Below are 144,179 nucleotides of genomic sequence, written 5' to 3'. Positions count from 1 at the left end.
CAATCCAGGAGACTTGGGGTAGACATCAGGGAAGCTTCGAGGTGGCCACGAGGCAGGGAGGCGCGCCTGCCCCCCTGGCGCGACCCCACCCTCATGGGTCCCTCGTGGCTCCCCTGACCGACTTCTTTCGCCTATATATGTCCATTTACCCTAAAAACATCGGGGGACACAATAGATCGGGAGTTCCGCCGCCAGAAGCCTCAGTAGCCACCGAGAACCAATCTAGACCCGTTCTGGCACCCTGCCAGAGGGGGCGGGGAATCCCTCTCCGGTGGCCATCTTCTTCATCCCGACGCTCTCCATGACGAGGAGGGTGTAGTTCACCCTCGGAGCTGAGGGTATGTACCAGTAGCTATGTGTTTGATCTCTCTCTCTCTCTCATGTTCTCGAGGTGGTACTATCTTGATGTATCGCGAGCTTTGCTATTATAGTTGGATCTTATGTTGTTTCTCCCCCTCTACTTTCTTGTGATGAATTGAGTTTTCCCTTTGAAGTTATCTTATCAGATTGAGTCTTTAAGGATTTGAGAACACTTGATGTATGTCTTGCATGTGCTTATCTGTGGCAACAATGGGATATCACATGATCCACTTGATGTATGTTTTGGTGATCAACTTGCGAGTTCCGTGACCTCGTAAACTTATGCATAGGGGTTGGCACACGTTTTCGTCTTGACTCTCTGGTAGAAACTTTGGGGCACTCTTTGAAGTACTTTGTGTTGGTTGAATAGATGAATTTGAGATTGTGTGATGGATATTGTATAATCATACCCACGGATACTTGAGGTGACATTGGAGTATCTAGGTGACATTAGGGTTTTGGTTGATTTGTGTCTTAAGGTGTTACTCTAGTACGAACTCTATGCTAGATCGAACGGAAAGAATAGCTTCATGTTATTTTACTACGAACTCTTGAATACATCAATCAGAAAGGATAACTTTGAGGTGGTTTCGTACCCTACCATAATCTCTTCATTTGTTCTCCGCTATTACTGACTTTGGAGTGACTCTTTGTTGCACGTTGAGGGATAGTTATATGATCCAATTATGTTATTATTGTTGAGAGGACTTGCACTAGTGAAAGTATGAACCCTAGGCCTTGTTTCAACGCATTGCAATACCATTTTTGCTCACTTTTATCATTAGTTACCTTGCTGTTTTTATATTTTCAGATTACAAAAACCTATATCTACCATACATATTGCACTTGTATCACCATCTCTTCGCCGAACTAGTGCACCTATACAATTTACCATTGTATTGGGTGTGTTGGGGACACAAGAGACTCTTTGTTATTTGGTTACAGGGTTGTTTGAGAGAGACCATCTTCATCCTACGCCTCCCACGGGAATTTGCTACTGTCCTACAAACCTCTACACTTGGAGGCCCAACAACCACTACTAGGGAAAAGGCTAGCAGCAGCGCGGGTTTTAGGTGTATCAGTAGCGGGTACCGGCGCTACTAATAAGGCGCTACAGCTAACATGTAGCAGTAGCGTGTGCTCACAAGCGCTACTGCTACACAAGTGTAGCAGCAGCACTCCTAGTGGAAGCTCGCTACTGCTAATAGCTATAGCGTGCTTCTCCTGTACGTGCTACTGCTACTACCGTGCTGCTGCTAACTTTTCTCCACTCGCTACTGCTAATTTTAGTAAAAAAATCGGCATATTTGTTTTGTATTTGAACAGGCTTTATAGAAGAATCTTTAGCACATACAAATTTCATCATGATACACATACAAATGCCTGCGAGACCACAAATGTAATCATAGCATATACATACAAATAGTCTCATCATAATCATCATCCAACACAAAGTGGTATCTTGTCATCATCTCAAAAATAGCGATACATGCAAGTCTCGAATACTTGCAACTACAACGTCATCCATCTAAACAAAGGTATACGCGAGAAGAGCTATCACTATGAGTGAGAGCGGAAGTATGCAGTACATGAGGTGGCGGTTACGTGTCCTCTCTCACGCTAGCGTGAACCTCAAGTAACTAGCTTCTCCTTCTTGTCTGCTTTTGAAGCCTTTATGGCTGGCGCCCGAGAACCCATTCACTTGCGCCTGACACTGATGCCACTCGTTGTACACCCGGAACCTTCCCTTTGTACACGACATAGCACTTCCATCTCGCCATCAAGAAACTAGGTACCTGTTAGAGATGCATGTTCATGAAGAGGATGTACAATCATATATATGCAACAAAATATACTAGAGCAACACCGAAAAAGAAAGGGTTATCAACTAGATGCATCATACAGTATGCAAATTAATTAACTAGAGGTACGCAGGTCATCATACGCAAACTAACAAAGTAGCATTACGCAGGTTCGGCAGGGACCGTGGACATCACAAAGTTTCATCGCTACAAAAAGTATACAAGTTCAACCGACACATATCATCATCATCGGCATCATAAATCACTAGAAGTTCCATCCTTCCATATCATCGAGGATGGACCCTAGCTTCTTGAGCGACGTGAGGTCTAGACGTTGCATGCCTATGCGAGTTCGGACGTCAGCTCGCGATATAGGGCCGTGGTGGAACATCCCCTTCTCATCGACGACTTCTTTCATGATGATCGTCGCAATGTCGATTTGGATGCAAAAGAAGTCATCTCTAAGTTTATAATCCGCTTCTCCATGAGATTCTAGCCACTTGTGGATATGATCATCATTTCTGCTTCTCATGCGAAGCTTTTGGTGATCCGTGTTGAACTGAATCATGAGATGGACAATGTAGAATCCATCCTTCTTGCTTGGTTTTGGGACATGGATGCAGGAGAAGTTAGTTTTATGCGCGAAACCCATCTTCTTGTTCCTTTGTTTCCTTATCTGCATGTGGCCACCTCTAATGCTGAAGCCTTGGAGAGCATCATCTAGAATATTCATTATGTGGGTGTAGTCTTTTTTCTCGTAGTCTCTGGAAGGGTCAAAATACACGGCGTGGGAGACTTGTGGGTAAAGAACGATAAGGACGGCGCGCCCGTTGCTGCGGGGAAAAGACACCTCAAATTATTCCCCATAGAGAGAGAGAAGGAATGATTGAAATGTATGAAAGGGTTGTCTGGAACTGACTTACTTTAGATGATAAGGCACGAGGACAATTTCTCGGTCCTTATTCTGTACCATGAAGTTTTGGAGGTACTCCCTAGCAGTTTCACGCTCAAAGTCGCCGAGACTCAAGAAAGACTCATGCATGTAGTACGGATCCGCCACACAGATTTGCGAGACTTCTTCACTCTTCATGACGGAGCTCATATGTAGCGCAAAAAGGCGGACGATTGTAAAATCGAGCAGCCTTGTCAGAAACATCTCAAAGATATGGTCAAACCGCAGGAAGAACACCTCCGCGGGCTGTGTCTCGATGTAGCACTTCCCCTCAGGCACACGAGCCGCGTATGTCGGATATCCTGGATCCTTTGAGGCTAGTAGGCTTTTCTCAGTCGACAGCACATGGTCGTGCAGTCTCCTGAGATCCCCTGATAGTGCCTCCAGCGGTTTCGGCGGTAGCATCGGCTCGCCCGTGAGATGGAACATGGCCGCACCTTTCACGGGTACACGCTCTTCAGAATGCATCGTCTGGCTGCTATGTGCTCTGGCTTGTTTGGAGGCAGCTATCTTCCCCGATCTCTTTCTCTCCTTTTTCTTGGGCACACCTTCTAGACCCTTCCTTAACCCCTGCCCCAGTGTTCCCGGGCTAAGTACCTTCCCCGCCGGTATCTTCCCCGCCGGTACCTTCCCCACTGGTCTCGGCGCCGCCATCGGTGCCGGCGCCGTCGGTGTCGATGTTGGCGTCAGTACCATCATCGAGGCGGACCTACAAACCTTGCTTAGCAGTCAAAAAGTCGAGGTAGTCTTGTTCACCCTGATAATCCATCTCATATGCATATTGGTCAGAAGGCCTAGTTTCTTCGTTGTTCGACATGTTTCCTATGATTAAGTGTCCTCATTTATTTCTAAAAGTATGAATAAATGAGAAATGGCATAAAAAAGAAATCTATGTGCAGCACTCGATATGCCAACTATGTAGCACAAATCATGCCTTTATTCACGGGAAATTTTGGCATGACCTTTGCTAAAAAATGGACATATCGAGCGCCTGAAATTCACCGGAACGGAAATGAATCAACATTCTGGCGTAACATAGGCCACTCGGATCATTTACCAAAACATGACATATCCACATATCACATGTCCAGTTCAAATTTGCATATAAATTCAGCTAATTTTGAAACCTATCTAAATTCATAACTAAATAGATAACCTAATTAACATAACTAAAACCTAAGTAAATTAACCGAAGAACCCTAGCTAGCAGAGGGAGGGGGGTGGTTTACAGAGGGTGCAGGGGCGAGGAGGCAGGCCCGACGACGGCCGAGGTTGGGAGGGGAGGAAGCAGAGGAGGGAGGCGAGGGCCGACGGGTCGGGGGCGAGCGCGCCGGGGCGGGGGCGAGCGCCGGCGCCGGGGGCGAGCACAGCGGTGCGACGGGGGGAAGAGAGTGGGGATTTGGGGGAAAAGAGGCGGGATGAAGCAGGGAGAGTGAGAATTTTGGGTTAAGTGGACGTAGCAGTAGCGCGTTTAGACAAAACGCGCTACTACTATTAAAGGCAGCTATAGCGGTTTCATACAGAAACCGCTACTGCTACCTTGACTAGCTGTAGCTCTTTTTCAGTAAAGCGCTACTGCTATAACCAGTTTCCCTTTTTATTTTCCTTTATTTTTCTCACTTTTTTTTCGAGAGCAGTGAACGAAGGGAAGGCGATATATATTGCATCATTTGACGGTTAAATATGTATGCAAAATAGGATAGGAACATATATATTACATCATTGGACCCATGCATAATAATGGCTAAGTATGTATACAAAATAGGAACATATATATATATATATATTACATCATTTGACCGATTCCTCAGCGCTGATGTTTTCGTTTTTGAGTCAGCTTCTTTCCCTTCTTTTTCGTCGAAGAATAATTGAGCCCCTCATTCTGACTTTGCCTTTTCCATGGAGTACGATTTTTCTTAGGTAATGTAGTATTGATTCTTCTTTTGACGTATACTTCATCATCATCGTCATCTTCCCTCATTGGGTTGCCGTACTGATCATAGTCTTCCTCGTTGGCGACTCCATCCATTAGCTTTGCTTTGCTTCCTTGGGATCTACAAAATACCTCTGGAGACGGGGAGTGATCGGTAAGTACCATACCACTTTCTGGGGACATTTCTTCCCAGCTTTCTTGTATCGAGAAGCATTGCACACCGGACAGCTTGTTTTTTCCGCGTGTTCCTTCCGATAAATGATGCAATTGTTGATTCATGCATGGTATCTAACGTGTGGCAGATCAAGAGGGCACACGATCTTATTGGCCTCATCAACACTACTAGGACATAGATTACCCGCGGGAAGAACATCCTTTAGGTACTTGAGATGCTCATCGAGGCTAGTGTCGGTCCATTTGTTTTTAGCCTTCGTCTTCAGGAGTTGGAGCGTGAAACTCAAGCGGGTCACCTCAGGATTGCAACCATCATACAATGGAGTGTTCGAGTCTACCACCAGTTGCTCCAGCTTAGCCTCCTCTCTAGAAGCAGCTCTCTCAGTACTCGTCTCCTTACGAAGCAATGCTTGAACATGAGGGTCCCGCACGATTGAACTTAGTACCGACGAACTCTGCTGCATGGAGTCCATGTCGTTCTCTCCGCCGCCATGTCCGGCCCCTTCTCCGCCGCCATGTCCGGCCTCTTCCCTGCCGCCATTATCGATCATCTCTTTGTCTTGCCCCGTGTCATCATTGCGTGCCCCGTCGGCATCCTCAACATCGTCATCCTCATCTTCAATTATCCACCGAGTATAGCCATCCATGAAACCAGTCATGAGCAGGTGCGCTTCAACACGACCATCGTCATGGGGGTCGAGCCAAACTATTCCTGTGCATTTTCGACGCGGACATAAAACCTTTGTCAGGTTATTTTCCTTCATGTCCTACACCGCCGACCGCAACCACTTATCCACCATCGTTCCACTGACCATCGTCAACTCTGCACGGTAATAATAAACAAATTGATTATAAAAATGCATGCATTCATCAAAGTCATACAAAAATTCGGCATGACCTTCCTTAAAAATAGGACATATATAGATCTAGAGTTTGCTCGGAATTCGCCGAAACGGAAATAAATCGACATTTCGGCAAAACATAGGCAACTCAAAAGCACAATTTGGCGTCAACTCATGCCACACACAAAATTTCCATAAACATATCACACACACATAAACATATTTCCATTTTGCAAAAGCATGAAATTTTAATCACCTCTATCTCAAGATCGAACACACGGTGGAGATGATGTTGTAGGGAGATCAAAAGTGCACAAAGCTCTTCTTGACAAAGATAGATCTAGTTAGGGGCAAATAGGTCACTTAACTAAATGCTACATCTACCTAGCTACCTAATTTGGGAGGAGACAACTTCAACTAGTGGAGGGGGAAGGAAAAAGAGAAAGGGGATGCATTAATGGAGGTGGTGTAGTTATAGCTAGAAGTAATGAAGAGAGAGAAAGGTAGGTAGAAGAGGGAGAGTAATGGGGGGATAAGTATTGAGGAAGAAGAAGAGTGAGAGAGGGAGGATGTGCGAGGTAGGGGAAAGGGAGGAGAGGAGATGGGGAGGGGGTGGAAAAAGGTGGTGGGTGCTGCGTCTTAGCAGTAGCGCGGGAGCAAAAGTGCGTTGCTGCTAAGAGCGTAGCAGCAGCGCGCTTTCCTATCACGCGCTACTGCTAAACGGGCCAACCGTGTGGACAATTTCAAAATTAGCAGCAGCGACGTGACTAAAAAGAGCGCTACTACTATGGCATTAGCAGCAGCGCGCTTCCTGACGCTGCGCTACTGGTAAACTTAGGTCGTTGTGTACTGTCGGTGGATTTTTGTAGCAGCGCGGATTAAACATCACGCGCTACTGCTAAATTTGCACCAGTAGCGCGCTTTCCGTAACCGCGCTGCTACTAATTAGCAGCAACGCCTCTTTTTATGCCGCGCTGCTGCTAAGATTCTGTGTATAAGGTTTTCCCTAGTAGTGAACGTCTACAAGAAGAAGGTTGTGTAGTAGACATCACCATCCTCCTTGGATGTGCATGAAGCGGAACTTCATTATGATGCCAGTTCTCATCCAAGGCCCTAAGCAACCCGGCAACGACATTGATGTGTACCTAAGGCCATTAGTTGAAGAACTTTTACAGCTGTGGAATGGAAACGGTGTACGCGTGTCGGATGAGCACAAACAGCAGGAATTTAACCTGCACGCGTTGCTGTTTGTAACCATCAATGATTGGCCCGCTGTTAGTAACCTTTCAGGACAGAAAAACAAGGGATACCACGCATGCATGCACTGTTTAGCTGACACCGAAAGTATATACCTGGACAAATGCAGGAAGGATGTGTTCCTGGGCCATCGTCGATTTCTTCCGACTAACCATCAATGTCAAAAGAAAGGCAAGCATTTCAAAGGCGAGGCAGATCACTGGAAGAAGCCCGCCATGCGTAACGGTGATCACGTACTTGCTATGGTCAATGATTTACATGTAATCTTTGGAGAGGGTCCCGGCGGACTAGCTGTTCCAAATGGCGCTGAGGGACGCGCACCCATGTGGAAGAAGAAATCTATATTTTGGGACCTACCCTACTGGAAAGTCCTAGAGGTCCGCTCTTCAATAGACGTGATGCACGTGACGAAGAACCTTTGCGTGAACCTGCTAGGGTTCTTGGGCGTGTATGGGAGGACAAAAGATACACCTGAGGCACGGGAGGACCTGCAACATTTGCATGAAAAAGACGACATGACTCCAAAGCAGTATGAAGGTCCTGCCAACTACGCTCTTACCAAAGAAGAGAAGGAAATCTTCTTTGAATGCCTGCTCAGTATGAAGGTCCCGACTAGCTTCTCGTCGAATATAAAGGGAATAATAAATATGCCAGATAAAAAGTTCCAGAACCTAAAGTCTCATGACTGCCACGTGATTATGACGCAACTACTTCCGGTTGCATTGAGGGGGCTTCTACCAGAAAACGTCCGATTAGCCATTATGAAGCTATGTGCATTCCTCAATGCAATCTCTCAGAAAGTGATCGATCCAAAAATCATACCAAGGCTAAGGAGTGATGTGGCGCAATGTCTTGTTAGTTTCGAGCTGGTGTTCCCACCATCCTTGTTCAATATCATGACGCACGTCCTAGTTCATCTAGTCGACGAGATTGTCATTCTGGGGACCGTATTTCTACACAATATGTTCCCCCTTGAGAGGTTCATGGGAGTCCTAAAGAAATATGTCCGTAACCGCGCTAGGCTAGTGAGGGAGTCCAGGATTAGGGGGTCCTCGGACGGCCGAACTATATCCTTTGGCCGTACTGTTGGGCTATGAAGATACAAGATTGAAGACTTCTTCCCGTGTCCGGGTGGGATTCTCCTTTGCGTGGAAGGCAAGCTTGGAAATTCGGATGTGTAGATCTCCTCCCTTGTAACCGACTCTGTGTAACCCTAGCCCCCTCCAGTGTCTATATAAACCGGAGGGTTTAGTCCGTAGGACAACAACAATCATAATCATAGGCTAGCTTCTAGGGTTTAGCCTCTATGATCTCGTGGTAGTTCAACTCTTGTAATACTCATATAATCAAGATCAATCAAGCAGGAAGTAGGGTATTACCTCCATTGAGAGGGTCCGAACCTGCGTAAACATTGTGTCCCCCGCCTCATGTTACCATCCGCCTTAGATGCACAGTTCGGGACCCCCTACCCGAGATCCGCCGGTTTTGACACCGACATTGGTGCTTTCATTAAGAGTTCCACTGTGTCTTCACCATAAGGCTTGATGGCTCCTTTGATCATCGGCAACGATGCGATCCAGGGTGAGGTTTTTCTCCCCGGACAGATCTTCGTATTCAGCGGCTTCATACTGCGGGCCAACTCGCTTAGCCATCTGGAGCAGATCGAGAGCTACGCCCCTGGCCATCAGGTCAGGTTTGGAAGCTTGAACTATACTGCCGACATCCGCGGAGACATGATCTTCGACGGATTCGAGCCCATGTCAGGTGCGCCGCACAGTCGCGACGAGCATGACTTAGCTCTGCCGCCGGACGGTGTTCGGGAGATCACACATGTGGCTACTCCGGCCTTCAATCCGGAGCAGATCGTGCCATCCGAGGACGGGTGGATGGACCCCGCCACGGAGGCCGCACACTCAGCGGCGATAGAGCCTAATACTGACTTAACCTCCTACGAGACTTGTGTTGCCGGATCCTTGGATTCGTCCCCAACCACAGGCTCTGAACCGCCCGCGTCCGTGCCTATCGAATCTGATTGGGCACCGATCATGGAGTTTACCTCCGCGGATATCTTTCAGCACTCGCCCTTGGGCGACTTGCTAAATTCATTGAGGTATCTCTCCTTGTCAGGAGACCCTTGGCCGAACTATGTCCGGCTTGAGTGGGAAGAGGATGACGAAGAAATTTATTCCCCACCCACCACCCACTTAATAGCCACTATCGATGACTTAACTGACATGCTTGATTTCGGCTCCAAAGACATCGACGGTATGGACGACGATGCAGGAGAAGAACAGGAACCACCACCCATAGGGCGCTAGACAGCCACCTCATCATACGATATATACATGGTGGACACCCCCAAAGAAAGCGATGGCAATAAGGCAACGGAGGATAATTCCCTCGAGAAGCAATCTAAGCACCGGCATCATCGACGCCGCTCTAAGCCCCGCCATAGCAAAAGCAGCGATACCGGCACAAGAGACAATAACACTGCGGATAGTGCCGAAGACGAAGACAATCCCCTCCAGCCAGGCTTCGAGCGGGAGGATGGGCAAGCTAGCCCTAAGGAACATGCGGCAGACAGAGAATCAGAGGATGACCATTACATGCCCCTCTCCGATGACGAGGTCAGCCTCGGCGACGAAGAATTTATCGTGCCTGAGGATCCCGTCGAGCAGGAGTGCTTCAAGCGCCGGCTTATAGCCACAACAAAAAGCCTGAAGAAAAAGTTACAACAGCTTCAAGCTGATCAAGATCTGCTAGTGGATAGATGGACCGAGGTGCTGGCAGCCAAGGAATACGAACTCGAGCGCCAAACCAAAAGTTACCCAAAGCGCAGGTTGATACCCCAACTCGAGGACGAAGCATTAAAGCCTACACTACCAGTGTATGATGCGGCTGACCGGCCACCTCGTGGCCGAGACAAAGCGGCATATCAGCCCGAAGTCAAGCCCGCACCCCGTTGCCAGTCAAACAAAAACACCAAGGCCCGGGGCAACACGCAGGACCTGCGAGACGTATTGGAAAACAAAGCAGGACATACAAGATCGATCTATGGATCATGGGGGCGTGCCCCAATGCATGACGACAATCGTCACGCCAGATATACTAAAAGCAAATCCGGCCGCGCCGAACACAGCAGACAAGACTTGTTTGAACTGCGTCGTGATATAGCCCGGCACAGAGGCGCCGCACACCCCCTATGCTTCATTGATGAAGTAATGGATCATGAATTCCCAGAAGGGTTTAAACCCGTGAACATTGAATCATATGACGGCACTACAGACCCCGTGGTATGGATAGAGGATTTCTTCCTCCACATTCTAATGGCCCGCGGGGATGATCTACACGCCATCAAGTATCTCCCGCTAAAACTCAAGGGGCCGGCTCGACATTAGCGGAATAGCTTGCCGGCAAACTCCATCAGAAGTTGGGAGAACCTGGCAGACGCGTTCTTGGACAACTTCCAGGGCACTTATGTGCGGCCACCAGATGTTGACGACTTAAGTCACATAACACAGCAGCCCGGAGAGTCAGCCAGGAAATTCTGGACTCAGTTCCTAATTAAAAAGAACCAAATTGTCGACTGTCCGGATGCCCAAGCCCTAGCGTCCTTTAAACATAACATCCGTGACGAGTGGCTCGCCCGACATCTCAGCCAAGAGAAGACAAAATCCATGGCAGCCCTCACGACACTCATGACCCGCTTTTGCGCGGGCGAAGATAGATGGTTGGCCCGTAGCAACAACATAGCAAGCAACCCTGGCACATCAGAAGCCAGAGATAGCAACGGCAAACCCCGACGCAACAAACACAAGCACCGCAAAAATGGTGAAAACGCCGAAGATACGGTAATCAATGCCAGATTTAGGGGCTCTAAGTCCAGTCAGCAGAATGGGCCACTCAAAAAATGACAATTCGGGTCCGTCCAGTCTGGACCGCATACTCGACCGCCCATGCCAAATTCATGGCACCCCAGGAACACCAGCCAACCATACCAACAGAGAATGCTGGGTCTTCAAACAAGCCGGCAGGTCAGGTGCCAAAAACAAAGATAAGGGGTCTCAAAGCGACGATGGTGAGGAGGAGCCCAGATCACAGAGTACAGGAGGGCAAACGAAATTTCCCCCGCAAATCCAAACGGCGAACGTGGTAAACGACACCTACACTCCCAACCCGGACCGGACGCACACCCTTAGGGATGTCGACTTAACGGAACCAGTCGTCCCACAATATAAACTAGGGCCGATCACCTTCAACCGCACGGATCGTCCGGTTAACACCAATCAGGGCAATCTAGCCGCACTAGTCCTCGACCCAATAATTGATGGGTTCCACCTCACACGAGTCCTTATGGACGGAGGTAGCAGTCTAAACCTGCTTTACCAGGACACAATGCGCAAGATGGGCATCGATCATTCGGTGATCAAGCCCACTAAAACCACCTTCAGTTGTATTATACCAGGTATGGAGGCCAGCTGTACATGCTCCATCGCCCTTGAGGTAGTCTTCGGATCAGCAGACAATTACCGTGCTGAAGAGTTAATATTTGACATCGTCCCCTTTCGCAGTGATTATCAGGCACTACTCGGATGAACCGCGTTTGCTCGATTCAATGCGGTACCACATTATGCCTACCGTAAGCTCAAGATGCCCGGTCCGCACGGTGTCATCACGGTTAATGGCAAGGCCGAACTTTCCCTCGACACCAAGGAGTATACCGCTGCTTTAACAGCAGAAGCTACAAGTGGCACCTTCCAACCGAACCTCGAGTCGACGACCTGATTCCCGGACACCGCCAAAGGACTTCGAACTACTTCGCGGTAGGATAGCCTGGCTTGTCCAGAGCTCAATTAAACATTCCAGTGAAGGCCAGGACATGCCACATACGACAATTCTATCGAGCCGAAGAATGGAACACCGCGGATAAGTTCTTCTGGTCGCAGTATCTGGCACCAATTTATCTGGTGCCTTTTGCCGACCAACTGAAACAGCTGATCGAACTGCATAGGGCGGCCGAACTAGCCATGTATGATTTGATTATCCGGCTATGGCCCACCGAGCCGATTTCAAGCAGCAACTTCGGGCTCGTGAAGCGGCTTGTGAGTGCCTACCCTCGACTTGACGTCATCAAGCGGTCGGTCTGTATAGAGGGTGCGCGAATGGCCTTCACCCATGCAAAGGTGCACTGGGGGAAGATGGATGCTGAAAAGCTGATGACCGAGGGATCGCCAGAGGGTAAGGAGCACCGCAAGCCCGAATTATATTATGAAAGTGTCCTAAAAGGATCCTACCTTGGGGCGGAGCAATGCACCAAGAACATTATATTTCCCTAAATACAATCATGTTGTCCTTTGTAATGTTGAACAGGGTCATTTCCATTATTTATTGCCTGCTATATAAAAGTTTATCCTCCTGCGCGACCGTTTTATATATTAATCCTGAGAGTTGGCCAGTCATCGACTTCTGCCCCCACATAGGAAGTACGAGGGTGTTCGGGATAAACCTGATCATTCTTTATCCCAGTTTTGGGTCCTTCGAAGGAGGTGTTCAGCACAACGAACCAGACAATCGGACTATAGGGCTTTATCACTCTCACTTAGCCATAGGAGCTTTAGAAAAGGAAGGTAGGCGCAGCCCCTGGTGTTTGGAAGACCGCACGAGGGGCTATATAAGCACCTGATCGGAAGAAAAGCCGATCCATCGCACGCTGCATTGGTTATGGCATTATGCGGGAGGAATCCTTAAATATTTTACAACCTCTCGAACAGCTGACTAGCTCTCGCCGTATCATGACAGTCAATTTTCGGCTTTCTCTACTGAGGTGCTCGTCCGGAAGAACCGGGACACAATCGCAGTAGTTCTCCCTATGCCGCCTTAGCCGATATAGCGGAACGTAAGGCAGGAAAACATGGGAGCCAGGCAAACCCAACATTTGACCCAAGACATGGTTCGGAGCTGATGCATATAGTGCTATAAGTTCGGGGTGTCGAACTTCCATGAAGGTGTTCGGACTTTATTGCCGTATTATGGGTAAAACGAAGCCCCTGGCATGTTTAAGGCATATCGCGGTGTACGGATGCCACTTGACAAAATAATTTCAACAAGAAAATAACAGTAGATAAGCGTTATATAAATCCACATGGTGTATTTGAATAGTACGTCGATGCGTGTGAGTACAGGTAATGTGATAAAAAAGAAATATGACTGTGGAACCTGCTGAGACCAGGGGGAAGAAGCTGTGTGCGGATCCAGAGTATAGTCGGATTGTCATCGCAGGGAATATCTAAGGATTCCCTTGTGTGTTCGAGCTGCTTCCATATCGCTAGTCCTGGTCTGCGCAAAGTTGAACCTGTAAACAAAATGTAAGAAATGCTTGTGTGCCACAGAGCGGTTGAGCCGCGGTATGTGGCCTGTCCTGGCCTTCGCCGGAGTGTTTAATTGAGCTCTGGACGAGCCGGGCTATCCTACCGCAAAGTAGTTCGAAGTCCTTTGGCGGTGTCCGGGAATCAGGCCGTCGACTGGAGGTTCGGTTGGAAGGTGCCACTTGTAGCTTCTGCTGTTAAAGCAGTGGTATACTCCTTGGTGCCGAGGGAAAGTTCGGCCTTTCCATTAACCGTGATGACGCCGCGCGGACCGGGCATCTTGAGCTTACGGTAGGCATAATGTGGTACCGCGTTGAATCGAGTGAACGTGGTTCATCCGAGCAGTGCCTGATAATCACTGCGATAGGGGACGATGTCGAAGATTAAATCTTCAGCACGGTAATTGTCTGGTGATCCGAAGACTACCTCAAGGGCGATGGAGGCTGTACAGCTGGCCTCCATACCTGGTATAATACCTCTGAAGGTGGTTTTAGTGGGCTTGATCACCGAATGATCGATGCCCATCTTGTGCACTGTGTCCTGGTAAAGTAGGTTTAGACTGCTACCTCCGTCCATAAGAACTCGTGTGAGGTGGAACCCGTCAATTATTGGGTCGAGGACTAGTGCGGCTGGATTGCCTTGATTGGTGTTAACTGGACGATCCGTGCGGTTGAAGGTGATCGGCCCTAGTTTATATTGTGGGACGACTGGTTCCGTTAAGTCGACATCCCTAAGGGTGTGCGTCTGGTCCGGGTTGGGAGTGTAGGTGCCGTTTACCATGTTCACTTTTGGATTTGCGGGGGAAATTTCTTTTGCCCTCCTGTACTCGGTGATCTGGGCTCCTCGTCGCCATCGTCGCTTTGAGACCCCTTATCTTTGTTTTTGGCACCTGACCTGCCGGCTTGTTTGAAGACCCGACATTCTCTGTTGGTATGGTTGGCTGGTGTTCCTGGGGTGCCATAAATTTGGCATGGGCGGTCGAGTATGCGGTCCACACTGGACAGACCCGAATTGTCATTTTTGACTGGCCCATCCCGCTGACTGGACTTAGAGCCCCTAAATCCGGCATTGACTGCCGTATCTTTGGCGTTTTCACCATTTTTGCGGTGCTTGTTTTTGTTGCGTTGGGGTTTGCTGTTGCTATCTCTGGCTTCTGATGTGCCAGGGTTGTTTGCTGTGTTGTTGCTACGGGCCAACCAGCTATCTTCGCCCACGCAAAAGCGGGTCATGAGTGTCGTGAGTGCTGCCATGGATTTTGGATTTTCTTGGCCGAGATGTCAGGCGAGGCACTCGTCACGGATGTTATGTTTAAAGGCCGCTAGGGCTTCGGCATCCGGACAGTCGACAATTTGGTTCTTTTTAGTTAGGAACCGAGTCCAGAATTTCATGGCTGACTCTCCGGGCTGTTGTGTTACGTGACTTACATCGTCAGCATCCGGTGGTCGCACATAAGTGCCCTAGAAGTTGTCCAGGAATGCGTCTACCAGGTTCTCCCAACTTCCGATGGAGTTTGCCGGCAAGCTATTCAGCCAATGCCGAGCCGGCCCCTTGAGTTTTAGTGGGAGATACTTGATGGCGTGTAGATCATCCCCGCGGGCCATGTGAAAGTGGAGGAAGAAATCCTCTATCCATATCGCGGGGTCTGTAGTGCCGTCATATGATTCAATGTTCATGAGTTAAAACCCTTCTGGGAATTCATGATCCATTACTTCATCAGTGAAGCATAGGGGGTGTGCGGCGCCTCTGTGCCGGGCTATATCACGACGCAGTTCATATGAGTCTTGTCTGCTGTGTTTGGCCCGGCCGGATTTGATTTTTAGTATATCCGGCGTGACGGTTGTCTTCACGTATTGGGGCGCGCCCCCGTGATCCGTAGATCGATCTTGCATGTCCTGCCTTGTTTTCCAATACGTCTCGCAGGTCCTGTGTTTTACCCCGGGCCTTGGTATTTTTGTTTAACTGGAGACGGGGTGCGTGCTGGACTTCGGCTTGATATGCCGCTTTGTCTCGGCCATGAGGTGGTCGGTCAGCCGCATCATACGCTAGGAGCGTAGGCTTTAATGCTTCCTCCTCGAGTTGGGGTAGCAACCTGCGTTTTGGGTAACTTTTGGTTGGGCGCTCAAGTTCGTATTCCTCGGCCACCAGGACCTCAGTCCATCTATCCGCTAGCAGATCTTGGTCAGCTTGAAGCTGTTGTTGCTTTTTCTTTAGGTTTTTTGCTGTGGCTATAAGCCGGCGCTTGAAGCGCTCTTGTTCGTCGGGATCCTCAGGCGCGATAAATTCTTCATCGCCGAGGCTCACCTCGCCTTCGGAGAGAGGTATGAAATTGTCATGCTCTGATTCTCCGTCTGCTGCCTGTTCCTTAGGGCTGGCTTGCCCATCCTCCCGCTCGAGGCCTGGCTGGAGGGGATTGTCTTCGTCTTCGGCGCTATCCGCAGCTTTATTGTCTCTTGTGCCGGTATCGCCGTTTTTGCTATGGAGGGGCTTAGAGCGGCGCCGTTGATGCCGGTTCTTAGATTGCTTCTCGGGGGGATTATTCTCCGTTGCCTTATTGCCATCGCTTTCTTTGGGGGTGTGCACCATGTATATATCATATGATGAGGTGGCAGTCCAGCGCCCTGTGGGCGGTGGATCCTGTTCTTCTCCTACATCGTCGTCCATACCATCGATGTCTTCGGAGCTGAAATCAAGCATGTCGGTTAAGTCGTCGACAGTGGCTTTTAAGTGGGTGGTGGGTGGGGGACAAATTTCTTCGTCGTCCGCTTCCCACTCAAGCCGGACACAATTCGGCCAAGGGCCTCCCGACAAGGTGAGAGACCTTAATGAATTTAGCACATCGCCCAGGGGTGAGTGCTGAAAGATATCCACGATGGAAAACTCCATGATAGGCGCCCAATCAGATTATATAGGCATGGACGCAGGTGGTTCGGAGCCCATGGCAGGGGACGTATCCAAGGATCCGGCCACACAGGTCTCGTAGGAGGTGAAGTCAGTATTCGGCTCCATCGCCGCTGAGTGTGCGGCCTCCGTGGCGGGGTCCATCCACCCGTCCTCGGACAGCGCGATCTGTTCCGGATCAAGGGCCGGAGTTGCCACAGGTGTGATCTCCCGAACACTGTCCGGCGGCAGAGCTAAGTCATGCTCGTCGTGGCTGTGCGGCGCACCTGACACGGGCTCGAATCCGTTGAAGATCAAGTTTCTGCGGATGTCGGCAGTATAGTTTAAGTTTCCAAACCTGACCTGACGGCCAGGGGCGTAGCTCTCGATCTGCTCCAGATGGCCAAGCGAGTTGGCCCGCAGTGCGAAGCCACCGAATACGAAGATCTGTCCGGGGAGAAAAACCTCACCCTGGATCACATTGTTGCCGATGATCGAAGGAGCCATCAAGCCTTATGGTGACGACACAGTGGAACTCTCAATGAAAGCACTAATGTTGGTGTCAAAACCGGCGAACCTGGGTAAGCATTGTGTCCCCCGCCTCCTGTTACCATCCCCCTTAGACGCACAGTTCGGGACCCCTACCCGAGATTCGCCGGTTTTGACACCGACAGTCATCAAGTGAGTCTTCCTGCAAACATCAAATTGATCCTCTGTCCGGTCCTTTCTTGCACCAAACAGTGTATCAGGGGCTACTATCTATACTATGAAACTCTTCGAAACCTCATAAAACATACCTCAAAGCCTCTTATAAGGCTGATACAGGCTTCATTCAGTCCACTCTTAGCAGACTGAATCTCCTTAATCACTGCACCCATCAGGGCACGGTGCTCATCGACGATGGAGGCGCTCTTCAGCGCCGCCAACAAAACATCCGGCACCTCTAGTTGGACAGAGATTGCCGGTGGAACAGGCACGCCCCCTCCAGCCGAGGGAGGCCGCCTGCTTGATTCTGGAACCGTATTGGTCTCCGAAATTGCGTCCGGCTAGGAGCCGAAATCAAGATGGCTCCCGCCATCGACTCCCATGGGAATCTTCTCCCCCATGTCTCCGACCCCTGAAGTTTGACCTCTAGGCGCCGCTTTCACGATCTCTTCCCTCCCTCCTTGGTCGGGGTCCTTCTGGGATGAAGCCTCGATGTTATTCACATATTTGGGGGAAGGGGCCTTCGGGGGCGTCCCGCTCTCCATAGCATCCGAGCTCAGCAAATCCTCTGATGAGGTTCGTTCGGTGTGGGACCTCGCCGGACTACAAAACTATAGCTCAGGTTAAAATATTATGCCATGATGAGTCTGGACGCATAAACATGTTCGGATTTTATACTCACGAGTTCACCAGGGGCTGGGCCCTGGGATCCCACGCCGGGCTACTGTCGGCGGCGGCAGTGGACTCTTCCGGAAGAGGAACTTTTCCCCTTTTAGGCGACTCGGCCTCCAAGTGTATGGAGGTCGCCCTCTTCTTTCTCTCCCCCCTCGCTGGGGATTCGTCTTCCTCCTCCTCCTCGTCCTCTTCAGAGGCAGAACGGACGTTGGACCCTTCAGATATTGTGTCCGAAGTGCGGCGAAGACGAAGGCCACCCCGGGTCTTTTTGGCCTCCTTCTCGGCCTTCTTCTTCGGCGCCTTGTACGGCGCCAGGACCAGCATCTTCGTCAGAAGTGGGTTGGCCGGTTCTTCGGCCAAAGGGGCCGGACAGTGGATCCGCCCCGCCTTCTTCGTCCATCCCTAGGGGAGTCGAGGAAAACACATTAAGCATTTCCCTTGGGTTGTGCGGATAAAACACATAAAAACTTACCAATCTTGCAGGGCGGGACAGTTAGTACCTGCGGTCCTCGGCCGAGTCCGGCCATGATTTTCCGGACTTGAAAAGCACCTTCCAGATGTCTTTGTGCGAGGAGCCAAAGATCTCTCGCAGGGTCTGGTGCTTGGCCAGATCGAATTCCCATAGATTGCAAGTCTGGTGCTGACAAGGCAGGATCCGGTGAACTAACATCACCTGGACTACATTGACAAGTTCGATGTTCTTGTCTTCCGTATCTTTAACGCGTGTCTGGAGCACAGACAGTTTGTTGGACGAAGACCAGTTCAGTTCCTTCTTGGGCCAGGACGTAATCCACAGAGGGGCTCCAGATCAGAACTCTGGAGCAGCGGCCCATTCCGTGCCGCGTGGCTCAGTGATGTAAAACCACTGCTGTTGCCACTCTTTGACGGAATCATTAAAAGTATGTGTTGGCCATGTGACATTGGGCATCTTGCTCACCATAGCACCCCTGCACTCGGCGTGCTCGCCGCTCACCACCTTGGGCTTCACATTAAAGGTCTTCAGCCATAAGCCGAAGTGTGGCGAGATGCGGAGAAAAGCCTCGCACACGACGATGAATGTCGAGATGTTGAGGAAGGAATTGGGGGATAGATCATGAAAATCGATCCCGTAATAATACATGATGCCGCGAACGAACGAGTGGAGGGGAAACCCTAGCCCGTGGACAAAATGAGGGAGGAATACAACCCTCTCTTGGGGTTCCGGAGTAGGAACGATCTGTCCCGCCGTCAGGAGACAGTGGCTGATTTTTTTGGCCAGATACCCGGCCTCCCGAAGCTTTTTGATATGCTTCTCCTGGACGGTAGAGGCCATCCACTTGCCTCCTGCTCTAGATCCGGACATTTTCGGGAGGCCTTTGTGGGCGGAGAAGACGAATGCTCGGGCACTGGAGCTCGGGCAAAGGGGAATGGATCGGGTAGAAGAAAGCGTGGGTGCGAAAGGGAGTCCTTATCCCCTTATAAAGGCAGCAGGGATTCTGCGCCTCCCCACTTGCCTGGTGAACTCACTTATTCCCCAAGCGCTGTGATTGATGGCGCGGTTGGGTTACCCACACCTGTATTGATGAGAATCCCGTGATAAGGGGACACGATCTCTGCTTCGACAAGACGTGCCAAGAAAACCGCCTCGCAATATGTGCAGTAGCTGGTTGAGAAAAACGGTTCGAATTACGACCGGGCCATCGCATGATGTCACGCTATGAAATTTGTCAGCAGATTAGATTTGTGGGATATTATACTCTCTACGGTGGTATGTGGAATTTGTTTTGCAGAGCCGAACACTATCCTTGTGTTTGAAATCTTCTATGGAGTATTTGGAGGAAGAACCCACCTTGCAATGCCGAAGACAATCTGTGCGCCGGACTCATCGTCATTGAAGCCTGGTTAAGGGGCTACTGAGGGAGTCCTGGATTAGGGGGTCCTCGGACGGCCGGACTATATCCTTTGGCCGAACTATTGGGCTATGAAGATACAAGATTGAAGACTTCGTCCCATGTCCGGGTGGGACTCTCCTTTGCGTGGAAGGCAAGCTTGGCAATTCGGATATGTAGATCTCCTCCCTTGTAACCGACTCTGTGTAACCCTAGCCCCCTTCGTTGTCTATATAAACCGGAGGGTTTAGTCCGTAGGACAACAACAATCATAATCATAGGCTAGCTTCTAGGGTTTAGCCTCTAAGATCTCGTGGTAGATCAACTCTTGTAATACTCATATCATCAAGATCAATCAAGTAGGAAATAGGGTATTACCTCCATCGAGAGGGCCCGAACCTGGGTAAACATTGTGTCCCCCGCCTCCTGTTACCATCCGCCTTAGACGCACAGTTCGAGACCCCCTACCTGAGATCCGCCGGTTTTGATACCGATAGCCAGAAGGAAGCATCTCCATGGGCCATCAAACAGAGGATTTCATTGGGTTTTGTGTTGAATTTATTCCTGGCCTTAAGAAGATAGATCTCCCTAAATCGCGGTACGAGGGGAGAATGACTGGAAAAGGCACGCTTGGAGGGGACTCAATAATATGCAGGGACGGGCATTCTTGGTCTCAAGCACACTACACAGTCCTATAGAACTCTACCTTGGTGACCCCGTATGTAGATGAACACAAGAACAGTCTGCGATCCAAACACGCGGAGCAGTGTGACAACTGAATTACATGTGAACATGTCAGGACTTTTAGCAGTTGGTTGGAAACACGTCTCAGAGGTGACAACACTGTTTGTGATGAGCTCTACTCGTTGTCCAGGGGACCATCTTCGACTGTATTGACTTACAAAGGATACGAGATAAATGGGAAATACATTTTACACGATCGCCCAAGATCAAAAGAGCACCAACCAAAAGAGCGGTGTCCGCTTTGATGCAGCAACTGAGAGGGGAAAGGACACATATTATGGTTACATAGTGGACATATGGGAACTTGACTATGTACATGATTTTAAGGTCCCTTTGTTTAAGTGCAAATGGGTCAATCTGTCATGAGGCGGGGTACAGGTAGACCCACAGTACAGAATGACAATAGTGGATCTGAACAATCTTGGGTACACTGACGAACCATTAGTCTTAGCCAATGATGTGGCGCAGGTTATCTATGTGAAGGACATGTCTACCAAACCGATAAAAAGAAAAGATAAGGAAGCGAATACATCATACGATGAGCCAAAGCGCCACATAGTTCTTTCAGGAAAAAGGGACATCGTGGGAGTGGAGGGCAAGACAGACATGTCCGAAGATTATGAAAAGTTTAATGAAATTCCTCCCTTCAAAGTCAAGGCTGACCCAAGCATCTTGATAAATGATGAAGATTATCCATGGTTACGGCGCAATAAGCAAAGGACACAACCGAAAAAAGTGAAGACTTTCTCTCCACAACTATTATGATGATACCATGCCAACTTTCAACCTTTTCCTAGTTCATTTGAAATGCCTCTTGTAACAGACGAGTTTCCGTATGAAACCCTGATATCTCGAAACAGATTGTCCATTTTGTTGAAATGCTTTGAATGTTTTGTTGAAATGCTTTGAATGTTGCATTTTATAAACCTCTAGTATTATTGAAACTAAAATTATATAGAATTTATGCAACTAAAATTATCACAGTATTTTCTGTTCAAAACATTAAAAGCAAAAAGAATTTTAATAAAATAAATACAAAAAGCAAAAAATAAAATAAAATAAATAAGTATAAACAAAATAAAATAAAATAAACTTTTATGAAATAAATAAGTAGAAATAAAGTAAAATAAAATAAAATAAATATGTAGAAACAAAATAAAATAAATAGAAAATAAGACAAAGTATAATAGAATAAAATAAACTATAATAAAATAAAATAAACTATAATAAAATAAAATAAACCTTAATAAAATAAATAAAATAGCAACAGTAAGTATTTTGTTGTAAGTATAAACAAAATAAAAAAATAAAGCAACAAAGAAAACAAAAAAACTAGAAAAAATGCCACCTACTGTGCCACCACGGCCTGAATACGACTAGAAACCCATCCATGGGCCAGGATTCAGGCCTGCAGAAGGCCCAGCAGGCCCACAGGTATGGCAGTGCGAGATTAGGCCTAGAGGCCTGCAGTTCAGAGGAGTTCAATGGGGATGGCGGGCCAGGGCTTATAAACAGGTCCTGCCGCTCCTCGGCTAGGGAGGTGGGACTCTTCTTCTTCTTCTTCTTCTTCTTCTTCTTCTCCTTCCACTTTTTATTTTCCGTTTTCCTCTCTTGCTTTTTCTTCTAAATATGAACATATATACAAACATTTGCATATTCAACAATATAATATCATAAAAAATCTATGAACAGAAAAAACATATATGCATGCATATATATATATATCCATACATGAACATATATGCAAAAAACATATATGCATACGGTGGCCACGGCCACGGCGGCGGCGGCGGGGGGGAGGGGTCTTCTCCTCTTTTTTCTTCTTCTTCTTCTTCTTCCTCTTCTTATTTTTTATCGGGTATGTCATTGTCGATATACCCCTCCCCGATAACTTCGACATGAGGGGGGGTCGATAAATAATAGAACTAGTTAAACTAGTTTATTTTTAGTAAGTACTACTTTATTTTATTTATAGTAAGTGCTTAGTAGTTGAACTAGTTGATTTAATAAAACTACTTTATTTTACTATATATAGAAGTAGTTTATTTTTAGTAACTACTACTTTATTTTATTTATAGTAAGTGCTTGGTAGTTGAACTAGTTGATTTAATAAAACTACTTTATTTTACTATATATAGAAGTAGTTTATTTTTAGTAACTACTACTTTATTTTATTTATAGTAAGTGCTTAGTAGTTGAACTAGTTGATTTAATAAAAATACTTCATTTTACTATATATAGAAGTAGTTTATTTTTAGCAAGAAAATTAATAGAACTAGTTTATTTTTTATTTCAAGCAATTATTCGTGCATCAGCGTCGACGATGCCTATCCCTCATCCTCGTCGTCGACTCGGCGGACGAGGCCGGCTTGATCACAGGGGCCATGTCTGGGACTGGGCTCCGCCGGGCTGGTATTGGAAGGTGCTACCTTCCGGGGGGCGTAGGTTAGTGAGGAGCTAGCCCATCGTTGACCCGATCCTTGTTTGGTGGCGGTCGCGTGGGCCAGTGACAATGCCGAGGCTTCCGGACACCACGGAGGTGGTACGTCACCGTGTCAGCGAGGAGGACGAGCACGTCCGTCGCTACATGGTTGCGTTGGAGGGCAGGTTCGACAATACCTGGCAGGTTCTTCAGGGATCTCACTGGAGCTATGATCATGTGATGGTTCCTTCTCTTTGGGTGTCCACCGCCCGTGCCGATACCCGTCGGGCGCTACGGTTCTAGCTGTATTAGCGACGCTATATGTATGATAGTATTCGAGGTGTATTAGTGATAATATTTGACGATGTAAGGACGCAAGAGATGAAGTAGTTTTGCTTATAATTGAATGCATGCTAATTTGAATACTACTTTATTTTGCTTATCAGTGAGAGAGAGTCTCCACCATATATATATGAGAGGACAAAGAATCCCGACTGTTGTCGTGGGGGTAGCATCTCCTTCATTCCCGTGTGCTAGACAACTTGGTGTAATGCACTCGGGGATGAAAGGAGGAGCTACCATGCATCACCGACGGTCGAATAATGATCTAATTTAGGTTTTTTTAGTACATATATTTAATTGTAAGTTTAATATTTGAATTATGAACATAGGAAATGTCATACTCGAACGATGAAAGTCTCCCGGGGGAGTTCGATTGGTGCCACGACGACCGAGGTTTGTGAGACATGCCTCACCTGGACGAAGATCGGCGCTTCAGCATTAAGCTGGAGGAGATCTTCGACGTTGAAACGGTACGCAACGACGACAAGTGTTTTTTTTTGTAATTAAGCACGACTTCAACTATTTCAACGTGTAATTTTCATCTTTTACAATTCGACTAGCTTATCCCATACCATGCAAGATGCTATGTCTTGGAGAGGGTGGGTTTTCAAGGCCATGAAAGTTTCGAAACAAACAAAATTCACCTACGGACCCATCATGATGTGGATTTTGAAGTAAAGCTGTACAATACTGAGAGCGTAACCCATTTTGGTTGCAAAAAATGGGAAGCACTTTGCAAGATGTATGGTTTTCATGAGGATATGCTTGTCACCATGGATCTTGGTGATCCTGAAATCAAGCAAGACAATATGGACATTTGGGTCCTTGTTGATACGCCTCCAATTCTACCGCTATGTGAGTTTCTCAAACATAGTTATTAGCTAATTTGTATTGTTCATTTCAAAATAGTTGATAGCTTATTTCCATTGACAGCTTATTTTCATTCTTCGAAGAATGTGTGTGATAACCCACAAGTATAGGGGATCGCAACAGCTTTCGAGGGTAGAGTATTCAACCCAAATTTATTGATTTGACACAAGGGGAGCCAAAGAATATTCTGAAGTATTAGCAGCTGAGTTGTCAATTCAACCACACCTGAAACTTAGTATCTGTAGCAAAGTGTTTAGTAGCAAAGTAATATGATAGTGGTGGTAGCGGCAACAAAAGTAAAGACAACAAAAGTAATGTTTTTGTTATTTTGTAGTGATTGTAACAGTAATAGCGGAAAAGTAAATAAGCGAAAACCAGTATATGGAAAACTCGTAGGCACCGGATCAGTGATGGATAATTATGCCGGATGCGGTTCATCATGTAACAGTCATAACATAGGGTGACACAGAACTAGCTCCAATTCATCAATGTAGTGTAGGCATGTATTCCGTATATAGTCATACGTGCTTATGGAAAACAACTTGCATGACATCTTTTGTCCTACCCTCCCGTGGCAGTGGGGTCCTATTGGAAACTAAGGGATATTAAGGCCTCCTTTTAATGGAGAACCGGAACAAAGCATTAGCACATAGTGAATACATGAACTCCTCAAACTATGGTCATCACCAGGAGTGGTCCCGATTATTGTCACTTCGGGGTTGTCGGATCATAACACATAGTAGGTGACTATAGACTTGCAAGATAGGATCAAGAACTCACATATATTCATGAAAACATAATAGGTTCAGATCTGAAATCATGGCACTCGGGCCCTAGTGACAAGCATTAAGCATAGCAAAGTCATAGCAACATCAATCTCAGAACATAATGGATACTAGGGATCAAACCCTAACAAAACTAACTCGATTACATGATAAATCTCATCCAACCCATCACCGTCCAGCAAGCCTACGATGCAATTACTCATGCACGGCGGTGAGTATCATGAAATTGGTGATGGAGGATGGTTGATGATGACGACGGCGATGAATCCCCCTCTCCGGAGCCCCGAACAGACTCCAGATCAGCCCTCCCGAGAGGTTTTAGGGCTTGGCGGTGGCTCCGTATCGTAAAACGCGATGATTTCTTCTCTCTGATTTTTTTCTCTCCGAAAGCAAATATATAGAGTTGGAGTTGGCGTCGGAGGGTCAACAGGGGGCCCACGAGGTAGGGGGCGCGCCCTAGGGGGGCGCCCCCCACCCTCGTGGAAAGGGCGTGGGCACCCTGGTCTTCATATTTGGCAAGGATTTTTTATTATTTTTCTAAGACCTCCCGTGAAGTTTCAAGTCATTCCGAAAATATTTGTTTTCTGCACATAAAATAACATCATGGTAATTCTGCTGAAAACAGCGTCAGTCCGGGTGAGTTCCATTCAAATCATACAAGTTATAGTCCAAAACAAGGGCAAAAGTGTTTGGAAAAGTAGATACGACGGAGACGTATCAACTCCCCCAAGCTTAAACCCTTGCTTGTCCTCAAGCAATTCAGTTGACAAACTGAAAGAAAGAAAGAAAAGCTTTTACAAACTCTGTTTGCTCTTGTTGTTGTAACTATGTCAAGCCAGCATTCAAGTTTTCAGCATAGATCATAACTAACCACATTTGCAATAATTCTCAGGTCTCATAATTACTCATATCAATAGCATAATCAACTAGCAAGTCATAATATAAATCTCGGATGACAACACTTTCTCAAAACAATCATAATATGATATAACAAGATGGTATCTCGCTAGCCTTTTCTGAGACCGCAAAACATAAATGCAGGGCACCTTTAAAGATCAAGGACTGACTAGACATTGTAATTCATGGTAAAAGAGATCCAATCATAGTTATACCCAATATAAATTAACAGTGATGAATGCAAATGACGGCTGTGCTCTCCAGCTAGTGCTTTTTAATAAGAGGGTGATGACTCAACATAAAAGTAAATGGATAGGCCCTTCGTAGAGGGAAGCAGGGATTCATAGAGGTGCCAGAGCTCGGTTTTGAAATAGAGATAAATTGTATTTTGAGCGGTATACTTCCATTGTCAATGTAACAACTAAGAGATGGCGATATCTTCCATGCTAAACACATTATAGGCGGTTCCCAAACAGAATGGTAAAGTTTATACTCCCCCTCCACCAACAAGCATCAATCCATGGCTTGCTCGAAACAACGAGTGCCTCCAACATACATCAGGTCCCAGGGGGAGTTTTGTTTGCAATTAATTTTGACTTAGTTTGCATAAAGCATGTGACTGGGAATCCCGGTGACCAGCCATTTTCTCGTGAGTGAGGAGCGGAGTCCACTCCTCTTGAGAATAACCCGCCTAACACGGAAGATAAGGACAGCCTTTGTTGATACATGAGCTATTCGAGCATACAAAACAGAATGTTTATTTGAAGGTTTAGAGTTTAGCACATACAAATTTACTTGGAATGGCAGGTAGATACCGCATATAGGAAGGTATAGTGGACTCATCTGGAATAACTTTGGGGTTTAAGGGATTGGATGCACAAGCAGTATTCCCGCTTTGTACAAGTGAAGGCTAGCAAAAGACTGGGAAGCGACCAACTAGAGAGCGACAACAGCCATGTACATGCATTAAAATTAATAAACATTGGATGCAAGCATGAGTAGGATATAATCCACCATGAACATAAATATCGTGAAGGCTATGTTGATTTTGTTTCAACTACATGCGTGAATATGTGCCAAGTCAAGTCACTTAAATCATTCAAAGGAGGATACCACCCCATCATACCGCATCATAATCATCTCAATAGCATGTTGGCATACAAGGTAAATCATTATAACTCATAGCTAATCAAGCATGGCACAAGCAACTATGATCTCTAATTGTAATTGCAAACATGTTTATTCATAATAAGCTGAATCAAGAACGCGGGACTCATCATATTTACAAAAACAAAAGAGGTCGAGTTCATACCAGCTTTTCTCATCTCAGCCATGCCATCATATATCATCATAATTGCCTTTCACTTGCACGACCGAACGGTGTGAATAATAATAAGAGTGCACGTGCATTGGACTAAGCTGGAATCTGCGAGCATTCAATAAATAGGAGAAGACAAGGCAATATGGGCTCTTGGTTAAATCAACAATAATACATATAAGAGCCACTTCAACAATTTAATTACGGTCTTCTCCTACTGACCCCCAAAGAAAAGAAAAGAAATAAAACTATTTACATGGGAGAGCTCCCAACAAGCAAAAGAAGAACGGGAAATATTTTTGGGTTTTCTTTTTAATTACTACTACTATAGCAGAAAAATAAACTACTACTAATTTTTTTGGTTTTTCTTAAGGTTTACTAAACACACAAGAAGAAAGCAGGAAAAAGAATATAAACTAGCATGGATATTACAATGAAAAAGTATGAGCACCGACATCTAGTAATGAGTGTGTGTGAACATAAATGTAATGTAGGTGAGAAATACGTACTCCCCCAAGCTTAGGCTTTTGGCCTAAGTTGGTCTATGGCCACGGCTGGCCTGGTGGATATCCATAATAATAGTTGTTGGGGTCGTACTGTGATGAAGAAGAAGGCTCCGATTGCCACTGGCTGGCAATCATCTCCGGATCCCACTGATAGTTAGACTGTCGTGAAGGATCAAATTGTGGTTCCGGCTCTGGCTCCTCAGCTGGTGCAGGGTTCCGATAGGCGTGAATAGCTGCCAACGGAACAACGTACGTGCCTGCAGTCAAATCAAACAAAGAAGGAGCAGGCAAGGTAATAGTCTCAGGATGATGTTTATTAAAGAACAATTGATATCTAAGCTCCCCTGCCCTATTTTCAACAATAAAATCATGTGCCACCATACTTTCATGATCTAGATAAACATGGGGTAGCACTTTTTCTTCCTTCTCAGCATGCCTAATAGGTATGTTAAAATGTGCGGATAGGCGTGTAGCATAAATGCCTCCAAAGATGGGACCCTTAGTACGGTTCATATTTAACCGTCTAGCAATAATACCGCCCAAACTAAAAGTGTTATCACTATATAAACCTTGGAGCAGAATAATTAAATCAGGGATACTAAGGTTTCCAGAATTTCCGCGTCCAATTAAACAACGACTAGCAAATAATGCAAAGTAACGCAAAACAGGAAAATGTATGCTAGTGATTCGTGCATCAGAAACCTTCCTGGTTTCTCCTACAGTGATATTATCAATAAATCCAGCCACATCATCATGATATGGTTCTTCTGTCTTGCCCTCAAAAGGGACTAAACAAATCCGACAAAAATCAAAACATCTCCTTAGGCTCATCATATAAATGAAATTCCACCGTAGGTGGTGAGTTCCTAGGATGAAAATAAAAGTTTTGCATAAAGGTATTTGTGAGTAAGAGATACTGATCACATTGGTCGTGGAGGAAAGCGGCGAGGCCTGCATTGTGAGCCAATTCATGAAAATCTTCATAGATACCGGCTGCTCTCAAGAAATCTTCAGAAGGCCATTCACACGCCCGAATCTCCGCGGTGCGTGGCAAATTATACTTAGGCTTAGGTGCCTTTTCCTTTGAGCTTTGGCTTGATGAGCCCCTCAATAATCTCCTCATCATTTTTCTGAAACAATCTGAAATTTTTAGTAACTTCAAAATAAAAGTAAACCAAACTCAATAAAACTGGTAGTAACTACTCCTACAAGTGCCTAGAGCCTATATCAAGCATTAGAACTACTTGGAACCATATAAATTTGACATGCAAGCTCAAGAACATGGTCACCAATGCAGCACAAATTTGCAAAGAATAAAGCACTAGAACAAAAACTAATTGGACCAATGGAGGAGTCACATACCAAGGAACAATCTCCCCAAGCAGTTTTGCGAGAGGTGCTTTGATCAAGGAGATCGAAAATCACAGCAAAAGTGGCTGGAACTCGTGCTTGAGTTGGTTTTTCGGGTTTGTGTGAGATAGAGGAAGAAGATGGGTGCTGGGATAAGTGGAGGAGGGCCACCGTGGGCCCACGAGGCAGGGGGGCGCACCCTATAGGGGGGGCGCGCCCACCACCCTCGTGACCAGGTGACAGCTCCTCCCGCGGTAATTTTTGCACAGTAAATCCTCAAATATTCCCGAAAAAATCATATTAAATTGGCATGGCATTCTGAGGACTTTTATTTTCGGGATATTTTTATATTGCATGGATAATCAGATAACAGACAGAAAAATACTATTTTTACTTTATTTAATATAAATAACAGAAAGTATAGAGAGGGTACAGAAGTTTGTGCTTCTAGTTTCATCCATCTCATGCTCATCAAAAATAATCCACTAACAAGGTTGATCAAGTCTTGTTAACAAACTCATTCCGATAATCATGAAACCGGAGAAATTTCGAATAACACTATGTTACCTCAACGGGGATATGCACATCCCCAATAATAAGAATATCATATTTCTTCTTGACGGTAGGAAGAGGAAATTCAAAACCTCCAAATATAATCGATGGAAATTTTCCAATAGATTTGATACTATGAACTTGAGGTTGTTTCCTCGGAAAGTGTACCGTATGCTCATTACCATTAACATGAAAAGTGACATTGCCTTTGTTGCAATCAATAACAGCCCCTGCAGTATTAAGAAAAGGTCTTCCAAGAATAATAGACATATTATCATCCTCAGGAATATCAAGAATAAGAAAGTCCGTTAAAATAGTAACGTTTGTAACCACAACACGCACATCCTCACAAATATCGACAGGTATAACAGTTGATTTATCAGCCATTTGCAAAGATATTTCAGTAGGTGTCAACTTATTCAAGTCAAGTCTACGATATAAAGAGAGAGGCATAACACTAACACCGGCTCCAAGATCACATAAAGAAGTTTTAATATAATTTATTTTAATGGAGCAAGGTATAGTAGGTACTCCAGGGTCTCCAAGTTTCTTTGGTATTCCACCCTTAAAAGTATAATTAGCAAGCATGGTGGAAATCTCGGCTTCCGGTATCTTTCTTTTATTAGTAATGATATCTTTCATATATTTAGCATAAGGATTTGTTTTGAGCACATCAGTTAATCTAATATGCAAAAAGATAGGCCTAATCATTTCAGCAAAGCGCTCAAAATCCTCATCATCCTTTTTCTTGGATGGTTTCAGAGGAAAAGGCATGGGTTTCTGAACCCCAAGGTTCCCTTTCTTTACCATGTTTCCTAGCAACAAAGTCTCTTTTATCATAACGTTGATTCTTTGATTGTGGGTTATCAAGATCAACAGCAGGTTCAATTTCTACATCATTGTCATTACTAGGTTGAGCATCATCATGAACATCATCATTAAAATTTTTATTAGGTTCATGTTGATTACCAGATTGTGTTTCAGCATCAGACATAGATATATCATTTGGATTATCAGGTGGTTCAGCAATAGGTTCACTAGAAGTTTGCACAGTTCTATCATTTTTCTTCTTCTTCTTTTTAGAAGAACTAGGAACATCAATATTATTTCTTTGAGAATCTTGCTCGATTCTCTTAGGGTGGCCTTCAGGATAGAAAGGTCCCTGAGTCATTCTACCAGTTCTAGTAGCCACTCTAACAGCATAATCATTTTTCTTACTATTCATTTCATCAAGCACTTCTTTTTGAGCCTTAAGCACTTGTTCTACTTGAGTGGTAACCATAGAAGCATGTTTGCTAATAAGTTTAAGTTCACCTTTAATATCAGCCATATAATCACCCAAGCATCTAATCATATAAGCATTTTCGTTTAATTGTCTACCAAAATAAGCATTGAAGTCATCTTGTTTAAACATAAAGTTATCAAACTCATCCAAGCATTGACTAGCAATTTTAGTAGGAGGGACTTCAGCTTTATCATATCTATAGAGAGAATTTACCTTTACTACCTGTGTCGGGATATCGGGATCAGGAGGTTCTTCAGTAAATAAATAGTTGAGATAAAAGTTTCTTCAACAGGAGGTGAATTAAGACCATGTATTTCTTCAATAGGAGGTAAATTCTTAACGTCTTCAGCTTTAATACCTTTTTCTTTCATAGATTTCTTTGCCTCTTGCATATCTTCGGGACTGAGAAATAAAACACCTCTCTTCTTCGGAGTTGATTTAGGAATAGACTCAGTAATTGGAGCAGGAGTTGGCTCAGGAGCTGGTTCAGGAGGTGCCCAATTATTTTCATTTGTCAACATATTATTCAATAGAATTTCAGCTTCATCCGGTGTTCTTTCCCTGAAAAGAGAACCAGCACCACTATCCAGGTAATCTCTGGAAGCATCGGTTAGTCCATTATAAAAGATATCAAGTATTTCAGGTTTCTTAAGAGGATGATCAGGAAAAGCATTAAGTAACTTGAGAAGCCTCCCCAAGCTTGTGGGAGACTCTCTTCTTTAATTTGCACAAAGTTGTATATTTCCCTCAAAGCAGCTTGTTTCTTATGAGCAGGGAAATATTTAGCAGAGAAGTAATAAATCATATCCTGGGGACTACGCACACAACCAGGATCAAGAGAATTAAACCATATCTTAGCATCGCCCTTTAATGAGAACGGATTTTTTTTGAGTAAATAGAGGTAACATGATCTCTCATTATTAGTGAACGGGGCAGCTATATCATTTAATTTAGTAAGATGTGCCACAACAGTTTCAGATTCATAGCCATAAAACGGATCAGATTCAACCAAAGTAATTATATCAGGATCAACAGAGAATTCATAATCTTTATCAGGAACACATATAGGTGAAGTAGCAAAAGCAGGGTCAGGTCTCATTCTATCTCTAAGTGATTCTTTGTTCCATTTAATTAATAACCTCTTAAGCAAAGTAATATGATAGTGGTGGTAGCAGCAACAAAAGTAAAGACAGCAAAAGTAATGTTTTTGGTATTTTGTAGTGATTGTAACAGTATCAGCGGGAAAGTAAAATAAGCGAGAACCAGTATATGGAAAACTCGTAGGCACCGGATCAGTGATGGATAATTATGCCGGATGCGGTTCATCATGTAACAGTCATAACATAGGGTGACACAGAAATAGCTCCAATTCATCAATGTAATGTAGGCATGTATTCTGTATATAGTCATACGTGCTTATGGAAAAGAACTTGCATGACATCTTTTGTCCTACCCTCTCGTGGCAGCGAGGTCCTATTGGAAACTAAGGGATATTAAGGCCTCCTTTTAATAGAGAACCGGAACCAAGCATTAGCACATAGTGAATACATGAACTCCTCAAACTATGGTCATCACCGGGAGTGGTCCCGATTATTGTCACTTCGGGGTTGCCGGATCATAACACATAGTAGGTGACTATAGACTTGCAAGATAGGATCTAGAACTCACATATATTCATGAAAACATAATAGGTTCAGATCTGAGATCATGGCACTCGGGCCCTAGTGACAAGCATTAAGCATAGCAAAGTCATAGCAACATCAATCTCAGAACATAATGGATACTAGGGATCAAACCCTAACAAAACTAACTCAATTACATGATAAATCTCATCCAACCCATCACCGTCCAGCAAGCCTACGATGCAATTACTCACGCACGGCGGTGAGTATCATGAAATTGGTGATGGAGGATGGTTGATGACGACGACGGCGACGAATCCCCCTCTCCGGAGCCCCGAACGGACTCCAGATCAGCCCTCCCGAGAGGTTTTAGGGCTTGGCGGCGGCTCCGTATCATAAAATGTGATGATTTCTTCTCTCTGATTTTTTTCTCTCCGAAAGCAAATATATAGAGTTGGAGTTGGTGTCGGAGGGTCAACAGGGGGCCCACGAGGTAGGGGGCCGCGCCCTGGGGGGGGGGGTGCCCCGCACCCTCGTGGAAAGGGTGTGGGCCCCCTGGTCTTCATATTTGATGATGATTTTTTATTATTTTTTCTAATACCTCCCGTGAAGTTTCAAGTCATTCCGAGAATATTTGTTTTCTGCACATAAAACAACATCATGGTAATTCTCCTGAAAACAGCGTCAGTCCGGGTTAGTTCCATTCAAATCATACAAGTTAGAGTCCAAAACAAGGGCAAAAGTGTTTGGAAAAGTAGATACGATGGAGACGTATCAGTGTGGAAGATGGTAGACAGAACCTACTACACCGAAGGCTCCGAATTAACTTATCAGGAGAAAAATCATCTGATCGCATTTTGTACTGATCTTGAGAATTACAATATCTACTATCAAACTCCTCAACATTATGGTCAATACGTGCCACTAGTGCACGTGTTGAACCACGGTAACTACTATGGAGATACCCTTGTAAGATTTTTTACTATTACAACATCCATGCATCTTTTGCATACTTCTAAAACTAGTACATCATTTGCTAACTATGAAGTTATTAGTATGTTTTCAACAGATAATCCCAGAGTATTGTGTGCCTCATTTGATGTATCAGAAAGGTAGCCTTAATGTTTTGAACATACAACCAGGTCATCCTACGAATCTCAACTGTCCATACCGGATTTCTAAAAGAAATGGAGACATGATAATCAAAGAATGGAAAAAATGTATGGACAGCCGTAAGGAGGTTCTTGGAAGCAAAAGGAAGCGAAGCGCAAGAATTGGAGACAGGATGATCTCCATTCTCCATAATGGAGAGTCAGGGTCTATATTGTTTTATGCTATTTTACCTTAAAGAGGGTATTTAGGTCCTACCGAATACTGATGATCATGTGCCTAGAACAATTAAGTAGGGTTGGTTCGATGACTATGAGGATGATGATCGTATGACTTGTTATATTAATAACGAGTAGAAGTTGTATGATGATGATTAGTAGGACTTATTACTATGATGATGCATGATGCGGGCATGAAGAGTTATTATATATCAGTGGGTGAAATGAACATGGATTGGATTCAAGTGAAGGCAACATGCATGTGGTGCATGTCGAAAGTAGTACTAATCCAAACTTGATCAAGTTAGGATTAGTATTACTTTTGACATGCACCACATGTTGCCTTCACTTTAATCTAAGCCATGTTTGGGCATAGCAGTAGCGTTGGTAAACCAAGCACGGAGATAAGAGAGGACACTTCTCTCTATTAGCTAGCTAACACACCCTAAACCACCCCCTTTCAGAAAAAAAATCAAAAACCTCAGCTCCTGCCAGCTACTGACGTGTGGATGCCTATTTGGTCCTGGTTGGTGCCACCAACCGGGACCAAAGGCCCTCCTTCCTGGGCTCGTCGCAGCGGCCACGTGGAGGCCCATCTATCCCGGTTCGTGTAAGAACCGGGACTAAAGGCTTAAGGCTTTAGTAACGACCCTTTAGTCCCGGTTCAAAAACCGGGACAAATGGGCCTTACGAACCGGGACAATAGGCCCTTTTTCTACTAGTGGCATGAGAACCTAAAATTGTATATCTCTAACTACTATAAACAACTATTTGGTGCTCCTGAGGACAATTTTGCGTCTCTAAACGAGCACATGGTTGGGGACATTCCTCAGCTCGGGACAGAGAAAAAGAGGTGTTTGAGGCAATATCACAGATGAAGAATAATAAGGCACCAGACTCGGATGGCTTCCCAACATAATTTTATAAGAAATGCTGACATATCATTAAGGGCGACCCAGTGCCAATGTTCCATGGCTTGTTTAGTGGCCAACTACATCTATTCCACCTAAACTTTGGAACAATGACATTGTTGCCAACGAAGGAGGAGGCAGTGCGCATTGAGTAGTTCCGACAGATATGTCTGCTCAATGTGACCTTTAGATTATTTACTAAAGGTGGTACAAACCGACTGACACGGATTGCACATAATATGATGTAACCAACTCAGACGGCATTCATGCCGGGCAGAAACATACTAGAGGGTGTGGTTGTCCTACATAAAACACTACATGAGATCCAATCGAAGAAACTGGATGAGGTGGTCTTCAAGGTGGATTTCAAAAAAGCGTACGATATGCAAATGGTCGTTCCTCCAACAAGCGTTACATATGGAGGATTTCAATGATTCCTGGAGGAATCAGGTCGATTCATTTGTAAAAAAATGCAGCCTAGCTAGGGATTAAAGTGAACAACAACTAGGTCACTACTTCCAAACGCAAAAGGGTTTAAGACAGGGGGACCCGATGTCTCCTATATATATTGATCAACATAGTGGCAGATATGTTGGCAATTCTCATAGGTAGAGGTAAAGAGGAGGACCAAATAGGAGGATAGTACCACATCTTGTAGATGTTGGGGTGTCCATACTACAATACATTGACGATACTATAATTTTGATGGAACATGATTTGGCAAAGGCTAGAATATGAAGCTTGAGCTATGCTTATTCGAACAAATATCGGGATTGAAGATTAATGTTAACAAAAGCGAATTGTTCTGTTTTAGGAGATCCAAAGATGAACAAAATGTGGCTTACGTTCCTACAATATTATAGTCTAATCGTCTAAATATTCAATTCCGGAGATCTTTAGTAGGAGATTATCTTCTCACCAAACTATTATGGCGTTCAATACATATAGCCTTTAATACCACCCATCCAAATAGTATTCACACGTTATTTGAGACGTGACTAAATGGAGTAGAGCCAAATACCGCGAGACATATTCGGATAGGAGTTTGCGCATTACTTTGGGCTATATATATGAATCTGCAGAAATGCTATAGTTTTTAACAGACAAACTTGAATAATTTTTTTGCAGATTATCTACAGGGCCACCAGTTGGATCCGTACGTGGTTATACTCACGCCTGCAGAAGCCAGGGATCATTTGTTTACTGGGTCTACCCGATGGAAAATGGTAACTTGAGATACCTACAACCGGTTTGGATGGCGGTCCAGTAATAGGCTAGCTGTTTAGTCATCTTGTCCTATTTTCGCAGGTTGTGGCATTTTTTTACCTCTTTGATTACTTTTTCCGCTCTGAGCTAGACTGTACAGGACCGCAGTCCTTTTGTATACTTTGCTTAATAAACGGGTTGCATGCATTACTCTGATGCAGTGATCGGGGGAATAATTTAGTGAGGGAGTAACAAAATCACAGATGTCATTTTTAGTGTATAAAAAGCCAAAGCTTGAATCCACCTATAGACCGAATCATAGGGAGTATAAAATGAATCCAGCTATAAACTGAACTAAATCATCCATCATTTGATTAATACTTCCTCTGTTTCATAATATAAAAGCATTTTTTTAACTAGTGTACTGCCAAAATCACTCTTATATTATGGGACAGTGGGAGTACTTGGTTAACTCTCAGTCGACTGATTTGTTACATAGAAGTATGTGGTACCCGAGGGAGTATAAACCATTATGTTGTGGAGGGAGTACAAATTCGAACATGACTGAACAACAACATGATCATTATGTGTTTCTTGCACCCGAGATTTGGAGACCAAACAAGCAGCGCAATTATTGATTTCTTTTAGTCTCGCTTCATTTACTTTTAAGAGCATCTCTAATAGACCCCTTAAAATGTGTCGACCCGTAAAATAACTGCCGCTTTAAAGTGTCGGTGAAAAAAACGGCCCGACAAGACATCGTATCGGCCCACAATCTGTAAAAGAAATTGTAGGGCACGGAAAAGTTTCGCCCTCAACCTTTAGATTCACGGGGTGGAAGGCCGACCTGAGCTCAACCCCTATCATCTGCGAGATTTGGCGGGAGGGAAATTTCCGCGTGGCTCTTCCCGCTTCCCTCTCCCTCCGCTGCCAACTACCTCCCTCTGCTCGCCCCGAAGCACCTTTCTCGGAGTCCCTCCGCCGCCATGGAAGCCTCTCAGCCGTCGGCCGTCACCATGGACGCCATCCACGCGCCACCTCCTTCAGCAGATCTCGTCGGCGGCCATGTCGCACCCGTCGTCGTTCAAGGTTGTATCGCGCCACCCCACAAGCGGGAGGGCAACGTTGTTATCCTGGGCGGCGCTCCCGGCGGCCTAGCCGAGAAGGCACGCACGCCCTCCCTGCTGCTACCTCTTGAGCACTGCGTTGGTTTTCCCCGAAGAGGAAGGGATGATGCAACAAAGTAGCGTAAGTATTTCCCTTAGTTTTTGAGAACCAAGGTATCAATCCAGTAGGAGGCTATGCGCTAGTCCCTCGTACCTGCACAAAACAAATAAATCCTTGCAACCAACGCGATAAGGGGTTGTCAATCCCTACACGGCCACTTACGAGAGTGAGATCTGATAGATATGATAAGATAATATTTTTGGTATTTTTGTGATAAAGATGCAAAGTAAAATAAAAGAAAGTAAAAAGCAAAGGAAATAACTAAGTCTTGGGAGATTAATATGATGAAGATAGACCCGGGGGCCATAGGTTTCACTAGTGGCTTCTCTCGAGAGCATAAGTATTCTACGGTGGGTGAACAAATTACTGTTGAGTAATTGGCAGAATTGAGCATAGTTATGAGAATATCTAGGTATGATCATGTATAGAGGCATCACGTCCGAGACAAGTAGACCGACTCCTGCCTGCATCTACTACTATTACTCCACTCATCAACCGCTATCCAGCATGCATCTAGAGTATTAAGTTAATGAAAACAGGGTAACGCCTTAAGCAAGATGACATGATGTAGAGGGATAAACTCATGCAATATGATGAAAACCGCATCTTGTTATCCTCGATGGCAACAATACAATACATGCCTTGCTGCCCCTACTGTCACTAGGAAAGGACACCGCAAGATTGAACCCAAAGCTAAGCACTTCTCCCATTGCAAGAAAGATCAATCTAGTAGGCCAAACCAAACTGATAATTCGAAGAGACTTGCAAAGATAACCAATCATACATAAAAGAATTCAGAGAAGATTCAAATATTGTTTCATAGATAGACTTGATCATAAACCCACAATTCATTGATCTCAACAAACACACCGCAAAAAGAAGATTACATTGAATAGATCTCCACAAGAGAGGGGGAGAACATTGAATAGATCTCCACAAGATCACCACAAGATCACCACAAGATCACCACAAGATCTCCACAAGATCACCACAAGATCACCACAAGATCTCGACAAGATCACAATCCATGAGAGGGGGAGAACATTGAATAGATCTCCACAATATTGTATCGACAGGCCCCAAGACGGGATCTCATGGATACAGAAAGTTACGGCGGTGGAATTAGGGTTTTGGCTCCGTATCTGATCGTTTGGGGGTACGTGTGTATATATAGGAGGAAGGAGTACGTCGGTGGAGCAACAGGGGGCCCACGAGGGTGGAGGTCGCGCCTGGGGGGGGGGGGTAGGCGCGCCCCTACCTTGTGGCCTCCTCTTTTGTTTCTTGACGTAGGGTCCAAGTCCCCTGGATCATGTTCGGTGAGAAAATCACGTTCCCGGAGGTTTCGTTCCATTTGGACTCCGTTTGATATTCCTTTTCTTCGAAACCCTGAAATAGGCAAAAAAACAGCAATTCTGGGTTGGGCCTCCGATTAATAGGTTAGTCCCAAAAATAATATAAAATTCGATAATAAATCCCAATAATGTCCAAAATAGTAGATAATATAGCATGGGGCAATAAAAAATTATTTATACGTTGGAGACGTATCAAGCATCCCCAAGCTTAATTCCCGCTCGTCCTCGAGTAGGTAAATGATAAAAATAGAATTTTTGATGTGGAGTAGTACTTGGCATAATTTTAATGTAATTCTTCTTAATTGTGGTATGAATATTCAGATCCAAAAGATTCAAGACAAAAGTTCATATTGGCATAAAAATAATAATACTTCAAGCATACTAGCAAAGCAATTATGTCTTCTCAAAATAACATGGCCAAAGAAAGTTCATCCCTACAAAATCATATAGTTTAGTCATGCTCCATTTTCATCACACAAGACTGCTCTCATCATGCACAACCCTGATGACAAGCCAAGCAATTGTTTCATACTTTAGTAATCTCAAACCTATAAACTTTCACGCAATATATGAGCGCGAGCCATGGACATAGCACTATGGGTGGAATAGAATATAATGAGGGGGGTTATGTGGAGAAGACAAAAAGGAGAAAGTCTCACATCAACGAGGCTAATCAATGGGCTATGGAGATGCCCACCGATTGATGTTAATGCAAGGAGTAGGGATTGACATGCAACAGATGCACTAGAGCTATAAATGTATGAAAGCTCAACAAAAGAAACTAAGTGGGTGTGCATCCAACTTGCTTGCTCACGAAGACCTAGGGCAATTGAGGAGGCCAATTGTTGGAATATACAAGCCAAGTTATATAATGAAAATTCCCACTAGTATATGAAAGTGACAAAACAAGAGACTCTCTATCATGAAGATTACGGTGCTACTTTGAAGCACAAGTGTGGAAAAGGATAGTAACATTGTCCCTTCTCTCTTTTCTCTCATTTTTTATTTAGGCCTTCTATATATATATATGGCCTTTCTCTTTTTTTATATGGCCTTTCTTTTTTTTATAATTCCTCACTTGGGACAATGTTCTAGAAAATGAAGATCATCACACTTCTATTTATTTTACAACTCAATGATTACAACTCGATACTAGAACAAAAGATGACTCTATATGAATGCCTCTGGTGGTGTACCGGGATATGCAATGGACCAAGAGTGACATGTATGAAAGAATTATGAACGGTGGCTTTGCCACAAATACTATGTCAACTACGTGATCATGCTAAGCAATATGACAATAATGAATGTGTCATGATAAACGGAATGGTGGATAGTTGCGTGACAATATATCTCGGAATGGCTATGGAAATGCCATAATAGGTAGGTATGGTGGCTGTTTTGAGGAAGATATAAGGAGGTTTATGTGTGAAAGAGCGTATCATATCACAGGGTTTGGATGCACCGGCGAAGTTTGCGCCAACTCTCAATGTGAGAAAGGGCAATGCACGGTACCGAAGAGGCTAGCAAGGATGGAAGGGTGAGAGTGCGTATAATCTATGGACTCAACATTAGTCATAAAGAACTCACATACTTATTGCAAAAATCTACAAGTCATCAAAAACCTCGGCACTACGCGCATGCTCCTAGGGGGATAGATTGGTAGGAAAAGACCATCGCTCGTCCCCGACCGCCACACTCATAAGGAGGACAATCAAATAACAACTCATGTTTCAAATTTGTTACATAATGTTTACCATACGTGCATGCTAAGGGACTTGCAAACTTCAACACAAGCATTTCTAAATTTCACAACTACTCAACTAGCACGACTTTGATATTATTACCTCCATATCTCAAAACAATCATCAAGCATCAAACTTCTCTTAGTATTCGAAACACTCATAAGAAAATTTTACTGATCTTGAATACCTAGCATATTAGGATTTTTAGCAAATTACCATGCTATTTAAGACTCTCAAAATAATCTAAGTGAAGCATGAGAGATCAATAATTTATATAAAACAAATCCACAACCGTGCTCTAAAAGATATATATAAGTGAAGTACTAGAGCAAAACTATATAACTCAAAAGATATAAGCGAAGCACATAGAGTATTCTAACAAATTCCAAATCATGTATGGATCTCTCAAAAGGTGTGTACATCAAGGATGATTGTGGTAAACTAAAAAGTAAAGACTCAAATCATAGAAGATGCTCCAAGCAAAACACATATCATGTGGTGAATAAAAATATAGCTCCAAGTAAAATTACCGATAGTAGTAGACGAAAGAGGGGATGACTTCCGGGGCATCCCCAAGCTTAGGCTCTTTGTCGGTGTCAAAACCGGCGGATCTCGGGTAGGGGGTCCCGAACTGTGCGTCTAAGGTGGATGGTAATAGGAGGCAGGGGACACGATGTTTACCCAGGTTCAGGCCCTCTTGATGGAGGTAAAACCCTACGTCCTGCTTGATTGTTCTTGATAATATGAGTATTACAAGAGTTGATCTACCACGAGATCGAAGAGGCTAAACCCTAGAAGCTAGCCTATGGTATGATTGTTGTTGTTGGTCCTACGGACTAAACCCTCCGGTTTATATAGACACCGGAGGGGGCTAGGGTTACACAGAGTCGGTTACAAGGAAGGAGATCTACATATCTGTATTGCCAAGCTTGCCTTCCACGCCAAGGAGAGTCCCATCTGTACACAGGACGAAGTCTTCAATCTTGTATCTTCATAGTCCAACAGTGCGGCCAAAGGATATAATCCGGCTGTCCGGATACCCCCTAATCCAGGACTTCCTCACTCTATCCACCCGTCCATGGATGGCATAATTGGATCCGAATTGAGGGTCGGAGCGGTCGCCGATGCGATCTCCCGAACACTGTCCGATGGTAGAGCTAAATCATGCTCATCGTGACCGTGTGGCGCACTCGGCAAGGGCTCGAATCTGTCGAAGATCAAGTCTCCGTAGATATCGGCCGTGTAGTTAAAGCTTCCAAACCTGACCTGGTGGCCAGGGGCGTAACTCTCGATCTGCTCCAGATGGCCAAGCGAGTTGGCTCGCAGTTCGAAGCCACCAAATACAAAGATCTGTCTGGGGAGAAAAGTCTCACCCTGGACTGCATCGCTATCGATGATTGAAGGAGCCATCAAGCCTAATGATGACGACACATAGGAACTCTCAATGAAAGCACCAATGTCGGTGTCAAAACCGGTGGATCTCGGGTAGGGGGTCCCGAACTGTGCGTCTAAGGCGGATGGTAACAGGAGGCAGGGGACACGATGTTTACCCAGGTTCGGGCCCTCTTGATGGAGGTAAAATGGAGGTAAAACCCTACGTCCCGCTTGATTGTTCTTGATAATATGAGTATTACAAGAGTTGATCTACCACGAGATCGAAGAGGCTAAACCCTAGAAGCTAGCCTATGGTATGATTGTTGTTGTTGGTCCTACGGACTAAACCCTCCGGTTTATATAGACACCGGAGGGGGCTAGGGTTACACAGAGTCGGTTACAAGGAAGGAGATTTACATATCCGCATTGCCAAGCTTGCCTTGCACGCCAAGGAGAGTCCCATCCGGACACGGGACGAAGTCTTCAATGTTGTATCTTCATAGTCCAACAGTCCGGCCAAAGGATATAATCTGGCTATCCGGAAACCCCCTAATCCAGGACTCCCTCAGTAGCCCCTAAACCAGGCTTCAATGACGATGAGTCCGGTGCGCAGATTGTCTTCGGCATTGCAAGGCCTGTTCCTCCTCCGAATACTTCATAGAAGATTTTGAACACGAGGATCGTGTGCGACTCTGCAAAACAAGTTCCACATACCACCGTAGAGAGAATAATATTTCCATAAATCTAATCTGCTGACGTACCCCGTAGTGTGACATCACACCACACCCAGGTCTTTATTCGAATCATTTTTCATAACCAATCTCAGCCTGTTTCACGAGGCGGTTTCCTTGGCACGTCTTGTCGAAGCAGAGATCGTGTCCCCTTTATTACGGGATTCTCATAAATACAGACGTGGGTAACCCAACCGTGCCTATCGGTAGGACTCATAGATCTTAGGCAAGTCCCAAACGGCTACGAGGAGGACGCTTGATATTCATCCTCTTTATAAAGGGGACAAGGCCTTTTCCTCTCGATCTTAATCGAATCTGCCTCCCGCCTTGAGTTCCAACACCCAAAGCTCATGTTTAGGCACTTCGGACCTTCAACTATGTCCGGATCCAACCTTCAAGGTCGGTGGATGCCTTCCTCCGTCACGGAGGAGGACATCAAGAAGTTGAGTGAGGCCAGATATCTGACCGCCGAAATATCGCATCGGCTGCCTGCCCGAGGGCAAGTCGTCCCTACTCCCGAACCCAACGAGAGCGTCGTGTTCGTCTACCACTTCGCTCGAGGACTAGGCCTCGCTCTGGATCCCTTTTTTAGGGGTCTTATGTTCTATTACGGGATAGATTTTCACGATCTGGCCCCGAATTCCCTTCTTCACATCTCGACATTTATTGTTGTATGTGAGGCCTTCCTCCACATTACCCCTCACTTCGGCATGTGGCTCAGGACCTTAGATGTGAAGCCGAAGATGATCGAGGGGCAGCACGCAGCGTGTGGAGGCGCTTCAATAAGCAAAATTGCTGACGCTCCATGGCCTGAGGGTTACTTCCCAGAGGTGTCCGGATTGTGGCAGCGGGAGTGGTTCTACATCACCGCTCGCCGAAGTGCCAAGTGGGTAGCTGCCCCCACCTCTCGCTTAGGCCCCCCACCACAACTGATGTCATGGATCAATAGGGGGATGAGCTGGGGTCCAGCCAAGGACGTTCCAATACTACAAAGCCGTATCCGAGATCTCTTTGAGAGAGATTTCAGTCTGGTTATGGTAGTGTAAGTCATGCTAGTTCATCAAGTCCAGCCTTGCAAACGCCGGCCCCTTCGCATGTGCGAATTCAACCCGGAAGGACCGCGAGCTATTCAACATTTCCTCGGCATGATGCATGAAGAGATGTAAAAATTGTTCTTTGGACCACAAATAATGTGTCCGGACATCACTGAGGATGCAGGTCTGAGCTGCAATCGCCCGGATACCCAAGTAAGTAGCCCCGCATCCGAACACACTGTCCGTTTATTTATCGCAACATTGCCCTAAAAAGCCGCTCTTTGATCCAGGATTGGATAGCAAAGGCGAAGTTGATCAGGTGTTCGACCCCCCTCCCTGAGACCTCACCAAATCCCATGCTAACCAGGATGCTAGAGATCGCGCCTTATCAAGCGTCCGCAGGAGAAGATAAAGGGGGGAACAAGGAGGCTAGCGCCTCCGCGAAGGAGGTTAGCCGGGGGGGAGGAACTGAAACTTCCTCTCCCAAGGACGGAAGAGAACCGCCTCTGAGGACCCGGAGACAACGGTCTCCAAACGGGGGAAGAAATCTCCGCCGGAGGGTCCTGCCCTGGGGGATACCCTGGCCGCACTATGCCCTCAAGGGGATCAGCCCTCCACCAAGCTGTAAGTAAAAAGGTAAATGAAAATATCTCGCTTTACCTCTGAGGAAAATAATCGAGGCATTTATCTTGCAGTTCGGATCTTAGCCCTTCTCAGCAGAGCTCGTCTTCAGGGGATCTTCTTCCAGAGATGATGGAGAGCGAAACGCCTCCCCCTGCCACACCGCCTCACGAGGCGGGCGACCCTGAGGTGTCATCGCGGAGGGTTTCTCCTGATCCGACAAGGCCAGAAGGTAATCCTATGGCCACCCGAAGTCCTCAGTATCCGGCTCTTGAAGGGAGCAATCAAAAGGGTCCGGCACCGTCTCATGTGCGGTCATACGTACTGAGGAATCTGCTAGAGCAAGCGGCTATCTCAGAAGAGCACTGCACATTGATGGGTATAGTGATTGAAAGGATTTCGTCCGCCGAAAGCGGGTTGCATGAAGCCTTTATGAGTCTACTGACGGGTTTTGAGGTACACGAAATGATGTACATTGTTGACAGTACCGCACATTTTTAGATGTGCCCTGTGTAGATAGTAGCCCCTGAGACTCTGGTTGTCGTCGAAAACAGCGGCAAACAGAGTATCGTAGTCCCAGGTAATAACCAGACCGCCTTTATGTGCAGGTGGTTGAAGCTCCGGTGGCTAGCCGGACTGATGGGTTGGCCGAACTAAGGCGGCAACTGGATGCGGCAGATGCCGACATCGTGCTTGTCAACAAGCGGCTTGATGAGGCACAGGGTAGGTGATTTTTCTGGTGATTGTCACATAGTAAGAGCAGCATGATGCCAGTATCTTTAAAATGTTGTGACTGTAGATGGAGCTGCCACCGTGGAGACCCTTCGGGCAGAGCTTGCCCGAGCCAAGGAGCTAGCAAGGAGTAGCAATGCGGCTGCTTTAAAGGCGGCCGAAGAGTTAAGGGCCGAACAGGCCGCACATTGCGAGAGCAAAGAAAAAATTGCCAAGATGGCCATGGAGTTAAAAGATGCTACTCACTGGTAGAAAAAGGGCCTATAGTCCCGGTTCGTAAGGGCCTTTAGTCCCGGTTCAGGAACCGGGACTAAAGTGTCGGTACTAATACCTCCCCCCTTTAGTCCCGGTTCAATCCAGAACCAGGACTAAAGGCCCTCCACGTGGGCAGTGCGCAGAGCCCAGTCAAGAGACCCTTTGGTCCCGGTTGGTGGCACCAACCGGGACCAATAGGCGTCCACGCGTCAGCACTTCTGTGGCTGGGGTTTTTGTTTTTTTTGAAAGGGGGGGGGTTGGGGCTTTTGGGGGGTTAATTTAGGTGTTTCATATATTGTGTTAGCTAGTTATAATTAATAGAGAGAAGTGTCCTCTTTTATGTCCGTGCTTGGTCGACGCTACGTACTATACATACGTATATAGAGAGGACTAGACACGCTAGCTAGCTAGTAAGAAAACGAAGGAAACAGAAGATCGTCATGAACATATATGCATATATACAGAGAGAAGTGATATCGACCACCTCTCCTTCTCCGAGAGATTGGTCGAACAACAAGTTCTCGTATATCTATCTGACACTACCGGCTACATATATACAATAATTATCTCTTACAAATATAATCATACGGACTCAGGGTCCACATAGAATTCTCCATCTTCAGGGATCACGTGGTCAAGAAAGAATGCCGCCAATTCCTCTTGAATTGCTCGCATGCGAGCTGGTGCTAGGAGTTCATCCCGCTTCCGAAACATCTAATTTGAAGAAGGGGGTCAATACATATATATATATATATATAAATGAATGAAACTCAACACAAATGATGGTAATAAAATAAAATTGTGAATGTTGTTATTTACGTACTTCATATTGTTCGTTAGAGTACCCGTCCCGCTCACAGGTCGTGTGGCGGATGGACTCGCAGATGTAGTATCCACAGAAATCATTCCCTTGTTCCTGCCACAACCACTTTACAAGAAATAGAGGTCAATCAAACTGATAAGCAAGAATGCTAAATGGTATTGATGAAACAAGCGCTTGAATCACTAGGAGATGCGCGGAACATGCTACTATAGTACTTACTTTCGGGTGTCTAAATTCCAGCTCCTTCGGCAGTCCCGGAACTGTTTTGGTGAATTTTCTCCAAACCCTGCCGGACAAAGAAAACAATTACTTGATATCAGGAAATGAACAAAGTTGCTGATATGGTGGATAATGATCGATTTAACTTACTTCTTGAGGATTTCAGTCATGTCCGCATACTCCTTGGGATCTTTTCGTTTAGAGTCCAAGACGGTTACTACTCCCTGCTCAAGCTTAATCTCTAGGAGAATATAGTGGTAACTGCACACACATGCATAAATCATGAATTACATTACTATAACCTTGACTAATATATAAGGGAAACCGAATACGCACAAGACAGTAACACTCACCTGAAGTTGTAAGGAAAGAGTATTATATCTTTGTTTTGATTTATTACGAACGATCGTAGCAAGCTGGCCTCGGTAGCTGCGGCATGAAGTTTAACCTGAGTTGCATCTATGAGATGTGTGTTAATGAACCCAATATCACCGACTTGTCTTTTCTTCAATTCGGCGATCTTCAATCTGCATAATATAGCGAGGATGATTATAAATACATGCAATGAAAGAGCTAAGCTATATAGAGAAACTTAATGACAGAAGTAGTACTACTTACAGACAGTAGCAGGCGACCGTTGTTTTATCGAGGGCCAATTGATTGAAAAACTGATAGAACTCCTCAAATGGAATAGGCAACAGATCAATTCCAACGAGGTCATGCTCCTTTTTAACTTGCACATACAAGGTACTCCTCCCCCCAGAGTCTCTGCAGATTTTCAAGTACCAATCATGAAATCTTCGCATCATCGTTGATAGAGATCTTTCATCTTTGACGAGAGGCTTCCCGTACTCGTATCTTTGTATCTGCACCTCCATGGGTTCATAATGTACTTCGTCGGGCAGGTAATCTGCAAGATTGCTATAACCGGGCACCATCGTCGGATCATTATCGACGTTGTGGCTAGGCACCTTGAGCGGGGGGCACGATTGCTTCGCTTGTTCGCCGAGCTGGGCAATTTGTTTCCCAGCTCGTCGTTCTTTCAGCCTTTGATCACTGACAGTACTTCCCGACCGCTCCGCTTCGGCAAATTCCTTTCCAATAATGCGGTCATAGTTTTCTTTCGGCGAATCAGACTTCGGTGGTTTTGTCAGGGCAGCCAGAGTGCGCTTCACTTTCACCCGATCTACCTTCTCCTCCGGAGGTGGATGTTTCTTTGCTTTCACCCCTTCAAAGAATTTCTTCACTTCTTCTCGCACGATCTCGGCGTTCTCCTCCTGGGTCCTCTCGTATGGTAACTTCTCTGGAGTCTTCAGAGAAGGACCGAATCTGTATGTCCTCCCGCCTCTGGTTGTACTGCTAGATGCCGACCGAGCAGAAGTAGCGGTTGTCTTCTTTACTTGCTTAAGAGGCGGAGGAGAAGGACTACGACGCGCCGGAGCAGCTGGAGCGGCGGCAGGTCTCTTCCGCCCTTGCTGACGAGGCGGAGAAGGAGGAGGCTGGCTGCTCGGGCGCGTCGGCGCAGGCGGAGAAGGAGGCGGAGTGCCGCCACGCGTCGGAGAAGGAGCCGGCCGAGGGCCCTGATCGTCACTCGCCGGAGGAGGAGGCGGTGGAGGCGGAGTGCCCTGACTCGCCGGAGGAGGAGGAGGAGGAGGCGGTGGCGTCCAGTTCGGAAGGTTGATGAGCTCCTTCCGCCATAGGCATGGAGTCTTCAGAGCAGACCCCAGCCGAGTCTCCCCTTCACCGGTAGGGTGGTCAAGCTGGAGGTCCTCAAATCCCTCCGTTATCTCATCCACCATCACTGTAGCATATCCTTCTGGAATCGGCCGGCAGTGAAAAGTTGCGCCGGGTTCAGTAGGAAAAACAGAGCCAACAGCCGCCTTGACCTTCAAATTCATCCATTGCGTCATAAGGTGGCAATTTTGAGACTCTGTTATAGTATCCACGGGATAGCTGGCAGGAGCCGTCAAGGCATGCTCCGGCTGAAGCAGCTCGGTGGAAGCCATGCTGCTTCTGCGCTGAGATGGCGGGGTAGCTTCGGGGGAGGCTTCGGCAGTACGTTTGCTGCGATTTGCTTCTCGTTCCTCTATCGCGTCTACCCTTGCTTGCAGCGCCTGCATTTGGGTCTGCTGCACTTTTTTCCTCCTCTCATGGGATTTGTAACCGCCTGCGTCCGGAAAACCAACCTTCCACGGAATGGAGCCTGGCGTGCCTCGTGTCCGTCCAGGGTGCTCAGGATTCCCGAGGGCCATTGTGAGCTCGTCGTTCTCTCTGTCTGGAAAGAACGTCCCTTCCTGCGTTGCTTCGATATACTGCTTAAGCTTACTGACTGGTATGTCCATTTGATCGTTCGTCCAAATGCACATCCCTGTTATAGGGTCCAGTGTTCCGCTAGCCCCGAAGAACCAAGTCCAGCAACGGTCTGGCCAGTTAATTGTCTCTGGTTCGATCCCTTTATGAACCAGATCATTCTCAGTCTTGGACCACTTAGGCCGGGCTACGAGGTAGCCACCTGACCCCGTGCGATGGTGAAGCTTCTTCTTCGCAGCATTTTGCTTGTTTGTCGCTGACATCTTCTGACTCTTTTCCGATGTCTTGTAGGCCACAAATGCGGGCCAGTGATCTCTGATCTTCTCATATCTGCCCTTGAATTCTGGTGTCTCGTTATTTTCGACAAACTTATTCAGCTCTTTCTTCCACCTCCTGAATAGTTCTGCCATCCTCTTCAGAGCAAAAGACTTGATTAATTTCTCTTTAACTGGGTTCTCTGGATTATCCTCAGGCGGTAGGGTGAAATTTGACTTCAGCTCAGTCCAAAGATCATTTTTCTGCATATCATTGACATAAGACACCTTAGGGTCTTCTGTAGCTGGCTTAAACCATTGCTGGATGCTTATCGGGATCTTGTCCCTAACCAGAACCCCGCACTGAGCAACAAATGCGCTCTTTGTCCGGAGGGGTTAAATAGGTTGGCCGTCGGGCGTGATTGCTATGATCTCAAACTTTTCATCCGAGCTCAACTTTTTCTTCGGGCCTCGTCTCTTTACCGAAGTTGTGCTCGATCCGGAGGGCTAGAAAAAAGAACAAAGACTTAATTAATATGTGTACATACCAAAACAATGAATGCATCAATCAGCTAGTCAGCATAGGCTTAACTAATATATATACCTGGCCGGACTCGGTTCGGTCACCGAAGCCGTCATCACGGTCTCCTTCTTGCACCGGCATTGGGCCACCGGAGCCGTCCTCATGTTCTTCTTCTTGCACCGGCATTAGGTCACCGTAGCCAGCTTGTTCACCCTCTCCTTCCAGACCATCGGTTTCGTTGAGAAACAACGAGATGGCATCACTTCCTTCTGCGATTATGTCCCTCAACAACGCTTCTTTTGTTGCTTTGTCTAGGGCGGTGTCCATAGTTTCTACAAATATTTACAACATGGCAATTATTATTCAAACATGACAGATGGATATATTAGTGCCAAACGTAGAACTAGCTACCTAATCATAGTAAGCTATCGGGAGGGGGTATATATCGACAACGATGACACTACATCTATGTCCCTCGACGACCCTCGTTCCCAATAAAAAAAAGAGGAAGACGAAGAAAAATAAGAGGAGAATAAAGAATAGAGGAGAAGATCTCCTCTATTCTTTCTTCTCCTCTTTTTTTTTCTTCTTCCTCTTCTTTTTTTATCCTCTTCTTCCTCTCATGTTCGATAGGATCGCCAAGGGGTCGGGAGGTTGCCTAGTGTCTCAGGATTCAACAAAACCATGTCTTCATCATTAGGAGAAAGTAACATGTGCATGATGGTACGAACCTCTTCAAAGTTGTTCTGGAACGGACTCCCAGATAGGATAATCCGCCTTTTGGTACAAAGTTCAGCAAGCGCCTTCCGAATATCGCTATTTGGAAGGCCTTTGCTGAATTGGTACCAAAAGGCGGATTATTCTATCCGGGACTCCATTCCAAAACAACTTTGCAGAACTTCGTACCAACATGCCCGGGTTACTTCCGGCTAATGATGAAGCCATGGATTTCTTCAATACTTTGACACTAGGAAACCTCTCTCGACCCCTCGGCGATCCTCGACCCCTCGACGACCCTGGAACCCTCGACCCCTCGACGATCCTCTTCTTCCTCTCATGTTCGAGAGGATCGCCGAGGGGTCGGGAGGTTGCGTAGTGTGTCAGGATTCAACAAAACCATGTCTTCATCATTAGGCGAAAGTAACATGTGCATGATGGTACGAAGCTCTTCAAAGTTATTCTGGAACGGACTCCCAGATAGGATAATCCGCCTTTTGGTACAAAGTTCAGCAAGAGCCTTCCGAATATCGCTATTTGGAAGGCCTTTGCTGAATTGGTACCAAAAGGCGGATTATTCTATCCGGGACTCCATTCCAAAACAACTTTGCAGAACTTCGTACCAACATGCCCTGGTTACTTCCGGCTAATGATGAAGGCATGGATTTCTTCAATACTTTGACACTAGGAAACCTCTCTCTACTTCCGGCTAATAAGAATAAGAAGAAGAAAAGAAGAAAAAAAAGAGGAGAAGAAGAAAGGAATAGTGGAGAAAAGAGAAAATAGAATATATTCTATTTTCTCTTCTTCTCCACTATTCCTTTCTTCTTATCCTCTTCTTTTTCTTCTTTTTTCTTCTTCTTATTTATTTCTCCTCTTCTTTTCGGTAGAGGAAACCCTAAATAGCTAGCAAGTATCGTGGGTGTGAGATACATGTGGCCTTCGGTGTCGGACACTACATCCACGTTCCACAAGTGACGTGGGCGTCGAAGCCCGCGCCACTTGTGGGACGTGGGTGTAGTGTCCGACACCGACGGTACATGTATCTCACACCGACGATACTTTCTATGTAGGGTTTCTCCTCTACCGCTCCTCGACCTCTCGACGACCCTCGTTCCCGATAAAATAAAGAGGAAGAAGAAGAAAAAAGAAGAAAAGAAAGAATAGAGGAGAAGACTTCCTCTTCTTCCTCTCCTCTTCTTCTCCCTCTTCTTCCCCTTCTTTTTTCTTCTTCTTATTTATTTCTCCTCTCTTCCTCTCCTCTTCTTCTTCTTATTTAGTTCTCTCGACCCCTCATCCCTCTCTCGACCCCTCGATGACCCTCGTCCCTGATAACATATTTTTTCTCCCCTCGACACCTCTCGACCTCTCGTCCCACTCTCGACCCCTCATCATCATCTATCACCCCCCTCGTTTTCTTTAGCATATATCCATGAACAAAATAGAGGAGAAGATCGAAAAAAAAGAAGCCTTCCTCTTCTTATTTTCCTTTTTCCACTCCTTCCTTTTCTTCTTCTTCTTCTTCCTTCTTCCTCTTTTCTTCCTTTTCCTTATTTTACTTTTTCCTCTACACTAACCTAAAATCGATATCTACTAATTAACAACCTAAATAAAAAAATGAATACATATATGAAAAAAACATCATATAAAAAAACATTTTTGACATATTTAGCATATTCTGATCCATAGTTCAAAATTTTCAAATTTCATTCAAATGAAATTTGAATCGGATTCAAATAACTTGTTGAAAACCTATTCTAAACCTCTCCAAAAATTCTGAAATTTTGCCATCGCCTTTGTCTTGCATCAGTACCTCACCACAAAGTTTTTTTAAAAATTCCAAAAATGCCCAAAGCCATCTAGCATTTGCATCAAACACCTTCTATATGGACAAAAAAATTCCTCCTGTTCCAAAAAATTCAGAAAAGTGGACAGCGCGTTGCTGCTGCTCCACTTCTCCTCTCCTCTACTTCTCCTTGGGCGCTTGGGGCCGGCGGAGCAGGGGCGGAGCAAGGGCGCAGGGGCGGAGCCGGGGCGCTCGGGCGGCGGCGACCATGGAGCAGGGGCGGAGCAAGGGCGCTCGGGCGCAAGAGTGGCACTCGAGAGGGGGGCTCACTTTGAGGGGGGCGGCGACGGCTGGAGTCCGGCGACGAGGACGGCGGGCTCGGGGACGCGGTGACGGGGACGGTAGCCGGGGCAGCGGGCGTCGGGCAAGGGGCCGGCGCGGGCGACGGCGAGGGCGGGACGGGGCGGTGCGCGTCGGGGCAGGGACGAGGGCGACGGCGACGGGGGCGGGCCGGGGCGGCGCACGTCGCGGGCGACGGCGACGATGGGGGCGGGCGGCGTCGGGGCAGCCTGGCGGCGTCAGGGGCGGCAACTGCAAGATGAGAATGAAAAATTCCAAAGTGTGGCCTTATATAGAAGAGGCTTTAGTCTCGGTTCGTGGCAGCAACCGGGACTAAAGTGGGCATTAGTCCCGGTTGGTGCCACGAACCGAGACCAATGGCCTCTTTTTGGCAGCCCAAAGGGCAGGAAGCGAAGCCCATTGGTCCCGGTTGGTGGCACCAACCGGGACTAAAGGGGGGCAATGGTCACGGCTAGTGCCACCAACCGGGACCAATGCCACCTTTAGTCCCGGTTGGTGCCACCAACCGGGACCAATACCCTTGTGCTGCCCCGCGCCCATAAGTTTAGTCCCACATCGCTAGTTGACAGCGCCCAACACTAGTTTATAAGCTCTGCTACCTCCTCCCTCTCGAACTCCTCTGAACTGCAGGCCTATGGGCCTAATTTGACACTGCTTTGCCTGTGGGCCTATTGGGCCTTCTGCGGGCCTGAATCCTGGCACATGTAGGGTTTCTAGTCGTATTCAGGCCGTGGAGGCCCAGTAGGTGGCATTTTTTTGGTTTTTTCTTTTTTATTTCTACATTTTTTTGGTTTTCTATTTTTTTATTTCTACTTAAAACTAAATACTTACAGTTTTTTAGTGATTTCTTTTTGCTTTTAGGTCACAAAAATTATAAACTTTCTGTTAGTGCCATTAGTTTTAAATTTTAAATAGTTTAAATTTGAATTTTTAAAAATTTGTGTGAATCACTAGTTTGTGAATAACTTTACTATAAAATTAGATTTTTTTTCTATTTATTTTTTATTTCTACTTAAAACTAAATACTTACAGTTTTTTAGTGATTTCTTTTTTGCTTTTAGGTCACAAAAATTATAAACTTTGTGTTAGTGCCATTAGTTTTAAATTTTAAATAGTTTAAATTTGAATTTTTAAAAATTTGTGTGAATCACTGGTTTATGAATAACTTTACTATAAAATTAGAATTTTTTTTCTTCTTTGCTATTTATTTTTTATTTATACTTACAATTAAATACTTATAGTTTGATTTTAGGTCACATAAATTATATTCTTTTTGCTATTGAAGAATATTATAGTTTTATTTTAGTTGATCATAACATAATATTTTAATTGATTGTTTTTATTTTCATAAAAGTTTTGTAGTTCATTCTGTTTGCTATTAATTCATTCTTTGAGCTAAATGACTCTGAAATTGGAAAGCATTTCAAAATGAACTCTGAAAAGGTTGAAAGTTGGCATGGTATCATCATTTCACCCACATAGCATGTTCCAAAAAGTAGAGAGGGTTACGACAAAAACTTGATGCACTTCGTGTACAAAATGGACAATCACTTTCGAAGTATCAAAGTTTCGAACCATAAGACATGAAAGCATTTCAAATGAACTCTGAAAAAGTTGAAAGTTGGGATGGTATCATAATTTCACCCACATAGCATTTGCTTATTGCGGGAGAAAGTCTTCACTTTTTCTTCGCTTGTGTCATTTGCTTATTGCGTCGTAACCATGGATAATCTTCATTGTTTATCAGGATGCTTGGGTCAGCCTTGACATTGAAGGGAGGAATTTCATGAAACTTTTCATAATCTTCAGACATGTCTGTCTTGCCGTCCACTCCCAGGATGTCCCTTTTTCCTGAAAGAACTATGTGGCGCTTTGGCTCATCGTATGATGTATTCGCTTCCTTATCTTTTCTTTTTCTCGGTTTGGTAGACATGTCCTTCACATAGATAACCTGTGCCACATCATTGGCTAGGACGAACGGTTCGTCAGTGTACCCAAGATTTTTCAGATCCACTGTTGTCATTCCATACTGTGGGTCTACCTGTACCCTGCCGCCTAACAGATTGACCCATTTGCACTTAAACAAAGGGACCTTAAAATCAGGTCCGTAGTCAAGTTCCCATATGTCCACTATGTAACCATAATATGTGTCCTTTCCGCTCTCGGTTGCTGCATCAAAGCGGACACCGCTGTTTTGGTTGGTGCTCTTTTGATCTTGGGAGATCGTGTAAAATGTATTCCCATTTATCTCGTATCCTTTGTAAGTCAATATAGTCAAAGATGGTCCCCTGGACAACAAGTACAACTCATCACAAACAGTGTTGTCACCTCTGAGACGTGTTTCCAACCAACTGCTGAAAGTCCTGATGTGTTCACATGTAATCCAGTCGTCGCACTGCTCCGGGTGTTTGGAGCGCAGACTGTTCTTGTGCTCATCGACATACGGGGTCACCAAGGTAGAGTTCTGTAGAACTGTGTAGTGTGCTTGAGACCAAGAATATTCATCCCTGCATATTATTGAGTCTCTTCCCAGAGTGCCTTTTCCAGTCAGTCTCCCCTCATACCGCGATTTAGGGAGACCTATCTTGTTAAGGCCAGGAATGAAGTCAACACAAAACCCGATAACATCTTCTGTTTGATGGCCCATGGAGATGCTTCCTTCTGGCCTAGCGCGGTTACAGACATATTTCTTTAGGACTCCCATGAACCTCTCAAAGGGGAACATATTGTGTAGAAATACGGGCCCCAGGATGACAATCTCGTCGACTAGATGAACTAGGACGTGCGTCATTATATTGAAGAAGGATGGTGGGAACACCAGCTCGAAACTGACAAGACATTGCGCCACATCACTCCTTAGCCTTGGTACGATTTCTGGATCGATCACCTTCTGAGAGATTGCATTGAGGAATGCACATAGCTTCACAATGGCTAATCGAACATTTTCCGGTAGAAGCCCCCTCAATGCAACCGGAAGCAGTTGTGTCATAATCACGTGGCAGTCATGAGACTTTAGGTTCTGAAACTTTTTCTCCGGCATATTTATTATTCCCTTTATATTCGACGAGAAGCCAGTCGTGACCTTCATACTGAGCAGGCATTCAAAGAAGATTTCTTTCTCTTCTTTCGTAAGAGCGTAGCTGGCAGGACCTTTATACTGCTTCGGAGGCATGCCGTCTTTTTCGTGCAAACGTTGCAGGTCCTCTCATGCCTCGGGTGTATCTTTTGTCTTCCCATACACGCCCAAGAAGCCTAGCAGGTTCACGCAAAGGTTCTCCGTCACGTGCATCACGTTGATTGAGGAGCGGACCTCTAGGTCTTTCCAGTAGGGTAGGTCCCAAAATATAGATTTCTTCTTCCACATGGGTGCGTGTCCCTCAGCGTCATTCGGAATAGCTAGTCCACCGGGACCCTTTCCAAAGATTATGTAGTGTAAATCATTGACCATAGCAAGCACGTGATCACCGGTGCGCATGGCGGGCTTCTTCCGATGATCTGCCTCGCCTTTGAAATGCTTGCCTTTCTTTTGACATTGATGGTTGGTCGGAAGAAATCGACGATGGCCCAGGTACACATTCTTCCTGCATTTGTCCAGGTATATACTTTCAGTGTCATCTAAAAAGTGCGTGCGTGCATGCGTGGTATCCTTTGTTTGTCTGTCCTGAAAGGTTACTGAGAGCGGGCCAATCGTTGATGGTCACGAACAGCAACGCCTTAAGGTTAAATTCCTCCTGTCTGTGCTCATCCCATGTACGTACACCGTTTCCATTCCACAGCTGTAAAAGTTCTTCAACTAATGGCCTAGGTACACATCAATTTCGTTGCCGGGTTTCTTAGGGCCTTGGATGAGAACTGGCATCATAATGAACTTCCGCTTCATGCACATCCAAGGAGGAACGTTATACATACATAGAGTCACGAGCCAGGTGCTGTGATTGCTGCTCTGCTCCCCGAAAGGATTAATGCCATCCGCGCTTAAAGCAAACCATACATTCCTTGGGTCCTTTGCAAACTCATCCCAGTACTTTCTCTCGATTTTTCTCCACTGCGACCCGTCAGCGGGTGCTCTCAACTTCCCATCTTTCTTTCGGTTCTCACTGTGCCATCGCATCAACTTGGCATGCTCTTCGTTTCTGAACAGACGTTTCAACCGTGGTATTATAGGAGCATACCACATCACCTTCGCAGGAACCATCTTCCTGAGGGGCTCGCCGTCAACATCACCAGGGTCATCTCGTCTGATCTTATACCGCAACGCACCGCATACCGGGCATGCGTTCAGATCCTTGTATGCACCGCGGTAGAGGATGCAGTCATTAGGGCATGCATGTATCTTCTCCACCTCCAATCCTAGAGGGCATACGACCTTCTTTGCTGCGTATGTACTATCGGGCAATTCGTTATCCTTTGGAAGCTTCTTCTTCAATATTTTCAGTAGCTTCTGAAATCCTTTGTCAGCCACAACATTCTCTGCCTTCCACTGCAGCAATTCCAGTACGGTACCGAGCTTTGTGTTGCCATCTTCGCAATTGGGGTATAACCCTTTTTTGTGATCCTCTAACATGTGATCGAACTTCAGCTTCTCCTTTTGACTAATGCATTGCGTCCTTGCATCGACAATGACCCGGCGGAGATCATCATCATCGGGCACATCGTCTGGTTCCTCTTGATCTTCAGTAGCTTCACCCGTGGCAACATCATTGGGCACATCGTCTGGTTCCTCTTGATCTTCACCAGCTCCCCCCGTTGCAGCATCACCGTATTCAGGGGGCACATAGTTGTCATCGTACTCTTCTTCTTCGCCGTCTTCCATCATAACCCCTATTTCTCCGTGCCTCGTCCAAACATTATAGTGTGGCATGAAACCCTTGTAAAGCAGGTGGGAGTGAAGGATTTTCCGATTAGAGTAAGACCACGTATTCCCACATTCAGTGCATGGACAACACATAAAACCATTCTGCTTGTTTGCCTCAGCCGCATCGAGAAACTCATGCAGGCCCTTAATGTACTCGCGGGTGTGTCTGTCACCGTACATCCATTACCGGTTCATATGCGTGCATTATATATAATTAAGTGTCCAAATTAATAGAAGTTCATCATCACATTAAAACCAAAGTGCATACATAGTTCTCATCTAACAACATATATATAGCTCTCCAGAGCATCTAATTAATTAAACCATACATTGAAACTATGTAAAACATTTCAATGCGAAAACAAATGCGATCATAATCGCAACCAAGGTAACAATTGATCCAACGGCATAATGATACCAAGCCTCGGTATGAATGGCATATTTTCTAATCTTTCTAATCTTCAAGCGCATTGCATCCATCTTGATCTTGTGATCATCGACGACATCCGCAACATGCAACTCCAATATCATCTTCTCCTCCTCAATTTTTTTTATTTTTTCCTTCAACAAATTGTTTTCTTCTTCAACTAAATTTAACCTCTCGACAATAGGGTCAGTTGGCATTTCCGATTCACATACATCCTAGATAAATAAAATCTATGTCACGTTGGTCGGCATAATTTTCATAAACAATAAATGAACCAATAGTTATGAAGATAATATACATACCAAATCCGAATCATAGACAGGACGAGGGCCGACGGGGGCGGATACCAAAACCATCGCGCTATATAAGATGCAATAATAAATGTAAGAAAATGATACAAGTATCTATCTAAACAGACAAGTAAGAATATTTTTCCTTTCAGAAAGAAGATAAGAACAAGAGGCTCACCACGGTGGTGTCGGTGATGAGATCAGCGCGGGTGATCGATGGCGGTGAAGACGGGGACGGGGCGTGACGGACCGCTAAATCTAGACAAATCTCGAGGAAAATGGAGCTTAGAGGTCGAGCTTTGAGAGGAGAAAGTTTAAGTAGTGTGGCTCGGGCATTCCATCGAACACCTCATGTGCATAGGAGGTGAGCTAGAGCACCACAAACCCCTCCCCTCGCCGGCCATAGAAAAACAGAGCACTGGAGTGCTCTGCTCGCGGGCGAGGGTATATATAGGCACCTCATTGGTCCCGGTTTGTGGCATGAACCGGGACTAAAGGGCAGCCTTTGGTCCCGGTTCAGGCCACCAACCGGGACCAATGGTGGTGGGCCAGGAGCCAGGCCCATTGGTCCCGGTTCGTCCCACCAACCGGGACCAAAAGGTCCAGACGAACCGGGACCAATGGCCCACGTGGCCCGGCCGGCCCCCTGGGCTCACGAACCGGGACCAATGCCCACGTTAGTCCCGGTTCTACACTGAACCAGGACTAATGGGCTGAGCCGGCCTGGACCATAGCCCTGTTTTCTACTAGTGGCTGACCGTTACCGGCTTCTTGAAGAAGAAAACCGGGTGAAGGCGACGGACCTGGAGAAGGCCCAGGTGGCTGCCAAGGAAGCCCGCTCCAAAATTAGAGCGACGAAGGAGGAGCTGAATCAAGCTAGGGATATCATTTCTGGGAATCCCTTCTTGTTGCGGACTAAGTTCGGAGATCCGAAATATGCTCCTCTGGACCGGCTATGGAGTTCTGCGGACGAGTACATGGATTTGGCTGCAAGTGATGCTGATGTGGCCGAGTACTTCAAGGATCAGAAAGGTCCTGAAGTGGAGAAGTTGTTCTGGTCACAGTTTCACGCTCCAGTCCATCCGTTGTTGCTGAATGAGTGATTGACCGGTTGGGCCGAGCTCCATAGATTATTCGGAGTTGCCATGAGGTCCATTGTGGATCATCTGTGGCCAGGAGGGCCAAGGCCGAATAGCTACTTTAGCTTAGTGCAACAATTCCTTGGTGCTGTGCCACGCATCAATGCTGTAAAGAGGTCGGCGTGCATAGAAGGCTCGCGGATGGCCCTTGCCCGTGTCAAAACATACTGGGCGGAGATGGATGCCACCACTCTTGCGGCACACGGTTCGTCCATAGGCCGAGTGGCTGCCGAGCACTAATTTGAAGAAGTTCTTAAAGGCGCTCGTTTGATAGAGGCTCAGTGCTCGAAGAATATTATGTTTAAGTGACATGTATTCCCATTGTAAAAACAATGTTTTATTGAGTTTGTCAAGGCTGTATTTATACTTTTGCCCGAAAGAATTATGATGCCTCCTGTGCGGCCGTTTATGTATATATGTATATAACCTAAAAGATGGCAGTCGTCGGCTTCAGTCCCCACGCATATAATGCGGGGGTGTTCGCAGAAGACGCATGCTCACACTTGATCCAACGTCTTGGTCCATTAAGGAGGTGATAGTGCAGCGAACTAGGCAATCGGACTATAATGCTTTAACACTTTCACTTAGCCAGAGGAGTTTGACAGTGGGGCTACTATATAACCCCTGGTGGCTCCGCGCTCATTCGGATTCGGGGCGCATACATGCCTGGCCGGGAAACGGCCCTTCGTTAAGGCGGAGGAATCCCGAAGATTCCGCTAGGTCATCGAGTGGTTGACCAGTCTCACGCTATATCATGACAGTCATTTTTCGGCTTTCTCTACTGAGGTGCTCGTCGGGATGAACCAGGGCACAATCGCAGTAGTTCTCCTGGTGCCTCCTTAGCCGATAGAGCGGAATGTAAGGCAGCAAAACATAGGAGCCGGGCAAACCCAACATTTTACCAAAGACATGATTCAGAGCTGATGCATATAAGGCCAAACTCGCGACGCCGAACACTCCCTAAGGTATGCGGTCTTTATGATGTAAACCAGGCCTAAATAGTGCCCTTTGTAATAAGCCCCTAGTGTCCAGGTACGCGCAATATTCTGACGTGGCCACATGCTAATACGTCAGCATCCTTCTCAATTGAACTGAGAATCCGGGGGATGTGTATCAACAAGAGACAGTAAAAAAGGTTTACGCAGGGTCTTAGTCTAAAAAGATTCCTTGGAATGGGTCCTTGCTACACGTCTGCGCCTATGTCTCCATTGTGTCGTATCCTGGACGGGTGTAGCACGATGGTCATCTGTAAAAGAGAGGAACTTAGTTTGAAAATTTGTCGTGCAAAAAGATAGGTTATACTAAATAAACCATGTACAGTTCAAGATAAGTAAGGTTGAGCCTAATTGTCACTTGTTTACATGCGTTGAGCCCCTTATATTGTTATAGGGGTATAGCCATCAAACATGTATCAATTATATATAGCCAAACCAGACTCGTCTAACCGTGTCCGTGGTCTTAACACTACAAAAAAAAGACACATCCATGACATTTTGGGCCGAACAAATTTTTTCTGTCATACATATGACACTTCTATGACGATAATTATGACAAAACCCGGTATCATCATAGCTGTGGTGGGCTCCTACTTGTATGACAAAAAATCATGAAAGAAAATGGGCTTTTCATCTTGGGCGGGCCGGAGATGCAGCTGCATGACATTCTTTGGGCCGTCCATGGCGGAAAAACCGTGGTAGAAGCGAGGGCGAGGAAAATTTCGGGGAGTTCCCGGTTACGGTGGGAGGTCAGGGGCCGAGCGATGCGCGTTTCTCTCGTACACGTACGCGCGTGTGTGCGAGGCGTTGGCTCTAACTGAACCCGAGTGAGGCGTTGGGCTCTAACTGAACTCGAGCGATTGCATTGCAGGCTACGCGTTACTGAACCTGAGCGATCGATCGATGGCTGTTAACTGAAACCGATCGAGCGATTCCTTCGCTACTGCTGCTAGGTGAAGCCGATCGATGGGATGAACAGTGAGCATTGCGGGGGGGGGGGGGGTTGGATGATCAGTGAACGGTGGCGTTGCCTCTGGATGAACAGGACCCCGTGGTGTGGAGGGCTAGATGAACAGTAGACGGTGGAGGGGTGGTTGAACAGGACCCCGTGGTGTGGAGGGCTGGATGAACAGTAGACAGTGGAGGGGTGCCCGTGGAGGGGTGGTTGAACAGGACCCCGTGGCATGGAGGGCTGGATGAATAGTAGACGGTGGAGGGGTGGTTGAACAGTAGCCGGTGGAGTAGCGCGCGGTGGAGGCTGGATGAACAGGAGCCCGTGGAGGCTGGAGGAGGTCGACGATGGAGATGAACAGTATCCCGTGGAGTCCCGTTTTGTGGTACGCCACACCCCTCCCGATGAACAGGACCCCCGTTTCGACCGTAGCGCTCCAACACAAATCTGTTTCCTCCGTTTTGCGGTACGCCACACCCCTCCCGATCAACAGGACCCCCGTTTCGACCGTAGAAGGTCCGTTTCCTCCGTTTTGTGGTACACCACACCCCTGCCGATCAACAGGACCCCCGTTTCGACCGTAGGAGGTCCGCTTCCTCCATTTTGCGGTACACCAGACCCCTCCCGATGAACAGGATCCCGTTTTGAACGTGGCTGGTCGAACACAAGGTCGTTTCCTCCGTTCTGCGGTACGCCAGGCCTCGTTTCCATCGCCTGTTCCGTCCAAGCCCTCCCGATGAACACGATGCATTCCGTTGCCTCCCCATGAACACGACGCATTCTGTTGCCTCCCCATGAACACGACGCATTCCGTTGCCTCCCCATGAACACGACGACGAAGTTGTTTCTCCGTTCCGACTCAGCCATGTACACGAGCCCTGGCCGTACGTATGCGCGAGTAGGCGTTCGCGACCCTGCCCGTATGTACACATACGTGGCCGTATTTTCTTTCTTGCACCCTGGCCGCTGTACGTACATGCGCGCCTCTACTACGACACGTGCGCGCCTCTACATGACCAGTATGTACGTACACGTTCGCGACCAGAATGACAAAGCTACGTACGCTTCGATCAGGTGGGTCCCGACTGTCAGGCACTTCCTTGCCTGTGAAGATGTAGCTGGTGGGTCCCAGCAGTCAGGGGGCGAATCGTTTTTTTTTGCCCGGACGCACTTCCTTGCGTGCGAAGATGTAGCTGGTGGGTCCCAGAAGTCAGGGGGAAACATTTTTTTTCGCGAAATACGGTGGCCCGTCCAGTGGGTCCTGCTGTCAGGTGGAGGAATAATTATTTTGCACGTAATAAGGAGGCACTTCCTTGCTGCGGCCGTGGACCCAGCTGTCAGCCTCTCCATGTACAGTCCACGTCCGATGGAAGCCGTTCCTTGACCACGTTGACCACGACGCGCCGAGAGCACCAGGGCGGTGGACGACGGCGAGGCCTAGGAAGGGGACGACGCGGAGCCGGGGAAGATGCGGCAGTGGATTCCCACGCGTAGAGTACGAGGGTTCACTGGTTCACTGCGGTGTGAGGCTGCCGTCGCCGCAGAATAACAGGGGGTGTGGGTGAGTAGAGGGATGGCCTGGCCAGTGGTGGGACTAGTAGGGGGCGGTGAGGCCTCCGCCGCATCGCAGCCGGCCACGGGAGGCAAGAGCACAAGGAACGACCGGCGCTGGTTTGGGCGGCTGGAGCAAGAGGACCAGAGGTTGAAGAAGCACTACGGCTGTTAGATGGACATCGTACAATCACTGGAGCTACAATCATGCATATTGACTAAGTTGACAAAGCCCTCTGTCCCCGTCAACTTAGTAGGCCCACAAGTCAGCCTGCCACTATACTGGGTCCCAGCTAATAGGGGGAGTATTCATTTTTTTTGTGCGTAATAAGGAGGCACTTCCTTGCGTGCAAAGATATAGCTGGTGGGTCCGAGCTGTCAGCGGCGGTAACGTTTTTTCGCGAAATACAGAGGCCCTTTCGGTGGGTCCCTGATGTCAGGTGGAGGAATCATTATTTTGCGCGTAATAAGGAGGCATTTCCTTGCGTGCGGACGTGGACCCAGTTGTCGGCCTCTCCACGTAAAGTCCATTTCAGATGCATGTCGGTCGTTGACCATGTTGACCAGGCCGCGCCGAGAGCACCAGGGCGGTGGATGACGGAGAGGCCTAGGAAGGGAACGACACGGAGACAGGGAAGACTCGACAGTTGTTTCCCACGCGGAGGGGAGTACGACTGTACGAGGGTTTACTGGTTCGTCTGCCGTCGCCGGAGAATAACAGCAGGTGTGGGTGCGTAGAGGGATGGCTAGGCCAGAGATGGGAGTACGATGGGGCGGTGAGGCCTACGCGGCAGCAGAGCCAGCCATTGGGAGGCGGGAGTAGGCAGTCCCGCCGGCGCCTGTTTGAGCGGCTGGAGCAGGAAGAGCAGAGATTGAAGAAGCACGACGGCCGTTGGATGGCCATCCAACAGTCACTGCTTGTGCGCCAACCTTTTTTTAGGAAAGTCTCAAATCTGTGGAAAACAGCATACAACCCATTTGCTAATTATTAAGGTTTTTTTGGAGCCCATATTCTTTTTGTTAGCATTACAGCCCATATTGTGGCCACGGTTAAAAAATTATACGAAATTTTGCATATTTCGGTACAGTCCGAACTGTTTTTAATCCTGAAATTTTGACTCACATTCAAACTGATTTCAAAAATAAATGTATATCAATATAAAATCCAATAAATTCTCCATGCATAAAAATTAATGTAATTTAAAATCTCAAAATGAAAAAAAAGATATTTGAAACTAATTGCCGGTTTGATGTGTTTTAAAAATGTACAACCCATTCCTCATTACTGATGGGCCATTTTCTCGGCCAGCCGAAAGAAAGCTCTCCTCGTCTTGAAAGATTTGCAGCCCAACAGGCCTGGCAAATCACAAAAAACTGGGTTGTGGCCGTGGACCCAGGTGTCAGTCCATTTGTTTTTTAGTCCATTTGGTGGGCTGGGTGAAACAATGATGTAGCATCTATGCAGCCCATTTAAATCCCATTTGCATTTTTCTCGAAAGCCGCGGACTTGCTGGGCTGGGTGAAAATATCATGTTGGGCTAGATGGAGAAATGTTATAAAAGCATAAACACATGATTGCACGTCAGTAAAATCTTTGCAAGTTTATGTACGCAATCACTAGGAGTTAACTTGCCAAGTTATATATAAACAATTATTATTATTATTTTGTAAGAACTTTCAACTTACGAAATAAAATATCATTTTAATTTGATGAGTTCACAGTACGTGGGGTATTATTATTTTTTAGGCTAGACGTGGGACAGTTGAGTTGGTTCTAGGGGAAAGTACTGGGAGAAAACTTAGTTTACATCGAAAAAGAAAGTGGGAGAAAATTCAGAGACCTGCTGGGTCCACCTGAGGAGGGGAATATGTTGGGAGGAAGGATATTCAAAGCACGGCAGCCGAGTGAACTAGTTTTTTTTACGGACAAGTGAACTAGTTTACATACATAAGCAAATTGCCACTAAAAAAAGCAATCAGGTTAATGGGTTCTTAAAAGAAATATTTCGGACAAAACAGATAATTATGACACATAGGATAATGGATGAAACACTCACAAGATAAACGTGCTTATAAACAGATAAAGTACAACATCTAGACCTTCCTGGCACGCTTGATCATGACGCTGCGGCTGTCCGTGTACTCGTCGGTTACGGGAAGCAGACACGCCCTCATGTCCAAGATCTGCATGTACATGTCGTAGCATGCGTATGCGCCCTTGGCCGCGTAGGTTATGTAGGCTAGATTCAGAGGTACCCCCCACGTGTTCAGGTCGTCTTCTTTCATGTTGGCGTATCAGGGGTCGATGATGGTCTCAGTGAGGTCAACCACGGAGTCCTTCTCCTGCCCGTTGCTGATGATCTTGTATTGCTTCTGGATGTCGACAAGCTTGTTGCACCAGATGGCCGAATCGTCGCGTTCTTCCTTCTCTCCACCATAGCGAAGGTGCAGTCGGCGCTGCCGATGAAACGGGCGAATGCTCTAGAACCTGGTGCAGCCATAGGAGTGAGGCGAGGCAGAGCTTCACCGAGTCCGTATCGTTGGTGTACATCACATTCAACTTGGTGCAGCCATAGGACTGAACGGCGAACTCAAAGGGGAACTCCTTGCTGACGTCCATATCCGGCAAGCTCACCCCTCAGATCGCCATTGGAGTCTCTTCGAGTGAACGAGTGTGTAGGCGGCGGCAACAGTTCGTTTTTCAGCTCTTGGGGAACTGGAGTCAACAGTAAGCTGAGTGTGTACAGGTGACAACAGTTACTACCCCTCCCTCGTCCGCTGCATGCCCGGTAGAAGATGCACCCTCGGCCACATGTCGGTTCACAAGAGGGTCTGTATTGGTACTGTAATAACAGGAGTTAGTGGTCACTTTACTTAAATTTAATTAGCTCTAATAGAAATTTGTACTTAAAACAAGCAATGCATTCGCTTGTTCTATCACTGCCACAGGATCAACATGCACAACAATTAGAATTATTATTCTCAGGACGCACGTGATCATCACATTTGTCGCACTTTCACAAAGATAATACTACCGAGTTTGAACTGTTTGTTATGGTTGTTGTCCTATGCATCATCATGCCGTGTTTCCCAGCTTGCAAGATTCAGAACCAACAAATAAGATCCAAATAATAAGTACAACAAAGATGCCTACACATCTCATTGATTCCCAGCTTGCAAGATTCAGAACCAACAAATAAGATCCAAATAATAAGTACAACAAAGATGCCTACACATCTCACTGATTTCCAGCTTGCAAGATTCAGAACCAACCCATTAGAGCCTTTTGATAAAGTGAATATCGGGATTAAATCCATCTTGGCTAGCCATGTCATACAATCGAAGAACTTGGCGAATGCTCTTGACTGTCACAACAACTGTAGTTGAGTATTCATGTTTGCACATCATGTTTGCATAGCACAAACAAGGAGACAGGAGAGCATGATTTCGCTTTAATAGCGGCCTCCTTGAACTCAACCTCCAGCTCTACTTGGATGAGGTCTGCCTGGAGTTCCATGATTCAATTCATGCGCCTTTTTCTGCAATTCACTTGAAATGAAGCAAAGATTGCATCATTCAGCTAGCAAGAAGTACTTGCTCTTGTGAGCTGGCAGGTTCTTCTTTAGTAGTTGCACTAAAATTGAGGAACATTAAGGTTGGTTGTCCGGCTCATGTAAGGTGCAACTATAATTTTCTTATCCTTTTGTGCAGTTCCACTAAAATAAAGTGCCATTGTGGTGACAGTGACGGCTCCATCTTGCAAAGGCTAATAAAATGTTGCACGAGATTACCAGTAGGACTTGACGGAGATTTTGGAAACTCCAATCACCATTTTGTGCAGTTCCACCAAAATTGAGAGATGTTGCCCACGTGACATTTTAGTTGAACTGCACAAGACACTCATTCCAAAAAAGTGTTTTCTGCAGTTCACCAAAAGGTCACAATAGCAACAAGGTGAAATGGATATCCCTATCTGCACAAAAAGATAGAAAGTAAACAGTTGCTGGTTATTAAGAATATACGAAACATATACAAAATGAAAAGAAGCATCTTAATTATGTTCATGGAAATCACGCAAGGATAATAGAAATTTTAAAACGTCAGTGATGCTTCATGTTACCAGAAGCATTACGATCAACAATGAGATTCCTCAAATATGGGATTACTTTAATGGTGGCATTGCTTGTTTACCAGACAGAGTAAATCAACAGCAGCTAAAGAGTTGGTTTAAGGGCATGGGACCGTGGGGACACCAGGACACTCAGAACGTAAAGGAGCAACTTACTTATCATACTGGGGAAACAACAGGAGTGCCATTGTACTATGTGAGGGCAGCAAATCTAATCCTGGAGACCTTTTACTATGTGAGGGCAGCAAATCTAATCCTGGAGACCTTTTACTATGTGATGGTAGCAAATCTAATCCTGGACATACTCTATTGACTTGTCCACCAGCCGCCACTTTCTATCCTTTTTTCAACCAATGATAGATCTGTTCCTTATCCAGTTTGTACTGCATTTTCCCATTATTTCCCTTTTCAACCAAGAGACCGGTTGGGTATCCGGTCTCTACTACTTTCACCATATTATTTCCTCTTTGAATCAAGTCCTAGATTCATGCTATAACTTTCCCCTCTTTCTTTGTTGTTTGAACAAAGCCCTAGATTCGAATGCATGAAGTAGCTTTACCTCTAATAATACTAAAATTTTAGGTGGCTTTGGAAGAGCTGATGGGAGTAGAAAAAGATGCACATGCAGATACGTGGGGAGCTAGGGTAGTAGAGCAAGGCCGCTTTCGAAGAACTTATACCTGAGGGTCGCCGGGATGTCGGCGGCGGCAGGTCGGATCTGCGGACAATACAACAGGGAGGAAGAAGGGTCGGAGGACCTCCCGAGCCGACCATGTGTCGGAGAGAAAGGCACGGGCAGAGGATCGGGACCCTCCGGCAGCTGTGGGTTTCCTCCCTCGGTGGCGATGACCGCGTGAACGATGCACCTTTTAGTCCTCTACACACACCGGCCGAAGGGATCCGACCGGATCTGTGACCAGCGGTGAGCAAAGAGAAAATGTCGCTACCGCTATCTTGTTTATATCTAGAGAGGATGAGAGAATGAAGAGAGAAACCCTAGTAAAGCAAGCGCTCAGGCCCCTGGGTCCATATATAGTGGAGTGATTATCTTTTTCCTCTCCACAACAAGCGTTTCAATTTGTGTACGTGGCATTAAAGAAAAGAAACTCTCTATTTAAGGTGACTACTGTACGACTCCTACTTACTACTAGTAGTGCTACAGTATTGTTCACTTGTGCTCCCCGCCCCTCCATTCATTGAACAACCCCACGGGTGAATAAACATACGGTAAGTACTGTATTTATATAGAACGAACAAGCTCGAACTGTTTTCGTGTAGTTAAAAGTTGAGGGTGGGGCTTTTCACCGGTAGTACGTGCGGCAGTTTTCGGGTAGGGCCAGAAGACTATTTTATTTTTTTAAAAAAACTTCGAGACAGCCACATAGCATGGAGCCGACCCCAACGATTTTAAGCTTATAGGCACGGTACATGCTATCCTAGACTACTATACACATGAAACTGCCACACGAGCGTCCGGGCTGCGCTTGGCTCTTCGCCTCTTCAGGAAGTCGAACAATGATGGAATACTACCGCACTGGAGGAGTACTACAGTACGCTTCTGGCCATCTGACATCTATTGAACTATTGCATGTCCACCGCATGCGGGAGGGAGAGCGTGTAGCGAAAGCTTCTCCTAGTCTTGCCAGCCACCACGCTCATGGGCAAGGGAGGGACGCTCCTGCCTTTGCGTGTATGACACGTGGGCCCTACAGGTGTGTGGCCAACCTGTCATACAGCCAAAGGCATGTGCAGTTAAGTCCGCGAGGGAGAGGATAATCGAACTTCTCGTTGATGTACGAGTTGACGCGACACATCAAAGCACCGCACTCGATATATTTCAATAATTTGTGTGTGTGACTCCCAGATGCAGAGGCCGGGGGTCATCATCCTCCTTTTCGAGAAAAAATAGACACGTGTGTGAGAGGATGAGTGCGTGCGTGCACCTCTTCTCTTCCTGTATAACATACTACTAAACTCAGAGTACAAGTTTTTGCGGGTGGCACGATGGTGCGTGCGAGAAGTCCCGAGAGATAGGTTTAATGCATTAATTGCAATGCATACATGCATAAAGTACATGCATTGGTCAATTTTCTCTTAATACTTGCATGCAATGATTTAATGTACCTTGGAATCTGAACATGTGTTGGGGACAACCAAATTGAGCCTTATAAAATGGAAAAACTAAAATTTTGAGATAAGCCCTATAAAACCGGAAAGAAGGGAGTAGAAAAAGAAGTACTCCATCCGGGAATAGTGCCGCACTTCAAAACTAGAACCGTCAATAAATTTTGAGCTTGCGTCTTGTCACATTCCAAATTACTCCACGCTATATTGAATTGCAAACCTGTTCACACCGGTCACAACCTAAACGGTTTCCCACTTAGGAGCGTATTAGTACTCGGTTATAAATACTAGTATGCCAAGATGACTGCACATTCCTCCTCAACTCCTCATCCACAAAAACAAACAAGTCATTCAGCATCCTTCCCTTGCGTCTGCCATGGCCAGCATGAGTTTTGGGTCGAGAGATTGCCACCAGGGAGAGGCGAGCATGGAAGCGGAAGCACGAGAGATGTCCCGCCTCGCTGCGAGAGCAGCCGACATGTCCCGCCGCGTGGAAGTAGCACGCGACGGCCTGGGAAAATTTCTCACGGGCACGCGACGACTGTTACAGGCGCATGCATGCGATCGTCCATAGCCAGATGGATCAGATCTCCGGCTCGGTGAGGTTGCAGGACGACATGATAGCCTCATTTGAACAGGCTACCGGCGTCATCCGACAACTAAGGGAGGGCAATGAGAGGCTCCGGGCCGAGCGCAACCTGCTAAGGGAGAAGATCATTCGAAGTGCAGACCTGCAGGAGGAGACTAGTGCCTTGTTGAAGAAACTTATGGACGAGAATGACATGCTCCGCAACGAGCGCCAAAGGCTGGTGGAGGAATCCGTGGATGTTCTCAAGCAGCATCTTGAGGACACGAAAGAGCTCATTGCCGCTCGCCGCGGAGACTAGTTTCCTAGTTTCTTTTGATGTAATAATCGGTTTAGGATGTGGATTGTGTCGTCGGTTGTGAAATGTTGGGTTCTAGTGGGGATGTTTGGCCTTTGTTGGCCTCATGGGATGTTGCGATTTCAATCTGGTAGCTTTTAGTCCTTCGTGTTAGGCTGGAGTTGTGCTGAACTTCTTGTGAATTGTGGTGGTTTTCAGTAATGAAAATCGGAAGGGGCAAGCCCTTCTTTGATCAAAAAAATTTAATTGTCCTTATATATTCATCAGTCTTGCTATAAGTCGCAGTAGATGCTATATAGGTCCATCAGATCTTACATCAAGATCCGTGCTTTCGGATTTTCTTTTTTCTGTCTTAAATCTCAGTCGAGTGAGACGTAGCCACGCCATTAAACAGAGGCTCGGGCGCCATTAATGGAGACCTTAGGAGAGAGGTGGATGGCAGATGGATGTCAAAGGGCTCTCCTCCCGATAAGCACGCGCAGGGGTCTGATCGCATGCCTCTCGTACTCAAATAGCTACCCTGCACGTCGCCTCCTAGCTAATAAAAAGGGGGACGCGTGGTGGCACGTAAATGGTACTAGTAAGTAGAACGCCCATGGTTTCAATAATACTTGTGTTTCCGATTGTAACGTGACATCACTTCTTCCAAAATGACCTTGTTGATTGTTAATGTGTGCGCCTTCGCAAATTGGACTGCAAATTTACCACAACATGTTGGTGCCATGTCATGGCACCAAGCCAAGTTTCATTATTTTCATGCGTGTTTTGGATTTACAGGAATTAAACAACTAAGTTTCTCAATGTTTCCAACCCAGCCACGACGCCCAGAATTTTGAATTTCATTCCCATTTCTTGCATGGAACCTAGAAATTTACCCGAGGACACACATGTGATTTTTCAACCAACTTTGGTGCACTGGAACATGTGCTTGTATTTAAAATTTGAATTATGCACACAAAGGTGACACGTTCCCTCCCAGAACCACGAGCCTTCTTGAGAGAAGCTCCGATTTGCAAGAAGCTTATACAAAAATTTGTTCCTATTCGGCCAATTTTTTTACCATGGCATGGTACTACCATGACATGACACCATGCCAAGTTTCATGATTTTAAAACCAAGTTTCTCAATGTTATCGACTGAGCCACGATGCCCAGAAGTTTGAATTTTATTCTTATTTTTTGCATGGGACCTACTCCCTCCTTCCATCTATATAGGGCCTAATGTGTTTTTCAAGACAGCCTTTGACTATTGACAAGATTAATAGCACATGAGATGTATACTACGCAAATTATATTATTGGAAGCTCCTTTGACATACAAAATTGAAGGTATGCTTTGTGTAAGTTGCATGTCATATATTATTGCTCTAACGTTTGGTCAAAGTTAGCCTCGAAAAATGCATTAGGACCTATATGCATGAGAGGAGTCGACTTCGAGAGAACGTGTTTGTTCGAGAGACACCGAGGAAGACTACTATATATCGATGGTGCATGTAGGCGGGAATTAAACTATGGGATGGTCTTATTGGTTTCGGGGATATAGGGGAAGAGTGAGAGGCGGGGGGGGGGGTAGCTAGAAGGAGATTGTTAAGTGTGAGTGTGTGTTTTACCCATCCAGGCGGAAGTTATGTGCACAAAAGAGGAGAACGATTCGATGTGTCGTTAGGATTGAGGGTAATTAACTACGTATGGAGACATAGAGACCTTGAACGTGCATGTGTGAGAGGTATACATGTATACGTGGGATGTGTGTGTGTGCGCGCGCGCATGATCAAGATAAAATAAAGAAGACATAAGTCATAAGATCAACGACATGGGAGAGACGGATCGGTATGACAATATGCATGCATGTGAGAATGCATGGAAGAAGTCCCGACAATTGAGCATGTGTTTTTATCTTTAAGAGGTAGTGGCGTGGGCTGGAGCATGCATCTATGGCGAGCAGAGGGAGTGAGGTGCAACGATTGTGCAAAACTATAAATGCATATGTATGGAGAGACATATATAGTGTGGGTGATAGGAAGCAAGACTCCGTGCGAGAAAGAAATGTTGACGGAGAAACTACAGATAGATACAGAGATGGAGATGCTAGCTAGAGGGACATCCGCGAGTTTGGGTGTTGGAGATGATCGTCGGGTGGTTCAAAGGGTGAAGTTATATATGTGTGTGAGAGGGCACTTGACTGCATGTAGAGAGAAACATATGTACTGTGCGTGATAGTTATCAAGAGTGAGGGCGAGAAAGAAGGTTGATGGAGAAACAGATAAATAGAAAGATAAAGATGCTATCTGGTGTGCGTTAGAGATAGGAGTCGAGTGGATCAGAAAGCTGGGTTATGTGTGTGGGTGTGAGAGAGATAGAGAGAGGGTGTGTGAATCACATACAAACATATATTAGAGAGAAATGAGATCCAGAGAGACGGAGTTTTGTGTCTGCGAGAGAGAAAGATATTTCACAACGAGAGTGATAGCTAGAGAGACATACGAGGGAACGCAAGATATCTCTAGGGAGAGAGGGTGTGTGTGAGCAACATACAAGAGAACAATGGAGAAATATGAGACCCTGGGAGATAGAGTTTGTGTTTGTGTGTGAGAAAGAGATATTGAAGAGGAAGATTTGTAGGTTCTCATATCTAAGGAGTGAAAGACATCTCTGTATGAGGGGTGTGCGAGTGGCACACATGGGAATAGTAGAGAGAAATGAGACCCCGGGAGACAAAGTTTTGTGTTTGTGTGAGAGAAAGAGATTCCACATGGAGAATCATAGTTAGAGACACATAGCAGGGAGCGAGATATATTTAGAGAGAGATGGAGTGATGAAGGTCGAGGGAGAGAGTACCGTCAGTGTGTTACGAAGATAAAAGATCATTGTCGACATACAGGTAGCACGAGAGATACCTGAGAGACGATGAACGCGTATAGGTCCAGAGAGATAGTCCTATATAAGCACGAGTGATAGCTATATGAGACGAATATCTGGATTAAAGGGGATTCAAATATTTGAAATGGAGATCACGACATCAATAATATCATAACACAAATTGGTGTATCAAACATGCATATTCATTTGAATTTGGGCACACGTGTAATGTTATATAGTTTATCAATATTGGTGATCCATAGATTCTTCAATTACAAACAATGCATGGTTTATATGCAATTAATGTCTAAACAGGATTACACTATATGTTGCGTGTGTGAAACACATTATACATGTTTGAGAAGTAAAAAAACCCGCATGAAACACACTTTAATTGGAGACAGTTAGAGAGGAATGTATACATTGGATTTCAACATAAAGTGGTTTCAAATATTTGAAAATCCAAATTGATGGATACAACCTTATGAATCTGAGATCATGCCATTTGTAAACCATATTTATGTATAAATGGCGTTGTGCTTTTGAAAGTATATATAAAAAATGATGTATATAGAATGTAATTCTAATTGAAAATGGATCCCGCCTGAAAAAAATAGAATACAAACGGGATTCGAATTGAGTTGGCACGGTAAACGTGCACTCTGCAAAATTTGAACAAAGCAGGGAAAGTCGCAGTAACCGCCCGAAACCAAAATCTGCGAGATGGAAATCACTACTCCCTATCCCTGCCACGCAAAGCCTATATGCTGGATTTCTATAGGTTTCAATAGGGGTAGGTTTGTAATTTAACCCAAACATGACATAATCGCCTCTCACCTGGATTCATACACGGTGGGCGCCAAAACACAGTGTGTCCTCGGCCGAAATCGACTCCCTCCCCGATTCATATTCATACACAGTGGGCGCCAAAAACAAACTCTCGTCGGCAAATATTCGGTGTATGCAAGATTACCGTCCTATCCCCAACCGACTAGTGTTGCTGTGATGTAGTAGAAATTTGAAATGGGGGCTAAGTTTGTAAATTTCCTCGCATTTGAGACAAGCGCGCCCTAAATACATGGTTCCCCCCTTCCTCTCTACCTCCCTTTTCCCCATTCGTACTCCATGGGCGCCAAAACACCCTCTCCACCCCACCCTCCTCCGTCCACCGCCGTCCGCCACCCCATCCACCGCCATCCTCCTCCACCATGCCCGAGCTGATACCCCGATGCCGCCGTCCATTACAAGAGATCGACCTCTCTCATCCACGGCTTCGGACCGGGATCCTTGCATCCCGTCCTCTCGCTTCATCCCCGCCGTCGTCCACCTTGTCGGCGCCGCTCCTACGACTGTCTCGTCCACCGCGCCCCGCCGCCACCGTCTACCCTCCTAGATATGCTTCCACGCCACAGACAGCCATCTCTACCGCAGCACCGTCAAATTCTCAGCAGATGCGTACACGGCGCCGCACCAGAGGCGGTACTCTTTCGTATCTGCTCAACTTATTTATCGCAACAAGAAAATAGATCGCCACTGCTTTACTCTGATTTCGTGTCTTGGTTGCGAAGTTGCCTTTGTCCGGTTTGCACCTTCAGATCCGCCATGGCACGCTCAACACCATACTCGCAATGCTTATGGTTTTCCCCTTTTATATTCCACACTAGTTAAATCACAGTAGACTAAAATTCAAAATTGGGTCAGTCGATTTTTCAGAGCTCGCCGGAGTTCGCCGGTGCGATCGAAGTGGCTCGGGTGGTTGTGGGGCCTCGCCGAATGAAGAAAACTCTACGCGGGTGGGGGTTGGGGTGGGGGTGGCGGAGGAACACAGGCGGTGGGAGCCGGTGGTCCGGCCGGCGGCCCGTGCGGTGTTCTGTATGGGAAGAATCAGAGACAAGGAAGAAGAAGGGTTAGGAGACGTAGGATCTTCATCCAATCGCCTGAAATGGTCGAGAGACAGCTAGGAGTTGCATTCTTAATGCACTCTGGTTCATCATGTGTGGGCACTGCGCAACCAACATTTTATTATCCAAAATCTGCTTGCTCTTCTTTACCATGTTCCTCTTCCATTCTTCTTTAATATGTACTCTCTTTGTTCCTAAATACAACTCTTTGTATAGATTCCACCATGGACTACATATGGAGCAAAATGAGTGAATGTACACTCTAAAATGTGCCTGGATACATCTGTATGTGATCCATAGTGGAAATCTCTACCAAGACTTATATTTTGGAATGGAGAGAGTATGATAGTAGTACAGTATGTTCCTTGTACTGAAGATGAGCAGGGACATTTGCAGTGTAGAGGTCCATACGGTCGGTTGTGATGGACACTTTGAGCCTCTTTGGTTCGTAGGATCTTGTAAACATAGGAATAGGATTTGTAGTGGCCCGCCCACTTGAATCCTATAAGAATAGCAAGGAAATGCGGGGAGCTGTGTCGCCTTTGAGAGTTACATTGATATTGACAGTACCGCACCTTCACTTGAAGAGAGCTGGTATCCGAAGCCTTTCTAGCCGTACCGGCAATACTAGCACATATATTCCAGCAAGTTCCACTTTGCTGATTTTACTCTCATGCTTAAGGTTTTCCCGTTATATCTACACTATGATATGTGTAGCTGCTTTGTGTCGCACTAGCAGCAGTCCACTCTTGAAGCTAAACACTGCAATGACTTACAAAATTGTACTACAATAGGACCCCACCTATAGCAACGCCTTTTTCCGTATCTAAAAGTCCATATATGTATTGCAAGGGTCTTTACCAATGGTTTGGGATGCGTTGCCTTATCCAGTGTTGCTAGCGCATAATGCAACGGTTATACTTCCGTTGGTAAAAGGAACCGTTGCAAGACTACAACACATAAAACCAACTTTTACAACACCCATATACGTTGGTGGTTAATGTATAGGAACTCAAATCTCATTGCTTGGCAACATATAATTTGCAACGCTTCAGGTGTTTTACATATAAAATGTGAATAATATTTTATATATTGCCAGCAATTAAAATAATGCTCCACATAATGGTGATAAGTATGTATATCAAGTCAGAAGAAAAAATATACGCATGAGAGGAAGAAATCATATATTGAAAAAAAACTGTGGGATTACAATTGTTAATATTGCAGGAGGAATAACTTCCAAATGTGAAAGCATCCATCAACATCCCTACAACTTCACTAAATCTTAACCAAGGAAAATCATCCAACAGGAATAGCATCCCTACAACTTAGCCATCATAACTAAACCTAAAAACATCCATCATCGTCATCATCGTGAACCAGAACATCATCATCATCATTGCAGTATACTTGCCACGCACCCATATAAGCGTCCATATATCTTTTAAATCTACAAAGAAAATAACAAAATGAACTGTTAATACACAATACATTGACATGATGTAAATAGTGACGGGTTGCCCAGCAAATAAGAAATATTACTTCTTACAAAGGGTCACTAATAACATAGATGACGACTATTACAAAGAAAATTTGTAACCTGAAAGTATTCCCTTACAACTAAATATACTACTTCAGGTCACAAAACAAATATAAACAGACTCGAAGAAAAATAAACAGATGTGATTATGGCTTAAAAGCAAGCCACTAATAACATAGTACTTACTTAGTTGACGGGTTAAAAGCATAATAGACACTGCTCATATGGAACAGTGCAATCGACATAATGGGAAATTCAGCAATTTATGAATCAAAGTGGTGAGAAATCAATGGTCAGTTCCGCAATGTACGAATCAAAAAGGCAAGAGCATCTAAGGAGAACATTACTTGCATTCCCATCTTCAGAAACAGTTAAGATATAACGGAGATTGTGGCCAGTTACCAGAACCATGACTACGAACACTGTCGTATCTTGGACAAATCTACTCGCAGCTCCAGCCGTCTATGATGATTGCCTCAATCTCGATAGTGCTTGAACGGATGAGTGCGACACCTCACATTAAATTACACACAACAATAGGTACGCCATTGGCGAGATAGGAGTACATAAATAGTTGAATAAGAGCAGAAAAGGAGGCTGAAAAATGGTTAGAGCTAATGTAAGCAATAAAGGAATAAATAAATAATCACCACAACGGTAGTCTTAGTTGAAGGTAAAACACAGTGACGTACTATGAATGTAGATAATGGCACATTGAAAACCACCGAATGGCATTGAGTATTTCTTCCTTTGGAAACGTGCGCACAAACAAACAATGAGCCTGTACTTAACGGATGATAAACATAATGATTAACAGTGAGCCGATGCCTATGTATATGTGCGTGTGCTTGCTGCAAGCTTTAGTATCTCAGTGTTTGCACATGAACATGCGTAGAGCTCAGGTGTAGGTTGCATCTAAGTGGGGTATTGGGATTCAGTTTCAGCGGTAGTAGATAAGTACCTTTTTTTAGATTAGTAGATAAGTACTCGCACCGTAAAGAAATATAAGAGTGTTTAGATCACTAGTAGATTAGTAGATAAGTACTCGCACTGTCAATAAATATAAGAGCGTTTAGATCACTACTACTCCCTCCGTAAAGAAATACAAGAGCGTTTAGATCACTAGTAGATTAGTAGATAAGTACTCGCACTGTCAATAAATATAAGAGCGTTTAGATCACTACTACTCCCTCCGTAAAGAAATACAAGAGCTATGAGGGGACAATCACATAACCAAATGACAAATAAAAATGTGTACTAAATCTCAAAAAAGAAGATGTTTACTATCTTATGGTGAATAGTAAGAGCATACAATAATAAGTATATTAACCGGCATGGAGAGAAGTATTTAGCAGTGTTCTGAATCATATCAACAACATCAAAGCAACATCATAGAAGAAACCATGCGCATTATTAATTCACCTGCCCACTAAAACAAAGGTGTACGTGCTTCCCCCAACAGGTCCACATCCTCTAGTATTTAAGCTGGACGTGAAAGCCACCATTAGCAAGCTACTACCTCCACCTGATGAAATTGCAACAAAATTTTTTGATTAGTTACTCATCTAAACTGCCATACAATATTATAACTCTAGGTTGATTCGCGCCGCTGGCTGCTGCAGCACTAGCTCTGCACTGTCACAGCAAACTCCTGTTATATAGTGACGAGTACTCCCAAAACATATGCAGAAAAATTCAGATGTGGCACTGGCAGTGGCAGGTACTCCGTACGTAGTATGAAAGAGCAGGACCTTTGTGATTGTGGGCTAGCTAGGCCTACGAGAGCAGCAGTGGTGCCCATGACAGCCAAGATAGCTGGCTGGTGCTCTGCGGCCTGCTGTTAGTTAGTGCTGTGCCGGTAGCTGTTAGAAAAGCAACACCAACAGGGTAGCAGTTAGCTTAGCTTGGAGCCGAATGATCCAATCCGTACTCGCTTCCATGTCATACAACGTGCATTTTTTCATTTCTAATTCGTTGTGCAAGAAGCAAATGAACCTTATTTTCTCGTTGTTTATTGGTGTAAGAATCAGACGAGGCACGTCTGCTTCCATTGGCATTAGCGAGCATGCTGATAATGGTGGCTGCTGTCAGGTCAACCCGATGTCTTGGTGGTCTGCATGAGATTCAGAGACCAACTGTCCAAGGGAAATCGCCGCTCTTGTTTAATGATTCCATTGCCTTCTTCTTTGTTAACTGGTCTTATTCGCAAGTCTCCATTAGTTTACCACTGTGCCTGTCTGTCTCAAGTTATATAAACTACTGTATCCACAGCAAGCGGCAGCGGCGCGGATTATTCAGTTCTAAATATTATAACCTAGAGTTATAATATTGTATGACAATATTATAACAAAAAACCTATAAAGACTGGATCCGGCCTTAAATATTATAACTCTTGCAATAGACTATTTAATATGTGGTCCACATATATGAACTAGTGTTTCTCTACATCAAAACAATTTAAAAGGATTACCGACTCATCTGTGTGAAGGATTGATGAGTTAGCAGCGTATAAGATTTAAAAAAAATTGATGCTCCATTGATATCTAATAATTACTGTACTAATTTAATAGAATTAGAAATCAGTGCATGAATGTAAATCAACGGAGATCGGAAGTCAGTCTGCAGAACTATCAATGTTCGTCAATGAATTGCACAAGGGCCAACCATTTTTGACAGTGAGTAGCTGCAATAGAATCGGGGTGCATACCTAGACGTCTAGAGGAGAAGATAAGAATAGAGGTTAGAGAAAGGGAAAGAGAGGCATGACGAAGCCAGGGGAGGGGATTCACTCACCGGCGAGAGGACAACGACATGGCCACCGGCGCCGGAGCCGGCGCCCGAAACCCTAGCCATTAGGGGATGGTCACGGGTGAGCTTTGGTGGCCGAGAGCGCCGGATCAAGCCGCATGGGAGCGCGCTGCTGTGTAAGGGGACCTCGGGCTGTGCTTCGCGATGGCGGGATTCGCCGGACGTCGCCTGAATCAGCCGCCGGAGGTGGCGCAATGAGGAGCTACGTCAAGAGAGGAGATGCGATGTGAGAGGGATGGGTGGGTGGGGGATATGGCGGATCCGGTAGCCGCCGGTGCTGTGATGTGGGAGGAGGGGAGGGCCGGCGGCGAGGTGGGAGGAGGAGGGTGACGCGGTGGTTGGTGGCGGCGATTTGGGAGAGATGAGGGGCGATGAGGGGCATCGGGGGCTCTGTTTCTCTCGCGTCCCTCTCTCTGTTTTTTCATTTTCATTTTTATTTGTTGCATATGTCCGATGATAAGGTCAACAGCTGCAAATCCGCAACACATATCTGCAACCTTTAATATGTGTATCTATTGTGAATTTTACAACGTATAGCCAAAATGTTGTAAAATGTGTGTTGCTTTATAAGGGATATCCTTGTAGTGTTGGTACCAAGGCATTGAGTGCCATTCTGGATGCAATGAAACTCATACGCTCCCCACCTGTTGATTCTTGTTCACAATATGATCCTAATGACTATTCTAACCTCGAGGAGTCAAAGGCAGATGGCCTGTCCTGTTCACCCATCAAGGTGTCTGTTCTAATTTGGCAATGTTTTATTGATTGCGTGTATCTTGCATATGTTGTCTTGCATTTCTTCTACTTTGTTGCACCGCCATCTGCTTAGTTTACTCATCATATATGTCGAGATGCCATGCCCATCCATTATCAATACATATTCCATCTGTCATCATACCATGTTTTTCCACTCAAATGTTGTTCTTGTGCATCAGACATCAAAAAGGAAGAGGGTGATTGCCGAACCTGAAGGAGCACCAGCAAAGTCCTTGAAAAACGTGGTGGTGCCGGAGAAATCAGACAACACCCCACTTATATTGGATGTACAACCAGTGACACAAAACGTAGGACCGACTCCAGCAGACTTTACCCATATTTCACTGGCCACACCACTAGCCCCACCACACAGGACCTGCACTCCAACAAAAGGTATACCGATTTCATTTGCCATAGCACTAGCTGTATCATAGAAAAATCCCACTCCAGCAAAAAGTACAGCAAGTCCACTGGCCGAAGACCTATCCCAACTGCAGAGACGGCCAATTCCTGTAGATTGGAACCCCATTCCAGTTATTCCCAGTTTAAAAGCCAATGCTTTTAATGTTGTTAGGGACTACGTGCATATATTCCCATCATGGGAAGATTATTGTGAAGACAAACACCATTTTCACATCTTCCTGTCCAACTTACGTGTAAGTGCTATTATTCATGGTTATTATTTTCCTGTTTTCTGCTGATTGAACACATGAATGATTTACATTACATTGTTGTTACTAGGCGAGGGTCAATCTGATAGTCATGACGAGCAAAGCTTGCTTGTGCTTTTCAAGGAAGCATTGCAGCAGTATTGGTGTTACCTGAGGAAATCACACTTTGATGGCAAGTCTATAAACGAATTTCCGGTGAAGTCTCCTGTGCTAAATTTAGAAGACATTGAATGGAAAAACCTTTTTATGCACTGGTCTCGTTCCCAGGATGAGGTACTGTCTATGAAATCACATGACAATTTGAACTTCTACTTTTCCGCATGTGCCTTACGGATCTTTTTTGCAGGAAATCTGCTCGAAGAAGAATTCCGGTTTGACAAGAACGACAGGATATCGCAAATATGTTGCCCGCTTCTTTGCTCTTGTTAGTACCTGTTGTCCTGTATCACTGTACTTGCATACATACCTAGTTCATTATGTGACAGCAGTATGCATGATAGCTTGCTTATCAATTGTTTGCTCCAAATTATCTGATCTGTATGAATGGTTACATTAGTGTAGAATATATCCAATGCCAATATTTTTTTAGCTCTGCATTGTTCTTGTAAGTACATGCCGTCCTATATCAGTGTACTTATAATGACAGGTAGTTGTTCATGTACCATCACTCTGCAGCTTATTTTCCTTTGCCCTCCATTTTCTACACATCAGATCTATATTTACTCTTACCATAAGGTTGGTACTGAATAAGTTTAGCTGTGCATTGCTCTTGTCTGTACCTTTTGCCTGTATCGCTGCACTTACATTTATAGCTACTTGGTTATGTAGCATCACTCTTCATCTTATCTTAAATATTCTCCATTTTTCGTATATTATCACATCTATATTTACTCTTAACAAAATGTAGAATAAAGGCAATGCTTTTGAAGAAGATTCTGTGGTAAACTTCTTGAATTGCCCCCCATCAGCATGGACAAGGCCTTTATAGAGCCTGTCTTCACCAATAATGTAAGTTTGTCCATCTCAAGCCTTCAAACTTTGTTGTATATATTTGGTTAGGCATGACTGCAACATCTGTTTATTTTTGATGTTTGCATCAAATTGCTTGTTTAAAGTTTATTATGTAGTTCATAAACAAAAGTTTGTCCTTTCTCAATTTAAGTTTTCAGTTGTACAACCAACTTCCTTCTTCATACCATGTAAATTAATCTATACAGAGCAAGTGATCTTCTTTTGCACTGCATGTATGCTTCTGTTCTTCATCCGTAATGCAGTGGTGTGGTGAACCTACCCACTACAGCACAATGTCATATTCTGCAATGTCTTAACTATGAACAATGTCATATCATTCTACTATTATTTAAACCGTCTCTTTATTTGCCAATCTGAAATGGTATAAATTGACAGCACACTAACCATTGATACTTATGAGTTCTTGATCTGTAATCCAGTGGTTTCGTGAAGCTGCCAACTCCTTCACAATGTCATTTCCTGCCATGTCTTGACCTGAACAATACCATATTTGTTAATGCAAATTTAAACTGTGTCACTTTATTCGTCAGTAAGAAATGTGATGAATTGCAGCACTGATACTTTTATGTGCAAAACCTGTCATCTGTCTGCTTGTTTATCTTTCAGAATGAGGAAGATATAAGTGTTGAACAAGCGCAGTCTCATCATCTTGCTCAGCTGCTTGCGCTGCAGCTCCCCAGCAGGGCTAACCTTTCTTGCACTCTATTGAAGTGTTGTCGGTTTTGTATATTATTTTGTTGGCGTGTTTATTTGCACGGGTGGCGATCTTTCATGCCCAGTGTATGTAATCTGCTGTCTGCTTGTGCTTTATTATCATAGTGGCGAACTTTGATGCCCAGTGGATGTAATATGCCGTAATTTCTTTATTGTATAGTATATGTTTTTTCTTATTCACGATGCTGCAGTTATTTTACTGTATGTATATCCTGTCTTCGCAGTAAACCGTCCAAACCGTAAAATTACGGTACATAATGGGGCCATCATGCAATCACGATGTAGGTTGGGCCTGAAACGTGCCGATAAGCTCACGGGCCGGCAGCAGCCCGAAATGAACTCCGACCCATGAGTGTGCGAATCAAATCACGGGCTTTTAACAGGCCGAAAAATTGTCTCGGTCCTTGTTTGGCCCAATCAGATATCGGCTGCGAGCAGGCCGGATGCAAACTGGGCCGTAGTTAGGCCCAACTATACGACGGGCTTTTAACAGGCTAAAATTAATATATGGCCGAAATGTTAAACGGGCCCTTAACAGGCCAAAACTAATATCAGGCCGAATTACTAAGTGGGCCTTTAGCAAGTGGGCCCAAAAGCATAGTGTCCAGTTGACGGGCCGAATCTGATATGGGCCATAATTTGGCCCAAAACCTCTTAAAGGGTCGGACCTGATCTGGGCCGTAATTTGGCCCAGAACGTGGTAGGCTTTTAACGTGTCGGATCTCATATGGGCCACTATTAGGCCCGGAGCGTGGCAGGCCATTAATAGACCGGATCAAATATGGGCCGGCATTTGGCCCAAAACATGGCAGCCAGTTAACGGGCCGGCCTACTAGGGTCCTCAAAATCTCGTGGGCCTACAGCTGGGCCGACCCATTAATGTCGGCGAAATCTCATGGGCCTTTAGCTGGGCCGGTGCATTATGATCCGCAAGAATTTTGTGGGCCTTTACCTGGGCCGGCCTATTATGGCACACGAAAATCTTGTGGGCCTTTACCTAGGTCGGCCCATTATGGCCTGTGAAATCTTGTGGGCCTTTAGCTGGGCCAGCCCATTATGGTCCGCAAAATCTCGTGGGCCTTTAGCTAGGCCGGCCCATTATGGTCCGCAAAATCTTGTGGGCCTTTAGTTGGGCCGGCCCATTTAAACTTGTTGGACCGTGCCATGTGTCGACGTATCATAGGCGCCTTCTGTCCAGTGAGTGGATGACATCTGTCCCGACGATGAGCCGACACGTGTTTCCTCTAGCCAATGATGATTTTACACGTGGAAAATCCCCATTGGTCGGGGCTGTTAACGGGTTATCGGATCCAAAACCCGACCCGATAGCTTAACGGCGTTCCGTTACGGTGGATGCCACGTGTCGGTCACCCTTGACGAAAGCACTTCTATGACGCGCGATTTATCGTCATGGAAGTGGACACTTCCATGATGATAATTTTGGTAATGTCATGGAACACTTCTACGACAGCACAGGTATGACTATCTTGATTCTGTCATAAATTTGTCATGGATGTACATGCATGACAAAAAAGCGACCTACTGTGACAAACATGTATCATCATGGAAGTGTATTTTTTTTGTAGTGTAACGACCTGTCAGATTCTCTAGTTGGTGAGTCCGTCTAGTGTGCGGCTTCCAAGGCGGCCGCACGGTCTTCCTCGCGCAAGGAGCGCTCAATATTTCCACTTACTGTAATGATGCCACGTGGACCGGGCATCTTAAGCATGAGAGAAGCATAATGCGGTATTGCGTTAAAGCGAGCGAAAGCTTCGCATCCGAGTAGTGCTTGATAGCCACTTTGGAACGGAGCGATGTGGAAGGTTAACTTTTCGCTGCAGATGTTATCGGGAAAGCCGAATATAACCTCTAGTAGCAGGGACCCCGTGCAATGGGCTTCTGGGCCTGGCGTTACTCCTTTAAAGGTAGTATTGCTATGGCTAATTTTTGTTGGGTCTATCCCCATTTTGTGGACTGTGTCCTGATATATCAGGTTTAAACTACTGCCGACGTCCATCAGGACTCGTGTGAAGTGGTATCCGTCAATTATCGGGTCTAACACCAAGGCAGCCCGTCCTGCATGCCAGATACTTGCCGAGTAATCCCAATGGTCAAAGGTGATCGGTTGGGACGACCAGTGGCAGAACTCCGCGGTGATAGGCCCTGGGCATGTGTCTCTAGGAGTGCCGCTTTGTTTCTCCCCTTTATCACGTGTAACACGTTTACTGTTTTGACTTCTAGTGGGAATTTCTTCTGTTCCCCAGTGCTTTGCTTGCGAGGCTGATCCTCATCTTCGCTTGGTGTATCTTGCCCCTTGTGTTCGACGTTGAGCTTCCGGACTGCTTGCATACCCAACATTCTCTATGGGTATGATTTGCAGGTTTATCGGGGGTGCTGTGGATCTGACATATTTTGTCCAGAATCTTGTTTAGGCTGGACAGTTCGTCTCTGTTGCCTTTGGAGGGCAACTTTTGCTGACCTGGCCGAGAGCTTCTGAATCCGGCGTTTACCGCCGTGCTCTTCGGGCTGTCTTCTTTATTCTGGCGCTTGTTTTTGCTGCATCATGGCTTCCCATTTCCGTCCCTGACTTCGGATGTACTTGGGTCGCTGGTACTGCATCGGGCTAACCAGCTGTCCTCGCCCGCGCAAAAGCGGGTCATGAGGCTTGTTAATGCTCCCATTGTTCTCGGCTTTTCTTGGCCGAGGTGTCTGGCAAGCCATGCGTCTCGAATGCTGTGCTTGAAAGCTGCTAAGGCTTCGGCGTCCGGACAGTCGACTATTTGGTTCTTTTTAGTGAGAAACCTGTTCCAAAGCTTTCGGGCTGACTCTCCGGGCTGTTGAGTTATATGACTTAAATCGTTTGCATCCGGTGGTCGGACATAGGTCCCTTGACAATTTGCCCGAAAAGCGTCTTTGAGCTCTTCCCAGCTTCCAATGGAGTTTTCGGGGAGGCTTTCAAGCCAGTGCCGAGCTGGCCCTTTGAGCTTGAGGGGTAAGTACTTGATGGCGTGGAGATCGTCTCCTCGAGCCATGTGGATATGAAGGATGTAGTCCTCAATCCAGACCCCAGGGTCTGTCGTTCCGTCGTACGCCTCTATGTTTAGGGGTTTGAATCCCTCTGGAAATTCATGGTCCAGCACCTTATCGGTGAAACATAGGGGGTGTGTGGTCCAGCACCCCGCCAACACCTCCCCGATTGCTCCAGCAAGAGCTGGCGTGAGGATTCCCAGCGATGACGCTACTGTTGCCCCGAGGTGTTCGATAGAATGAACGCAATGTATGATTCTTTGATTGCCTGCACTTCTTTCGTTTGAGTTTGTTACACTTGTACGTGACTTCTAGAGCACAATTGTAGTGCCGGTAAGCATGATGAGATGGCAGGCTTCGTGCAAACCTTGGACGACAACACCTTTGGCATCGATCAATCACCGATCTATGAGTACGGCTGCAATGAGATGGATGGTGGCGTGCACAGTCACGTCGAAGAAGATGATGTGGAGGAGGTTGACGAGGGGGTGTACGATGAAGCACAAGAAAAATGCTCAAGATCGAAGAACTAAATTCCATTGGAAGATAAAGTTTTGATCAAGGCTTGGGAGTCGGTGTCTCTTGATGTGTGCACCGGTACCGACCAAACCGCTAAGGGGAATTGGAAAAGGATCAAGGATCAATTCCTCTGCATGATTGCAAAGTATCCCAACAGGACGCCACGCACCTTTCGGTCCCTTCAAGGTCGTTGGGATGTGATCAAGCCGATTTGTAGCTGTTGGCTTGCTTGCTTGACGCAAGTCCGCAATGCACCTCCAAGTGGCGTCGTTGAAGCCGACTGTGTGAGTTCGTTTCATGTCCCAATTAGCGCAAATCTTTTGTACAACTCGAAGCGGTTGCGCAATTTGACATTGTTTCCATTTTGTAGGACAAAATTGTGCAACGAAGGTACAAGGACAAGGAAGCTTCATACAAAAAGGCATTTCAACTAGAGCATTGTTGGGAACTTCCCAAACATAGCGAGAAGTGGAAGGTGATTGAGAAAGAATCCCCACCAAAGAGAGGTGCCCTCATCAATATGGATGTTGTTGTTGATGATGAAGAGGACGATGGCCCAAGAAACAAGAATAAGCCCGATGGAAACAAGAAGGCCAAAGAAAAGATCAAGAAGGAAACGGAGGCATCAAGCTTGCAGGAGAAGCTAGATGACATGGTCAAGTCCAATGAGATATTGGTGATCAAGATATTGGAGGTAAAAAAGGAGTTGGCCGAGAAGAAGGGTCAAGAGAAGCAAGAGAAGCGGCAACTACTCAAGGAGGAGACCGACCGCAAGGCTGCCATTGAGGAGAGAAGAGCCAAGACCGAGGAGGACAAAGCCATGGCCAAACTCCTTCAAGAGGAGAACAAGATCATGATCATGAACCAAAATGAGATGGACGAGGTCACCAAAGAATGGCATGACATGGCAAGGTTGGAGATCTTGGAGTGGAGGACGCTAGTCAGAAGAGGCCATGCGGTGAGCATGGTGGTTCGGCAAGTGGTGGTGGCAATGGTAGCGATGAAGATTTCAGCTTGTGATGATGTTGATGACGATGATGGAGTGATGACGAATGCGATGTCTTTTGGGTTGTGGTGCAAAAACTATGTCGCAAGGCCACCAAAACTATGTGGCGGTGGCAAAGATCATGTTTGAATTCTCGGCATTTTTACGTTTTATTTGTTCAAAACCACGGTCAATTCATTTGTGTGCTTTTATTGTTTGATGGCCGAAATTGGCTGCGGCGGAACAGAGCCCTTAAAATGTGATTTTTGAAGGAAATATGCCCTAGAGGCAATAATAAAGTTATTATTTATTTCCTTATATCATGATAAATTTTTATTATTCATGCTAGAATTGTATTAACCGGAAACTTAGTTCATGTGTGAATACATAGACAAACAGAGTGCCACTAGTATGCCTCTACTTGACTAGCTTGTTGAATCAAAGATGGTTAAGTTTCCTAGCCATAGACATGAGTTGTCATTTGATTAACGGGGTCACATCATTAGAGAATAATGTGATTGACTTGACTCATTCCGTTAGCTTAGCACTTGATCGTTTTAGTTTACTATTACTGCTTTCTTCATGACTTATACATGTTCGTGTGACTATGAGATTATGCAACTCCCAATTACCAGAGGAACACTTTGTGTGCTACCAAATGTCACAACATAACTGGTTGATTATAAAGGTGCTCTACAGGTGTCTCCGATGGTACTTGTTGAGTTGGCATAGATCGAGATTAGGATTTGTCACTCTGATTGTCGGAGAGGTATCTCTGGGCCCTCTCGGTAATGCACAACACTATAAGCCTTGCAAGCAATGCAACTAATGAGTTAGTTGTGGGATGATGCGTTACAGAACGAGTAAAGAGACTTGCCGGTAATGAGATTGAGCTAGGTATTGAGATACCGACGATCGAATCTCAGGCAAGTAACATACCGATGACAAAGGGAACAATGTATGTTGTTATGCGGTTTGACCGATAAACATCTTCGTAGAATATGTAGGAACCAATATGAGCATCTAGGTTCTGCTATTGGTTATTGACCGGAGACGTGTCTCAATCATGTCTACATAGTTCTCGAACCCATAGGGTCCGCACGCTTAAAGTTCTGTGACGATCGGTATTATGAGTTTATGTGTTTTGATGTACCGAAGGTAGTTCGGAGTCCCGGATGAGATCGGGGCCATGACAAGGAGTCTCGAAATGCTCGAGACGTAAAGATTGATATATTGGGCGGCTATATTCGAACATCAGAAAGGTTCCGAGTGATTCAGGTATTTTGGGAGTACCGGAGATTGACGGGAATTCGCCGGGGAGTATATGGGCCTTATTGGGCTTTAGGGGCAAGAGAGAGGAGATGTTGCGCGCCCCCAGGTCCTAGTCCGAACTGGACTAGGGGGAGGGGCGGCGCCCCCTCCTTCCTTCTCTTCTCTTTTCCCTTTCCTTCCCTCCTAATCCTACTACATGGAAGGGGGGGAATCCTACTCCCGATGGGAGTAGGACTCCCCAGGGCGCGCTATAATAGAGGGCCGGCCCTCCCCCTCGTCCTCTCCTTTATGTACGGGGGAGGGGGGCACTCCATGGAGACACACAAGTCGATCATTGATCTTTTAGCCGTGTGTGGTGCCCCCCTCCACCATAATCCACCTCGATCATATCGTAGCGGTGCTTAGGCGAAGCCCTGCGTCGGTAGCTTCATCAATACCGTCATCACGCCGTCGTTCTGACGGAATTCTCCCTCAAAGCTCTACTGGATCGTGAGTTTGTGGGACGTCACCGAGCTGAACTTGTGCAGATCGTGGAGGTGTCGCATGTTTTGTACAAGGATCGGTCGATCATGAAGACGTACGACTACATCAACCGCGTTGTCATAACGCTCCCTCTTACGGTCTACGAGGGTACGTGAACGACACACTCGCCTCTCGTTGCTATGCATCACCATGATCTTGCGTGTGCGTAGGAATTTTTTTAAAATTACTGCGTTCCCCAACAGTGGCATCCGAGCCAGGTTTATGCGTAGATGTTATATGCATGAGTAGAACACAAAGGAGTTGTGGGCGTGGGTATATACATATTGCTTGCCGTCACTAGTTGATTCTTGATTCAGCGGCATTGTTGGATGAAGCGGCCTAGACCGACATTATGCGTACGCTTACGCGATACTAGTTCTACCGACATGCTTCGCACACAGGTGGCTGGTGGGTGTCAGTTTCTCCAACTTTAGTTGAATCGGATTCAATGAACATGGTTCTTTCTGAAGATCAAAAAGCAATCACTATACCGCGTTGTGGTTTTTGATGCGTAGGTAAGAATGGTTCTTGCTTAGTCTGTAGCAGCCACGTAAAACTTACAACAACAATGTAGAAGACGTCTAACTTGTTTTTGCAGGGCATGTTGTGATGTGATATGGTCAAGACACAATGAGATATAAATTGTTGTATGAGATGATCATGTTTTGTTAAAGTTGTCGGCAACTAGCAGAAGCCTTATGGTTGTCTCTTTATTGCATAAGATGCAAGCGCCATACAATTGCTTGACTTTATCGCTATGCGATTGCAATAGTTGGCGAGACGACCATATGATGACACATTAATAGAGATCAAGATGATGGAGATCATGGTGTCATGCCGGTGACAATAGAGATCATGACGGTACTTTGGAGATGGAGATCAAAGGCGCAAGATGATCATGTCCATATCATCTATACCTACTAATAAAGCAAGGTGCGTTTCTTCGATTTTTTATCCGTTCACCATCGAAATTTATTTTTCTATCCGAGGTGGTACTAAATTTGTATGCGTCTGTCTGTATTTTAACCAATCCAGAGTTTCGTACTAGGCCCGCACACGTTGTGGCCCAGTGAAGCCAGCCCATTTATTTTCCTGCCCATGTAGCTGCAAAAATCCTACTTCTCGCCCTGTGCGGCAGATAATCAGACATCGCACAGGGCGCTCAAGACTGGGCTGGCATGTTTTGTTTTTCTGTCCAAATTTATTTTTATTTTCACCCTATTTCGTAATTCATTTTTTAAATAGAATTTGAATTTTTTAAATATTTTCATAAAATGTTCAAATTACAATATTGTCTTCCACTTTCAAAATGTTTGGAAAATTAATTTATTTTATCATTCCAATTTTTTCAAATTCAGAAATATTCCAAAATTGTTTGCGATTTAAAAAACATTTATTTTAAAAATATATTTGAAATTTGAAATATATTCTTGATTTAATAGAATGTATACTGACTCAAAATAATGTCCGTGTTTAAAAACACATTATATAAAATTGTTCTGAATGTTCTAAACATGTCCATTTTCAAAAGTCGGTCACAAATTAAAAAAATGTTTGGATTTTGATAAAAGGTTCATGTCCTAAAAAATGATGTTTTGTTCATGTTTTTTCCAAAATGGACGGAATATTAAAAACATTGTTCGTAATTTCAAAGAATATTCATGTTTCCAAGAATATTCGGCAATTCATATTTTTTTAAAGTTCAAAAAATGTTTTAAATCCGACGTTGCACTATGTTCTGAAATATTCGCGCTGGCCATTGGTTAGCAGTAGGCGTTTGTAGCCATGTCTAGCGGCACATGATCGGATCTTTAAGGTCATGTGTTCGATCATTGAACACGTCATTTTTTGGATTATTACTCGTGCCTTGCAAACATAGGTTATTTCGGTGCTTGCCAGTGGGCTGACCCAGACGCGAACTGTTGTGTGTCGGACGCGCTATTTGACGCAACTAGCGTTATAGTAGCTCCCACGCAGGTCCCCTAAGAAAAGAAAAAAAACGTATAGATTTTCTTCTGTCCATTCAACATGTAACTCTCCAAAAAATTTCGGTTATCTTTGGGTGGGCCAAGCTGGACCTACCACGTATTTCTTTTTCTCTCGGACATGCGAGCAACAAAAAGTGAAGGGCGCGAGGGGATTGAACTATGGCCTTCCCTATTGTGCCGAAGCAACTCAGCTATCTTGCGATTATGATACAAACAGTCTCATCTTGAAATTTTATACTAAATCACACCAGTTTTTATATTTCCCTAAGTTGTCTGCAAATAAAGAGGTTGTGTGACAATAAGGAAGTTATCTCGAGAATTATGAGTGGAACGAGAGACTCCACAAATTATTGCCAGAGGTAACTTGAACGTGCCAATAAAAGACAATATGCTGGTTGGCTATAATGCAAAACAATTGTTGGAATGTGTTAATAAAAGAGAATATGTTGGTTTTACTCTCATTAATAAAATTTATGGGCACGTGAGCGCAAAAATATTTGAAAAGAATAAACCCTGAAAATGAAGGGACATTCATGCCTGGTTATGTGCTGATTATACATGAAACATAATTTATGCGCTGCAATTAGTAATCCATCCAATTAGATAGTCGTAGGAGAAAGTGGTCAAAGAAACCATGCCTCGAAGGTCGTCGCGCAGCAACCAAATGAGGACGCAACCACAACTCCGAGACGGAGATGAACCCGAAGGAAAAAAAGGTACCAGTTGGGTGGTCGCTGTTACGCCGACCAAACCCACCAATATCAAGATCTCGCGAGCCAAACATGACACATGATAAAAGTTGCAAAAAAAATCATCTCCCGTTGCAATGCACAGGCACATGTGCTAGTATCACATATTTTGATTGCATGTGATGTTTATCCTTTATGCATCTTATTTTGCTTAGTTCGGCGGTAGCATTATAAGATGATATCTCACTAAATTTCAAGGTACAAGTGTTCTCCCTGAATATGCACCATTGCCAAAGTTCGTCGTGCCGACACACCACGTGATGATCGGGTGTGATAAGCTCTACGTTCACATACAACGGATGCAAGCCAGTTTTGCACACACGGAAATACTCGGGTTAAACTTGAAGAGCCTAGCATATGCAGATATGGCCTCGAAACACTGGAGACCGAAAGGTCGAGCATGAATCATATAGTAGATATGATCAACATAGTGATGTTCACCATTGAAAACTACTCCATCTCACATGATGATCGGGCATGGTTTAGTTGATTTGGGTCACGTGATCATGTAGATGACTAGAGGGATGTCTATCTACGTGGGAGTTCTTAAGTAATAGGATTAATTGAACTTTAATTTATCATGAACTTAGTCTTGATAGTATTTGCATAACTATGTTGTAGATCAATAGCTCGCGATGTAGCTCCCCGTTTATTTTGATATGTTCCTAGAGAAAAACTAAGTTGAAAGATGTTAGTAGCAATGATGCGGATTGGATCCGTGATCTAAGGATTATCCTCATTGCTGCACAGAAGAATTATGTCCTTGATGCACCGCTAGGTGACAGACCGATTGCAAGAGCAGATGCAGACGTTATGAACGTTTTGCGAGCTCGATATGATGACTACTTGATAGTTTAGTGCACCATGCTTTACGGCTTAGAATCGGGGCTTCAAAGACGTTTTGAATGCCACGGAGCATATGAGATGTTTCAGGAGTTGAAATTAGTATTTCAGACTCATGCCCATGTCGAAAGGTATGAGACCTTTGACAAGCACTTTGCCTACAAGATGGAGGAGAATAGCTCAGCTAGCGAGCATGTGCTCATAATGTCTGAGTACTACAATCACTTGAATCAAGTGGGAGTTAATCTTCCAGATAAGATAGTGATCGACAGAGTTCTCTAGTCACTATCACCAAGTTACTAGAACTTCATGATGAACTTTAATATGCAAGGGATAACGGAAACGATTCCCAAGCTCTTTGTGATGCTGAAATTGACGAAGGTAGAAATCAAGAAAAGTATCAAGTGTTGATGGTTGACAAGACCACTAGTTTCAAGAAAAGGGCAAAGGGAAGAAGGGGAACTTCAAGAAGAAACGGCAAGCAAGTTGCTGCTCAAGTGAAGAAGCCCAAGTCTAGGCCTAAGCCTGAGACTAAGTGCTTCTATTGCAAAGGGACTAGTCATTGGAAGCAGAACTGCCCCAAGTATTTGGCGGATAAGAAGGATGGCAAAGTGAACAAATGTATATTTGATATACATGTTATTGATGTGTACTTTACTAGTGTTAATAGCAACCCCTCAGTATTTGATACTAGTTCAGTTCCTGAGATTACTAAATCGAAATGGGAGTTGCAGAATGAACAGAGACTAGTTAAGGGTGAAGTGATGATGAGTGTTGGAAGTGGTTCCAAGATTGATATGATCATCATCGCACAATCCCTATACTTTCGGGATTAGTGTTGAACCTAAATAAATGTTATTTGGTGTTTGCGTTAAGCATGAATATGATTTGATCATGTTTATTGCAATACGCTTATTCATTTAAAGTCAGAGAATAATTGTTGTTCTGTTTACATGAATAAAACCTTCAATGGTCATACACCCAAGGTGAATGGTTTATTGAATCTCGATCGTAGTGATACACATATTCATAATATTGAAGCCAAAAAGATGAAAAGTTAATAATGATAGTGCAACTTATTTATGGCACTGCCGTTTAGGTCATATTGGTGTAAAGCGCAAGAAGAAAATCCATGATGATAGGCTTTTGGGATCACTTGATTATGAATCAGTTGATGCTTGCGAACCATGCCTCACGGGGAAGAGGACTAAGACTCCGTTCTCCGGAACAATGGAGCGAGCAACAGACTTGTTGGATATAATACATAATGATGTATGCAGTCCGATGAGTGTTGAGGCTCGCGGCAGGTATCGTTATTTTCTAACCTTCACAGATGATTTGAGTAAGATATGAGTATATATTCTTGATGAAACATAAATCTGAAACATTTGAAAAGTTCAAATAATTTCAGAGTGAAGTGGAAAATCATCGTAACAAGAAAATAAAGTTTCTACGATCTGATCGTGGAGGAGAATATTTGAGTTACGAGTTTGGTCTTCATTTGAAACAATGCGGAATAGTTTCGCAACTCACGCCACTTGGAACACCACAGCGTAATGGTGTGTCCGAACATCTAACCGTACTTTATTAGATATGGTACAATCTATGAGGTCTCTTACCGATTTACCACTATCATTTTGGGGTTATGCATTAGAGACAGTTGCATTCACGTTAAATAGGGCACCATCTAAATCCATTGAGATGACACCATATGAACTGTGGTTTGGTAAGATACCAAAGTTGTCATTTCTTAAAGTTTGGGGTTGCGATGCTTATGTGAAAAAGTTTCATCCTGATAAGCTCAAACCCAAATTGGAGAAATGTGTCTTCATAGGATACCCAAAGGAGACAGTTGGGTACACCTTCTATCACAGATCCGAAGGCAAGACATTCGTTGCTAAGAATGAATCCTTTCTAGAGAAGGAGTTTCTCTCGAAAGAAGTAAGTGGGAGGAAAGTAGAACTTGATGAGGTAACTGTACCTGCTCCCTTATTGGAAAGTAGTTCATCACAGAAATCTATTCGTGTGACTCCTACACCAATTAGCGAGGAAGCTAATGATGATGATCATGTAACTTCAGATCAAGTTACTACCGAACCTCGTAGGTCAACCAGAGTGAGATCCGCACCAGAGTGGTACGGTAATCCTGTTCTGGATGTCATGTGACTTGACCATGATGAACCTACGAACTATGAGGAAGCGATGATGAGCCCAGATTCCGCGAAATGGCTTGAGGCCATGAAATCTGAGAGGGGATCCATGTATGAGAACAAAGTATGGACTTTGATTGACTTGCCCGATGATCGGTGAGTCATTAAGAATAAATGGATCTTCAAGAGGAAGACGGACGCTGATGGTAGTGTTACTATCTACAAAGCTCGAATTGTCGCAAAATGTTTTCGACAAGTTCAGGGTGTTGACTACACTGAGATTTTCTCACTCGTATCGATGCTTAAAAGTCTGTCCGAATCATGTTAGCAGTTGCCGCATTTTATGAAATCTGGCAAATGGATGTCGAAACTGTATTCCTTCATGGATTTCTTAAAAGAAGAGTTGTATATGATGCAACCAGAAGGTTTTGTCAATCCTAAAGGTGCTAACAAAGTGAGCAAGCTCCAGCGATCCATCTATGGATTGGTGCAAGCATCTCGGAGTTGGAATATTTGCTTTGATAAAGTGATCAACGCATATGGTTTTATACAAACTTGCGGTGAAGCCTATATTTACAAGAAAGTGAGTGAGAGCACTACACCATTTCTGATAAGTATATGTGAATGACATATTGTTGATCGGAAATAATGTAGAATTTTCTGGAAAGCATAAAGGAGTGTTTGAAAAGAGTTTTTCAAAGAAAGACCTCGATGAAGCTACTTACATATTAAGCATCAAGATCTATAGAGATAGATCAAGACACTTGATATATTTTCAATGAGTACATACCTTGACAAAATTTTGAAGTAGTTCAAAATGGAAAGTCAAAGAAGGAGTTCTTGCCTGTGTTGCAAGGTGTGAAGTTGAGTAAAGACTCAAAAACAGACCACGGCAGAAAATAGAAACAGAATGAAAAGTCATTCCCTATGCCTCAGTCATAGGTTCTATAAAGTATGCTATGTTGTGTACCAGACCTATTGTGTACCTCACCATAAGTTCAGCAAGAGGGTACAATAGTGATCCAGGAGTGGATCACTGGACAACGGTCAAAATATCCTTAGTGGAATAAGGAAATATTTCTCGGTTATGGAGGTGACAAAGAGTCCGTCGTAAAGAGTTACATCGATGCAAGCTTTGACTCCAATCTGGATGACTCTAAGTCTCGATCTAGATACATATCAAAAGTGGGAGCAATTAGCTAGAGTAGCTCCGTGCAAAGCATTGTAGACATAGAAAATTTGCAAAATACATACGGTTCTGAATGTGATAGACCCGTTGACCAAATTTCTCTCACAAGAAAAACATGATCACTCTTTCGGTGTTAATCACATCGCGATGTGAACTAGATTATTGACTCTAGTAAACCCTTTGGGTATTAGTCACATGGAGATGTGAACTAATCACATAAAGATGTGAACTAGATTATTGACTCTAGTGCAAGTGGGAGACTGAAGGAAATATGCCCTAGAGGCAATAATAAGTTATTATTTATTTCCTTATATCATGATAAATGTTTATTATTCATGCTAGAATTGTATTAACTGGAAACTAAGTACATGTGCGAATACATAGACAAACGGAGTGTCACTAGTATGCCTCTACTTGACTAGCTCGTTCAATCAAAGATGGTTAAGTTTCCTAGCCATAGACATGAGTTGTCATTTGATTAACAGGGTCAAATCATTAGAGAATAATGTGATTGAGTTGACCCATTCCGTTAGCTTAGCAGTTGATCGTTTTAGTTTACTGCTATTTCTTTCTTCATGACTTATACATGTTCCTATGACTATGAGATTATGCAACTCCCGATTACCGGAGGAACACTTTGTGTGCTACCAAATGTCACAAAGAAACTGGGTGATTATAAAGGTGCTCTACGGGTGTCTCCAATGGTACTTGTTGAGTTTGCATAGATCGAGATTAGGGTTTGTCACAACTATTGTCAGAGAGGTATCTCCGGGCCCTCTCGGTAATGCACATCACTATAAGCCTTGGAAGCAATGCAACTAATGATTTAGTTGCGGGATGATGCGTTACAGAACAAGTAAAGAGACTTTCTGGTAACGAGATTGAGCTAGGTATTGAGATACCGACGATCGAATCTCGGGCAAGTAACATACCGATGACAAAGGGAACAACGTATGTTGTTATATATGCGGTTTGACCGATAAAGATCTTTGTAGAATATGTAGGAACCAATATGAGCATCTACGTTCCCCTATTGGTTATTGACCGGAGACGTGTCTCGGTCATGTCTACATAGTTCTCAAACCCATAGGGTCTGCACGCTTAAAGTTCTGTGACGATCGGTATTATGAGTTTATGTGTTTTGATGTACCGAAGGTAGTTCGGAGTCCCGAATTAGATCGGGGACATGACGAGGAGTCTCAAAATGGTCGAGATGTAGAGATCGATATGTTGGACGACTATATTCGGACATCAGAAAGGTTCCGAGTGATTCGGGTATTTTTCGAGTACCGGAGAGTTACGGGAATTCGCCGTGGAGTATATGGGCCTTATTGGGCTTTAGGGGAAAGAGAAAGGAGAGGTTGCACCCCCCCAAAGCCTAGTCCGAATTGGACTAGGGGGAGGGGCGGCGCCCCCTCCTTCCTTCTCTTCTCTTTTCCCTTTCCTTCCCTCCTACTCCTACTACATGGAGGGGGGAATCCTACTTCCGGTGGGAGTAGGACTCCTTAGGGCGCGCCATAGTAGAGGGCCGGCCCTCCCCCTCCTCCACTTCTTTATATACGAGGGAGGGGGACACCCCATGGAGACACACAAGTTGATCATTCATCTTTTAGCCATGTGCGGTGCCCCCCTCCACCATAATCCACCTCGGTCATATCGTAGTGGTGCTTAGGCGAAGCCCTGCGTCGGTAGCTTCATCAACATCGTCATCACACTGTCATGCTGACGGAAATCTCCCTTGAAGCTCTACTGGATCGTGAGTTCATGGGACGTCACCGAGCTGAACATGTGCAGATCGCGGAGGTGTCGTATGTTCGGTACTAGGATAGGTCGATCGTGAAGACGTACGACTACATCAACCGCGTTGTCATAACGCTTCCGCTTACGGTCTATGAGGGTACATGAACGACACTCTCCCCTCTCGTTGCTATGCATCACCATGATATTGCATGTGCATAGGAATTTTTTTTAAATTACTACGTTCCCCAACAATTTTTTCGGTCCTTATCCCGCTTATAAGGGTCGCGGTTTTAAGGGGTCTGCTAAAGATGCTTTAACCTCACTTAGATCCGCGATATAAACTGTTTTGTTTTACCATATGTGCCGATCATGTATTTTCAGCATTGGCCATCAATATGATGGAAAAACCACATGGTTGAGCAATATCAGCAGGCCTCAACCATAGGCCGAGGCCGAGTGTAGCCGGGACTCAGTTGGGAATCATATGCGTGCCTGCTGCTGGTGTACCTAGTTCGTGCACAAAAAGCCTCTTTGAAAGATGAGCTTTTGAATAGTTGCAAAATGAAATAAATAAATAATGTTACACAAAAGTATGTAAATTTTGGATGTGAAATGAGTAAACACATGTGACATGTGTAAATTTTGATGTTGAAATAAATAACGATGTGAATTACACAAAAATAAATTAATAAAATCATAATTTTGAAGAGATGAACAATGCATGCATTATACACTATTTTCTAATCACCATTTTATCAGTTTTGTATAGTACATGTGTTTACTTATTTTACAACCAAACGTTACACATGTCACATGTGTAATTTACATCCAGATGAGCATCTAGTCTTCAAAAGTCGGCAAATTTGACAATTTTGACCTCTGGACGAAATCAAATCACAGAATGAACTGCCCGTGAAACTATTTCACGCGGTTGACCTTTTTGTGTGGCGCCCGACACACAGGCGCCACACCCTATGGTGCAGCGCCTAGCTCTGGGGCGTTGCACATATGTCCACCGCGGCAGCCCCTGGGCCCACACCTAGCAGTGTAACACCTCAGAGCTAGGCGCTGCACATGTAATGTCCAGTGCCTAGCCATTAGGCGCTGCACTGTGACTTAGATCCAGCTGCGGCGGCCCTCTCCTCCCCCACCCACCCCATTGCACCAGTTACAGAAAACAGAAGAATCCGCGGCGACGGCCTCTCCTCTCCCCCTCTCAACCCCCTCTCCCAAATCCTTCAGATCTGACGATTTGGTCCGTGGATTCCTTCACCAATCCATCCTAGAAGGTAATCTCCTCCGATCCCCTTCTTTCTATCCATGTAATGTATGCTAGTTTGAAGATTTTGGGGAACCCTTGTTTGATTTGATTAGATTAGAATGTTGCATGTATTAGAATCTTGCATGTATTAGATACCTAATTTTGCAACCCTAGTTTAGTTGATTTTATTGAGAAGATATGGTTTGGATACATAGGTTGACATGTTATTTCTATGGAAAAGATATTTGTTTTGAATCTTGCATGAAGTAGGCCTAGTTTAGTTTATTTGTGTTGAAATTAGATTCGTATTGACAAGAATGCTTTGGATACATATGCTTTGAATTTTGCATATAGTAGGCGTACTTTAGTTTATTTATATTCAAAAGATAATCGTGTTGACAAGATAGCTTTGCTTTAAATTGTTAGGATGGTTTGGCTTCTTGATGATCACTGGGACCATCAACACCGGTCGTACGCTATGTCGGTGGAGCAGCAGGTAATAATGAAAGTGGTTGGTGTTATGAATTTTGTGTTTATTTCAAACACAAATGCCCCATATGTAATTTTATGATTTGTTTGTTTGTAGGAGCTTGCACCTCTGAAGCTTCGGTCTCACAGGGTCAACCTTGGGGGGATGTGCTATGATGAGCGATACACACCGTTGTAAGGGAGACAAGACTTCTCCCTTTCATTCAGTTGGCCAGCCGGTCGACGCCACCCCACAATGCTGCAGCAATAACCGCGCTTATTGATCGTTGGAGGCCGGAGACACATAGTTTCCATCTTCGGACCGGGGAGATGACCGTGACGCTCCAGGATATTGCTATGATCGCTGGTCTTCCTATCGAGGGGAATCCTCTATGTAGGAGCACCGATTCTGATGGGTGGCGCGCGAAGATGCATGCCCTTATCGGTATGGTTCCTCCGGAGCCTCAGGAACCAGAAGCAGAAGACAAGAAGAAGGAAAGAGTCGCAGCCGGTGCTCCTTTCACGTGGATTGCATGGAACTTTGGTAATTCCCTTAGGAAGCTAATGAGGATGAGGTCAAGACATATGCTTGTGTCTACATGTGGTACGTTATATCCAGGACCATGTTTGCTGATGGCACATGCAAGAATGCTCCATGAATGTGGCTGAAGGCGTTTCCGTCTTCGATAGCAAATGGAGTTGGGGTTCGGCGACACTGGCTTACTTGTACAGACAGGTATAAAGTTGTTTCTTTTCACTTCATTGCTACATTATCATTGTTATCTTCCTGTTAATTCGACCATGTTCTCTTTTATGTGCAGTTGGACGACGCCTATTACAGGCCATCTGGAGGTATTGGTGGTTGTATGCTCGCACTTTCCATATGGAGCTTGGAGCGTTTGCCGATTGGACGACCGAAGACCGTGAAGTCTGAGGATTGGGACGAAAAAGATGACCCACTACGGCTCCCCACTTGGGCTTACAAGTGGGATGTGTTAAATGAGACGACGGATGATCCCTCGGTCATGTACAAGTTGTACAAGAGCAAGCTAGACACGATCACGGCTGATCAGGTGACTCGACATTGCATAAGTGATTCTCATGCTTCTATCGTAACTCAAAATCAATTTTTCATTCTATGCTATTTTGCAGGTGTAATGGGAGCCATATGAAAGAGGGGATAGTTTTGGCAACCCTGTAGAGTTCAGGCTGAATCTAACGTGCACTAGGGATAGGGATCTTTGGCATATGGGGTGCCCACTCGTATGCAACTAGGCGGTTGAGATTCACCTGCCACAACGGGTGTATCGCCAGTTTGGTTTGTTCTAGCCACACCTACCGGAGTGAGAGGACACTGACAAGTTGCTACATGCGTAAGATATAATTAACCTTGAGCACTTAGCAGCTTCTCGGCGGTTTCGATGGTGCTAATATTTTGTTTCTAACTTACAGGTTGGATAGGAGAAGGCAACGGAAGGTCAAGGATTGGGCCAAGCATCACAGGAAGTATGCCGTACAGCTCGTGCTTAGTGTGGAACAAGCTAAGGCTGGAAAATGAGCCCAGCTTCGTGAGCACAGCCCGATCACGTTCAACAACTATCTCACATGGTTTCTTGCAAGTACCCGTGTGGATGTATGCAAGCCGGTGTATGTTGAGGAAATTTTGGAAGATCCCACCGTTTTCGATGAGCTAACCCAGCACGAGTACAACACATTAGTCAGGAAAGGCACCTTAGTCCCTTCAGCTCCAATTGTGAACTTTGTGGTATTTCCCCTTTTTGCTTTTCCATTTGCACTATTCACATCTTCACTTGTCTAACACGATAATGCCGTTTCTATTCATAGCGTGCCCAGATCAAGAAAACAGCTGATGAGACCGAGACTATTCTGGAGACAACCCTGGTTGGGAAAAGCGATGGGGAAGGTTCACATCGAGCATTCATTAAGGTTCACATCTCCTTCAAACTACCACTTAACATGTCTTGCTACGTTCGATATCTCATTCACTTGTAAATGTTGCAGCGCCAGGGCCAAAGGTTAAGGCGGCTATCAAACCTTGTCGGTTGTCGTGACCCCGAATATGTATCACCAGAACGGTCAAGGTCGACGACGCCATCAGATCCCACTTCTGGCCATGGTGATCCTTTGGAGGATGAGGATGTGGGTGTGGTCACCCAAGAGGTATGGCATGAGCATATATTCAATTGTTGATGGATTGCTAACTTTATCCTCACACACAGTCTTTTCCATATCTTTTCTTTTTGTAATAGGTTCCTGATGATATTGTTGGGGGACGCAGTAATTTCAAAAAAATCCTACGCACACGCAATATCATGGTGATGCATAGCAACGAGAGGGAAGAGTGTCGTCCACGTACCCTCGTAGACCGTAAGCGGAAGCGTTATGAGAACGCGGTTGATGTAGTCGTACGTCTTCACGATCCGACCAATCCAAGTACCGAATGTACGGCAACTCCGAGTTCAGCACACGTTCAGCTCGGTGACGTCCCATGAACTCTGATCCAGGAGAGCTTCGAGGGAGAGTTACGTCAGCACGACGGCGTGATGACCGTGATGATGATGCTACCAACGCAGGGCTTCGCCTAAGCACCGCTATGATATGACCGAGGTGGATTATGGTGGAGGGGGGCACCGCACATGGCTAAAAGATCAACTGATGAACTTGTGTGTCTATGGGGTGCCCCCTCCCCATATATAAAGGAGTGGAGGAGGGGGAGAGGCCGGCCCTCCTAGGCGCGCCCCAAGGGGACTCCTACTCCCACCGGGAGTAGGACTCCAACCCTTCCAATAGTAGGAGTAGGAGAGTGGGAAGGAGGAGAGAGGGGGAAGGAAAGGGGGGCGCGCCCCCCTCCTCCTTGTCCAATTCGGACTAGAGGGAGAGGGGGCGCGCGGCCTGCCCTGGCCTCCCCTCCTCTTCTCCACTAAGGCCCAATAGGCCCATTACACTCCCCGGGGGTTCCGGTAACCCCCTGGTACTCCGGTTTTTGTCCGAACTTGCCCGGAACCCTTCCGAAGTCCAAACATATTTATCCAATATATCAATCTTTATGTCTCGACCATTTCGAGACTCCTCATCATGGCCGTGATCATATCCGGGACTCAGAACTATCTTTGGTACATCAAAACACATAAACTCATAATACCGATCGTCACCGAACGTTAAGCGTGTGGACCCTATGGGTTCGAGAACAATGTAGACATGACTGAGACTCGTCTCCGGTCAATAACCAATAGCGGAACCTGGATACTCATATTGGCTCCTACATATTCTACGAAGATCTTTATCGGTCAAACCGCAAAACAACATAAGTTGTTCCCTTTGTCATCGGTAAGTTACTTGCCCGAGATTCCATCGTCGGTATCCTCGTACCTAGTTCAATCTCGTTACCGGCAAGTCTCTTTACTCGTTCCGTAATGCGTCATCCTGCAACTAACTCATTAGTCACAATGCTTGCAAGGCTTATAGTGATGTGCATTACCGAGAGGGCCCAGAGACACATCTTCGACAATCGGAGTGACAAATCCTAATCTCGATCTATGCCAACTCAACAAGCACCATCGGAGACACCTGTAGAGCACCATTATAATCACCCAGTTATGTTGTGACGTTTGGTAGCACACTAAGTGTTCCTCCGGTACTCGGGAGTTGCATGATCTCATAGTTATAGGAACATGTATAAGTCATGAAGAAAGCAATAGCAACAAACTAAACGATCATCGTGCTAAGCTAACGGATGGGTCAAGTCACTCACATCATTCTCTAATGATGTGATCTTGTTAATCAAATGACAACTCATGTCTATGGTTAGGAAACATAACCATCATTGATTCAACGTGCTAGTCAAGTAGAGGCAAACTAGTGACACTCTGTTTGTCTATGTATTCACACGTGTACTAAGTTTCCAGTTTAATACAATTCTAGCATGAATAATAAACATTTATCATGATATAAGGAAATATAAATAACAACTTTATTATTGCCTCTAGGGCATATTTCCTTCATTCTCCCACTTGCACTAGAGTCAATAATCTAGATTACACAGTAATGATTCTAACACCCATGGAATCTTGGTGTTGATCATGTTTTGCTCATGAGAGAGGCTTAGTCAACGGGTATGCAACATTCAGATCTGAATGTATCTTGCAAATCTCTATGTCTCCCTCCTTGACTTGATCGCAGATGGAATTGAAGCGTCTCTTGATGTGCTTGGTTCTTTTGTGAAATCTGGATTCTTTTGCCAAGGCAATTGCACCAATATTGTCACAAAAGATTTTCATTGGACCCGATGCACTAGGTATGACACCTAGATCGGATATGAACTCCTTCATCCAGAGTCCTTCATTTGGTGCTTCCGAAGCAGCTGTGTACTCCGCTTCACACGTAGATCCCCCCACGACGCTTTGCTTAGAACTACACCAACTGGTAGCTCCACCGTTCAATAAAAACACGTATCCGGTTTGTCACTTAGAGTCATCTGGATCAGTGTCAAAGCTTGCATCGACGTAACCATTTACGATGAGCTCTTTGTCACCTCCATAAACGATAAACATATCCTTAGTCCTTTTCAGGTATTTCAGGATGTTCTTGACCGCAGTCCAGTGATCCACTCCTGGATTATTTGGAACCTCCCAGCTAAACTAATAGCACGGCACACATTAGGTCTGGTACACAACATTGCATACATGATAGAGCCTATGGCTGAAGCATAGGGAACATCTTTCATTTTCTCTCTATCTTCTGCAGTGGTTGGGCATTGAGTCTGACTCAACTTCACACCTTGTAACACAGACAAGAACACTTTCTTTGCTTGATCCATTTTGAACTTTTTCAAAACTTTATCAAGGTATGTGCTTTGTGAAAGTCCAATTAAGCATCTTGATCTATCTCTATAGATCTTGATGCCCAATATATAAGCAGCTTCACTAAGGTCTTTCATTGAAAAACTCTTATTCAAGTATCCTGTTATGCTATCCAGAAATTCTATATCATTACCAATCAACAATATGTCATCCACATATAATATTAGAAATGCTACAGAGCTCCCACTCACTTTCTTGTAAATACAGGCTTCTCCAAAAGTCTGTATAAAACCATATGCTTTGATGACACTATCAAAACATTTATTGCAACTCCGAGATGCTTGCACAAGTCCATAGATGGATCGCTGGAGCTTGCACACTTTGTTAGCTCCCTTTGGATCGATAAAACCTTCGGGTTGCATCATATACAACTCTTCTTCCAGAAATCCATTCAGGAATGCAGTCTTTACATCCATTTTCAAAATTTCATAATCATAAAATGCGACAATTGCTAACATGATTCGGACGGACTTAAGCATCGCTACGGGTGAGAAGGTCTCATCTTAGTCAACTCCTTGAATTTGTCGAAAACCTTTCGCAACAAGTCAAGCTTTGTAGATAGTAATATTACCGTCAGCATCAGTCTTCTTCTTGAAGATCCATTTATTCCCGATGGCTTGCCGATCATCGGGCAAGTCAACCAAAGTCCACACTTTGTTCTCATACATGGATCCCATCTCAAATTTCATGGCCTCAAGCCATTTTGCGGAATCTGGGCTCATCATCGCTTCCTCATAGTTCGTAGGTTCATCATGGTCTAGTAACATGACCTCCAGTACAGGATTACCGTACCACTCTGGTGTAGATCTTACTCTGGTTGACCTACGAGGTTCAGTAGTAACTTGATCTGAAGTCGAATGATCATCATCATTAGCTTCCTCACTAATCGTTGTAGGAGTCACATGAATAGATTTCTGTGATGAACTACTTTCCTATAAGGGAGCAGGTACAGTTACCTCATCAAGTTCTACTTTCCTCCCACTCACTTCTTTCGAGAGAAACTCCTTCTCTAGAAAGGATCCATTCTTAGCAACCAATGTTTTGCCTTCGGATCTGTGATAGAAGGTGTACCCAACAGTCTCCTTTGCGTATCCTATGAAGACACATTTCTCTGATTTGGGTTCGAGCTTATCAGGTTGAAGCTTTTTCACATAAGCATCGTAGCCCCAAACTTTAAGAAACGACAACTTTGGTTTCTTGCCAAACCATAGTTCATAAGGCGTTGTCTCAACAGATTTAGATGGTGCTCTATTTAACGTGAATGCATCTGTATCTAAAGCATAACCCTAAAACGATAGCGGTAAATCAGTAAGAGACATCATAGATCGCACCATATCTAGTAAAGTACAATTACGACGTTCGGACACACCATTATGTTGTGGTGTTCCGGGTGGCGTGAGTTGCGAAACTATTCCGCATTGTTTCAAATGAAGACCAAACTCGTAACTCTAATATTCTCCTCCATGACTTTCCACTTCACTCTGAAATTATTTGAACTTTTAAAATGTTTCAGACTTATGTTTCATCAAGTAGATATACCCATATCTGCTCAAATCATATGTGAAGGTAAGAAAATAACGATACCCGCCGCGAGCCTCAACATTCATCGGACCACACACATCAGTATGTATGATTTCCAACAAATCTGTTGCTCGCTCCATGATACGTCTCCAACGTATCTATAATTTTTGATTGCTCCATGCAATATTATCTACTGTTTTGGACATTATTGGGCTTTATTATCCACTTTTACATTATTTTTGGGAATAACCTATTAACCGTAGGCCCAGCCCAGAATTGTTGTTTTTTGCCTGTTTTAGGGTTTCGAAGAAAAGGAATATCAAACGGAGTCCAAATGGAATGAAACTTTCGGGAACGTGATTTTCTCAATGAACAAGACCCAAGAGGCTTGGACACTACGTCAAGACACAAAAGACGATGCCACGAGGTAGGGGGCGCGCCTACCCCTCAGGCGCGCCCTCCACCCTCGTGGGCCCCATGTTGCTCCACCGACGTACTCCTTCCTCCTATATATACCTACGTACACCCAAACGATGAGATACGGAGCCAAAACCCTAATTCCACCACTGCAACTTTCTGTATCCACGAGATCCCATCTTGGGGCATGTTCCAAAGCTCCGCCGGAGGGGGCATCGATCATGGAGGGCTTCTACATCAACACCATAGCCCCTCCGATGAAGTGTGAGTAGTTCACCTCAGACCTACGGGTCCATAGTTAGTAGCTAGATGGCTTCTTCTCTCTTTATGGATCTCAATACAATGTTCTCCCCCTCTCTTGTGGAGATCTATTGGATGTAATCTTCTTTTTGCGGTGTGTTTGTTGAGACCGATGAATTGTGGGTTTATGATCAAGTCTATCTATGAACAATATTTGAATCTTCTCTGAATTCTTTTATGTGTGCTTGGTTATCTTTGCAAGTCTCTTCGAATTATCAGTTTGGTTTGGCCTACTAGATTGATCTTTCTTGCAATGGGAGAAGTGCTTAGCTTTGGGTTCAATCTTGCGGTGTCCTTTCCCAGTGACAGTAGGCGCAGCAAGGCACGTATTGTATTGTTGCCATCAAGGATAAAGAGATGGGGTTTTCATCATATTGCATGAGTTTATCCCTCTACATCATGTCATCTTTCTTAAGGCGTTACTCTGTTTTCATTAACTTAATACTCTAGATGCATGCTGGATAGCGGTCGATGAGTGGAGTAATAGTAGTAGATGCAGGCAGGAGTCGGTATACTTGTCTCGGATGTGATGCCTATATACATGATCATACCTAGATATTCTCATAAATTTGCTCAATTCTGTCAATTGCTCAACAGTAATTTGTTCACCCACCGTAGAATACTTATGCTCTCAAGAGAAGCCACTAGTGAAACCTATGGCCCCCGGGTCTATCTTCATCATATTAATCTCCCAATACTTAGTTATTTCCTTTGCTTTTTACTTTGTTTTTATTTTACTTTGCATCTTAATCACAAAAATACCAAAAATATTATCTTATCATATCTATCAGATCTCACTCTCATAAGTGGCAGTGTAGGGATTGGCAACCCCTTATCGCATTGGTTGCGAGGATTTATTTGTTTTGTGCAGGTGCGAGGGACTCGCGCGTAGCCTCCTACTGGATTGATACCTTGGTTCTCAAACACTGAGGGAAATACTTACGCTACTTTGCTGCATCATCCCTTGCTCTTCGGGGAAAACCTACGTTTGCTTGTGTGTTAGTTCGTTTGCTTGTCGTTATGGCTAGTCCCTTATCTTCTCCGTTGTCCCCTAAGTTCGAAATCTTTCACTTCAAACAAAGACTAGGAGAAAACTTAAAAGATGCCTGGTTGAGAATAATGGAGTCTTATCGTAATTGTACCTCTGAAATAAACCTGAGAATTTTGCTTCGCAATTTTTATGTTGCATTAAATATGTCTCATAGACAACTCTTGGATTGTGTTGCCAAAGGCAATTTTATTGAAATTGATCCCCATATTGCACTTGAAATTATAGAAGGTATAGTGGGAAAACTACCTCAACAAAAGGGACCTCATCCTACTAAGGAAGAGTCACAAGTATTTGAAAAAAAATTGAAGTTACTAAAATTTTACAGAAGTCTCTTGAACCTCTTAAGAACATTAGTGGAAATATTCACTGCATGAATATGTTGATTACCCTTTGTAATAAGTGGTTGGATTAGTTAGATCTACAAATTTCAGAATATGAAGGGAAATGTAAATAACCTCCCGGATTCGAGCTTGATTCCGCTAAAAAGTTGAAAACTAAAGATGGCAATACCTAGATCTATCCTTGCTTGTTATGCCTAGCTAGGGGCGTTAAACGATAGCGCTTGTTGGGAGGCAACCCAGTTTTATTTTTATTCCTTGCTTTTTGCTCCTGTTTAGTAATAAATAATTTATCTAGACTCTGTTTAGGTTGTGTTTTTTGTGTTTAATTAGTGTTTGTGCGAAGTAGAACCGTTGGGAAGACTTGGGGAAAGTCTTGTTACACTTGCTGTAAAAAACAAAAACTTTAGTGCTCACGAGAACTGCTGCCATTTTTATTTGGAAAGTGCTATTTAGTTAATTCTTTTTGAAGATGGTGAATAGATAAATTCCTCACGTCCAGCAATTTATTTTAGAATTTTTGGGGTTCCAGATCTTGCGCTAGCTACAGATTACTACAGACTGTTCTGTTTTTGACAGATTCTGTTTTCCGTGTGTTGTTTGCTTATTTTGATGAATCTATGGCTAGTAAAATAGTTTATAAACCATAGAGAAGTTGGAATACAGTAGGTTTAACACCAATATAAATAAATAATGAGTTCATTACAGTACCTTGAAGTGGTCTTTTGTTTTCTTTCGCTAACGGAGCTCACGAGATTTTCTACTTTAAGTTTTGTGTTGTGCAGTTTTCAAGTTTTGGGTAAAGATTTGATGGATTATGGAACAAGGAGTGGAAAGAGCCTAAGCTTGGGGATGCCCATGGCACCCCCAAGATAATCTAAGGACACCTAAAAGCCAAAGCTTGGGGATGCCCCGGAAGGCATCCCCTCTTTCGTCTACTTCCATCGGTAACTTTACTTGGAGCTATATTTTTATTCACCACATGATATGCGTTTTGCTTGGAGCGTCTTGTATGATTTGAGTCTTTGCTTTTTAGTTTACGACAATCATCCTTGCTGTACACACCTTTTGAGAGAGCCATACATGATTTGGAATTTGTTAGAATACTCTATGTGCTTCACTTATATGTTTTGAGTTATATAGTTTTGCTCTAGTACTTCACTTATATCTTTTAGAGCACGGCGGTGGATTTTTTTATAGAAACTATTGATCTCTCATGCTTCACTTAGATTATTTTGAGAGTCTTAAATAGCATGGTAATTTGCTTAAATAATCCTAATATGCTAGGTATTCAACATTAGTAAAAAAAATCTTATGAGTGTTTTGAATACTAAGAGAAGTTTGATGCTTGATGATTGTTTTGAGATATGGAGGTAATAATATCAAAGTCGTGCTAGTTGAGTAGTTGTGAATTTGAGAAGTGCTTGTGTTGAAGTTTCCAAGTCCCGTAGCATGCACGTATGGTAAAGGTTATGTAACAAATTTGAAACATGAGGTGTTCTTTGATTGTCCTCCTTATGAGTGGCGGTCGGGGACGAGCGATGGTCTTTTCCTACCAATCTATCCCCCTAGGAGCATGCGCGTAGTGCTTGGTTTTTGATGACTTGTAGATTTTTCCAATAAGTATGTGAGTTCTTTATGACTAATGTTGAGTCCATGGATTATATGCACTCTCACCCTTCCATCATTGCTAGCCTCTTCGGTACCGTGCATTGCCCTTTCTCACATTGAGAGTTGGTGCAAACTTCGCCGGTGCACCCAAACCCCGTGATATGATACGCTCTTTCACACATAAACCTCCTTATATCTTCCTCAAAACAGCCACCATACCTACCTATTATGGCATTTCCATAGCCATAACGAGATATATTGCCATGCAACTTTCCACCATTCCGTTTATCAAGACACATTCATCATTGTCATATTGCTTAACATGATCATGTAGTTGACATAGAATTTGTGGCAAAGCCACCGTTCATAATTCTTTACTACATATCACTCTTGGTCCATTGCATATCCCGGTACACCACCGGCGGCATTCATATAGAGTCATATTTTGGTCTAGTATCGAGTTGTAATCATTGTGTTGTAAATAAATAGAAGTGTGATGATCATCATTTTCTAGAGCATTGTCCCAAGTGAGGAATTATAAAAAAAGGAGAGAAAGGCCATATAAAAAAAGGAGAAACGCCAAATAAAAAATATGAGAGAAAAAGAGAGAAGGGACAATGTTACTATCTTTGCCACACTTGTGCTTCAAAGTAGCACCGTAATCTTCATGATAGAGAGTCTCTTGTTTTGTCACTTTCATATACTAGTGGGAATTTTCATTATAGAACTTGGATTGTATATTCCAACAATGGGCCTCCTCAAGTGCCCTAGGTCATCGTGAGCAAGCAAGTTGGATGCACACCCACTTAGTTTCTTTTGTTGAGCTTTCATACATTTATAGCTCTAGTGCATCCGTTGCATGGCAATCCCTACTCGTTGCATTAACATCAATCGGTGGGAATCTCCATAGCCCATTGATTAGCCTCGTTGATGTGAGACTTTCTCCTTTTTGTCTTCTCCACATAACCCCCCTCATTGTATTCTATTCCACCCATAGTGCTATGTTCATGGCTCGCGCTCATATATTGCGTGAAAGATTATAGGTTTGAGATTACTAAAGCATGAAACAATTGCTTGGCTTGTCATCAGGGTTGTGCATGATGAGAGCATTCTTGTGTGACGAAAATGGAGCATGACTAAACTATATGATTTTGTAGGGATGAACTTTCTTTGGCCATGTTATTTTGAGAAGACATAATTGCTTTGTTAGTATGCTTGAAGTATTATTATTTTTATGTCAATATGAACTTTTGTCTTGAATCTTTCGGATCTGAATATTCATACCACAATTAAGAAGAATTACATTAAAATTATGCCTAGTAGCACTCCGCATCAAAAATTCTGTTATTATCATTTACCTACTCGAGGACAAGCAGGAATTAAGCTTGCGGATGCTTGATACGTCTCCAACGTATCTATAATTTTTGATTGCTCCATGCTATATTATCTACTATTTTGGACATTATTGGGCTTTATTATCCACTTTTATATTATTTTTGGGACTAACCTATTAACCGGAGGCCCAGCCCAGAATTGTTGTTTTTGCCTGTTTTAGGGTTTCGAAGAAAAGGAATATCAGACGGAGTCCAAACGGAATGAAACCTTCGGGAACGTGATTTTCTCAACGAACAAGACCCAGGAGACTTGGACCCTATGTCAAGACACAAAAGAGGAGGCCACGAGGTAGGGGGGCGCGCCTACCCACCCCCCCAGGCGCGCCCTCCACCCTCGTGGGCCCCCTGTTGCTCCACCGACGTACTCCTTCCTCCTATATATACCTACGTACCCCCAAATGATCAGATACGGAGCCAAAACCCTAATTCCACCGCCGCAACTTTTTGTATCCATGAGATCCCATCTTGGGGCCTGTTCCGGAGCTCTGCCGGAGGGGACATCGATTACGGAGGGCTTCTACATCAAGACCATAGCCCCTCCGATGAAGTGTGAGTAGTTCACCTCAGACCTACGGGTCCATAGTTAGTAGCTAGATGGCTTCTTCTCTCTTTTTGGATCTCAATACAATGTTCTCCCCCTCTCTTGTGGAGATCTATTCGATGGAATCTTCTTTTTGAAGTGTGTTTGTTGAGATCGATGAATTGTGGGTTTATGATCATCTCTATCTATGAACAATATTTGAATCTTCTCTGAATTCTTTTATGTATGATTGGTTATCTTTGCAAGTCTCTTCGAATTATCAGTTTGGTTTGGCCTACTAGATTGATCTTTCTTGCAATGGGAGAAGTGCTTAGCTTTGGGTTCAATCTTGCGGTGTCCTTTCCCAGTGACAGTAGGGGCAGTGATACGTCTCCAACGTATCTATAATTTTTGATTGCTCCATGCTATATTATCTACTGTTTTGGGCAATATTGGGCTTTATTATCCACTTTTATATTACTTTTGGGACTAACCTATTAACCGGAGGCCCAGCCCAGATTTGTTGTTTTATGCCTATTTCAGTGTTTCGAGGAAAAGGAATATCAAACGGAGTCGAAACGGAACGAAATCAACTGGAAAAGTTATTTTTGGAAGGAAACCTACCGGATAGACTTGGACCCTACGTCAGAAGATGGAGGAGGAGCTCAATAGGGTAGGGGGCGCGCCCACCCCCTTGGGGCGCGCCCCCTGCCTCGTGGCCACCCCTTCGGTCCACCGACGTACTCCTTTCACCCATATATACCAACTTATCCTAAAACTTCCAGAACAGAGATTAGATCAGGAGTTCCGCCGCCAGAAGCATCCGTAGCCATCAAAAGCCAATCTAGACCCGTTCTGGCACCCTGCCGGAGGGGGCAATCCTTCTCTGGTGGCCATCTTCATCATCCCGGTGCTATCCATGACGAGGAGGGAGTAGTTCTCCCTCGGGGCTGAGGTTATGTACCAGTAGCTATGTGTTTGATCTCTCTCTCTCTCTCGTGTTCTTGATTTGGCACGATCTTGATGTATCGCGAGCTTTGCTATTATAGTTGGTTCCTATGATGTTTTCTTCCCCTCTCTACTCTCTTGTAATGAATTGATTTTCCCCTTTGAAGTAATCTTATCGGATTGAGTCTTTGTAGGATCGAAAGTATGTCTAGAGGGGGGGTGATTAGACTACTTGACCAAATAAAAATGTAACCTTTTCCCAATTTTAGTTCTTGGCAGTTTTTAGCTATTGTAGGACAAGTCAAGCAATCATCACACAATTCAAGCAAGCATGCAAAGAGTATATTGGCAGCGGAAAGTAAAGCATGCAACTTGCAAGAATGTCAAGGGCAGGGTTTGGAGAATTCAAACGCAATTGGAGACACGGATGTTTTTCCCGTGGTTCGGATAGGTGGTGCTATCCTACATCCACGTTGATGGAGACTTCAACCCACAAAGGGTAACGGTTGTGCGAGTCCACGGAGGGCTCCACCCACGAAGGGTAATGGTTGCGCGAGTCCATGGAGGGCTCCACCCACGAAGGGTCCACGAAGAAGCAACCACCCACGAAGGGTCCACGAAGAAGCAACCACCCACGAAGGGTCCATGAAGAAGCAACCTTGTCTATCCCACCATGGCCATCGCCCACGAAGGACTTGCCTCACTAGCGGTAGATCTTCACGAAGTAGGCGATCTCCTTGCCCTTACAAACTCCTTGGTTCAACTCCACAATCTTGTCAGAGGCTCCCAAGTGACACCTAGCCAATCTAGGAGACACCACTCTCCAAGAAGTAACAAATGGTGTGTTGATGATGAACTCCTTGCTCTTGTGCTTCAAATGATAGTATCCCCAACACTCAACTCTCTCTCATAGGATTTGGATTTTGTGGAAAGAAGATTTGAGTGGAAAGCAACTTGGGGAAGGCTAGAGATCAAGATTCATATGGTAGGAATGGAATATCTTGGTCTCAACACATGAGTAGGTGGTTCTCTCTCAGAACATATGAGTTGGAATTGTGTATGTGTTCTGATGGCTCTCTCCACGAATGAAGAGGAGGTGGAGGGGTATATATAGCCTCCACACAAAATCCAACCGTTACACACAGTTTTCCAATCTCGGTGGGACCGAGTCAACAAACTCGGTCGGACCAAAAAGGTAAACCTAGTGACCGTTAGAGATTTTCGGTGGGACTGACATGCAACTCGATAGGACCGATATGGTTAGGGTTTGGGCATAACGTAATCTCGGTGAGACCAATTACACAAACTCGGTGAGACCGAGTTTGGTAATAAGTAACCAGAGAGTTGGTCAGGCAAACTCGGTGGGACCGATTTGCTCTTTCGGTGAGACCGAAAAGTTACAAAAGGGAAACAAAGAGTTTACATTGCAATCTCGATGGGACCGATTCGCTCTTTCGGTGAGACCGAAAAGTTACGAAAGGGAAACAGAGAGTTTGCAATCCCATCTCGGTGAGACCGAGATCCCTATCGGTAGAACCGAATTGCTAGGGTTTGGCAGTGGCTTATGACAAGTGAAACTCGGTGGCGCCGGATAGAAAGAATCGGTAGGACCGAGTTTGGCTTAGGGTTTAGGTCATATGTGGATATGGGAAAGTAGTTGAGGGTTTTGGAGAATATCACTAAGCACATGAAGCAAGAGGCTCATTAAGCAACACCTCATACCTCCTTGATAGTATTGGCTTTTCCTAAAGACTCAATGTGATCTTGGATCACTAAAATATAAAATGAAGAGTCTTGAGCTTTTGAGCTTGAGCCAATCCTTTGTCCTTAGCATTTTGAGGGTTCCACTTTCACATCCATGCCATGCCAATCATTGAGCTTTCCTGAAATAGTCATCTTGGAATAGCATTAGCTCAATGAGCTATATGTTGTTATGAATTACCAAAACCACCTAGGGATAGTTGCACTTTCAATCTCCCCCTTTTTGGTAATTGATGACAACATATAGATCAAAGCTTCGACAAATGATAATAAGCATGAAATATATCGTCGCTTTGAGAAGTATGTGACAAGTAAGAGCTCCCCCTAAATTTGTGCATATTTAAAATTTGCTTTGGACTGCAAATGCACAAAGAGTTAGAGTCATGGGTTACTCTTCCATGTCACATACATCTTGGTGGAGCGCTTAAAATGATAAGAATGAAATACATGCACTCATCACCAAGAATAGTGAATGATCACATAAGATAGATAAGATGATAATATTAAGCAAACATTAAGTGTAGCTTATGATCAAACACATGATCATCAATGTCTCACGAGAAATGACATAGTATCTCACACAAAAGAAAACAAAGTTCGAAAAACCACCAAATAAAACAAGAGAGAATAAAAGCAACACTCTCTCTCGAAGCCTATGATCTATACATTTTCTCCCCCTTTGGCAACAAGTTACCAAAAAGTTCCTAGAAAATGCATAGTGCTAAGTCGACACTCAGGCTTGATCTTTCTAAGAACATTCTCTTCTTCTTCTGCAGCTTCAGGCACTGGGGCTTTGTTCTTCTCAGTAGCTGGGATGCTTCTTGTGTTCCTCTTTGGCTTTGGCTTTGGAGCTGGCTTGGCCTTGGAAGCAGCTGCCCCTGTTCTTATGGCATCACCCATCAGCTTGGGTGCCTTAGGTGCTGGTGCAGCTACCTCTTCTTCTTCCTCCTCATCTTCCATGATGGAAGCCTTGCCAAGCACTCTGGCTACAGTTTTCTTCACCCTTTCTTTCCTCTTCTTGCCTTCAGCAGCAACTGGCTCAATGGGAGTGGGCTTCTCAGTTGAAGCTCTGGCCTTTGACATAGGCTGCCTGCCTGCTGGCCTTTTGATCTTCATCCCTGGTTTTATGCCCTGTGCTGGCTCAACTCTCTTGGAAGTTGCTTCCTCTTCTGCCACATAATCCTCATCTTCCGAGTCTGAGGTTCTCTTCTTTCTCTGTCTTGTGGCAGCTTTAGGCAGATTGCTAGGGGTGCTCCTGCTGCCATCATCTGAGGAACTTGAGGGACTAGTGCCCTCACTCATCTGCACTTGCTGCTCTGACAAGTTCTGGCTATCACTTTGGTCTGACATGATGCAAACTCTGACTGCTGACCCTGTGAATAGGTTATAGATGAGATAGTGGATAAGCATCACAAAATGCAGAGATTTTTCCAAACGAATAATTCAAAAACTTAGTTTTAGTTTCCCACTGAAAGCATCTCGGATCTACCAATTTCTAAACTCGGTGATACCGAAGCAGTTTTTGGCACCTAAACTAGTGAACTCGGTCAGACCGAGTCACAGTTCGGTGGCACCGAGACTGCTAGGGTTTCACAGAGTTCCAAAATCGGTCACACCGATAAGTAATTCTCAGTCAGACCGAGTCTCACTTGTGCAATGGCATAAGCCAAAACGGTGGGACCGAGTTTTTCAACTCGGTGGGTCCGAGATGGTTTCGGCGGAAACCTAACCCTAAATTTTTTGAATTAAACCTAATCTACGAGTTCATTAACTGGATAGAAGTTTAACAAACGTGGCAAGAATCATGATGATCACAATGTGCTAAGAATCGGATTGGGGAATAGCACAAAGATCGAGTCCATACCCTAGTTCGGCGGAAACTCGCTACGGCGGCAACGGCGGGGTTGAATTTCCGTTGACGGTGATGGAGACCAGCGACTGGAGGCGGCTGGCGGCGAGGAAATGATCCGGAGACCAAGTTGGCAGAGCAGGCTATCGCGCGGGCAAAGGGGTTTGGAGAAATTTCCAAATTTTTGCCCGTGACTGTATATAGCCCGACCCTGTCGGTGTGACCGAGTGGAACAACTCAGTGGCACCGAGATGTAAAACTGTATACAGTTGTTGCAACTCGGTGTGACCGAATGGTTCAAATCGGTTGCACCGAGATCAAAAACCTAGATCAACTTAATGATCTCGGTAGGACCGAAAGTAGGGTATCGGTCAGACCGAGAATCATAAAGAGGTTTTGGAAGTTTAAGTCTATGATGAATCGGGGACTCCGAGCGCTCCTCACACAGAGTGGTTCGAATCTGACTTGATCAAATTTTGTGATGCAGCATGAATAGAGTTTGAGACGAGAAAAGCGTAGATAGCTAGAGGAGGTTCTTAGGCATTCTTGTCCATCCACTTGGCAAAAGGAAATAAAACCAAACAATCAAAACAACAAGTGGATGTCCTCGAATGAGTAAAATATGCAACCAGCATGCTCACACAATAAGATGGCAAATGAAATATGTGACAAGGCATGCACAACCAATTCTAGCATCTATCAAGCAATTTGCGATGACAAGGTCATCTATATATGAGTATATTGACTTAGGAGTCAAGTGAGAACACTTGATCATAGGTCATACTCATCGTTTAAGCTCAAGTGGGGTTACCGCTTTTACATAAAGCATTGTTGTGTTCACATCTTTAGAGTTGCTTTAGTTCAAGTCTTAGAGTAAAGCTCCCCCTAGATGTGATATCCCCCCTTAGAGGGATGAACTAACCTCGGGTTTTGTCGATGATGACTTCATGTAGATGTTGAAGATGTGGATGCTCAATGTTGATGTAGATCACTTGGAGCTATCCATTTGAGTGAATTGCACTTTCAATACCTACATGGGTTAGTCCCACAAGGAACAAACAAGGATATCCATAGACATAGAGTGATGCACACACAAGATGATGTCCATGAAAACTTTTAGGTTACCTTGTCCCTTGTCTTACCAACAAGAGGGTTTGTGACTCCTTGAACTAGTGCAAGATGTGGAAGTTGATTGCACTTGTTCTTCCCAAAATGATAAGAGTGAAGTATGTTGGCGGAGTCACCCTCAAGAACTCTCTAGTTCTTCTTCTTTTGGATCCACACCATCTTGATGGGAATCCTTGGAGTTGTAGTCGTACTTGATGAAGTGGAACTTGAAGTAGTCTTGGGAATCCACTTGACTAAGGTCTTAGGAGCTTCTTCAAATGCATCAATTTCCTCTTGAAGCTTGTCCTTGCCTTTTTGCTTGTAGTCTTGTGGTGGAAGATCATCTTGAGCTTGTGTCCCCTTGAAAGAAGTATCATACTTCTCTTGTTGAGGAACAAACTTTGTCTTGGGGTATTGATCTTCTTCCCACTCAACTCCATTGGCATTGAATTTTCGTTCAAAACCAACACCTTGATTCTTCCGGTGCATTCCTTGCTTGCGCACAATTTCCTCGAATTGCTTACTCCCGGCAAGGCTTTTGTACACTCCTTTCTCTATAATTCCCTTCAATAAGCTATTTTCTTGCTCAAGTGTGACTTGGCTAAGAGAATCATTAGTGGAATCAAGAGAACTACTAGAAGCAACAATATTGGATTTAGCATGATCATTGTTACTGCTAGAGGAAGAATCTTTCTTGTTCTTGTTACTAGACTTGACTTGAGGCATGTAAGTGGATAAGAGTAAACGCTTGGCAATGTAAGAAGAACTTTTCTTGCAGAGATCATCATTGATTGCTTTTAAGAACTCATGCTCTTGCTCAAGATGGAGCTTTTCAAAGCGTAATTTCTCATGAGCTCTTAAAAGTTCTCGATGATCTTCGAAGATAGTTTCATGAGCTAACTTAAGAGTGTTTAGTTCTTTAGTTAGAGCCTCAATCTTCTCCTTATCATTGTCATTCGTTTTATCTTGATTAGCATGATTAATTGACGTTTCATCATAGTATTCATCACTAGAGTTGTCAACAATCAAATCATCACCTAACAAGTCATCTTCATCAGTATTGAAATCAACATACTCGGGGTGTGTTACCTTAGGACCTTTGGCCATGAAGCATCTTCCAATTCCTTCATTTGGTGAGTCAAATATGTCATAGGAGTTGGTTGACACAAGTGCTAGACCGGCAACACCTTCATCTTGAGTATCTTCGGAGTCGGAGTGATAACTTCTCTCGGAGTGGCTGTTGGAGTCGGAGCCGGATACCCATTCACCAACATGAGCTTGATGTCTTCGTTTTGTGTAGCTCCTTGATGATTTTTCCTTCCTTTCCGAATCCTTGCTTCTCCGTGAGTATCTTCGTTCATAACGATCATCTCTACTCCTTCTCTCTCTTGGTGGTGATTCTTTGCTTCTTCTTTTTGGAGAATCTTCTCTTCTCTTGTAGGGAGCCGTACACTCATTGGAATAGTGTCCGGGTCTTCCACAACTGTAGCAGTTTCGCTCTGACTAGAAGATCTTTTGTCATTGTAGGACCTTGACTTGAAGCTTCTATCTTTGCTTCTACTCTTGTAGAACTTATTGAAGTTCTTCACCATTAAGCTCAATTCTTCATTGAAGTTTTGTTTCTCACTTGATGATGTAGGGGCTTCACATGAGGCTTTGTAGGCACCACTTGATTTGTTGTGAAGTTCCTCTTTATCCTTAAGTGACATCTCATGAGCAACAATTCTTCCAATCACCTCCGTTGGCTTGAGATCTTTGTAATTTGGCATCATTTGAATCAATGTGCACACGGTATCATATTTTCCATCCAAGGCTCTTAGAATCTTCTTGATGATGAATCTATCGGTCATCTCTTCACTTCCTAAGCCGGCAATCTCATTTGTGATGAGAGCAAGCCTAGAGTACATTTCAGCGACACCTTCACCATCCTTCATTTTGAACTTGTCAAGTTGACTTTGAAGCACATCCAACTTGGATTCCTTGACGGAGTCGGTACCTTCGTGCATATCAATCAAAGTGTCCCAAATTTCCTTTGCATTCTCAAGACGGCTGATTTTGTTGAATTCTTCGGGGCACAATCCGTTGAAGAGAATATCACAAGCTTGAGCATTGTATTGCAACATCTTCAACTCATCCGCGGTAGCTTCACGGTTTGGTTCTTTCCCATCAAAGAAGTCACCTTGCAAACCAACACACACAATAGCCCAAATGGCGGAGTTATGTCCAAGAATATGCATTTTCATTTTATGCTTCCAACTAGCAAAATTAGTACCATCAAAGTAAGGACCTCTACGGTGATAATTTCCCTCGCTAGACGCCATACTCTCCTAGGTTGTGAAACCAAGGTTATGACCACCAAAAGCTATGGAGATCAAAGAAAATGGAGACCAAAGCTCTGATACCACTTGTAGGATCGAAATTATGTCTAGAGGGGGGGTGATTAGACTACTTGACCAAATAAAAACGTAACCTTTTCCCAATTTTAGTTCTTGGCAGTTTTTAGCTATAGTAGGACAAGTCAAGCAATCATCACACAATTCAAGCAAGCATGCAAAGAGTATATTGGCAGCGGAAAGTAAAGCATGAAACTTGCAAGAATGTAAAGGGAAGGGTTTGGATAATTCAAACGCAATTGGAGACATGGATGTTTTTCCCGTGGTTCTATCCTACATCCACGTTGATGGAGACTTCAACCCACGAAGGGTAACAGTTGCGCGACTCCACGGAGGGCTCCACCCACGAAGGGTAATGGTTGCGCGAGTCCACGGAGGGCTCCACCCATGAAGGGTCCACGAAGAAGCAACCACCCATGAAGGGTCCATGAAGAAGCAACCTTGTCTATCCCACCATGGCCATCGCCCACGAAGGACTTGCCTCACTAGCGGTAGATCTTCACGAAGTAGGCGATCTCCTTGCCCTTACAAACTCCTTGGTTCAACTCCACAATCTTGTCAGAGGCTCCCAAGTGACACCTAGCCAATCTAGGAGACACCACTCTCCAAGAAGTAACAAATGGTGTGTTGATGATGAACTCCTTGCTCTTGTGCTTCAAATGATAGTCTCCCCAACACTCAACTCTCTCTCATAGGATTTGGATTTTGTGGAAAGAAGATTTGAGTGGAAAGCAACTTGGGGAAGGCTAGAGATCAAGATTCATATGGTAGGAATGGAATATCTTGGTCTCAACACATGAGTAGGTGGTTCTCTCTCAGAACATATGAGTTGGAATTGTGTATGTATTCTGATGGCTCTCTCCACGAATGAAGAGGAGGTGGAGGGGTATATATAGCCTCCACACAAAATCCAACCGTTACACATAGTTTTCCAATCTCGGTGGGACCGAATCAACAAACTCGGTCGGACCGAAAAGGTAAACCTAGTGACCGTTAGAGATTTTCGGTGGGACTGAAATGCAACTCGGTAGGACCGATATGGTTAGGGTTTGGGCATAACGTAATCTCGGTGAGACCAATTACACAAACTCGGTGAGACCGAGTTTGGTAATAAGTAACCAGAGAGTTGGTCAGGCAAACTCGGTGGGACCGATTTGCTCTTTCGGTGAGACCGAAAAGTTACAAAAGGGAAACAAAGAGTTTACATTGCAATCTCGGTGGGACCGATTCGCTCTTTCGGTGAGACCGAAAAGTTACGAAAGGGAAACAGAGAGTTTGCAATCCCATCTCGGTGAGACCGAGATCCCTATCGGTAGAACCGAATTGCTAGGGTTTGGCAGTGGCTTATGACAAGTGAAACTCAGTGGCGCCGGATAGAAAGAATCGGTAGGACCGAGTTTGGCTTAGGGTTTAGGTCATATGTGGATATGGGAAAGTAGTTGAGGGTTTTGGAGCATATCACTAAGCACATGAAGCAAGAGGCTCATTAAGCAACACCTCATACCTCCTTGATAGTATTGGCTTTTCCTAAAGACTCAATGTGATCTTGTATCACTAAAATATAAAATGAAGAGTCTTGAGCTTTTGAGCTTGAGCCAATCCTTTGTCCTTAGCATTCTGAGGGTTCCACTTTCACATCCATGCCATGCCAATCATTGAGCTTTCCTGAAATAGTCATCTTGGAATAGCATTAGCTCAATGAGCTATATGTTGTTATGAATTACCAAAACCACCTAGGGATAGTTGCACTTTCAGTCTTTAAAGATTTGAGAACACTTGATGTATGTCTTGCCGTGCATATCTGTGGTGACAATGGGATATCACGTGATTCACTTGATGTATGTTTTGGTGATCAACTTGCGGGTTCCGCCCATAAACCTATGCATAGGGGTTGGCACACGTTTTCGTCGTGATTCTCCGGTAGAACTTTGCGGCACTCTTTGAGGTCCTTTGTGTTGGTTGAATAGATGAATCTGAGATTGTGTGATGCATATCGTATAATCATGCCCATAGATACTTGAGGTGACATTGGAGTATCTAGGTGACATTAGGGTTTTGATTGATTTGTGTCTTAATGTGTTCTTCTTGTACGAACTCTAGTACTGTTTGTGACACTTATAGGAATAGCCCAACGGATTGATTGGAAAGAATAACTTTGAGGTGGTTTCGTACCCTACCATAATATCTTCGTTCGTTCTTCGCTATTAGTGACTTTGGAGTGACTCTTTGTTGCATGTTGAGGGATAGTTTTATGATCCAATTATGTTAGTATTGTTGAGAGGACATGCACTAGTGAAAGTATGAACCCTAGGCCTTATTTCCACACATTGCAATACTGTTTACGCTCACTTTTATCATTGGTTACCTTGCTGTTTTTATAATTTCAGATTACAAATATCTTTATCTACCATCCATATTGCACTTGTATCACCATCTCTTCGCCGAACTAGTGCACCTATACAATTTACCATTGTATTGGCTGTGTTGGGGACACAAGAGACTCTTTGTTATTTGGTTGCAGGGTTGCTTGAGAGAGACCATCTTCATCCTACGCCTCCTACGGATTGATAAACCTTAGGTCATCCAATTGAAGGAAATTTGCTACTGTCCTACAAACCTCCGCACTTGGAGGCCCGACAACGTCTACAAGAAGAAGGTTGTGTAGTAGACATCAAGCTCTTTTCTGGCGCCGTTGCCGGGGAGGTTAGCGCTTGAAGGTATATCCTTAGATCTTGCAATCGAATCTTTTTGTTTCTTGTTTTAGCACTAGTTAGTCAATAAAAGAAAACTACCAAAAAATGGAATTGAGTTTGTCTCATACGCTTCACCTTTTTAATATCTTTCGTGAGTATGATGGAAAGGATAATTGTGCTCAAGTGCTAGAAGAAGAAATCTATAAAATGTTTGGCTCTAAATATTTGAATGATGAGCATGATTGCAAGGTTGTTAGTATGAATTCCTTGAATATATATGATGCTAATGATATGCAAAGCCACAAGCTTGGGGAAGCTGCGTTTGATGAAGATGATATTTTTTGTCCCCCAAGTTTTGATGAGCAAATTTATTATGATGAAAGCATTCCTCCTATCTATGATGATTATTGTGATGACACGTATGCTTTAAAGAATAATAATAATAACAATGAAACTTGTCATCTTGATTTCAATTTTCAATCACATGATAGTTATTTTGTTGAGTTTGCTCCCACTATTATTCATGAGAAGAATCTTGCTTATGTGGAGAGTAGTAAATTTTCTATGCTTGTAGATCATGAAAAGAATGCTTTAGGTGCTGGTTATATTGTGGAATTCATTCATGATGCTACTAAAAATTATTATGAGGGAGGAATATATGCTTGTAGGAATTGCAATAATATCAAGTTTCCTCTCTATGTGCTTAAAGTCTCAAAGTTATGCTTGTTTTGCCTTCCTATGCTAGTTGATTATTGTTCCCATAAGTTGTTTGATCACAAAATCCCTATGCATAGGAAGTGGGTTAGACTTAAATGTGCTAGTCATATTCTTCATGATGCTCTTTTTATGTTACAATTCTTATCTTGTATGTGAGCATCATTGAAATCATCGTGCCTAGCTAGGGGCGTTAAATGATAGCGCTTGTTGGGAGGCAACCCAACTTTATTTTTGTTCCTTTCTTTTTGTTACTGTTTAGTAATTCATCTAGCCTATGTTTATATGTGGTTTTATGCTTTTAGTTAGTGTTTGTCCCAAGTAGAACCTTTGGGAAGACTTGGGGAAAGTCTTGTTGATCATGCTGTAAAAAACAGAAACTTTAGTGCTCACGAGAACTGCAGCCATTTTTATTTGGAGAGTGATATTTAGTTAATTCTTTTTTCATATGATTAATAGATAAATTACTCAGGTCCATTAATTTATTTGAGAATTTTATGAGTTCCTTAAGTATACGTTTGATCCAGATTACTACAGACTGTTCTGTTTTTGACAGATTCTATTTTTCGTGTGTTGTTTGCTTATTTTAATGAATCTATGGCTAGTAAAATAGTTTATAAATCATAGAGAAGTTGGAATACAGTAGGTTTAACACCAATATAAATAAAGAATGAGTTCATTACAGTACCTTTAAGTGGTGATTTATTTTCTTATACTAACGGAGCTTACGAGTTTTCTATTAAGTTTTGTGTTGTGAAGTTTTCAAGTTTTGGGTAAGGATTCGATGGACTATGGAATAAGGAGTGGCAAGATCCTAAGCTTGGGGATGCCCAAGGCACCCCAAGGTAATATTCAAGGATAGCCAATAGCCTAACCTTGGGGATGCCCCGGAAGGCATCCCCTCTTTCGTCTTCGTTCATCGGTAACTTTACTTGGAGCTATATTTTTATTCACCACATGATATGCGTTTTGCTTGGAGAGTCAATTTATTTTGTTAGTATTTTCTTTCTGTTATTTAGAACAATGTTTTGCACCTTTTATTTCAATAAAAGTGGCATTGATAGCCTTTACTATGCCTATGTTACAAGTATACATGTTGCTGTTTGAAAACAGAAAGTTTACCGCGGTTGCAATAATTACCTAGAAAATTCAGAATGTGATAAAATGTTGAAACCTTTTGCATATTAAGCTCTTATAAATTTACTGCAGTGGGAATTTTCTTTCATAATTTTTCGAGCTAGGGAAGTATGGATGTTGCTGCATTCTTTACAGACTATCCTGTTTAGGCAGATTGCTGTTATGTTTGCATTGTTTGCATATGTTTGCTTCTTTAATGATTATATTTGACTATAGGACTATTAAATATGCAGAGGCATTTAGTATGCAATGTTGAATAATAATTTTAGTGATTTGCTACAGTAGAGTATGATAAGGTTTTGGCAATGGTTTATACTAACTTATCTCACGAGTCCTTGTTGAGTTTTGTGTGGATGAAGCTTTTGAGATTTAGGGAGAACGTGATATGAGAGGAATTAAGGAGACAGAAAAGCTCAAGCTTGGGGATGCCCAAGGCACCCCAAGATAATATTTAGAGAAGTCTCAAGCATCTAAGCTTGGGGATGCCCCGGTTGGCATCCCACCTTTCTTCTTCAACAACTATCGGTTAGTATCGGTTGATCCTAAGTTTTTTGCTTCTTCACATGATGTTTTCTATTCTTAGATGTCATTTTCTTTTGCTTTGCTTGCTGTTTGAATAAAATACCAAGATCTGAAATTATTAAATGTTAGAGAGTCTTCACATAGTTGCTTAATTATTAAACTACTCATTGATCTTCACTTATATCTTTCGGAGTAGTTTGTTGTTGCTCTAGTGCTTCACTTATATCTTTTAGAGCATGGTGGTAGTTTTATTTTGAAGAAATAGATGAACTCTCATGCTTAACTTAGATTATTTTGAGAGTCTTAAATAGCATGGTAATTTGCTTAAAATCCAAATATGCTAGGTATTCAAGAATAATAAAATTATCTTATGAGTGTGTTGAATACTATGAGAAGTTTGATACTTGATAATTGTTTTGAGATATGGAGATGGTGATATTAGAGTCATGCTAGTTGAGTGGTTATGAATTTGAGAAATACTTGTGTTGAAGCTTGTGATTCCTGTAGCATGCACGTATGGTGAACCGTTATGTGGTGAAGTCGGAGCATGATTTATTTTTTGATTGACTTCCTTATGAGTGGCGGTCGGGGACGAGCGATGGTCTTTTCCTACCAATCTATCCCCCTAGGAGCATGCGCGTAGTACTCTGTTTCGATAACTAATAGATTTTTGCAATAAGTATGTGAGTTCTTTATGACTAATGTTGAGTCCATGAATTATACGCACTCTCATCCATCCACCATTGCTAGCCTCTCTAGTACAGCGCAACTTTCGCCGGTACCAAAAACCACCCATATACCTTCCTCAAAACAGCCACCATACCTACCTATTATGGCATTTCCATAGCCATTCCGAGATATATTGCCATGCAACTTTCCACTGTTCCATATCTTTGGAGCACTCTTTGAGGTCCTTTGTGTTGGTTGAATAGATGAATCTGAGATTGTGTGATGCATATCGTATAATCATGCCCACGGATACTTGAGGTGACATTGGAGTATCTAGGTGACATTAGAGTTTTGATTGATTTGTGTCTTAAGGTGTTATTCTAGTACGAACTCTAGGGCTGTTTGTGACACTTATAGGAATAGCCCAACGGATTGATTGGAAAGAATAACTTTGAGGTGGTTTCGTACCCTACCATAATCTCTTCATTCGTTCTCCGCTATTAGTGACTTTGGAGTGACTCTTTGTTGCATGTTGAGGGATAGTTTTATGATCCAATTATGTTAGTATTGTTGAGAGGACTTGCACTAGTGAAAGTATGAACCCTAGGCCTTATTTCCACACATTACAATACCGTTTACGCTCACTTTTATCATTGGTTACCTTGCTGTTTTTATAATTTCAGATTACAAATACCTTTATCTACCATCCATATTGCACTTGTATCACCATCTCTTCGCTGAACTAGTGCACCTATACAATTTACCATTGTATTGGATGTGTTGGGGAAACAAGAGACTCTTTGTTATTTGGTAGCAGGGTTGCTTGAGAGAGACCATCTTCATCCTACGCCTCCTACGGATTGATAATCCTTAGGTCATCCACTTGAGGGAAATTTGCTACTGTCCTACAAACCTCTACACTTGGAGGCCCAACAACGTCTACAAGAAGAAGGTTGTGTAGTAGACATCAGGCAGCAAGGCACGTATTGTATTGTTACCATCGAGGATAACAAGATGGGGTTTTCATGATATTACATGAGTTTATCCCTCTACATCATGTCATCTTGCTTAAGGCGTTACTCTGTTTTCATTAACTTAATACTCTAGATGCATGCTAGATATCGGTCGATGAGTGGAGTAATAGTAGTAGATGTAGGCAGGAGTCGGTCTACTTGTCTCGGACGTGATGCCTATATACATGATCATACCTAGATATTCTCATAACTATGCTCAATTCTGTCAATCGCTCAGCAGTAATTTGTTCACCCACCGTAGAATACTTATGCTCTCGAGAGAAGCCACTAGTGAAACCTATGGCCCCCGGGTCTATCTTCATCATATTAATCTCCCAATACTTAGTTATTTCCTTTGCTTTTTACTTTTTTTTATTTTGCTTTGCATCTCTATCACAAAAATACCAAAAATATTATCTTATCATATCTATCAGATCTCACTCTCGTAAGTGGCCGTGTAGGGATTGGCAACCCCATATCGCGTTGGTTGTGAGGATTTATTTGTTTTGTGCAGGTGCGAGGGACTCGTGCGTAGCCTCCTACTGGATTGATACATTGGTTCTCAAAAACTGAGGGAAATACTTACGCTACTTTCTTGCATCATCCCTTCCTCTTCGGGGAAAACCTACGTTTGCTTGCGTGTTAGGTCATTTGCTTATCGTTATGGCTAGTCCCTTATCTTCTCTGTTGTCCCCTGAGTTCGAAATCTTTCACTTCAAACAAAGACTAGGAGAAAACTTAGAAGATGACTGGTTGAGAATAATGGAGTCTTATCGTAATTGTACCTCTGAAATAAACCTGAGAATTTTGCTTCGCAATTTTTATGTTAGATTAAATATGTCTCATAGACAACTCTTGGATTGTGTTGCCAAAGGCAATTTTATTGAAATCGATCCCCATATTGCGCTTGAAATTATAGAAGGTATAGTGAGAACACTACCTCAACAAAAGGGACCTCATCCTACTCAGGAAGAGTCGCAAGTATATGAAAAAATTGTGAAGTTACTAAAATTTTACACAAGTCTCTTGAACCTCTTAAGAACATTAGTGGAAATATTCACCGCATGAATATGTTGATTACCCTTTGTAATAAGTAGTTGGATTCGTTAGATCTAAAAATTTCAGAATATGAAGGGAAACGTAAATAACCTCCCGGATTCGATCTTGATTCCGCTAAAAAGTTGAAAACTAAAGATGGCAATACCTAGATCTATCCTTGCTTGTTATGCCTAGCGCTTGTTGGGAGGCAACCCAATTTTATTTTTATTCCTTGATTTTTGCTCCTGTTTAGTAATAAATAATTTATCTAGACTCTGTTTAGGTTGTGTTTTTTGTGTTTAATTAGTGTTTGTGCGAAGTAGAACCGTTGGGAAGACTTGGGGAAAGTCTTGTTACACTTGCTGTAAAAAAACAGAAACTTTAGCGCTCACGAGAACTGATGCCATTGTTATTTGGAAAGTGCTATTTAGTTAATTCTTTTTGCAGATGGTGAATAGATAAATTCCTCACGTCCAGAAATTTATTTTAGAATTTTTGGGGTTCCAGATCTTGCGCTAGCTACAGATTACTACAGACTGTTTTGTTTTTGACAGATTCTGTTTTTCGTGTGTTGTTTGCTTATTTTGATGAATCTACGGCTTGTAAAATAGTTTATAAACCATAGAGAAGTTGGAATACAGTAGGTTTAACACCAATATAAATAAAGAATGAGTTCATTACAGTACCTTGAAGTGGTCCTTTGTTTTCTTTCGCTAACGGAGCTCACAAGATTTTCTACTTTGAGTTTTGTGTTGTGAAGTTTTCAAGTTTTGGGTAAAGATTTGATCGATTATGGAACAAGGAGTGGGAAGAGCCTAAGATTGTGGATGCCCATGGCACCCCCAAGATAATCTAAGGACACCTAAAAGCCAGAGCTTGGGGATGCTCCGGAAGGCATCCCCTCTTTCGTCTACTTCTATCGGTAACTTTACTTGGAGCTATATTTTTATTCAGCACAAGATATGTGTTTTGCTTGGAGCGTCTTGTATGATTTGAGTCTTTACTTTTTAGTTTACCACAATCATCCTTGCTGTACACACCTTTTGAGAGAGCCATACATGATTTGGAATTTGTTAGAATACTCTATGTACTTCGCTTATATCTTTTGAGTTATATAGTTTTGCTCTAGTACTTCACTTATATCTTTTAGAGCACGGTGGTGGATTTGTTTTATAGAAACCATTGATCTCTCATGCACTTAGATTATTTTGAGAGTCTTAAATAGCACGGTAATTTTCTTAAAATCCTAATATACTAGGTATTCAAGATTAGTAAAATTTTCTTATGAGTGTTTTGAATACTAAGAGAAGTTTGATGCTCGATGGTTGTTTTGAGATATGGAGGTAATAATATCAAAGTCGTGCTAGTTGAGTAGTTGTGAAATTGAGAAATGCTTGTGTTGAAGTTTGCAAGTCCCGTAGCATGCACGTATGGTAAACGTTATGTAACAAATTTGAAACATGAGGTGTTATTTGATTGTCCTCCTTATGAGTGGTGGTCGGGGACGAGCGATGGTCGTTTCCTACCAATCTATCCCCCTAGGAGCATGCGCGTAGTGCCGAGGTTTTTGATGACTTGTAGATTTTTGCAATGAGTATGTGAGTTCTTTATGACTAATGTTGAGTCCATGGATTATACGCACTCTCACCCTTCCATCCTTGCTAGCCTCTTCGGTACCGTGCATTGCCCTTTCTCACATTGAGAGTTGGCGCAAACTTCGCCGGTGCATCCAAACCCCGTGATATGATACGCTCTTTCACACATAAACCTCCTTATATCTTCCTCAAAACAGCCACCATACCTACCTATTATGGCATTTCCATAGCCATTCCGAGATATATTGCCATGCAACTTTCCACCATTCCGTTTATCATGACACATTCATTATTGTCATATTGCTTAGCATGATCATGTAGTTGACATAGTATTTCTGGCAAAGCCACCATTCATAATTCTTTCCTACATATCACTCTTGGTCCATTGCATATCCTGGTACACCACCGGAGGCATTCATATAGAGTCATCTTTTGTTCTAGTATCGAGTTGTACTCATTTAGTTGTAAATAAATAGAAGTGTGATGATCATCATTTTCTAGAGCATTGTCCCAAGTGAGGAATTATTAAAAAAAGGAGAGAAAGGCCATATAAAAAAGGAGAAAGGCCAAATAAAAAAATATGAGAGAAAAAGAGAGAAGGGACAATGTTACTATCCTTTGCCACACTTGTGCTTCAAAGTAGCACCATAATCTTCATGATAGAGAGTCTCTTGTTTTGTCACTTTCATATACTAGTGGGAATTTTCATTATAGAACTTGGCTTGTATATTCCAACAATGGGCCTCCTCAAGTGCCCTAGGTCATCGTGAGCAAGCAAGTTGGATGCACACCCACTTAGTTTCTTTTGTTGAGCTTTCATACATTTATAGCTCTAGTGCATCCGTTGCATGGCAATCCCTACTCGTTGCATTAACATCAATCGGTGGGAATCTCCATAGCCCATTGATTAGCCTCGTTGATGTGAGACTTTCTCCTTTTTGTCTTCTCCACATAACCCCCCTCATTGTATTCTATTCCACCCATAGTGCTATGTTCATGGCTCGCGCTCATATATTGCGTGAAAGATTATAGGTTTGAGATTACTAAAGCATGAAACAATTGCTTGGCTTGTCATCAGGGTTGTGCATGATGAGAGCATTCTTGTGTGACGAAAATGGAGCATGACTAAACTATATGATTTTGTAGGGATGAACTTTCTTTGGCCATGTTATTTTGAGAAGACATAATTGCTTTGTTAGTATGCTTGAAGTATTATTATTTTTATGTCAATATGAACTTTTGTCTTGAATCTTTCGGATCTGAATATTCATACCACAATTAAGAAGAATTACATTAAAATTATGCCTAGTAGCACTCCGCATCAAAAATTCTGTTATTATCATTTACCTACTCGAGGACAAGCAGGAATTAAGCTTGCGGATGCTTGATACGTCTCCAACGTATCTATAATTTTTGATTGCTCCATGCTATATTATCTACTATTTTGGACATTATTGGGCTTTATTATCCACTTTTATATTATTTTTGGGACTAACCTATTAACCGGAGGCCCAACCCAGAATTGTTGTTTTTTGCCTGTTTTAGGGTTTCGAAGAAAAGGAATATCAAACGGAGTCCAAACGGAATGAAACCTTTGGGAACGTGATTTTCTCAACGAACAAGACCCACGAGACATGGACCCTACGTCAAGACACAAAAGAGGAGGCCACGAGGTAGGGGGCGCGCCTATCCCCCCCCCCCCCCCGGCGCGCCCTCCACCCTCGTGGGCCCCCTGTTGCTCCACCGACATACTCCTTCCTCCTATATATACCTACGTACCCCCAAAGAATCAGATACGAAGCCAAAACCCTAATTCCACCGCCGCAAATTTCTGTATCCACGAGATCCCATCTTGGGGCCTGTTCCGGAGCTCCACCGGAGGGGGCATCGATCACAGAGGGCTTCTACATCAACACCATAGACCCTCCGATGAAGTGTGAGTAGTTCACCTCAGACCTACGGGTCCATAGTTAGTAGCTAGATGGCTTCTTCTCTCTTTTTGGATCTCAATACAATGTTCTCCCCCTCTCTTGTGGAGATCTATTGGATGTAATCTTCTTTTTGCGGTGTGTTTGTTGAGACCGATGAATTGTGGGTTTATGATCAAGTCTATCTATGAACAATATTTGAATCTTCTCTGAATTCTTTTATGTATGATTGGTTATCTTTGCAAGTCTCTTCGAATTATCAGTTTGGTTTGGCCTACTAGATTGATAAGCAGTTTTCAGTAAGGTATTCTCTGCAAGCACTGAAATTATCGCTAACAGATAGTTTTGTGATAAGGTAATTTGTAACCAGTAGCAAGTAATAAAAGTAAATAAGGTGCAGCAAGATGGCCCAATCCTTTTTGTAGCAAAGGACAAGCTTGGACAAACTATTATATGAAAGAAAGCGCTCCCAAGGACACATGGGAATTATCGTCAAGCTAGTTTTCATCACGTTCATATGATTCGCGTTCGGTACTTTGATAATTTGATATGTGGGTGGACCGGTGCTTGGGTACTGTCCTTACTTGGACAAGCATCCCACTTATGATTAACCCCCATTGCAAGCATTCACAACTACAACAGAAGTATTAAGGTAAACCTAACCATAGCATGAAACATATGGATCCAAATCAGCCCCTTACAAAGCAACGCATAAACTAGGGTTTAAGCTTCTGTCACTCTAGCAACCCAACATCTTCTTATTACTTCCCAATGCCTCCCTCTAGCCCAATCAATGGTGAAGTGTCATGTAGTCGACGTTCACATGACACCACTAGAGGGATGACAACGTACATCTCATCAAAATATCGAACGAAAACCAAATTCACATGACTACTTATAGCAAGAATTCTCCCATGTCCTCAGGAACAAACATAACTACTCATAAAGCATATTCATGTTCATAATCAGAGGGGTATTAATATGCATAATGGATCTGAACATATGATCTTCCATCAAGTAAACCAACTAGCATCAACTACAAGGAGTAATCAACACTACTAGCAACCCATAGGTACCAATCTGAGGTTTGGATACAAAGATTGGATACAAGAGATGAACTAGGGTTTGAGATGAGATGGTGCTGGTGAAGATGTTGATGGAGATTGACCCCCTCCCGATGAGAGGATCGTTGGTGATGACGATTGAGGGAGTCCTGGATTAGGGGGTGTTCGGGTAGCCGGACTATACCTTCAGCCGGACTCCCGGACTATGAAGATACAAGATTGAAGACTTCGTCCCGTGTCCGGATGGGACTTTCCTTGGCGTGGAAGGCAAGCTTGGCGATGCGGATATTCAAGATCTCCTACCATTGTAACCGACTCTATGTAACCCTAACCCTATCCGGTGTCTATATAAACCGGAGGGTTGTAGTCCGTAGGCAATCAACTCCATATACAACAATCATATCGTAGGCTAGTTTCTAGGGTTTAGCCTCCTTGATCTCGTGGTAGATCTACTCTTGTACTACCCATATCATCAATATTAATTAAGCAGGACATAGGGTTTTACCTCCATCGAGAGGGCCCGAACCTGGGTAAAACATCGTGTTCCCTGCCTCCTGTTACCATCCGACCTAGACGCACAGTTCGGGACCCCCTACCCGAGATCCGCCGGTTTTGACACCGACATTAGTGCTTTCATTGAGAGTCCCTCTGTGCCGTCACAATCAGGAAGGATGCCTCCTCCCGTCTTTAGAGATGGCGCCGTTGCTAAGGGAGCCTTGGCTGTCGGCCAAACCCTCCGGCTAGGTGGTTTCCTCATGACCGCCCGTTCGACTGTTGCGCCGACGATGACCTCTCGGGTCATCAAAAGCAACCTACACATCAGCTCGGAGCTCGTCGAGCAGCTAGATCCAATGGAGCTCTCTTTCGTAAACGAGCTCTTGGATCGCATCGCCGCCCTGGGGGTCGCTACGGATTACGACCAGGTTGGGCTTAAACCCGATCTAAGAGAAATTAACTCTCCCCAAGTCACCCACCACGTTGCCGTGGTAGAGACGCTGTCGGCGAACCTTCATCTATTTTAAGGACTAGCTACGTCCGAATTACCGACCCCTCCAAGCTGGATACCCGTGGAAGGGGAGATATAACTCAAGACCTGAGCTTAGGATCAGGCAACGGGCCAGATTCACTGGACAACATCCAAGAATCCAAACTTCAGAGTTCGGAAACTCTTCGGCCTCCGAATCTTGGATTGGGTGAGGTTTCAGATTCAACGACACCCGCCCACCTAATCATAAGCTATCTCTCCCAAATCAGGCAGAGGCCCAAGGAAACAGTACATCATTACTGGGCCAGATTCCTCCTGGTTATGAACAGGATAAAGGATTGTCGCGAGGAAGACGCAATCTCAATTTTTTGCGATAATTGCACGGACAAGGGAATCCTTAACGCCGTAAGTCGTCGTGATATCAGACACTTCGCTGACTTGGCGTCCATAGTACAAAAATACTGTGCGATGGAAAGCGCCTGGAAAACCGAAATAAATTTTTGGGATAATCCAGCCTTGAATAGTAATCCCGTCCGAACTAAGAGGGTGCATCATCACAGGACACCCGGGATAAACACCAAAAAGCCAAAACCCTCTATAGGGCATGGAACCGTACTGGAAAGATGGCTTGATGGACCCTGTAGAATTCACAGTACAGAGGACGCCACACCAACTCACAGCCTTAGAGCATGTTGGATACTCCGGCAGGTGGCCAAAATCGGCGAGGACCTCTTAATTCCGGAGGCCGCAGAAAGCCAGCCCAAGGACACCAGTACCGTTCTCACAGTCTTCGAGACTTTTGCATCAAACAATGTGCGAAAAAGAACACTCCGCAGCCTCGCCGAAGTCTATCAAGTTGCAACAATAAATCCATGGAGCGACATTGCCATTACCTTCAACGCAAGTGATGAACCTAGATTCCGAACAGCCCGAGCACCAGCTGTATTGGTCCTCAGTCCCATAGTGGACGGCTTTCGCCTCACCAAGGTGCTCATGGATGGAGGCAGTGGACTGAACCTCATTTATGAGGAAACTCTTCAAAAAATGGAAATAGACTGGAACCGCGTCGAGCGAAGCAGCACAACCTTTAGAGAAATAATCCCCAGTCGGGAAGCGCGCTGCACAGGAAAACTCACACTAGGTGTGGTGTTCGGCATGCCGGATAATTACAGGTCCGAAGAAGTCACGTTTCAGGTGGCCCCGTTTAAGAGCGGATATCACGCTTTACTAGGGCGGGAAGCATTCACAATCTTCCAAGCAATACCCCATTACGGGTACATGAAGCTTAAGATGCCCAGGCCGAATGGAATTATCATTCTAGCTAGTGATCCGGACATAGCACTCCGCGCCGAAAACAAGACGGCCGCATTAGCCCTTGAGGCGCTATCCGAAGCCTTAGCGGCCGAGGAACTGACTGCGCTGCGCTCCACGGTTAACAGGGATGATGTGGTACTCGATAAGAGATCCAAATCCACATCCTTCAAGCCAGCCGACGAAATAGTCAAATTCCAGGTCCATCCATCGGACCCCAATAAAACAGCTTCAATCGGGGCACGGCTGAACCCTGATGCAGACGCCGCACTGCGAGAGTCCCTACGAGAGAACTGGGACATCTTCGCCTGGCACCCTTCAGACATGCCAGGGATCCCACGTAGGCTGGCCGAACACAGCTTAAATATCCTAAAAGGATTTAAACCTGTCAAACAAGCCCTTCGGCATTTTTCCGAACCCAAGAGACAGGCTATGGGAGAGGAGCTAGCCAAGCTATTGGAGGCCGGATTCATCAGAGACATAAAACATCCGGACTGGCTAACAAACCTGGTGATGGTACCAAAGAAGGACAAATCCTGGCGCCTGTGTGTCGATTTTAAAGACCTTAACAAGGCTTGCCCAAAGGATCCCTTCCCCCTCCCCCGCATTGATCAAATTATCGATGCCACCGCAGGACACGATTTGTTGTGTTTCCTCGATGCATACTCCAGTTACCATCAAATCAAGATGGCAGAATCAGACCAAGCTGCAACAACATTCATCACACCATACGGCCCATTCTGCTTCAACACAATGCCCTTCGGGCTGAAAAACACCGGCGCAACATATCAGCGCATGATCCAGACATGTTTGGCAAACCAGATCGGCAAAACAGTGGAGGCGTATGTGGATGATGTGGTCGTCAAATCAAGACATGTCGAATCCCTAGTAAATGACTTGAGGCTTACATTCGATAACCTCCGACAATATGACATCAAGCTCAACCCAGAAAAATGCGTCTTCGGCGTCCCAGCCGGAAAGCTCTTGGGCTTCATTGTATCCGGTAGAGGAATTGAAGCAAACCCAGCCAAGATCCGAGCTCTGTCACAATTGGATGTCCCAAAGGACCTTAAACAAATACAAAAATTAACCGGGTGCGTGGCGGCTTTAAGCCGCTTCATCTCCCGCTTGGGAGAAAAGGCACTACCCCTCTATCGCCTTCTTCGGTGCACCGAACACTTCGAGTGGACGGATGCCGCCACGGCCGGACTTTATGAAATAAAAGCCATATTGGCAACAAACCCAGTCCTGGCCGCGCCAATCACCGGCGAACCAATGTTATTGTACATTGCAGCAACACACCAAGTTGTCAGCGCAGTGCTCGTTATCGAGCGGGAAACGGACAGACACAAATTCCCCCTTCAAAGGCCGGTCTACTACGTGTCCACTGTCCTCACTCCATGCAAATCACGGTACCCGCATTATCAAAAGATTGCATACGCGGTATTCATGGCATCCCGGAAGCTACGACACTACTTTCAAGAGTGTTCCATAACAGTAGCCTCGGAAGTGCCACTAAACAATATTATCAACAACTGCGATGCAACGGGCCGGATTGCAAAATGGGCCATCGAGCTTCTCCCATTCGATATAACCTATAAGCCACGGCGAGCTATTAAATCGCAAGTTTTGGCCGACTTCGTCGCAGAATGGACGGAGGCCGAGCTCCCTAAAGAGTACGGCACATATTCAAATTGGATTATGCATTTCGATGGCTCCAAAATGTTAGCCGGACTGGGGGCTGGCGTCGTCCTGACGTCCCCCACAGGAGACACAGTCCAATATGTGCTCCAGATCATGTACATGGATTCCAACAATGCAGCCGAATATGAGGCCCTCCTACATGGTCTCCGGATAGCATTATCCATGGGTATCCAGCGCCTAGAGGTACACGAGGATTCAAACCTCACGATATCCCAAATAAATGGAGACTTCGACGCCAAGGACCCAAAAATGGCAGCTTACTGCAACGCTGTCCTAAAAATGTCAGCTCGGTTCGAAGGGCTGGAGTTTCACCATATAGCCCGAGAAAACAATCAAGCAGCGGACATCCTGGCACGCATCGGAGCAAAACGCGATGCAGTCCCCCCCAACATCTTTTTGGAAAGATTGTTCAAGCCATCCGTAGCATGGGAGGGGGAACCCGCAAATAACAGCCCGGACCCAGCCGCACCACTCGACGCCGAACAATCTGACACAATTGGAGGCTCTGCCAATGAAATTACACCTTCAGCCCACGTAATAATGGCGGTCATCGCCCCGTGGACAGAACCATTCCTAGCCTACCTTACTAGGAAGGAACTCCCGGAGGACCAAAACGAGGCCCACTGCATAGTGCGGCGATCTAAAGCCTATAGAGTCCATGAGGGAGAGCTTTATAAGAAAAGCACTACCGGAGTCCTTCAAAGGTGCATCTCCGAAGAGGAAGGGCGGAACCTTCTGGCTGAAATTCATGCCAGACTCGGTGGTCACCACGCCGCTGCTCGGTCCCTTGTTAGCAAGGCTTTCCGTACAGGCTTTTATTGGCCGACGGCCCGGGCAGACGCTCAAGACCTAGTCCAACGATGCGCTAGTTGCCAACTTTTTGCCAACCAAAGCCATATGCCACCCACCGCACTCCAAACTATACCCATCACCTGGCCTTTTGTTGTCTGGGGGCTTGACATGGTCGGACCCCTTAAAGGTGGGACCGATAGGAAAAAATACTTACTGGTCATGGTGGATAAATTCACCAAATGGATAGAAGCCAAGCCTATTAAAACGGCCGAATCCGGACCTGTGATAGACTTCATATCCGGGGTTGTACACCGTTATGGCATCCCCCACAGCATCATAACCGATAACGGTACAAACTTTACCGCCGACGAGGTAAAACTCTGGTGCAAAAACATGGGCATCAAGCTCGATTATGCTTCCGTCCATCACCCACAAACCAACGGCCAGGTCGAACATGCAAATGGTCTTATCATGAGCGGCATTAAACCCAGACTGGTGCGGTCCCTCGAGGAATCTAACACGCACTGGGTAGAGGAGCTCGACTCCGTGCTATGGGGGCTGCGGACCATGCCAAATCGCACCACCGGATACACACCATTTTTTATGGTGTACGGCGCAGAGGCAGTTCTGCCCCGCAACATAATTCATGACTCACCTAGAGTGCGCATGTACGAAGAAAGAGAAGCCGAGCTCGATTGGCAGGACAACTTGGACGCCCTGGAGGAGGAGCGTGATGTGGCAAAAGCCCGTTCCGCATTTTATCAATAGCAGGCCCGAAGATATCAAAGCAGAGAAGTACGGGCCAAAAATTACAATGTTGGCGAACTAGTTCTACGCCTGCCGGATAAGAAAAAGGACAAACTCAAGCCCAAGTGGGAAGGTCCATTCATAATCGACCAAGTCCTGACTTGCGGGGCATACCGCCTTGGAGATGCGTCGGATAACCGACTCGAGCCGAACCCGTGGAACGCCACCCGTCTCCGAAGATTCTATGCCTAGCGCCGGACTCTGTGTTCGTCTCCTTCCTCTGTCCATTTTTTGCATTTTTCTGTCTTACATTTCTCTCCTTCCCCTCTTTTCTTTTATAGCCCTTAAAGGATCATCTAGTAACGCGCCACTCGTGCTCATTAAACCTGGGAGCTTCTTTAACAGAAGCTTATTTATACGGGCTTCACGCCCAACACATGCGTCAAACTTCCTCATGTACCTTTTTCTTCACCATTATATGCATTGATATGACTTAAGTTTTGGCCAAGCTGGGTTGCCTGGCTCCTGTGCTTACCCCTACATTCCCGATTGTTCGGCTAGGCGGTAAAGGGAGCACCTCTGCGATTGTTACTGCCGGGTCAGCCGGATGTGTACCTCAGACTGGGTGAAGCCGAAAGCTAGCGTTCTTAAGGGAATATTCGGTCGGTGAGATAAAAGATGATCTTTTTTACTCATTTTATGCGCCCCCAGATGCTTTTTCTGCGTCTTTTTACGCAGTCCGGACATGCACTTTAGGGCATGCCTCCCAGCAAAAGGAACCCCTAACGGAACCATTCTCTCTGGAAGATGTTTCTTACTAACCATGTAATATAACATAACTAGTTGGGCACTTGTCTGATAAAGCACTAATGACCCCTACGCCTGGTCTCCACGCATACCATGGTTCTTATATAACCGCTATGGTATTCGGATACACTCCGGACCGTCAGGTCCCGAGGTTGAAGCGAAAAGGTCGGCAACGACAAACGATCTACAATCCGGCTAGAAGGCATTACACATGCAATTCAAAATTACATAGTCATTCTGACTGATTGTATTCCTCTTCTATACCATCTAACAGGCTGTCTAATTTACAGTCCTGCTGGGAATACTTTGCGGCCAACTCTACTTGGCCGTATACTAAGCTCACAGGGATCTCCTTCCCGTCAGGCCCCACTGGTCCGACCTCGGCCATGTGGTTTGGGTCAGACTTCATAAAACGGGTCTTCACCATGGCCCAGGCTTCCCTAGCGCCTTGTCGGCAGGCCGATATCTTCCACAACCGGAAGCGCCGCCGAGCTCCCTTCAGCTTCTCCGCAAGCTCTCCAAGGCCCTCGGCCATGGAGTGGGCAAGCCATAAGGCTTGGGCAACACCTCGCATGGCCTGCCGAATTCGCTCGTGCAGTTGCAAGAGTTCGGGAAGAAGGTCACCTATAGAACCGGGCATCTCCTCTGCAGGACGACCTGTGAGCATACCTACAGACATTACTCTGTTAGTCGGCTTCCTCGCCGAACTCTTTTTTCAAAGTTCGTTCAAGCACTTACTAAAAATGCCGCGTCGAAGCCGCTGATTCTCCCTCGTGGAGTCCAACAGCTGGCCACGAACATCTTTAAGTTCGACGTCCAGCTTGGTGTTGGCATCCTGAAGACCATTCTTCTCTCGCCTCACCTTTGTCAACGTACTCTCACCGGCCTTTAGCCGGCATAAGAGTTGTTGCTTGTCCGGATCGAGTCCGGCGCCATCTGTAATATGATTTGTCTGATTTGCACCCACACCGCACAATACTAATCTTTCAAAGTGTATCTTACCTAAGGGGGTCGGGCTCCCCTGCTGCGGCTAGTGCGGCCTCTAGTTGGGCCTTGCACTTTTCCAGTTCCTAGGACAGTACGGTATTCTTCTCTGTAAGAAGCTGCATATTAAATGATCCTTAAATCAGTTGCTCTAACTGCTTCAAGTCTCGGGGGCTACTGGCATATATATATTTCACCAAAATTTTCTTACCCATATGTCTTTTACATACTGCTCCGTGGCTCTGGCTAAACCATTTTGAGCGGCACGGAGGTATGCATCTCCCGAATTAAAGGCATCTAAAGCCTCTTGGGAGAAACAAGCGTCGTGTAGAATTGTCCGGCGACGCCTGTGGTTCATGGCACTCTCCACTTCAGAATTTGTGGCAGACAGCCTGTCCGCATCCTCTGTTGGAGGAGCGTCCGGTGCGCGCCTTGTGCTCGCCTCCGCTTCCTGGCCAGACATTGGAGCCTGGCTGGTGGAGGCGCGATTGGCAACCTCTCCGGATGTCGTCCGGCGAGGTCTCTTCGTTCTGAAGATAGCACTAACGTTAATATGCCCTGACAGAATAACTCCAGGGAAACAGAGGGTGCACTATACCTTTGCGCCGTCATCTCAGTCCGGACTTCATTCCTTTTTGCCCCACGGGGCCCTGCGGCCCCTCGTTGGCTAGCCGCCGCTGGTTCGGCCTCCTGCCTTGGAAATCTCCCCTGCAAAACATGGCTGTCGTCAGAAACACCGGGCTACGTGAGGGTGGAATCTCTTTCAAGGGAATAAGACCCCGGTTTTTGTCACCTGGGAGGCCGGGATTAACCCTGGGTAATCCGACGTAATGGCTACCAAGGTATTGTCCTTGCTTAGCTGATGGAACACCCCGTCGATAAGCTCCACCGATATGTCCGGATCCTCTTCGGAGTCTGGATTGAGGGACCGTTCTGGGTCCTCGGGCTGTGGAGGGCGGCTGCTTATATCCTTTACCTCATGTCGCAGTTCCTGCATTGAAGTCGTTAGACTACCTATCTAGCCATGGGAGTATAAAACAAACGGGCAAGCGCAATTGTTCACTTACCCAACTTGGAGGATCGTACATACTGAATCCGGCCCGCGGGTTGACGCGGAGGAATTCCTCCTTTTCTCCCTTGTACAAAGAGGATAAGATCTTTACTAAGGCGGCAGCTGAGGCCGGCCCCTTACGACTGTAACGTGTGGCGTCATCCTCCCTATTGAAATCCCGCATGGGGTGGCCTCTATATTGAAGCGGCTGCACCCCCCGCATAATGCATGCGGCCATGACTCCACTCATGGTTAGTCCGGAATGAGCCAACAGTCTTATCCGGCCCATCAGGTAAAGGACGTCTCTGTCGCTTTCTTTCTGAGAGCTCCGCGGACGCCAGCTCAAGCGTTTCTTCAATGGGGCACTGTTGAACTCAGGGAGACCGACCCGGATAGGGTCCGGTAGCGGGACGTCATCTATGTAAAACCATTCCGAAGGCCAGTCCTCGGACGCCTTCTTTGGGGTTCCGGATAGATATCCGGTCCCGGCGATGCGCCATACTTCGGCTCCGCCCACTTGGTATATAGACCCCTCTCGAGAACGGGGCACCAGGCAGAATAACCTCTTCCACAGCGCGAAATGAGCCTCAACGCCTAAAAATAGCTCGCAAAGGGCGACAAAACCCGCGATATGCAATACGGAGGCAGGCGTGAGATTGTGCACCTGGAGGCCGTAGAACTCCAGAAGCCCGCGGAGAAATGGATGAATTGGAAATCCCAGTCCCCTTATTAGATAGGGGACGAGGCACACCCGCTCTCCTTTAGAAGGATTGGGGGTGCTCTCCGCTTGTTTTCCGCCATTATAGGTGGCGAGACCGGCTCGGACCGGGACCATGTATGCCTGAGGGAGAAATCCCTTGGCTTGAAGCGACACTAACTCGCTATGTGGGATGGTGCAACTCTCCCAGTCCCCGGGTTTGGAACCGGAGGGGCGAGAGGAGGAGCTGCGACGGCTGGTCATGTTGGAATGGACCTTTGCTGGAAGCGCTCTGATGATAACTAGCGGAAAGGAGAAGATGCGGTTTGGACCTAAATCCCCATCCCGTTAAATAGGCGGCTCGTTTATATGGCTAGGGGTGTGGATGTAAAAATGCCCTGGCTTTTCGCATTCGTTTGACACGTGGAAGACGGCCATTATTAGGCGTGGAAGCCGAGGAACACTACATTACAAAAATCGGACATTATTCCTACAGGTACACAAGATTTGGAGAAGAACCCGCCTTGCAATGCCGAACAATCTGCGCGCCGGACTCGTCGTCATTGAAGCCTGGTTCGGGGGCTACTGAGGGAGTCCCGGATTAGGGGGTGTCTGGGTAGCTGGACTATACCTTCAGCCGGACTCCCGGACTATGAAGATACAAGATTGAAGACTTCGTCCCGTGTCCGGATGGGACTTTCCTTGGTGTGGAAGGCAAGCTTGGCGATGCGGATATTCAAGATCTCCTACCATTGTAACCGACTCTATGTAGCCCTAACCCTATCCGGTGTCTATATAAACCGGAGGGTTGTAGTCCATAGGCAATCAACTCCATATACAACAATCATACCGTAGGCTAGCTTCTAGGGTTTAGCCTCCTTGATCTCGTGGTAGATCTACTCTTGTACTACCCATATCATCAATATTAATCAAGCAGGACGTAGGGTTTTACCTCCATCGAGAGGGCCCGAACCTAGGTAAAACATCGTGTTCCCTGCCTCCTGTTACCATCCGGCCTAGACGCACAGTTCGGGACCCCCTACCCGAGATCCGCCGGTTTTGACACCGACAACGATGGTGATGATTTCCCCCTCCCGGAGGGAAGTCTCCCCGGCAGAACAGCTCCGCCGGAGCCCTAGATTGGTTTTGCCAAGGTTCCACTTCGTGGCGGCAGAGTTTCGTCCCATGAGCTTCCTTATGATTTTTTCCTCGACGAAAGACTCCATATAGCCAAAGATGGGCATCAGAGGGCCACCAGGGGGCCCACAAGGCATGGGGCACGCCCAGGGGGGTAGGGCGTGCCCCCCACCCTCATGGATGGTGGGTGGCCCCCCTCTGGTACTTTCTTCGCTCAGTATTTTTTATATATTCTGAAAATAACTCCCATGGAGTTTCAGGACTTTTGGAGATGTGCAGGATAGGTCTCTAATATTTTCTCCTTTTCCAACCCAGAATTCCAGCTGCCGGCATTCCCCCTCTTCATGTAAACCTTGTAGAATAAGAGAGAAAAGGCAGGATTATTGTGACATAATGTGTAATAATAGCCCATAATGCAATAAATATCGATATAAAAGCATGATGCAAAATGGACGTATCAACTCCCCCAAGCTTAGACCTCGCTTGTCCTCAAGCGAAAGCCGAAATAGAAAAATATGTCCACATGTTTAGAGATAGAGGTGTCGATAAAATAAAATACGGACATGAGGGCATCATGATCATTCGTAGAACAGCAGCATATATATATATATAGTGTTACTATTCATCACCCAGGGTGCAGAATAAGTTATTCTTCATCCGAGGTAATCTTACGATCATTTCATAATTAAATTACGTTTCGAATTCAAATAGTTACAATCCTATTGATTCACTACGTAAAATTTGACATAAGAAAATAAAAATATATGTCATAAGACAAGAAAATTTGCAGTTTATGTGTATTTTAGACTATGTTTTTACGTTTGTAATTTTACATAACATAGAATATTTTTACGGCGATTATATATTTTCTTACGGTCCCTTTTTGCGTCGTAAATAAGACAAAACTTACAGAACGTAAAATTACGGTGCATTGATGGTAAAATAGAGGGGGTGACGAATAACTATTCATCACCCAGGGTGACAAATAGCGCGACCCTATATATACATATATATATAGCCATATGATCTATTATGCTAAAGTAACAATTCATTCACACACTCAAGTATGAATCAGAAACTTCATTGAAAACTAACAAACTATAGTCTCAGTCATTGAAGCAATTGCAATTTATCATAACATAAGAAAGAGTCAATATAAGAGCTTCTCAGCAAGTCGACATACTCAACCATCATTTAGTCTTTCACAATTGCTAACACTCACGCGATATTTATGGTTATGAAGTTTTAATCAGACACAGAGAAAGATAGGGGCTTATAGTTTTGCCTCCCAACTTTTTACCTCAAGGGTAATGTCAACAATAATAGTTCATGAAAACTCACATCCAATTAGCTATATCTATCTGGATATTTCCAACACATTGTGCTTTCCAAAGGATAAAATGTAAAAAGGAAAGGTGAAGATCACCATGACACTTATACAAGGTAGAAGATAAAAGTAAAAGATAGGCCCTTCGCAGAGGGAAGCAGAGGTTGGCATGCGCTTTTATGGTTGGATGCACAAAATCTTAATGCAAAAGAACGTCACTTTATATTGCCACTTGTGATATGGACCTTTATCATGCAGTCCGTAGCTTTTATTTCTTCCACATCACAAGATCGTATAAAGCTTATTTTCTCCACATTAATATATCATACATATTTAGAGAGCAATTTTTATTGCGTGCACCGATGACAACTTACTTGAAGGATCTTACTCAATCCATAGGTAGGTATGGTGGACTCTCATGGCAAAAACGGGTTTAGGGATATTTGGAAGCACAAGTAGTATCTCTACTTGGTGCAAAGAAATTGGCTAGCAAGAGAGGGAAAGGCAAGCTCAACATGTTGAATGATCCATGACAATATAATTTATCTCAGATGTAAGAAAACATAACCCATTACGTTGTCTTCCTTGTCCAACGTCAACTCTTTAGCATATCATACTTTAATGAGTGCTCACAATTATAAAAGATGTCCAAGATAGTATATTTATATGTGAACCTCTCTTTCTTTATTACTTCCTATTAACTGCAACGATGACCAAAACTATGTTTGTTAACTCTCAACAACTTTTATTCATCATACTCTTTATATGTGAGCTCATTACTGTCCATAAGATCCATATGATCCCTTTATTTCTTTTTATTTCTTCTCTTTTATGTTATTCCCTCAAGATCATAGCAAAATAATCAAGCCCTTGACTCAACACTAATCTTTATTATATATAGCTCACGGACTCGATTACATAGGAATATCATAAAGCAAAACTCACAACTAGATCATACTAAAACTTTATTCTACTAGATCAAGATATTATCAAAAGGATCAAACTAAGAAAAAGGTAAAGATAAAAGTGATGGTGATGTGGTACCGGGGCACTCCTCCAAGCTTGGCAGTTGCCAAGGGAGTGCCCATACCCGATGCTCAGTTCTTATTTGTTGGTGAAGAAGGTGTTGGTTTTGTTGATGGCGTAGGCTTCTTCCACTACTGGAATCAGCTTCTTTGCCGTCCACCAGGTCTTTGCCGTCCGCCAGCTGACGGCAAAGAGCCTCTTTGCCGTCCGCTTCCACAAAGCGGATGGCAAAGAAAGGGCTGATGGAAAAAATGCTATTTGTTGTCAGCTGCTTCTTTGCCGTAGCCCAGCTGATAGCAAAGAGCTATAAGGTAGACGGCAAAGAGCCATGTGGGCCCCACAGGGCACGGCGTGGCTAGGTCAGATTCTTTGACGTCCGCTAGAGGACGACAAAAGAGGTGATTACTTTGTCGTCTGCTGGTGGACGGCAATGTTAGTCCTTTGCCGTCTGCTTGCGGACGGCAAAGAGGAGACATGGGTCAGCCCTAACGGTGGCCCTCATTGCCGTCTCCTAACGGACGACAATGAAGGCCCACTTAACGGTTCGAGCCGTCTCCTCCCTCTCTCTCTTTCTCTCTTCCCCTCCCTCCCATGCGCCCGCCTCTCTCCTCTATCGCCGCCGCCGGCCATCCCCGCCCCGTCGCCCCGCCGCACCGCCGCGCCCCATCGCTGGAGTGGTCTACGCCGGGCCGCCCTGGTGCCAGACCCCTCCCCGAGGTCCCTGTGCTGCCCTGCCCCACTGCCATCCTCCTCCCCGCGGCCCCTGCGCCACCCCGCCCAACCGGCCGACCTCTCCGGA

This window comes from Triticum urartu, chromosome 7A (genome assembly GCF_056163025.1).
Source record: "Triticum urartu cultivar PI428250 chromosome 7A, HENAU_Tu73, whole genome shotgun sequence".
Classification (NCBI taxonomy): domain Eukaryota; kingdom Viridiplantae; phylum Streptophyta; class Magnoliopsida; order Poales; family Poaceae; genus Triticum; species Triticum urartu.
This window is presented reverse-complemented; position numbering follows the sequence as displayed.